The sequence below is a fragment of the Megascapheus bottae genome, chromosome 16, assembly GCF_031878675.1.
Source record: "Megascapheus bottae isolate mThoBot1 chromosome 16, mThoBot2.hap1, whole genome shotgun sequence".
Classification (NCBI taxonomy): domain Eukaryota; kingdom Metazoa; phylum Chordata; class Mammalia; order Rodentia; family Geomyidae; genus Megascapheus; species Megascapheus bottae.
In genome coordinates, this window is record NC_143524.1 from 20,456,756 (window position 1) to 20,600,934 (window position 144,179).

At 39.0% G+C, this 144,179-nt stretch overlaps 2 protein-coding genes and 1 non-coding gene across 5 annotated transcripts; 1 reads left to right on the plus strand and 2 right to left on the minus strand.

Annotated features, from left to right (window-relative positions):
* Window positions 1–26,624: 26,624 nt before the first annotated feature.
* On the minus strand, window positions 26,625–71,810 carry Pdhx (pyruvate dehydrogenase complex component X). Its single transcript, XM_090347889.1, has 11 exons — window positions 71,638–71,810; window positions 59,351–59,431; window positions 48,739–48,839; window positions 45,604–45,803; window positions 44,296–44,394; window positions 40,982–41,156; window positions 39,226–39,373; window positions 37,015–37,073; window positions 33,561–33,719; window positions 30,018–30,082; window positions 26,625–28,231 (listed from the first exon to the last, which is right to left on the minus strand). The coding sequence occupies exons 1-11, from the start codon at window positions 71,795–71,797 to the stop codon at window positions 27,973–27,975; spliced, it is 1,506 nt and encodes a 501-aa protein (XP_090204015.1). The 5' UTR covers window positions 71,798–71,810; the 3' UTR covers window positions 26,625–27,972.
* On the minus strand, window positions 66,071–66,218 carry LOC150052978 (small nucleolar RNA SNORA62/SNORA6 family). The gene has a single exon (XR_016538213.1). It is a non-coding gene; the product is annotated as a small nucleolar RNA SNORA62/SNORA6 family (small nucleolar RNA).
* Window positions 71,811–72,057: 247 nt separating the features above from the next.
* Apip (APAF1 interacting protein) lies at window positions 72,058–94,508 on the plus strand. Of its 3 annotated transcripts, none has more exons than XM_090347890.1 (7): window positions 72,058–72,214; window positions 77,701–77,801; window positions 84,266–84,314; window positions 84,863–84,980; window positions 85,242–85,377; window positions 89,082–89,249; window positions 90,636–94,508. In XM_090347890.1, the coding sequence occupies exons 1-7, from the start codon at window positions 72,158–72,160 to the stop codon at window positions 90,733–90,735; spliced, it is 729 nt and encodes a 242-aa protein (XP_090204016.1). In that variant the 5' UTR covers window positions 72,058–72,157; the 3' UTR covers window positions 90,736–94,508. The 3 variants fall into 3 exon arrangements, with proteins under 3 accessions (XP_090204016.1, XP_090204018.1, XP_090204017.1); XM_090347892.1 differs by lacking the exon at window positions 72,058–72,214 and adding an exon at window positions 72,295–72,390; XM_090347891.1 differs by lacking the exons at window positions 72,058–72,214; window positions 84,266–84,314 and having other exon boundaries at window positions 77,713–77,801.
* Window positions 94,509–144,179: the final 49,671 nt, after the last annotated feature.

Here is a 144,179-nt window from a genome sequence, read left to right on the forward strand (position 1 = left end):
TAGGCTGGGAGAACATGTGAAATGCTGCTCAACTTTTCCACTCAGTAGACAAAATCAATTGTTTGGTCTCAACTTGAAGATCTACTCTTCACCCAAGCTGTGTGTATGCAATCACAAAAACTGGTGATAGTGGCATAGAGCACAGGTCTGTCAGCACTTATGAGACTGAGGCTGCAGGACCATAAGTTTGAATCCAGCCTGGTTAGACAGTGAGTTCCAGCCTGGGCTACAAAGTGAGACCCTTTATGACAGAGGGAGTGAAGGGAAAGAGGGAGAGAGACAAGAGAGGACAGACAAGAGAGAATCACACTGTAACTTAGTTTCCTTGTCCACAAACTTGGAATGACAATGCACCTGTTTTGAAAGTGCATGATAGAATCAGTAATGCAATCATGTAAAATGCTACAGGTAAGCTTGGAATATAGTAAATTAGTTACTTCATTTCTTCTTTTTATTAGAGCAAGGACCTTATAAGAACTATCAAATGGCCGGGAATTTGGCCTAGTGGTTAAAGTGCTTGCCTAGCATGCACGAAGACCCAGGTTCGATTCCTTGGTACCACATGTATAGAAAAAGCCGGAAGTGGTGCTGAGGCTCAAGTGGTAGAGTCTAGCCTTGAGAAAGTCCAAGGACAGTGCTCAGGCCCTGAGCTCAAGCCCAGGACTGGCAAAAAAAAAAAAAAAGAACTATCAAATTTGAACACATGATTTTAGAGCCATTAGCATAGAGATAGCTTTAAGGGGTGGAGGGAATATAGAAAGAAGAGAGAAAAGACCAAGGATTGAACCCTTGGCACTCCTATCACAATGTTAAGAGAAGGAAAACAAACAAAAAGGACAAGAAAGTGAGTAACAGGAAAGGACTCAAGGAAAGCTATTCAAGGAGGGAGGGGATGCTTAACTGAGCTAAGGAAGAAGAGGATGGGAAAGTAGCTCTTGAATTTCATGGTCATTGCCAATTCCAGTTAAGGGGTAGAATGAAAAGTCAGTACTGAATGAGTTGAAGATTGAATGGGACATGTAGGGACAGAGTTTAGGGACTTTTTATTATTAAATTTGGCTAATAAGAGTAAAACTGGTAGAATAATGTTAGTTAAAGGGGTATGGGATTTCTTTCTTTTTTTAGGATGAGTGATATTATTTATACATACATACATAATACATGCATACATGTTGATAGGAATATTATAGTAGAAAGAGAAAAATTTAGTGATACAAGCAGTAAAGAAGATGGATAAGGTACCAAAGTTATTCAGACACTTTGAAACAGGAGACAAGTGGCCAGTCAGTGCCATGTGTCTAGCTATTGTATAAGGGTAACAAAACTACTGCATGGCTAGTCACCTTTATTCTCTTAGTGAAGTATGGGATGAGGTACTCCAGATGTAAGCAGAGGATGAAAGTTTATGTTGAAGTACAAGAAATCATTTTAGAAACTGGGAAGGCTACATTTGTAACGAAAAATTAATGGTGGGAATGCTGAATGTCTTTTGGCACTTAGGACCATGAATTTTAGGTGAAACCAATGAACATAAATCATTTATTTTTAAAATTCACATGTAGCAATTGTACAAAACATAGTGTGATATTTCAATACATGTGTCCAATGGGTAACAGTCAAATCAAAGTGATTGGCATTCTTTGATTTTTCACCTTCAATATCCAGTGATTCACCAGATTTCTTGAGAATGTTTTGCTACACCAATAGGAGTCAGGACAGGAAAGGAGGCTGAGGCTATTGGTGGGCACGATACCCAGGACAGTATGGAACTCAAGACAAGGGTTGTGCGGCAGGGAGAGTAGTGGTCGTATGTCAAAGGATTTGTTGTAAGTTTAAGTAGAATGATAAAATTGATGAGAGTAGGTTGTGGTGGCCAGAGGGAGGAATGGGTACCTAGGCCTACATTTCAGGGTGATATACTCTCCCACATGACAGTACTCAGCATAGAAATGTGTGGCTAAGTGGTGACTAGCTGAGGATTGAGGACCAGGAAATGAGAACAACCTGGCAAACTACCTATCTGAGAGCTGAGTCATTGAGAATGACCTGGGATCCAATCTAGGAAGAAAAACAGTTTAATATCTCTCCTTCATAAAATGTGATCAACAAATACAGAAAGGGAATAGAAAGAAAAGTGAGGTAAGCTAACAAGACAGGTAATATCCTAAATGGACAGGAAGGTAAGGGACATGGCAGGATGCTTCCTCTACCTCTTAATCCTGGAGTGCATGGGGTGTGGGCAAATAACAAGTATCTGATTCAGAGATGAGAAGGTAAATTGTGGCTTCCAAGTCCCTGTTAGAACACTGGAATGCAAGGCAGAGAAGAGGCCATACCACTTTCTATTCCTTCCGTACACAGCAAGGTCACTTACCAGTGTAGGGTAACTTCCTGTTATTTGTGGAGCCTCTTTCATTCCTTCTCTTCCCTGTCCCCCCTTGTTTTTCCAATGCAAAGGGAAGACTTTGAAACTTTTGCAGACAAAACAGCTTCAGAGCAAGCTAATTAAATGGCACGTGTGGTTTAATCCAGGGCCCATACTTAGTGCCAATGCGGATTAGGTAAAAATAGTTTTTATGTAATCTACACCATTCTGAGAGCATCCCCTCTGACATATTTTCAGGGTTTGTTTTAAATATGTTAGACTCAACAACACATTCTAGGTAATGTTAAAAATAATAAAAGAAGCTGCAAAGTTAACTCAGAGTTTGCCATGGCCTTTTAAATTGGTTCTAATTATTTTTATAACATAGACACTCTACCACTGTTCATGGTAAGTGTCCAAGATTAAAGATTTCCTTGAAGTTAATAGTTATCGAGGACCGGCATGTAACTGGCATTGTACACATTATTGTACACGTTGTCCCACATTATTGCATATAATACCCACAAAAGATGTATGGGCTTTTATCACTATTTACAAATTGAAAGAATGAGAAACAGAGGATAAAGTGACTCTCCCGGGGTCACCAGCCATAAAGGGAATAGAAGGAAGACAAGTAGCAGAGCTTATACATTTAACATGGTCATATGAACATAAAGTGCAAGTAAGTAGCACATGTGCATTTTCTCTCCCCTCATACAAACAAACATCACAGAACAATCCTACAAAGCTTGTCTAGCAAGCCATTGCTCTGGGAGCTCTACCGGTTGGATACATGTTGGCACTATAAGGAAGTCTCTTTGCCAGTCCCGCCTATGCTCTTCTTTGAGCAGGTCTCTGTGTGCTCCAGAGTTTTGTTCTACTCTGGCTCTGGCTTTCTACACTGAGGATACAGTCTTGGTCTCTTCCAACTCTGACTCTGGCTATGACTTAGCTGCAGGCCCATCCAATCCCATCAAGAGCTAGCCAATGAAAACCGCCTATCACTGCCAATGAAAACCTGTCGGACAGAGGCAAGGAAGTAACAATGGATAGGACACAAAGGGAGGTTTCAACAGAAATTTGTCCTCAGACTCCTGAGCTAGGAACTATTTATAAAAATTACTGTGTGAACAGCGAAGATGTAAACCCTAGACATGGAGCCACATTCTTAACATTCTTACAGTTCAAAATATACCATGGAATAGTGGTAACAATGGCTTTTAAAATGAAAGGGGGAAAAAGCCCACTTTATTATTTTTTTTTTTGCCAGTCCTGTGCTTGAGCTCAGGGCCTGAGCACTGTCCTTGGACTTTCTCAAGGCTAGAGCTCTACCACTTGAGCCTCAGCACCACTTCTGGCTTTTTTCTATGTATATGGTACCAAGGAATTGAACCCGGGTCTTCATGCACTAGAAAAGCACTCTACCACCTGGCCAAACTCCTGGCCCCCACTTTAATTGTAATAAAGTGAATTATAAACCTAAGAAATTCTTTTAGTTTTAGAGGAAAAGCAGAGGTCATTATGCTTAAGATGCTAACTTGGGAGACTGAAAAGAAATGGGTTCTAATCAGCTGGTCATTCCAGAAAATGGCCTATTCTCTCTGAGTTATGGCTGGTTTGTGAAATTTTTCCATAGGACCTCTTAATACTGCTGCAGTCCAACATTCTGTGTCAACATAATCTATGTTTGAGGAGTGTTCATCCCCACTTATCTGCCTTTTCCCCCCCTTTTTGGCCAGTCCTGGGGCTTAAACTCAGGGCCTGAGCACTGTCCTTGGGCTTTCTAAGGCTAGTACTCTACCTCTTGAATCACAGTACCACTACTGGCTTTTTCTGGGTATGTGATACCAGGGAATCAAACGCAGGTCTTTGTGCATGCTAGGAAAGCACTCTACCATTAGGCCATGCACCTGACCCCTCATCTGCTTTTATCTCTAGAAATTCACCAGAGGTGTCTCACTGGCACTTGTTCCTGCTCACAGGTCCTGAGACAGTTTATCTTCCCCTTTTTGCCATCCCAACTGGTATTGTTTGTGGTGCCCTGGTCCCCTTTTGTGTGGATTTTGTGGTGTCTCCTGTCTATCATCCATCGCATCATCGTAGGCATGGAACACTGGCACTGTCCTGGTGTCAAAGCTCTTTCTGTCCAGTCTGGGATTCAATCCAGAAGTGTGGCCAGAATACACTGCCACCATCCTGGGAACCTGAGCATCCTCTTCACGAGTGGGTGGTAGGTGGCTGTCAAAACTTTCAGAGAGACCACTGTTATTCTTAACTATATGACTGTTTTCTTTTTCTCTCTTTCCACAAAGAACAACAGGAGTCAGGTGAACACTCAAAACCCACAAAGTATAGGACTGATCTAATCTGTCCTGGAAACGACTGAGACAAAGCCATTACCTGAGAAGCCAGGATAAGTTATAATTAGAAGCCCAGTGAGTCACAGCTCATGGGAGTCAGCGCAGAAATTCTCACTCATAAAATAAAGCGCCAGTGTGACGTTGGCTGAGGGTCATCTTGAGAATCGGGATTCAGTCTTTTTACAAGAACTAAAGGTATCTGTGAGAGAGGAGGAAGAGACCCAAAGACCAGTGCACAGGGACACGTGCGCTGGGCCTGGCCTGGGCCTGGCCTGGGCCTGGCCTGGGCCTGGTCTCCTCCTGCCAATGGTTCTGCCTAACACAGGAAGTCAAGGTAGTATGGTAAAAAAGCATGACTAGAAAATCAAGAAATTCTGTTCACCACAATTTCCCTTTACTTTGTCTTCCTATGTAACTATTGCTAATTTAAGCTCTTTTATCTATTTTTCTAGCTGTGACAAATTCAAGCTTTTACTGTGTAACACCCTAGACTGGATGGATTGAAAAAGCATGGAGGCTTTCAAACCTCAGCTCTACTACTTACTGGCTGTGGTATGTCAAACTTTCAAAACCTTAGGCTCGATGTGTAAAATGAGATTTTAAACTGAGGATTAATAATCATGATGATGATGAAGAGGATAATGACAGGGTGCCTCGACTCATGCCTGTAATCTAAGCTACTCGGGAAGCTGAGATTTGAGGACCATGGTTCAAAACCACACAGAAAAGCCCATGAGACTCTTATCTCCAATTAATGGCCAGAAAACCAGAAATGGTGCTGTTGTTCAATGTGGTAGAACTATAGACTTGAGAACAGTTGGGGACAGTGCCCAGGTCCTGAGTTCAAGCTCCACAACCATCAAAGAGAAGAAGAAGAAGAAGAAGAAGAAGAAGAAGAAGAAGAAGAAGAAGAAGAAGAAGAAGAAGAAGAAGAAGAAGAGGAGGAGGAGGAGGAAGGGGAAGAAGAAGAAGGGAAAGGGGGAGGGGGAGGGGGAGGAGGAAGGGGAGGAGGAGGGGGAAGAAGAAGTAAAGGAAGAATGTACGTGAAGCACCTGACACTGGATCCTACACCTGATTGGCTGACTGGTGATGAATTACCCAGAAGCCTCCTTCCTTTCCAGGAAAAGACTCAGGTAAGACTGACTGGGTTTTCCACCAGACACAGAACACACCCTTCAGTGTGCTAATGCTGCCTCAGCTCAGCAGACACCTTGCCTCAGAAAAGCCATTAGAAACCCCCAAAGTACTATATTTTTCTCCTGGTAAGTACAGTGGAGTAACTCTTCCCACAAGTTCCCATCACTTTGAATTAAGTGAGCACAACAAACGAATCACACCATTTACGGAAGCAAATTTGAGAGCCACTCCCAAAAAGAGGTGACCTGATTTTTCTCAAGAAACTGAAGGTCCTCCCCCAAACAAGTCTTCAAATCCCCACACCTAAAAGTCACCTCAAAATAAGTAAATCCAAGCACTTATGCCATTTTATTCTGTGAGTTTCTCTCCTGTGTTCTCTATGGTAGCTGAGAAACACTGTCATGGAGAAGGTGATTATTTACTTTTAGAAAATGCCCATTATAGCATTTAAATTATAACTATAGTTTTACCAAAAAAATTCAAGAATTATCCTATTATATAAAAATAGATGCACCCTTTATTTAGATCAGCCTTTTATGGCTACAGACAGCAAAGTAGAAAGTGCTTAGAGTCACAAGGGGCCAGGATTTTCTTTTCTTTTACTTGTATCATCACTAGGGCTTGAACTCAGAGATTGTGCACTGTCCCTTCAGCTTTTTGTCCAAGGCTGGTGTCCTATCACTTGTGCCACAGCTCTGTTTCCTACACTTTGGTGGTTCATTGGACAAAACTCTCATGAACTTTGATAATCCTCAAATCAAATCCTCCTGAGTAGCTTGGATTACAGGCATGTTCTACTGGCATTTGGTGAGGTCAGAATTGCAAAGCCAGTTTCTTTACTTACGTGTTGTATGAAGTGGGATAGTTCTGAGTTTCACAGGTTTGTCTATAAATGGGAGATAATTACTTAGTCTGCATACCCTGTAGATTCCAAAACAATACATACACATGCACACATATGTATATACATACATATATAATCACAGCCTTTAGAATGAAAAAAAAAAACAACCTTCATGGCTGATTGGGCAGAATGAAGACTGTTAAATAGTATCTAATGATCACAAACCTAAAAATTAATTTTATCTAGGTAATGTGCACTTTTTGCAAAAAAAATCCCATAATGTTCCCTTCTCTGTACTGGGCTATTATTATGATTGATGTTTCATAACTTTTCTATCAAAAGATGGTCTTTGTTTTCTCCCCTTTTATCTGGTCTACCTTTGTTAACTGCTTAGGTAGTTAGCCAAAAAAAATATGGAAGAAAGAGAGCCTCTTCAACAAATGGTGCTGGCAGAATTGATTAAGGACCTGTAGAAAACTAAAGCTGGATCCTTGTATGTCACCCTGTACCAGAATTATTTCCAAATGGATCAAAGACCTTGAGGTAAAAGCAGATTCCCTCAAAACTTTACAGGAAGGAATAGGAGATACATTAGGACTCCTTGGCACAGGTCGAAACTTTCTTAATAAAGTCCCAGAAAGTTTGGACAAATGAGACTGCATTAAACTATAGAACTTCACAAATTGACTTAGGATCAGTTGGAATCTTCATCCGAGGTAGTTAATTTCTGATGAATGGAAAGCTCCCAGAGGGCAGCTTTTGCAGCCTTGGACTGCAGGACTCAGAGTCATGTCTGCTGTGTGATGCCGGCAAGAACTGAGGCTGAGCTCCGCGTTGCTGAGCACCCACTCTGCTCAAGACTCCAGAATGCATTATAACTGGTCTTCATAATGCATGAAAGGGGAGAGGAGATAAGTTTTCTATGCTTAGCTGTAAGTTTTTCCCTTTCCTAACCTGGCTTCTACTCACCTAAGCCTTTCCTGAGGAGAAATACTTGTCCAGATTCCTTCCCCTTGCAGAAGATAGGAGGCTGACACGGGAGCTCCTGTCTAGCCCCCAGGCTGGTCTAAAGCTGAGTTGTGAATCTGAGAACCAATAAAACATTTCCATCTCCAGAAATGGGGTGTAAAATGTAGGTGTGTATCCACTTCACTTTCTTTTGTCCCAGTGCTTAAATGCTCAATGTATTTTTTTCTATTAAACAAATTACATAGATTTCATACTGGGAAATTTGGTGGGGGAAAGAGAAATGCAACATCTAAAATGTCAAACTGTTAACACTTTTTATCTGCTTGCTTTTTATATGCTTTTAAAAAGTAGATTTTTATTGTCCACAATTAAAATTGTAAACATGTACTAGAAACCTTTCTATTGCCAGAGATTACATTTCTCAGTCCATCTTTTAAATTAGCAGAGGGACAGCAGAGATGTCTCATTAAAGTCTATCTGAGATAGGCACTGGTGTGATCCTGGCTACTCAGGATGCTAAGTCTGAGGATCACAGTTCAAAGCTAGCCCAGATGGGAAAGTTCATGAGACTCTTATCACCAAGGAACCAGTAACAATGTAGAGTACAGGTGTGGCTGAAGTGCAGGCTTGATCAAAATAGCACTCAGTCCTTGGTTTCAAGCCTCAGTACCAACATACACAGACACAGACACAGACACAGACACAGACACAGACACAGACACAGACACACACACACACACACACACACACACACACAAGCACACAGAACACCTACCTAGCAAGTGCAGGGCCCTGATTTCAAACCTTAGTTTCACTAAATGAATGAACGAATACAGATTAAAGAATTTCAAAATGAAAGATCACATTTCTCAACAATGGATCTGGACTTCAAAATTCACCTGTGGTATGCCTATATATGTATATGAATATATGTGTATATACATAATCTTAACCTCACAGAAGTAAAATGCATATATATTGCATATATATGTGTACACATATATCAGGTGAGTGTGTACACACATAGTCTCAAGGCCTTTTCCAAGGTATTCTGAGAATTTCTAGAAGTGATAAGGTACACAGGATGGAAGTAAGAGGGGCTAATATTTGACGTATGAGGAGTTATTACAGAGTGATAATCTGAAATGGTATCTGTCTGAAATACAGTTTAAGAGCTGAAGATTAACCAGAAAGTCTCTTCTTAATAAAAAAAAAGCATTTTGCAGGCAGGATGTTGCCATTACACATCTTCTGTTGCAAATTATGTGTTCCATAGGAATGAAGTATGTAATAACCCACCCAAACCCCATGTAAATCAAAACACATGTCCATAGCTGGAACCAAAGCATTAGGACCACCTAATCTAGTGGATTCCAGTGGAATGAGTGTGTGTGACACCACATTGCAGGAATTGCAAACAGACACCCTAAAGGAAATTACAGGAAAGCTAGCCACCCCCTCCCCCCAACAAAATCCATTCTATTTAACTCAGTTTCCCAGGGTAAACAATCACATAATACACAGAAACAATCATATAATGCACAAAACTATAGTTTTTGTGAACAAACATAACCAACGATTAGAAACTGACATCAGAGGACTCTGACATAAAGCTCCTACTTTTCTTGTCGCCTACTTTCAAATCTGCTTCCCTCCCCTCTTCCTCTTCCCCAGAATAGCTGTATTTTCTCAGGTGATAGAGCACAGAAATGTTTATTGAAAGCTACAATGTATCTAGAGCTAGAGAGGCCTTTTGAAAATCATATTTCTCCTTATTTGTTTCCATGGCAAGAGAAAAATAAAGTTTGTTTAAACAACACTTGATGAAGCCGCATCCCCCAGGCAGAAAACCTTAGACTAAAAGTTACACAGTCCTTGGTAGACAGTGCTGTGTACCTTTCCTGCATCTGAGGAAGAGAGGAAGTCCTAATGGCTATGAGAAGATGCAATGTCAAGTCTAAGAAGCCACTTTTGGAAGGTACTGACTAGCCAGGGTCAGTAGTCAATGCTTGTAATCCTAGCTACTCAGGAGACGGAGATCTGAGGATTATCATTCCAAGCCAAGCCAGGCAGCAAAAACACCACCAAAAAGTCAGAAGTGAAGCTGTGTCTTGAGTGGTCAAACATCAGTTTGAATAGCATCCAAACCCTGAGCTCAAGTCCCAGTACAGGCAAAAACAATAAAATAGAGTAATATTTGTTATTTAAAACCATTTAGAATACAATTGTTATTTAAAAGTTTTTTTTTTAAGAAGGTACTAAATTTTTGTAGTTTTGGTTTTTGCTGATAAGGTTCCTTTTCCGTTGGCCTTCAAAAATCACAAATGGAAATCAGCAGGACTCTCAGGGCCACTAAATTCAACTTAAGAGATAGCACAGGACAAGATGCTGGCTGGCTAACCTCTTCCTTTAAACAGGACTACCAAGGGCCTAGGTCAGCTCTGATCCTGAGTCCAGAGAAGGCAGACACAAGGTCCCAGATAATGAGATTCTCTAAGGTCAGGTAACAACAAATACGGGTCCCTCTCTCTCTGGAGAATTTGGGCAACCACCCCCAGCTACTGACAAAGTTGCATACTCCCCCCTCTGTATCCTTTGCCCTTATTTTGTCACCCTTGCATGCAAGTGGCATATCCCAATGGTATCACAGCATTTTATGCTCTCTATCCATAAAGCTTTCCACCCTCTAACCCAAGGACACCATTCTTCTGGATTAAGAGCATGCTCAGAAGATCCTAGAAAACTGGGCATGTAATGAATGCTGAAGGCATAGTTCCTAATAATTTGTTGCCACTTTTTGTTGTTGTTAGTCATGGGGCTTGAACTCTGGGCCTGGGTGCTGTCCTTAAGCTCTTCAGATCAAAGCTAGTGCTCTACCACTTGAGCCACAGCACTACTTCTGGTTTTCTGGTGGTTAATTGGAGATAAGAGTCCTGCAGACTTTTTGTGCCTGGGCTGGCTTTGAACTGCAATCCTCAGACCTCAGCCTCCTGAGTAGCTAAGATTACAGATGTGAGCTACCAGCATCCAATCCAGCTCACTATTTTTTCCCCCTCAAGGTTGGGGATTCTGTTCATAGATTCACTGAGCACAAAAATGGTATCTCTTGAGGTTAGACGCCCCTGCATTTGTTCATGTTGGTACTTTTCCTTTAACTTTTTATAGTAGGCAGGTTCCTCTCTACCTGAAAAACCAAGAGGGGAAACCCCAATTCATTAATTCCCTCAATCCTTCTCATGTCTTCTCAGGCTGTTCATTTTCACATGAAACCTCATCTTCAGCTGCCAGTCCTAGTCTGAGAGAGTAGGAGATGGGTCAACTAGAAGCAAATACCACTCATTTCCCAGTCTGCTTAGGCTCAAGGAAGTTTGAAGAATATAGTAAACATGCTGGTGGCTCATGCCTATAATTCTAGCTACTCAGGAGGCTGGGATATGAGGAGTGAGGTCAAAGCCAGCAGAGCTGGAAATACCAATGAGATTGTCACATCCAACTGATCAGGAAAAAAAAGTCATTAGTGTAGTCATGGCTTAAGGTGTAGTACACCAGTCTTGAAAGAAAAAGCTAAGCAAGAGCATGAGGCTCTGAGTTCACATATGAATACCAACACACACACACACACACACACACACACACACACACACACACACACACACACATACATGAAAGATACACCTTAAGCTTTTGGAGAAACAATCCTCCTGCCCTGAGAGAGGCCCATATCCCTGATTCCGGAAAACCCCCTAACACATAAGATCAACAATGGTCCTCAAAAAAGCCCATACTCAGTGTGTGTGTGTGTGTGTGTGTGTGTGTGTGTGTGTGTGTGTGTTTTGTCAGCTGTGGGGTTTGAACTCTAGGCCTGGGTACTCTTCAGCTCTACTCTAGCGTTCTACCACTTGAGACACAGTGCCACTTCCAACTTTCTGGTGGTTAATTGGAGACAAGTGTTTCATCTATTTTTGTGCCTGGGCTGGCTTTGAACTATGATCCTCAGATCTCACAGCCTCCTGAGTAGCTAGGATTACAGGCGTGAGCCACCAGTGCCCAGTTTACATTCAATGTTAACTGACACTTAAAGGAGTAAATGGAGCAACCGAAAAACAAGAGGTGTCATGAATATTATGAGGCTGACATGGGATGGTAACAGTTGTGGGAGAGTTGGTGGGATTTTGTGCAGATAATATGTGAGACACAGTTATAAAGTCTCCAGTTTTGGGGCCAGGAGTTTGGCCTAGTGGTAGAATGCTTGCCTAGCATGCACAAAGACCCAGGTTCGATTCCTTGGTACCACGTATACATAGAAAAAGCCAGAAGTGGTGCTGAGGCTCAAGTGGTAGAGCTCTAGCCTTGAGAAAAGTCCAAGGATAGTGCTCAGGCCCTGAGTTCAAGGCCCAGGACTGGCAAAAAAAATTAAAAAAAAATTCTCCAGTTTTCTGTCTGATGGTGAAATTGTCAAGTTCACTATTGTACTGCCACACTGAGTAATGCAAGTAAACTGAAGATCTTTTCGTTTTTATTTATTAATAAATTAATTTTTAAGTACTGGATGATGTATCTACCTCCTTCTTCTCATAAGCGGCCTTACTGGATCAACACTAACCCTTCAGCTAAGTTCTATCACAGTAAAGTTCTATGGCCCTCAAAGTATAGCTCATTCCATTGGTATCTAGCCTTCTGAAATCCTTCGGTTTCCCTTAGAAATTATATTAGGATTTGATTGTATATGTGATTTTTTTTTTCTGTGTATGGCTGGTACTCAACCACTTACGCCAGGCTTTCAGTCTGTGATTTTTTTGAGACAAGTATCACTATGTAATCAAACTATCTTGGAACTACTAATCCTCCTGCTTCAGCCTCTTGAGTGTGGAGATTACAGGTAAGCATTATCACACTCAGCTTAATTTGGTAGTGTATCCTTAAACTATAAAGTCTTCCACATTATGCCCCTTTGGGATGCCTAGGCAAAGCAGACTAGTTTAGGAAGTGGCCACTTTGGTTTATGGACATCTGACCCCTTAGCTGCCCAATAATCATGAGCCTCTCTGAAAAGCTGCTACAGGTGATAAGACACATAGACAATAGTTCTTGTTCTATTCCTAATAGCCAGGTGACTTTGAGAAAAGACCTCTTTTCACTGGGATAGTTTTCTCTTCTTGAAAAATGAGAGGCTGGACTGGGAATTTGGCCTAGTGGTAGAGTGCTTGCCTAGCATGCATGAAGACCCAGGTTCCATTCCTTGGTACCACATACATACAAAGCCGGGAGTGGTTCTGTGACTCAAGTGGCAGAGCATTAGGCCTCGAGAAAGCCCAAGGCCCTGAGTTCAAGGCCTGGGACTGGCAAAAAAAAAAAAAATGAGAGGCTGCCTGTCTGATCTATCACATCTCCTCCAGCTACATGTTGTATGACATAGAACTGGAAGGTTAAACATCTAGTGACTAGTCTTTGCCCAAGGAGCTTAAAAATAATAGTACCTAACACTTAAGTGCTTTACATGTATTAACTCATTTAATCCTTTCAATAACCCTATGAGCTAAGTGTTATAATTATGACCTCTATATTTTAGATGAGGGGGAGAAAGCACAGAGAGAGGCTGAGTAGCCTGACTTCTGGCTTACGTAGCTGCAGAGCTGGGGTTTGCACTTCTAACCACCACGTACACAGGATAATAAGTACATCTGGTGACGAAGCTTCCCTGATGTTTGCATGCTGGGAAAGTAAGACAGGGAGTGTGAGAATTCAGCTAATTTGTCAGTCAATGACATTTACAGAGAACCAAGACAAGAGCTCTATTTCTTGGGGGACTATCTTGCAATCATTTTATGTACAAAATTAGCATAGGTGACCACCAGCACTTCTTGGGAATAATGCAAATGACGATGATTCTGACAGCAAAGCACAGAATCACTCAGAAAAATCCTCAAATGCTATTGGCGGAGGGAATATCAAGTCAGGCAGACTGAGGAATGCTTAGGTTTGGAAAACTAAGAGCCAGTCTTCAGAACACAGCCACTTTGAATTTCTTCCAAAGCAAGAACCGTTCACTGGACCTGACCTGACCCAAGAGTTTGTTTAACTAATAAGCCAATTACAAACACACAAACCACCAATTCTATCAGGAAAGTCACCTGCCAGTCCATTATAGAGGGTTATTCAAGAGAACTTACAATGTGGCCTGGATTATAAGGGCTCTTTCCAGTTCAAATGTACCATAGAAAAGTTGTGTAGGAATCTTATTTGGTGTTATTAAGTTCTGTGCCTTTAGGGATTTTATTCATTATTACTCTTTCGGGAGCAGGGTGGGGGGCTCCTGGCTACAACACCATGTAACTATGGTTGTAACCTAGCATACCACAAGTTAGTAATGCTTTTTGGGGGGACCAGTAAAACAGGATTGTTTAATACAGCCAAGACTCACTGATGTAGCAACTTGGAAAGAATTCTATATGTTGATATTTCTTTGAAACTAACAACCAGATTGCTATGTACGGCATGTGTATTGTTGTACTGAATGAAATAATTTCTTTCCCTCTGAGATAAAAGTCCTTCAAAATAAGCTGTAAAGTCTTCACTGCTATGCCTTTGATTTATCTACAGTACTTTGTACCTCAAGAGGGCTATGAATGATCCTACGTTTTCAGCTTAAAAAATATTCAGATTATGTTTTATGTAATTTCTTTGTTCTGAATCCTGATATATTCCTGCTAAAGGTAGTACTCCCTCTGAGTTTAATAATATCTTTATTTTTGGTTGATCACGGGACTTGAACTCTGGGCCTGGTTGCTGTCCCTGAGCTCTTCAGCTCAAGGCTACTATCCTATCCCTTGAGCCACAGCACCACCTCCAATGATTTTTCTTTCATACCCTGCTTATCTATTTGCTCTTTCTCAGCGCTTTCTGTTGACAGAAATCTGAGTCACATGTGACCAGATTCTCAGCTTTTAATGAGCACATGAAGGGAACATATTTTCTTATCTCTTTTTTCTTCCATGGGCCTCTGAATATTATTAAAAGTTTGACTTCTCTAATAGTGGAGTTCAAGGCATTATTATTATTTTTTCTAGTATGGAGGTTTGAACTCACTGTCTTACGCTTGCTCAGCCTTCCGGTGTTACACCACTGGAGCTATGCCTCTACTCTAGCTTTTTGCTAGATAGTTTTGGAGATTAAGCTTTGAGGAAGTTCCTATTCAGACTAATTTCAAACCTCAGTCCAGTGAACCTCAGCCTTCAGAATATCTAGGATTAAAAACAGGAGCCATCAGTTCCTGGCTTTTAATCTTCCAGATTTCATTCAATCACTAGTATAGGAGCTGCAGTATACCAAGCACTTCTCTATGTGCTGGGGTACTGAAATGAATTTAAGAAGGTCACAATATGGTGTCTGACATAAGAAAGATTATGATTTAAACAAAGCCAGAATAGGGTGGTAGCCTTGAGCTGAAGAGCTCAGGGACAGCTCCCAGGCCCAGAGTTCAAGCCCCAAGATCAACAACAAAACAAAACAAAACAAAAAAACAAAAAAACAAAACCCAATCACAACAAAAACAACAACAAAAAGCCAGAGGTAGAGCTGTGGCTCAAGTTGTAGAGTGTTAGCCTTGAGCAAGAAAAGCTAAAGGACAGTGTCCAGGCCCTGAATTTAAGCCCCAGGACCAGTGCAATAAAAAACAATAAAACAACAACAACAACAACAAAAAACCCCAAAGCCAGAAGTGTTCTAAGGAAAAGTAAGCAAGACAGTCATAGATGATCCGAGGAGTGCTTGATGCACCTGGAAGATTCTAGAAAAATTTACCCAAGAGCCAAAAGGAGCTTATACTCAACCTGGACCTAAAAGTACCAGGGGTCAAACTAAAGAGAGAGCTGCAAGGGTCACAGTCAGATCTTGAGAAGGGCTTTGTTCCTTGGGCAAAGAAATTTGAATTAATTTTTTTAAATTATATATCACAATAAAGGTGATATTCAGAGGAGTTAGGTCAGGCAATTAGTACATATCATTTTGGACAATGTCACCCCTTCTCTCACTCTCTCCCAGTTTTCCCTCTTGTCTCCATCTACAAGTTATATATTTCATTTTCAACATAGTGTCTAGTGAGTATCACTGCTATATCTGTTTACCCTTTGTCCCTCCATTTCTGTGCCTTCCCTTGCCCTGTTAAAGACAAATGAACAAAAAAGACAAAATGAAAATAAAATGAAAACAACAACAAAGAAAAGACCTCTTGTTTTTATTTCCTGGAGTTTATTTTGATACATATTATTTTGTGGCCTGGACTTTGACCTAGTGGTAGAGTGCTTGCCTAGCATGCACAAAGACCTGGGTTCGATTCCTTGGTACCACATACATAGAAAAAGCCAGAAGTGGTGCTGTGGCTCAAGTGGCAGAGTGCTAGCTTTGAGGAAAAAGCCCAAGGAGAGTGCTCAGGCCCAGAGTTCAATCCCCAGAACTGGAATAAAAATATTATTTTGTATGATCAGATACACATAGGCATTGTGCCTGTGTGTTTCTCCCCTCAGAGTAAACTAGAAAGGAGTTTTCAAAGAAAAGAAACACTAGAATAGTAATACAGAATGGTGCCCTGTTTGCAAGGACAACACATTTAAGTTCATAAAAATTGTCCTTAATGTACTATGTTGTCTCTCATCTCCTTTGCTGTCCCTTGGTTATCTCATATTGGTATAGTATCTCACTTTGTTATCTGATATATTGAATTTATTTGTATTTGGATATTTGAAATTTGATAGGGAAGGGGGGAAAACCAAGACGGGTGGGGGGTCTGGGGGGGGGGAGGGAAATGGGTACCAAGACATGTGAAAGGGTATCAATGTATGTGAATTAATGCACCTTCTATCTGGCAAATATCATGTAACCCTTTTACTAATCACAATAAAAAAAAGATTAAAAAAATTAGTAAGATCATATGTTTCCATTTTGGTCCACCTGACGTTGTTTCTTAGCTTTAGTGACAGCATACCACACCATAAGAGCCAGGGGATGGACTGCTGGTTCAGGTTTACAGTTGACTCATGGAACTGGACTATGTCTCATTGCAACAAATGACCTGCTCTAAACATTTCAAGAGCTGGGTTGGTTCTGCACTTGGGTCCATAGAAGGCAAAGGGCAGGGATCCTCTTGAAGGTTTTCTGGAATAGGATCTTTGCAAGGTCATGAATTGAGGGATGTAGGTGGTAGAGTATACAGTGAAGATAGGATGATAGTGTGGGGCGAGGCAGAGACACAGCCAGCAAGCCCCTCAAGTGACCTATGAATGATAGGAGCTAGGAGAAGATGTAGAAGACATGGTACAAGAGAGCTAACAGTCCTCTTTGTTCCACGACAATGTTGTTGCACAGAATATCACACAATGTGAAGATAGAGAAACTAAGGTAAGAACACAGTCAAGTGTCTACATATGGCTGTGAGCTAGTAGGAAATGAATGGAACCAACCACATGCTTTTATGTCTATTCTCTAAGCCTTATAGCTGCCTGTGACATCGCATTACCCATTGTCGCTTTGAAATTATGCATTCACCATACGTATGGAAGCTTTCAAACGGAAATGTCAATCACTAATAGAAAGAAACTCAAGTATGGTCATCTTGCCTTGCCACTAGTATCTGGTAAATACTTAGGGGGGTCATCCATCATAGAAAGTGGGAACTGCTCAGGCAAAGCAACTAGATTCTTAGGGATCCCTGGAAAACTGTAGCTCTGCCCTCTCTGATTATTATTAGTCTTCTAAGGAGAAATTGCAGGCCAAGTTATTAACAGCTAACAGGATATATGAGTACACAGTACCATTTCCCAAGTAATCTATCATTTTTCCTTCACATAAGTTTTATGATGGTCTTGTTAAGGTTCTAAAACAAAGACTTAAAACTGTCACTCAAACTAGGGTGCCCCGATGTTCAGCAGTGACTTCAACCAAGATTTGTTGCAGAAATGACAAAAGTAGTTTCAAAATCACTGGCTGTCACATTGACAAGGCGCACTCAGCCTAGCACTATACTGTCTTGAACACATGCTGATGGAAGCATACAGCCTCCCTATCCCTCTTTCCATTTGCATCCCATTTTCTATTCTGCAGTTAGACGCCAGACTCTGGATACTGCACACTGAGTTAACTGCATTCACGAAGTGGGTGCATGTCTAAAGCATGCATTGGGAGGATTCTTGAGGCAGCATTCTGAAAAGTAGTTTGGAAGTCACCTTCTAATATTTTTATTTTATTTTATGGTTTTTTTTTCTTTTTCTTTTGCCAGTCATGAAGCTTGAACTCAGGGTCTGGGCATGGATACTTTTTGCTCAATGCTAGCTCTCTACCACTTGAGCCACAGCACCACTTTCAGCTTTTTCTATGTATGTGGTACTGAGGAACTGAACCTAGGGCTTTGCATATGAAGTGAGCACTCTACCACTAGGCTACACTCCCAGTCCTGAAGATTTTTATAATGCAAAAACCCTTTCCCTATCTTGTGTGTTCTTTTTTCAGATTTTCATTTATTAATGTTAAGAAATTAGAGTCCACTGTTTTTCCCCTCCATTTGTTGAGCAAGCTCCACACCAACACAAGAGCCATACTAAACAATGACATTTGAAAAATGTGCGTTACTGAAACAGCAAACTTCCCCCATGAGTCAATAGCCAAACTAACAAGCGATCTCATGGTTCCAACTAACTCAACCCACAGCCTTTCATATTCAGTTCCGCTTTCTCAGTGGTCTCATCTCTGAGGAACTGAGAAACTAGCTTGATTTCTTCCACAAGACAGTGGTGAGGCCAGCCAGGCCACCTCATGTTTATCACTGGTAGAAGTAAGAGACCAAGTCCCAGGATTTGGGGAATGCTTCCTTACTCAGCCTCCCATTCCACCCTCTACCCTGAGGTCCCAAGGGCACCAACACAGGAACAGAGAACAAGACCTGACAAAGAGAATGTGCTACCAGGCTTCTCCCTTACCATCGGATGAAGCGGTCCCAGTGACCTGGTCAAAGAGCACTACTTGCTAGCACAGGAATTCCTAAATCTGCTTTTATACCATCACCTTCTAGATCTTGGACCTGTACCGCCATAGGTTAGCAGCATGGAGGGTTGGTCTATGTTCCATCCACTCCCTTCCATGAAGGAATCAAGGATATGGCAAGTGAGCTTGCAATCCCACTGTTACATTTTCAGAATTTTTAAAGCCAGTTGTTAAACACTATTAAAAATTGCTACTTTAGGGTTAAACAAAAAAAATATATTTTAAAAACCCACAAATTTAGCCAGGCACAGTGGCTCATGCCTGTAATTCTAGCTATTCAGGAGGCTGAGATCTGAGGATCAAGGTTCAAAGCCAGCCCGGGTGCAAAAGAACCTGAGACTCTTATCTCCAATTAACCTCTAGAAAACAGGGAGTGGGCTTGGATCAAGGATAGGGTGGTAGCCTGGAGCTGCAGAGCTCAGGGACAACACCCAGGCCCAAGGGGTAGGGTGGTAGCTTTGAGCTGAAGAGCTCAGGGACACTGCCCAGGCCCAAGGATAGGGCGGTAGGGAGCCTTGAGCTGAAGAGCTCAGGCACAGTGCCCAGGCCAAGATCAAGCAAGTCCCATGACCCATTAAAAATACAAAAAACAAAAACCAAAAAAACATCACAAAAAACCCAAACCCAAACCAGAACCCCACAAATTCAGGGGCATGTGCTTGCTAGGGAGCCATGTCCCCAGCCTTTTTTTTTTTTTTTTTTGCTCTGCTTATTTATGTAAGGTCTTGGAGCTTTTTCGGAGGGCTGGTCTACTTACAGCCTCTGGTAGCTGGGATCACAGTAGTGAACCACCCTGCCAGGTCTATCGATGGAGATGGGATCTCACTAATTTTTTACCTACTGTCATAACCAGCTTATTGCTTGACAGTGCAGATCTCACTAATTTTTTGCTAACTAGTCCCAAACCTCACTTTTCCTGATCCCTGCCTCCTGAGAAGCTGGGATTACAGGTGTCTACCACAGCCAATTGTATGTTTAATGGTGGAAAGGGTACAAAATGGAGCATTAACATCCAACCTTTCCCCTATTCTACATCAATGGTATCATACTGAAATCAGAATATTTAAAGAACCCAGGAAACGGGAAAAATCAGGGAATCATCTAGATTTAAAGTAGTGAAAATGTAAATAATGTATGTTAAACTTTAAAACATGTCATGTTTATAGCTAGTACATTGTAAAAAATCACAAAATTTGAGGAATTATTCTGGCTGTATTGAAAAATTGTTTACTTAATTAAGTACACTTTTCACTGACAAGCCAAATTCCAATATAATCTTTTTTTGATTCATAAAAAGGAAAACACTAAACAACATTCTCAGTGCGACCATACATGCTCAATGTGTGTAGCAGACATAAAAGTTCTTGAAAACAGGTACAGCAACCAGGCAGTGGTAGCTCATGCCTCTAATCTTGAGGTTTGAGGATTGACGTATGAAGCCAGCCTTCTCAGACAAATCCCAGAGATTCTTACCTCCAATGAACCCACAGAAAAGCTGGAGGCAGAGGGGCTCAAGTGGTTAGAGCACCAGCCCTGAGCTAAGCAGGAATGCAAGGACCTGAGTTCAAGCCCTAGCATTAGAAAAAAAAGTCACTTAAAATCAGAGAAAGCAGATGTGAGAATTACTTTATAAAGTGAATTAATATTACAAAAACTGCACAGTAAATGTATTGATTAATATGCACATACATTTCTTCCCTAGAGAGCAGGTGGCTTCACATTTGCCCTGCAAGCCACTAAGCCAGGAACAAAGAATGCGTTGTACAACCTCATGGCTTGTATCTTATACATCCCAACATCCTTAGCATTTCGATTTACCATTCCCCCATCAAGAAACACACACACACACACACACACACACACACACACACACACACACACACACACACACAAAACCCACCAAGGATTATACAATTTCTTCAAAAGGCAAAGTTTTCCTTAAGACCCAAAGCAGACAATTTAATCTGCCTAATCCTTCCTTTGTAAGAAGGCAGCTTCTCAAGAAGCTGATGTGACCACACCTGCCTTGTGGAAAAATTGAGTTCTATCAGCTGACAGCCTTGGCTCCCAGCCCACTGAACCCAACCCACCCCACCAGTCCCCAAGAGCTGCCTCTTTGGCTGCACGGAGGGATACAAGAAGGGAAGGGGAGTTTGGGCCTTCCTGGCAAGATCTGGCAGGTTCAGGGTACAGGGAAGTGTGCAGTCTACTCTCCAACAGAGTACACGTGTGCACCATGACTTCCCACTTTTCCCATTTATTTCAGAATCATCACTGCTTGTGCTCTGAAAATTGGTCTGTGAAAGTGAAATAAAACAGTTTCCAGCCCCAAATAATACAAATTTAAGAAGTCCTGTTACCCAATGCTCTTGTTTGGTAACCTGAGTCATATGCCAATAACTAACATTAACCACTAAGGAGTTTCTTTCAGTGCAAAAAAAAAAAAATGCAAGGTAATTTTTCTTAAAAAAAAAAAAAAGGTCCCATCTTTATTCGAATCTATTTACGCTTACATCCCCATCCATGTGTCTATTCAATTGTTTTTGGATATTCAGAATGACAAAATTGTATATTCCAGTCTTCATGAGTCTGTTTTCCTTTAATCTTATCTCCCCACCCCACCCGGTCTATTTTATGTGTGTATGTCTCTGTGTGTGCTGGCACTGTGATGAACTCAAGGTCTGGGCACTGTCCCTTAGCTTTTTTGGTCATGGCTAGTTCACCACCATTTAAGTCACAGCTCTTCTTCTGGCTTTGGTTACTGGAGATAACAGTCTCATAGACTTTCCTGCCCTGGCTGGCTTCAAACCATGATCCTCAGATCTTAGCTTCTTGAGTAGCTAGAATTACAGGTGTGAGTCATCAGTGTCCATCCATTTTGTTTACCATAAAAAAGTCCACCAAATAGCTCTGTATCTATCATGAATTATAAATCCTTGATAAAATGTCATCCCTCAATTAGAGTGCAAGTTTTCCTTTAGTAAAAGTAAAAAAAAGAACAGGAGTCTTAAGCTAGGTGCTAGTGGCTCATGTCTATAATGGTAGCTATTCAAGAGATTAACATCTGCAGGATTGAGGGACAAAGCCAGCCAAGGGAGAAGAGTGTGAGACTCAATCTCAAACTAGCCAGCCAAATAATGGACTAGAGTCATGACTCAAGTGCTAGAGTGCCAGGTTGTCAGTAAGAAAAAAGAAAAAAAGCTGAGAGTATGAAGCCTTGAGTCCAAGCCCTGAAAATTGTACCAAAAAACAGTCTTCAGGTAAGTTGTTTCTGAATGTCTCATTTATAGAATTGTAATGCATTTACATACATACACACCCATATAAACAAGAAGACTTTTCTGATCCCCAAAGCAGCAAAAGAGCCGATGGCACCAACTTAAAAAAAAATAAACACATATCCGTTTGTCATAAAAAGGAAACTGGTTTCAGAACATTTTAGAAAATGCATGTCATGGAGTCATTGTGGTACATGAGTGCTTTTATCAATGTGTTCACCAATTAATCTCCCAGTCCCTCAAAAAGCAGTATTGTGTTTGATAAAGGACAATCTGAGGCCCAGAGGACAATTTTACTACTGATGATGAGTGGGTGATAGTAACAGGGCTGGAAAAGTTATACAGAAACATACCCAAGATACTTGCAAAACAACTTGGGAAAACCCAAGGAGATATTTCTACTTATCAAGCTGCTATCTACATGTATAGAAAGAAGGTACTTTCAACCACAAAGAAAATTATGCCTTACTTTTGCATTTCTTTTTCTGCACCTTTGATTCCAGAATGAAACTTAAAAAACTTTCTGGCTACCACTCAATAACTTGACCTCAAAATAAGAAGCTGGATGTGGTGTTTTCTGGTTTGACCCCTATTAATCTATGAGATGCCTCCCTTTTATGAACTGGAAAGTTACGGAAATAGATGATTTATTTATGCAGAGTTTGGAGGAAAGCAAATGTCAGGCCACTGTAGCTTTTGCCAGATTAACTTCTGGGTATGTATAATTCCTGTAGGAGATGCTACTGGGAAGCTGTTTCTAATATAACAAAAAGCAATAGTCCCCAACTCATAAAAAGTATTTTTTTTTTTTTTGTGCTAGTCTTGGGGCTTCAACTCAGGGCCTGGGCACTTTCTTTCAACTTTTCCTCAAGGCTAGTGCCGTGCCACTTGAGCTACAGCACCACTTCCAACTTTTTCTGAGCGCGTGATACCAAGGACTCAAACCTAGCACTCTGTGCATGCAAGGCAAGCATTCTACCACTAGGCTATGCTCCCAACCCCATAAAAAGAGTTCTTAATATGCTAGTCTATACTCCAAAATTATCTAACAATTCAAGCAAAAATGAATTTTAATTAGTTGAAGTGTTAAACATTTTAGATTTGTTGCAAGGCAGTATATCTCAAGCAATAATTGGATGGCATATATGGAAAAAAGCAAATCAAGCATCTGCAGTACAGAACTGAATAGGGAGATCCGTGATCAAATTACTAAACACAAATGACAAAAATACAAGACAGAGCCTCTCTGAGCTATGTACTATGTTCCAAATCAAAACTTTTTGTTTTTGAAATTTCTTTCATTTTTGAAATTTCTTTGATCATCTTTGGTTAAGACTGCATGTAATAAATCTGCAAATAAGGCAGATTTACTGCAACACAGTATTAGTGGATAGCTTCCTGTATTCTACACATCATTCTGCATATTTAGCATGTTTACTAACTCAGGTACCCACCATATTACTGGAAGTTACAAACCAAGCAGAGTAGACTCCATTTCCAAAAGAAACAGAAAAATGTCATGCTAGAGGTATAGTTCACATGGTAGAATGTCAGCCAAGCAAACAAAATGAATAAATACAAGATCCTCAGTCCAAACCAGATACCAACAAAATAACAATATCCTATATTTACAAAGAATTTCATACTTTACAAAATGCTATGAAGAATGCACATCAATTGATACTAGCCATATTTTTTTTTGTTGTTGGTCGTGAGGCTTGAACTCTGGGCCTGGGTGCAATCCCTGAGCCCCACAGCTCAAAGCTAGCACTCTACTCCTGAGTCACAGTGCCACTTCCAGTTTTCTGGTGGTTAATTGGAGATAAGAGTCTCATGGACTTTAGTACCCTAGATGGCTTTGAACTGTGATTCTCAGATCTCAGCCTCCTGAGTAGCTAAGATTACAGGTGTGAGCCACCAGCGCCCAGCCATAATTTTCTTTTAAACCCTGTATTTTCACGATAAAATAATTTTGGCAAATTTGCATTGAGAAATTTAAAAATATATCATTTTAGATGAGAAAATGAAAACTGATATAATTAATGATGATAATTATTTACACAGGAGTTTAAATCAAGATATTTAAACAATACTGTTTTAGGGATAATTAAAATTGGCTTAGACTTTGTGTATTGGTCCTAGGGCTTTAACTCAGGACCTACGTGCTATCCTTGAGCTTTTGCTCTCAAAGCTCGCATGCTACCACTTGAGCTACAGCTCCACTTGGAGACAAGAGTCTCACAAACTTTCTTGCCCAGTCTGGCTTAGAACTGTGAACTTCAGATCTTTGCTAGGATTATAGGCATTGAACCTCTGGCTCTAGGCTGGCTTAAATTTTTAAAAAAATAAAACCCACAAAGAAATGTAATAAATAGAAAAGTTTATAGATATACTCAAAGAAAAAAAGACTTAAGATGTTAATCATTTTTCCAAAGTTCATTTATATACTATAATTTCAATTACATAATATCCTCAGTATTGTAAACCTAGAAAAGTCACTTTTCTTTCCAATTTTGCCTTTCACCTCTTTTGAACACCATTGGAAACTATGAACACAAACAACTATGTAAAATGATTTTATTGAAAGGCTACTGTTTTATTTCATATATAAAAGTATAAATGTTTCCTGAAATACACCACTTACTACATGTAGATCACTAGAACTTTACTCCTTTCAGTACTGGCTGATGTTTGCCAAGAGGGAAATCACATCAATGGTTGCAGCAATATGTGATGTAACACATCCACTCCGCTTATTTCACAATTTCCTGTAGCATTCTGGTGTGCTCAACACACCTCCTTTTCTTTATTCTTTAAAGACATTGACCTAGTGCAGATCCTAATCACATTATGATTTCATTATGGCTAAAATTTTAGCTGTTTCCCACTGGAAAAGTACTCTGAGTTCTAATCTATATTGATTTTAGGACTAGAGTAAATTTAAGTAATTCTGCATCTTTTACTTTCTTCCTCAAAGATCTGAAATACTGCCTATTAATATTTAAACTAATGATTCTTATTCACATAAAATAGTTTTCATTTTTTCTCTTTCCAAACTGAGACAAAGCCCATTATGATGCACAGATCAAGGACAAATTTTCCTTCAAAACTAAAAGTTCAATGGCATTTTACTTCCTTTCCACACCCCCACTACACAATGTATGAAGTGACAGCACCCCCTGTCTTTCAGTGAAGGGTTACAGAAGCATATTTACTCTTCACACAATGCTCATATGGTTGGCTTATACACAGTTTAGTGTGAAGCTAAGTCCAAAATGCAATGAAATAAAAATCTAAAAATAGAAGTGACATTTGACATTGAACAAAAAAAATGGCAATAGCACATATAAACTTTTAGTGCTAAGTCAAGCAAAAGAGATTGGCCACTTGGTTATCTCATATTGTTACAGTATCTCACTTTGTTATCTGATATATTGAATTTATTTGTATTTGGTTATTTGAAATTTGATAGGGAAGGGGGGAAAACCAAGACGGGTGTGGGGTGTGGGGGGGAGGGTAATGGGTACCAAGACATGTGAAAGGGTATCAATGTATGTGAATTAATGCACCTTCTATCTGGCAAATATCATGTAACCCTTTTACTAATTACAATAAAATAAATAAATAAAGAGATTGGCCAGTAGTATGCCAGTTATTTTTATCTATCACAAAACAGTGAACTTATAATGTTAACTAGGAATTACAATCAGGATGAACAGAGACGTTTTGACTTAACAATTCTAATATTCATTGGCATTTTCATATACCCAAGTGTTAACTGGAATGTGTGTTGCTTTTCCCTTAAAGTCTTTTCAATATGTTCATCATTTCTAGTGTTTAAATGGAAAAAAAAAAAAAGACCACATACAAAGTGTCATCTTTCTCCTCTCAGTGAACATCTACCTCCCTGTGTTGACAATGCAGGAAGAGTGGGCGTACATATAACCCTTCCTCAAAATCATAATCCTTCCTCAAATCAGCCTTTTCTGTTTTCTGACTGTAAGCTACAACAGTATATTATTTTTAGAAATTACAATTGCCTAATCACTATAGGATACTAGAGCAAATATTTTAGTCAAAATAAACAAGCATTTGTTCCAAAACCCAAGAAGTTATACCAGGAGTGCAGCTGATTTGTGGAAAGCATGGGAGTGTTGTCCAGTCAGGATTTTGTGCAGGTCACAATAATTTTGTAAGGCAGACCGGGCTAGGTGCTGACCCCACAGGAAAACTGAAGTCTACCGCTAATGAGCACCTGTTCATGGAAAATAGAACTTCAAGCCAAACTTACTTGATGGCCACCTCCTGCTCTGTGTCTCAGTCTCAAAGTTAGGAAAAAGAGTAACAATTTCAGCTAAAACTCACTCTGAAAATAAGAGAAATTACTAAAGTTACTTTAAAACTGCATCTGGTAACAACTTTTAGCATAACTGTTATTTTTATTTTTTTTTCCAGTCCTGGGCTTGGGCTCAGGGTTTGAGCACTGTCCCTGGCTTTTCTCAAGGCTAGAGCTCTACCACTTGAGCCACAGCACCACTTCTGGCCTTTTGCTACATATGTGGTACCAAGGAATCGAACCTGGGTCTTCGTGCATGCTAGGCAAGCACTCTACCACTAGGCCAAACTCCAGGCCCTTAGCATAACTGTTAATATGACAGAAGATTCAAAGATTATTTTTAAAATGCTTGTTGAAAGTTGAGTAACTGAATTAAGCATTTTCTTAACAATCCAGAGATTGGGGCATTATTTCAGAAGGCTCTTTTGTTAGAGCTTATAACTTATGTCATACTACATACAACTTGTAGCAGATAGTCTTTCTTCTGCTGACTTATGTCAACTGATACTAACAGATTTCTTGTGAATGATGAATTAAGTTACCATTCATTACCATCCAATTTAAATACTTATCTTGCCAGTATAGCAGTTTCCAAAAGAGCGAAAGTTCCTCTAGCATTGATAATTAGTGAAAATTTCATACTACTGATGGATTAAAAAAAGAATTTTTCTCAACTGTTCTGCCTCTTGTTTATACTTTCCAAAGTTCTACATTCCTTGTTACTTTCCTAATGTCCTACTAATTTTAAATTCCCCTTTCTCCTGTCTAGTACTTTAAAGATGTTTCAGAGAAATTTCAAATGAACTTCAATGTCCTAGGAATAAATTCCTTAACCTAACATATAGAATAAAAAAATAGGAATCTTCATTTTCTCACATTTTACTGCACAATACAAACTTGGTTAAAATGCACTAAGAAACAACAAATTGTGTATGAATCAATTCTCTAAATGCCTGGGGAGGCGATAATAAAATTCATTCCAATATATTCCAACTCATGATGGTGAGCAGTCTCCATGTTTTTCATTTAACCAAATATTGTTGGTTTCCCTCACTCATCAGTTTTGTGTCTTTGACATTTCTTCTTTAGAAGATCACAGTTATAGAAGTGAAAAATAAGACGGATAGAAACATACATGGTTAAAACATATATGGCTTTATATATAACAAAAATTTTAATGATGTTGTCACAATCCCTTATAATATGATACTTATTTATCATTATCTCGAATAAACTTTTGTACATATCAAACTGTTCAAGTATATCTAGAGCAGTGTTTACACTAAGTTAACAGGCAACTCTTTGAAGCCTACTTCTAATTTTAATACAAGATAGAATTCTATCACTTTTTTGAGTTTACAATGTATTGTAAACATGGGATTTGAGCTGAACATGATTTTTTTCATCTTGTTACATTTGAACCCTTTTGTACAGCACCGGAGGTTAAAAATGGGTTTGACTACTCAAACCTTGTCCTCTTTATTAGTCATAGTTCATCACAATTTATTTCACAATAAACTCACACTGAAAATGAAGACAATGCAAGCCAGAAGCTTTCACTTTAAATAAATAAGCAACTTATCCACTTCATATTTAAATACCTAATTGTTTTCTTGGTAACACCTATTCACTGCACTTCCTGCCCGGGAGGACTAAGCAAGAAGGATAGGGTTTTCTAGGTTTGCTTTAAAACTTTCAAGAAACCTGGTAGCTAGTTCGTCGTCAACAACTCGGCTGTCACTTGACATGGTGACTGTGATGAACTGGTGTTGCTGCAGTGAGCCATTCCCCTCTTTGTCCTCAGTAAACTTCAGCACAGGGCGGGATCTCCCAACAGCCAAGATGCATGCCTGTGGAGGGTTGATCACCGCAGTGAACTCATCGATGCCAAACATTCCCAAGTTGGAAATACTAGACAGGGAGGAAAAAAGCTCTGAAACATAACTGTGCTGTGCCACCATATCATCCACCAATTTATTCAAAGATCAAGAGCCATATTGACATACGTAGGTAAATACTGTATCTACTATCATACATTTGGCATTCAAATGGAATTCTATCTGAAACAGAAAATGGAGCTCTGCAGGAAATGAGTAAGATTAATAAAGGAATTAAAATTATAATATGTAGCTGAAAAGAAACCAAGAAATACAACAGAACTCAACTCCCTGAAGATGTCAAATTCACTCCAACTAGTCCAAAGATTTTATGTAATCTCAATCAAAATTCCAGCAAGGAATGTGTTATATGTGGTGTTAGTGTGTGTGTGTGGGGAGGGGGAGAGAGCAAGAGAGGAAGAGGAGGAGGAGGAGGAAACTATGATGAAGGAGGAGTTAGAGGTAGGGAGGAGCGGGGCTGGGAGCTTAGTGATAGAGTGCTTGCCTAGCATACACACAGTCCCAGTCTCGGTACCATATATGTAGGAAAAGCTGGAAGTGGTACTGTCACTCAAGTGGTAGCGTGCTAGCCTTGAGAAAGCCCAAGGACAGGTTCTGAGTTCAAGCCCTAGGACTGGCAAAAAGAAAGAGAGTGAGGGAGGAGGAAGGAGGATAAAGGAAGGAAGGAAGGAAGGAAGAAAGAAAGGAAGGAAAGTAGGTAGGTGAGCACAGCAGCAGCAGCAGCAGAGGGAGAGGGAGGGAGGGAGGGAGGGAGGGAGGGAGAGGGAGAGAGAGAGAGAGAGAGAGAGAGAGAGAGAGAGAGAGAGAGAGAGAGAGAGAGAGGCAGAGAGAGACAGAGACACAGAGAGAGAGAGAGACAGAGACAGAGAGACAGAGACAGAGAGACTTACTCTGAAATTTTAGATAAAAAGCCAGGACATAACCTTGAGAAGGAACCAAACTGTGAGATTTTTTTCCCCCAGATATCCAAAGTTTTAGCTTTGTGGTAACTGAGCCAAGTACACACAAATAGTCAACAGGAAAAAAGAGATACAGATCACTTTTTCAATTTTATGGAAATCTTTTCAATAAATAAACTTGGTTAATTTAATATTCTAACAGGAAAAAAGAACATTGATTCCTATTTTGTGTCATAGGATAATACAATTTTAGACTCTGACATACAAGTGAAAAGTATATTGTAAAGCTTCTTGATGACAACACAGAAGAAAAACTTCATGGGAGAAGCAAAAACTCATATTAGAAAACGTTGCCAGGAAGTATGAAGAAAAATGCTAAGAAACAGTGACTTCACTAAAATTCAGAACTTTTGCTCATAAAAAATATATCCATGGGCTGGGAGCATAACCTAGTGGTAGAGTCCTTGCCTAGCATGCACAAAGCCCTGGGTTTGATTTCTCCATAACACATACACAGAAAAAGCAGGAAGTGGTAGGGCGCTAACTTGAGCTAAACATGTCCAAGGACAGTGAGTTCATAGCCCAGGACTGGCAAAGAAACAAACAAAACTCAACAGGAGATATATATATATATATATCTCAAAAAGAATCCGATTGTCATTTTGTGCTAGCTAATGTCTATACAAAGTAATGCTTATTTGAATACCAAAGGGGTTCGTATAGCATTTCTATGAATGCCTGACTAGGATAAAGAGTATTTTCACATATTCTGTTGGTTAAATAAACTGTGATATTTACTTAAAATAAAAATAAGATAAATAAATGAAAGGGTTGACAGAGACTTATTCTTATATCTAGCAGCTTGATTCTATTGAGAATTAAGAATAATTTAAATTTTACCTAAAAGATCCTCCTTGATATTCTTCAGGTAATAATTTTCCATCTCTTGCTTTCTTTGATAGAGCCTGAGAAAAATACAAACATTGCATGACAACAAAAAAAATGCGATATCTAATCATGTGACTTGAATATGTGCATAGAGTACACTCTCATCTCTGATGTCTCTCACTCTTTAATTGGCAGTACTAGAGTTTGGTAAGCTGGGGTTTCTGCTAATAAGGCAAGCACTTAGTATGAGCTACATTTCCAGTTGTTCTTACATGTCTTGATCTGTTTTTATAAGATGTTTGCCTATATTTTCCCCTACAAGAAAAAAAATTTAACATAAGTCCCTCTTTTCAACCCAACAGGTTTTATTGTTGTTGTTGTTGTTCTTTTCCCCCACTTTGTTTGCCAGTGCTGGGCTTGAGCACTGTTCTTGGGTTTTCTCAAGGCTAGAGCTCTACCACTTGGGCAATAGCACCACTTCCAGTGTTTTCTATGTATGTACCGAGGAAACCTGGGTATTCGTGCATGTTAGGCAAGCTCTCTACCACTAGGCCAAATTCCCCGCCTCTCAACCCAACAGGTTTTAAAGACTATATCCAATGATAAACAATCAAAGGAGTATACACAACCCCCACCAATGCAATGTATATCTTTCAGTGTTCATTTCATTTATATCCACAATATACATCTCAAACAATGTAAAGAAAAAATAGAATTTCATACTTCACTTCTGAATATCTTATATTGCTTAGGTTTTTTAATGTCTGCTTTAACATTCTAAAAAATGTATTGACCATTAATTTATTTAGTCATTTTTCTGATGTTATAATTCAGCTCACTGAATTAGCAGAGATAATTTTTTGATAAATTACAATACCTTAAAGACTGTCTTTTTAGGCTCTTGATTTCTAATATTTCCTGACTAAACAAGTCCAATTACACAAGCAATGCAGTAGTAACTAGCTGCATACCACTCAACAATACCAACTTCTAGACTAGAACTGACATATGGCAATGAAATGTCTTTTCAAAGACTGACTGGGTTAAGAAAGTATGAGGAATCTACCATAGCTAACAGAAGCTACAGGGTATGCACGAAAAAGAAGGAGAAAGGTGATATAACACAGAGATGATTAAGTATGAGCTCCACCATTCAACTGCCTGAATATGAATACATCCTTACCCAGGATTAACACTATTAATGAAAAGCATTTCGCCCACAGCTTCTCATACTGTAAGTTCACAAGTGGAATGCTGGTGACAAAAGGCTGATAGAGAAGCTCAAGCAGCCAGATGTCAGTAAACCTTCAGAGTTTAGTTCTTCAGTGCTAAGGGTTACAGGGAATGCAAAGGCATTCCTGGGACCATTCAATTCCACAGCATTCTGACTGCCTTCCTGTTGCCAGGAGGTTGCTGAGGCTATACCCTGACCTTTTCAACTTAGGTTCTTTCAAGACGCAAGGAATACAGAAAGCTAATATATTATTTCAAGAAATCTGTGTTAGGGCAGTAAAGTTACTAGCTTGTTCAGATTCAAAAATCAAAGAAATGATCCTATAATGGTTAACATTTAAAAATAAGAAAATCTTAGTTGACCTTGCAATAACTAATGTTTATTTAGTACTTTATTCTTTACATGGCCTTTTCCCTTCCCCTCCCATTAGTTATGAAGTTTAAAATCAGGGCTTGATGCTTGTTAGACAGACCCTCTAGCACTTGACTTCTATCTTCAGCCTCTTTGTTTTGCACTGATTATTTTCAAAGTAGGGTCTTGTTTTATGCTCAGGTCAGTCTGGGCTGGGATCATACTTCCCTGGGTTCTGGAGCTTGCACCACTGGGTCTAACCAGCGCACTTCCCTAGTAGCTATCACAGGCAGAGTCATGGTCTAGCTACTGGCCGAGGAGACTTCAACTTTTCTTCCCAGACTGGCCTCAAACCTCCATCTCCCATTCTCTGTCTACCTAACAAGTAGGTTTACAAGCTTAAGCCACCATGCCTGACATTATGCTATTTCAACAGTTAGTCTCATTTTAACTTCACAACATCACTAAAAGATATGCATTCTCACTGCTGATGAAAACCTTTATGAATCAAAAGTGTACAGAATAGACACTAATCTCCTACTTTCACTTTTCCATTTGTGACTTGTGGTCAATTTCAGCCTGAAAATATTAAACAAAAAAGTATAGACAGAAACAAAGCAAAAGTTTTAAACTGCATGTTTTGAGCAACATAAAATTTCGACCTATCCGAAACAAGAATTATTCCTTTGTATAGGGTATTCACGTACGTAGGCTAGTGGCACATTAGCCATATGGTAGCTGTCTCAGTACCAGATCAACTGTCCTTGTTTAACAGTGGTGCTCGTGTTCACATAATTCTTATTGTACTGGACAACAGCCCGAAGAACAAGAAAAATGATGCCTACAATTTTATCATGATATATCTATATCTATATCTATATATATCTGTAACTGCTCTATTTTATCATGCTCTTTTTTGTTTTTTGTTATTTTTACTGTTACTCTGTGTTACTATACTGTGGGCATTTACACACTGAACTACATACAGGGAGGTTCTAAGCATTCATGGGAGGTGTGTGGGACTGTAATTTATTGTAATTAATACAAGGGTTACATTATATTTGCCAGATAGAAGGGACTACTTACTTATATACCAACTTTGACTTTTGAACTGACCAAATTAATATCACCTTTCAATTAGGAGAAACAGTTGCATTTTTATCTATACAATCATATTTGGCTGTTCTTTTCAGGAGAATGAAGAAAATTCTATTCTATGTGTTTAAAAACTTATATTCACGGGTTTATTTTGGACAAATAGACCTATAGACACTGTCAGCTCTCCAAAGAAGTCATATCTCCTTTCTTTTATCTTATAAGCCATTTTACTACCAAACATACATCATGTTCTTGGTAAGTGGAAAGAAAGCAAACACTTATCCAAATGAGTCTGAAAATTCCAGTATAAAAACTTCAAGACCTGTGATACTTCTACTATGAAATACCCTTGGAAATTATTGCAGCTGTCAAAACTGAAAGCTGACTTCCTTCCTATATTTCTGCTTCCTCAGTGTGACATTTTTTTTTTGGGGGGGGGGAATCACATTTCTACAGACTAGAGAAAAAAAAACAAAACAAAACAAAGAAAGACTACTTTTCAAGTGACCCAGGAAAAATCACGTACTTTTGCCACTGGAAATACTAAGTAGTTTTAGTGGCGTCAAGTTTAGAGAAGTGAACAAACTTGAAGAGTAGAATGTTGCTAGCATCAAGATCTACCTATTACCAGACTCATGGAAAAAAATTTTTAGCTGTTGTTTCAACTTTGAATTTTAAAGATTGTGACAAAAAATTTGTCTAGAAGTCTTGTCAGTCATATCTGTATAAACATAAAAAACCTAAGCAGAAAGGTAAGAATTACTTGGTAATACCTTCTCCTCACAGAAATACCAGAGTGACTAGATGATGTGGAGACTGTCAGATAGTAACTAAAAACAACGTTTTTGAAAGCAGTTTTTCTTAAGACCTACCTTTACAGACTTCGAAATTTCCTGTATTCCTTTCGCAGCAGCATCTTTTATGATTGGAGTAATTAAACCTTTATCTGTTGCCACAGCCACTGAAATGTCAATAGAAGATAGCTGTTTTGGGCCAGTCCCATCCCAGCTGACATTAACACCTGGCATTTGCTGGGAAACAGAGCAAACATGTTAAGAGAGAAGCAGTTTTTGTCAAAGAAAAATAATTAACATTATTATACCCTTTCCAAAGCAAATAAACTAATCTAAAAAGTTCTTTTCCATACACGCACCAAAAAAAAAATCCCTCCAAGCCTTCAGTATAGCATTAAAAAATTCGCCTTTTAAAACTGCTATTATAAATGTGATGTAAAGAGGGGTTCCAGTTACATAAGTCAGGTAAAGAGTACATTTCTCTTTGGACAATGTCACCCCTTCCCTCCTCTCTCTTAGATTTCCCTTCCCATCCCCATCTACATAGTGTCTACTGAGTAACACAGCTGCATTGTTCACCTTTTGTCCCTCCATTTCTGTGCTCCTCCTGACCCTACCAGAGACAGATAAATGAACACACAAAAAGAAAAGAAATACAACAAATTATAAACGTTTCATTTCCATTTCCTGGAATTCATTTTGATAAAGATGACTTTATCTCATCAGAAGCATATAGGCATTGTGCTTTTGTGTTCCCCTCCTAAGAATATCCTCCTTTGGTTTCACTGTGTGTGACCGCTGAGCAGCCTGTATAATTTATAGTTTATTATGTCCTGGTGTATTCTAGATCCAGTTTCTGCAAATGAGAGAAAACACGTGCCATTTGTTTCTCTGGGCTTGACTTATCTCATTTAACACAATTTGTTCCAGGTCAGTACACATTTAAGTGTGGAAAACACCAATTAGATTCTCCCTTTACTATGTACATTCTTTGGGACCACTGCTCCAGGAGGAATTTCCCACGTTACTCAGGCTTCTTAGTGTCATGATGGGCTCTGTTACCATGGGAAACATCACTGTTTAGTGGATCTTCCCATTTCTGCATTCCTGGGACTGACTGTCCATTTACTCAACAAAACCACAAAGGCTCAGCCCCTCAAAAGACTTACCATTCTTCATAAGCATCATGGAAATGAACAAAACAAAATCCTCCCAAATTATCTTTCAACATTCTCACCCATCCCTCCCTATCTCTTCTTCCTTCCCTCACTCTTCTTAATTTTGTACAATATACATCAGATTTTTCATTGCATTCGCCCCACTTCTCTTCATTTTGTCCACCTGGCAAATAAATTTAATTAGGAAACTATATAGTAAAAAACCCATGAGGGGTCAGGAACATGGCCTAGTGGTAAGGGTGCTTGCCTAGCATGCAAAAGCCCTTGGTTCGATTTCTTGATACCACATACTCAGAAAAAGCCAGAGTGGTGCTGTGGTTCAAGTAGCAGTGAGCTAGCCTTGAGAAAGCTCAAGAACAGTGCTCAGGCCCTGAGTTCAAGCTCCAGGACTGAAGGGAGAGGGTAGGAGGGGTGGAGGAGGGGGAAAAGGATGGGACACTGTCTAAAATGCATTTAAAATATTCAACATTTAAGATGTATTTTAAGACTATTAATAAAAGAGTAATTGAAATGTACTACACATTCAAGTTTTCTAACCAAATATTTCTAAATACACATACTAAAACAAATAGCTGAACAAAAATAAATATGTAAACAAACCAAAAAAACCCCAAAACCTCCTATCATACTAAAAACATAAAAAATATACAGTAATAAAAGCAAGACAAAGTTTAGAATAACTCCAGTGAGGATATTGGAAAAACTCTAAAATGTAAAAATTGGGTTAATAATTCTGGGTAATTGGATGAAACAGATGTTATGCTGAGAAAACATACATTTTCATAATTTGGGGGCATGGTACCTGGGTCTGAATTCAGGGACTCCTGTCTGCTATGCAGGTACCCTACCATTTGATCCCTGCCCCCAACCCTTCTGTGTCTCTGTTTTCCAATTACAGGTCTCAATCCCCCTAACTCTGCTTCCCAAATAGCTGGAATGAAGTACCCTCATGCCTGATCCAAGCTTCCATAATTGATTAAAATTGAAATTACAGTCAAGAATTATGCAGATGGAAAATGGGAAAATTGCCAAGATTCCCACTTCAAAATTCAAGATAGATTCAAATATATTTATTGGCAAATTCCATAAAACCATAAGTAAAATTCCTTATAACTGATATAAACACAGATAAAAAAGAATCCAAACACACTTAATATATAATTTTTACTTGCGTTTTATACCCTATTCCAAATCCAAAAGCAGACCCCACTGGTACCACTTTTCCACCTCACCCCAGCTCTACTGTTACTCTAATCAGGTATTATCTTTTTTTTTTTTTTTTTTGGTCAGTTGTGGGACTTGAACTCTGGGCTTGGGCATTGTCCTACTGCCCTATCCCTTGAACCACAGCACCATCTCCAACTTTCTAGAGGTTAACTGGAGATAAGAGTCTCACAGATTTTAGTGATCAGGCTGGCTTTGAACAGCGATTCTCACATCTCAGCCTCCTGAGTAGCTAGGATTATAGGTGTGAATGATGGGTATGCTATGCTATTTTTGCCTTGGTCACTCTATTCTAGAGACCAGAGCAGCTTTTCCTCTTTATAATATAAGGCATGAGCTATGTTAGGTTACTTTAAAACTTTCCAAATGCTTCTTTCTGATTCATAATAAAATTTCCAGTCCTCCTCATGGTCAAAAAGGCCTCATGTACAGTGGTCCTCCTTCAATTCTTCCTTTTCAAAACTTCTAATTTTCCACTCTGTTTTTACTATCCGTTCTACTATCTATGTTTAAAGTTAATAACACACTCACTAGAGTCCAGCTGTCTGGAATGTTCTTCTATCAGATATCTATTAGGCTCTCTGACTTCTCTCCCATCCTTTTCCCTTTCTTCCTTCCCTCCTTCTTTCTTTCTCTTTTGTTCATGTCTTCATTATGGCATTGCCACAGAGGCCTTAGAAAACAGCATCATAGTTATTCTACATCATTATTCCCATTATTCTGCTTTCTTTTTCCTCTAACATTTTCACCATCTGACTTATTTGTCTGTTTACCCCAACTACAAAATAGTCCTTGTGATAGTAGAAACTATGCAGGACTTCACCCACTACTATACCTTTACTGCTTAAAATGCACTTAGCACAATATAGAGTAAATGGTCTCTATACTGCTATAATTAGTTTGTGAGCCCTTTGGATTCTTAGCTTCTTCATCTGTATAACATAGGAAAGTATACACAGAAGTGTCACAATGGAATGCACACCCTGCCTATGCAGTGACCACTGCCCACTAATAAAAATAGTTTTAAAAATAAAGGAAAGTAATAGGATATTTTTTATTAATAAAAGTATAAGAATCCCCAAACACAAGATTATTCTAAAAGCCAGTATTACTAGGAGTTTGTTACTTACTTTAAGAGTAACAGCTGCTGCCTTGATGATAAAATCATTTACTGAAACTTTAATGTCACCTGAAAGAAAAATAATTGTATTGAAATTAGTATTCATGCTGGGCGTGGTGGCTCACACTAGTAATCCTAGCTACTCAGGAGGCTGAGATCTGAGGATAAAAGTTCAAAGCCAGCCTGGGCACAAAAGGACCTAAGACTCTTATCTTCAATTAACCTTTAGGAAAATGGGAAGTAGGGCTTGGCTCAAGGGTAGGGTAGTAGCCTTGAGCTGAAGAGTTCAGGGACAGCACCCAGGTCAAGCACCATGAATCCCCCCACCCACATACACAAAATAGTCTTCATAATAAAATTTTAACATTGACTGTTAAGATTTCAAACTTATAAATTACAAATGGCCCTAGCAAAAGGTGATAACAAATATTGTTTAATCAAGTGGTAAGATTCCCTTGATTAGAAACAAACTTATATGAAGGCTTGGATAAAAATAATAGCCATGAATAGAAGTGTACTTTCAGAGGCTGGGAATGTAGTTCAGTGGTAATGCATGTGCTTAGCATGTGCAAGAGCCTGAGTCTGATTTCCAGCACCGCTTAACTCTTAGCAAAACCTTTTTGCGAGCCTTGATTATACTTTCTGAACCCTAAAGGATACATTAAAACTATAACCTAAAGAGTCAACACCAATGTCTCTCAAAGATCATGATCACTCTGTATTGTCTGGCTAGAAAACTTACAAGATGATTCATTTATTTCTCATTTTCAAATGTCCTTATTTTACAGATACGTTATGATATATTAACTATATCAGAAGAGTGCAGCATGTAAATATATTAGCTATATATACACTTACAAGAGGTGTTTCAAATGTTTTTTTGTACTACTAAGGTGTATACATTTTTACCAGCAGAATATACAAGGTATAATAAACAAGAGCTGTTTCTCACAACAGGATATATAGCAAAGGCCAACTATGAAGCAATGTTGGCATGGGTCCTAAATGCAATGAGTAAATGGGTTCTCCACCTAGACTTACAGTGAATGCACTTGAGTCAGTTTCCTTCCAGTATACATAATGATTTTAAGATAAAGCTGGAGTCTCCTCCCTTTCACACAGTACTGATAAAAACATCTGATCATAACTGATGCTTTGCTTTTGCTGATGAATAAGTGGTACTGGAAAATGAACACATTTGATTCTTTCTTACAAGGGCTTTTTAGAAAAAGACATTAAGACCACAATTTAGGCTTTGGAATATGGGAAGAAATACACAATTCTATTATTAGAGTACCATGGAATTTTATGTGAACAAGCAGCACATTTCAAAAGTATCCTGGAGATTGTAGATAAATTGCCATAAACCAATGTACTGGTCAACTGTCCAGATAAAAGTTACTCTTCTAATTGTGATATTCAGAAATATGTAAGTATTCTGATTTGACTGTTTCTTTAATCTTAAAATTCTCTTTAAGAGTAGAAATATAAATGGATCTCCAGCATTCAAGAATGTGAGATCTGAGGATTGTGGTTTAAAGCCAGCCTGGGTAGGAAAGTCTGTGAGACTTTTATCTCCCATTAACTACCAAAAGGGGCAGTGAGTGCCCAGACCCTGAGTTCAAGCCCGACAACCGGCAAACCAACCAACCAAACAAACAACAAAAAAACCCTTTTAATGATAATCATACAAAAGATTTGTCTATCTAAATTCAAATGCATTTGTATGATACTGTTATGAACTCCTCTGCCTAGTTTTCATAGTCTGCCTCTTAGGTATACCCTTAGGTATACGGAGTGAAGAACGACAGCCACCACCAGTAACTCTGTAACTCCAAACCTACCACCTGATTCCGCAGTCCTCACCTAGCATTCAGTCTTCGATGCATTTCACGAATTCTTGGGTGGATCACTTTACCTTGAAACACTTCCATCACTTGCTCCTTTGTCCCCATACACTCTGGGTTTTCTTCCTTTTATCTACTCACTCATCTTAATCCCTTTTTCCTCAATCGTGGCATCTCCTAAACGAGAAGTTCCATCCCATACATTGGATATTACTGCTAAAACAAGAGTTCCCCAAAACTCTTCCTTCTTTTTCTTCCTGCTAGCACTAATCTACACCCAGACAGAAAGTGCAAAGCTGTATAATGTCTACTTTATAAAGGATTTCAGAACAGTTAACATGTGTACTGCATTAATTAAACTCCAGTTTACTGACCTCTGACTAAATCTTGTCTAACTTTTAAGACTGCTCCCAGGTCACAGTTGGCAGTAGCATATGCATGAGGCACAGTACTTTTAGATTCAGTCAGCCTCTTGGCAATAACTCTTCGAATATTGCTAGCAGGAATATCAGTGAATGTGCCCTGCATAAACAAATGAACAAAAAAGGAAAAGAAAAATAACAGCAAGTGGTCCATTAAAATCACAAGGTACAATAGAAGAAAGTAGAAGAAATAAAACAACTGCTTATCTGTAATCCAGTCTCAGTGACTGGCTAAATTTGTGATATTAAAGACTAATACAGATAATAGTGGAGATGGAGGAAAATGGAAGACATTTTGGGCTTTAGAATACTCTTATATAAAAACTAGTAAAATTCAGAACTTTCAGCCATAAATGAATTACCTTATATTTCTACATTTTAGAAAAATCATAAAAAATCTACCAAACTATAATTAATTTTCCCATCAGTATGTCCATGTTAAGCAATATAATGGCTAATTGTCAAAGTGCATCTATTTTGTTGGTAATTAAAAAATCATAACTACCGTTTTTACTAGGAATTAAAAACAAAGAGCAGGGTGCTGACAGCTCACACTTATAATTCTAGCTACCGATGAGGCTGAGATCTGAGGCTCATAGTTGGAAGCCAGCCTGGGAAGAAAAATGTAAGACTCTTATCTCCAATTTACCAGCCAACTGCCAGAAGTGAAGCTGCAGCTCAAGAGCTCAGTGATAAGAGTGGTAGCCTTGAGTGTATGTCTCAAATTATAATATATAATTCCTTCCTTATCCTCACTCATTCTGAGAGGATATTACAATCTCCTCAGGATAATATAAAAAAACTGAAAATATACGTTTTTGTTTTATACAAATGATTTCTTAGGGTATTAAACATTGCATTTTAGCAAAGTATCTGACTATAAAATACCATAGATGCATGCTTTCTACATTCTATAAGCATCTAGTAAGACTAATCTTAATTTGAATAACTTACTCTTAAAAGATTTGTGTATGTATTTGTATGCTGTACATATACATAAATGTATACAAAAATCTATTTGCCATGAAATTTGCACTTATACCTCTTTCAAACAGATAACCACAATTAATGACATATAATACAAGCCTGCTATTAGAAAACAGAGGTCAGATATGAAAGGACAAAGTATGTAATAAAAAATCAATTATTTGAGCTCAAATATATTTCTGTTAGTAAGAAGAATGTAGTTTTATTCAGTTTTAAATATCCTTCATTCCTTCTGATGGGAAGTAAATCACATGAGGTACAAGAAAAGGAACATAGAGAGGAAAACTGAGTACTTTGAAAACAAAATACAGCTGTCACACCACATATGTCTGAGAGATAATAATGTCATCATAACTGATTTGTTATATGGCATAGTCCACATAATTTTCATAGTGAGGCTATCAATTCTCTAGCTGAAAAATAGAATATTCATTAAAAGGAGCTCATGTCAACTACCAATGATTATTAAACCTAAGGAAAACAAGACAAGCAAATTATCATGTTTACACAGCACATGTATGGAACTGAGGTTGTGGAATTTGTGACAAATTTGAATTATAGTTAGTGATGCACAAATATTTACATTGTCTTCCAGGAAAACGTCTGAAGCATTTAGTTTTCATTAGAATGTTAAGCTATTACTAAAATGGATTGATAAAAATCATTTAGTAAATAATTTTCCCGCCTCACATATCTGAAAATGGTATTCAGAAGGAATTACCACAGCATTAGGGTGTCCAGGAGTTGATAATGGTGGGATCATTGGCCGGGGATATGATGGCCCAGTTGTGGCAGGGGGTGGTAAAGAAGCTTTCGGAGTGGATGGAGGAGCTGGGGCTGGTCTGAACTCGGTAATCTTGCCCATCTGTTTCAGCTTGACCAGGTTGAGAGCATCTCTGGAGATGAGAGAAAATAGATAACCATGATCACTGACACAGAATACAAGCTTGCTATTAGAAGACAGAGGTCAGATACGAAAGGACAATACAGGGGTATGTAATAAAAAATTATTTGTGCTCAAAAAGTAATTTCCTCTACAAGGGCTTTCTGTTTATTAGTTAAAAAAAAACACAAATGGTAATTAGAATTTCCTCACAGTACTGGGTATAGATAGCAATTTTCAAAAAGTAAATTTGTTTTATTATCTAGGTAGATAAACAATTTACTAATTAAAATATGCCTTCAGTCTACCTGTGAAATAATCTTAAAATAGCACTCAGAGAATATTAATTGTCCTTACGGCTTTCATTAGGATATTTGCTAAATCATTACTTATTCTTGCTTATGGAAATCACACCATATTTAATTTGCCCAATATGTTACGAACACAAGCTAAAGTAATAAGGGTAACCTAGAGAATCATTTAGAATGATAAACTAGCTATTAGCCTTGTAAAACAAAACCTATTATGATTTTTCATAACCTTTAACTATCCTAACTTATAAAAATTCTAGCCAAATGCAACTATTTCTAATCAGTATTTGCTAAACATGAAATAAGCTTATGGTATCAGAGAGGACAGACATGTATGATTCTCATTGGTCCCCGACAAGTTCACTGATAATTTTATATGGTTCTAGAATGATGTTATATTATCTAAATGGCCCTTGGTAGGTAAAAAGGTACTCCATCCATGCTTTAAAAAATTAATATAATTTAAAATATTTAATGTGGTTGCCAATAGGAATGCAGCCCATATTGCTATAGAAGTTGTAAACTAGTTTAAAAGTCAGTTTGATTATTCTTTGTCTTCCCTTTAGATTAAATCCCGGTAGAGAAAAGATCACCAGTTTAACACACTCTTGAGAGACTTGAAAATTTAAACAAATGTAAATATATTCCAGTTTCTTGACTAGAAAGACTATTATTATTTTTTTCATATATTTTTATTGTAATTAATAGAAGGGTTACATGATATTTGCCAGATAGATGGTGCATTAATTCCCATACATTGATACCGTTCCACATGTCTTGGTCCCCATTTCTCCCACCCCCACCCCACCCATTACCTTGTTTTCCCCCCTTCCCTATCCAATTTCAAATAACCAAATACAAATATATCCGATATATCAGGTAACAAAGTGAGATACTGTAACAATATGAGATAACCAAGGGACAGCAAAAGAGATGAGAGATAACATAGTACCTTAAGAACAACAATCATTCATTATATGGCTTATGTTTCTATATCCTAGAGATCCTTTCATTTAGCATCCTACTATATGGCCTTTTGTATCAAGGTTTTGCTCTATTGCAAATCTCTGCTAGGAGAGTCCAAGGTTTCTACTGATTATGACAAATGAGGGAAACCATTGAGCCTAAGTTCCTTTGAGTCTGGCTTACTTCACTTAATATGATTTTTTCTGTCTTTCCATTTCCTAACAAATGGGGCAATGTCATTCTTTCTGAAAGCAGCATAGAATTCCATTGTGTACAAATACCACATCTTGTTGATCCATCAACTGAGGGACATCTAGGTTGGTTCCATATCTTTGCTGTGGTAAATAGTGCTGCAATGAACATCGTTGTGCTAGTGGATTTAGTATGTCCTTGTTTCTGGGCAATTGGTTAAATGCCTAGTAGTGGAATTGCTGGGTCATAAGGGAGTTCTATGTTTAGTCTTTTGAGGAACTGCCATACCGCTTTCCATAGTGGTTGAACGAGTTTACACTCCCACAAACAGTGTAGTAGTGATCCCTCCTGGCCACATCCCCTCCAGCATCTGTTGTTATTAGTTTTCTTGATCCTGGCCATTCTAACTGGAGTGAGGTGGAATCTTAGAGTTGTTTTGATTTGCATTTCTTTTATGACCAGAGATGTTGAGCATTTCTTTATGTATCTATAGGCCAGAGCTATAATTATCAAAACAGCTTGATACTGGCACAAGAACAGGCCTGAAAAACCAATGGAATAGAGGACCCAGATATTAAACCACAGACCTATGGCCACCTAATCTTTGACAAGGGAGCCCAAAAAATAGAATGGAAGAAAGATAGCCTCTTCAACAAGTGGTGCTGGCAGAACTGGTTAAGCACCTGCAGAAAACTAAAGTTGGATCCATCTTTGTCACCCCGCATTAGAATTAACTCCAAATGGATCAAAGACCTCGAGGTAAAAGCTGACACACTGAAAACTTTACAAGAAGCAATAGGAGATCCACTAGGCCTCCTTGGCACAGGTCGAAACTTTCTTAATAAGGACGAAGAATCACAACAAATCAGAGAAAGGCTGGATACATGGGACTGCGTTAAACTGCGGAGCTTTTGTATGGCAAAGGACATAGCTAGTAAATTAATTAGGAGGCCTACAGAGTGGGAGAAGATCTTTATTAACCATACAGTGGACAAAGGCCTCATATCTAAAATACATCAACAGCTCAAAAAATTGAATCAGTCCAAAACTAATCTCCAAAGTAACAACCATCCCATTAAAAGATGGGCCAAAGACTTAAAGAGAGTCTTCTCTGAAGAGAGGAATTACTTTTAAAATGTATTTCCAGGGGCCGGGAATTTGGCCTAGTGGTAGAGTGCTTGCCTAGCATGCACAAAGACCTGGGTTCAGTTCCTGGGTACCACGTACATAGAAAAAAGCTAGAAGTGGTGCTGAGGCTCAAACGGTAGAGCTATAGCCTCGAGAAAGTTCAAGGACAATGCTCAGGCCCTGAGCTCCAGCCCAGGACTGGCAAAAAAAAAAATTTATTTCCATGTTTTAGAAATTAACTATGATTGAGTGATAATTTAATACAAACTTGAAATAATAAAATGTCTTACTATTCTACACTTTAATTTTCTATATTCATCACCAATTCTAAGCATCTGGCTTAGTTTCTAAATTAGAACTGTTCTTCAGTAATGCTACAATTACCCAGACAACAACCATCAAAGAGGGTATAATTTAAATTAACAAAAGCAATTAAAACCACAAAAGAAGTGTACCCCCGTTTAAATGCTAACATGGAATATACTCTTTTTAAATTCTTTGAGGAAAAAAATGGACAAATGATACATCTGATTGTTAATGAAAGCACACACATACTCTTTAGTAAAGATCCCCCGAGGGCCAGTAGCTGTGCCCTGGCTGGCGTCCAATGCATGCTTTTCCAGAATATTACGGGCAGCTGGACTCAGACGGAACCTAAGAAGAAACATGAAGATTAATGGAATTAACACTTACATGAATCCAAATATATCTAAATGTTCAACAGTTTTACTGACCATTAGAAAAATAAAATCTCTCAGTAAAGTTAAAACGACTTCCTAGATAATTAGTAAAATAATCTGAACCCATGTAGTTTATATTAAGGTCAGAACTTATCTGTAAAACTTTACTTATGATTTAAAAACATTCAAAGAGCATTATTATGTCATTTGCAGGAAAATGGATGGACCTATAACAAACCATGTTATGTGAGGTAAACCAAGCTCAGAGAGACTAACAGCACATGCTTCTCTCATATGCAGAAGCTAGACCTAAAATACACTGGGACATAACAGAGAATAACAAATTTTACAGGACTCTAGGCATTCATACACAGTGAGACCAGAGGAGATATCTTAGGAGAAAAGCACAAAGGCACAATGCCTATATGCTTCTGATCATATAAAATAACATTTATCAAAATGAATTTCAGGAAATGGAAGCAAGGAGTCTTTTCTTTGTTATTTTTGTTTTCTTTTTGTCTTGTTTGTTCATTTGTGTTTTGGGGAGGGTAATGGAGGGCACAGAAATGGAGGTACAAAGGGTGAACAAATGCAGCAGTTGGTATTCAGTAAACATTATGTTGAAAATGTACTATACAACTTATGGATGGGGACGGAGGGAAAAAACAGGCAGAGAGGGAGCGAAGGAAGGACATTCTATGAACTCCATAAGGAAGTTTGGCCCATTGTGCCACTGTGGAATTAATTCTTAAGCTCAATTCATGCTCAGTGTGGACACAAACTGCTTTTTCTTTACTGGGCAAGTAGGGCTGTCAGAGGATCTGGAACATAAAGGATTTAATAATTGCTTACTGAGTGAACAATGATGGTAAAATAATTATTCTTAGATGCCAGTGTCCTAAGGAATAATTGGGAAGATTGGAACCTTCCTACTTACTATCAAAGATATGTTCAATATGAAAATAACTGAAGCCCTAAAAAGTTGAGTGCCAGTGGCTCAAATTGAGATTATGACTTAGAGCTAACCCAAGCAGAAAAACCAGCAAAATGACAGAAGGGAGGGATGGCTCAATTGACAAGAGCATCAGCAATAAGCAAAAGTAAAGTAAGAGTGCTAGGCACTGAATTCAGGCCACATACCACAGCAATTTATTTACATCATCATTCACATAAGCATACTCACTGCATTGTGCCTGCTGGTTGCTGCTTCTTAGCAGGGACAGAAACCTGTGGTTCTGATGAGAGGTGAGGTATTGCTGGTTTTGAAACGGGTGGTGGAGGACTAATATCTTTAGGGATTTCAACTTGTTTCCAATCTTCTCCTTCTTCAACCATCAAGCCAATTAGTGAACCTAGCCTTACATCTTTAGCTCCTTCTTCAACCTATATTTTAAAAAGAAAATAATGGTACAGATGTAAAGGTTATGATTGCATGAAGTAGCTTATTCCTTTCTTAGCTAATTTGGCTAGGTAAATTTAAGCTAAAAGCTATTTTAAAGATGGCTTGCCTCGGGGCTGGGAATGTGGCTTAGTGGTAGAGTACTTGCCTAACATTCAAGGAAGCCCTGGGTTCGACTGTGCACTACTACATAAATGGGACAAGTCAGAAAAGTCGCTCTGTGGCTCAAGTGGTAGAGTTCTAGTCTTAAGTAAAAGAAGCTCAGAGATAGCACCCAGCCCTGAGTTCAAGCCTGCTTCCATCTTTAATCCTTCACTTTCTTTCTACCTTTTCTTACTTAAAATTTGGTTTACCACTCGTCCTGCCCAGTTTCTAATACTACTTTCTGAAATCATTCTTAACCTCTTTTATCTCAGTCTCCAAAAATATATGCTCAGCATTTTTATTGGCTGAAATGAGCTCACAAGCTTTTGTAAGGGCTAGCCTCAAATCCCAGGTTTCCTGATCTCTGTCACCCAATCACCATCCTTTGATTTTTTTTCATACAAAATAAAAGGTATTTATAATTAGCCCTGCTAACTTACAGCTCATTAGTACAGAAGCATTTAATCATAAGCCCGTCATTTAAAACTTAGTCTTCCCTCCTATTGTATGAAGACTTCTTAGAGGTTTTAATACTGGCTGTATTACTTACTAGTCACATGTTATTCATAATGTTTATTTTACCATGCCTGTTTCTTGATCTGGATAATGGAAATAATAAGTAGCTATTTATCAGAGAAGTCTTAAGAAAATTATAGATAAATGACTTAGAATACCTGCAGCCACTTGACATAAACATTAAAGGTATTATTATTGCTGCAGTGGCATTGTCATTCAAGTTACTAAACATTCAAGGTATTAAAACAAGAGAAGATAGGGGTATTACACAGGAAAACAAAACAAAAACAAAAAGAGAAGATATACTCAACTAGGATTAAAGTTGAACTACCAGATGCCCAAGGCTAAGGGCTGAAAATGCATATCTAGGCATATCATATGTGTGGGAATACTAGGGGGCATACAACAATATATACCTCACACCAACAGTTTGTTAGAATCAAATGTATTAATACAAGATTAGAATCTGTCTGGAATTTGAAAGCCAGACAACTATTATTCAACGGTTCTCAGAGACTATGGAATTAAATTCCTTGGAAGAGTAAAATGTCTAATGTGGGTTTGACATGTTATACAGTTTTTAATACTTATTTTTAGTATTTAGCTTTAGGATACCACAAATCTTTTAATAAGCTCAGTTGATTCTAAAGTAGTAACCTTTTATATGTATTCCCATAAAATTATTTTCATTGTGTGTGTTAATATAAGAATTATACCACAATGAAAGATAAAGGTATAGCTCTTGCTATACATTTATAGCATGTTGTGGTAGTAGAGTAGGGTAGGATAAAGAGTAGACAGAAAGAGAAGATACTACTAATGAATGTTTATTTTTTTTTCTTCTACTTTTTCCCCTGTAAAATTCAATACACTCTCACATAAATGTAGTCCTATTGCTATAGCATTAGCATAGCAATAAAGCCACACAGGGGGCCAGGAGTGTGGCCTAGTGGTAGAGTGATTGCCTAGCATGCACAAAGCCCTGGGTTCGATTCCTCAGTACCACCTACACAGGAAAAGCTAGAAGTGGTGCTGGGGCTCAAGTGGTAGGACACTAGCCTTGAGAAAGCTCAAGGACAGTGCTCAGACCCGAAGTTCAAGACCAAGGACTGGCAAAATAAATAAAAAGTAAATAAAGCCACAAAGATCTAAAATATACTTGCACTCTTTCTTTGCTCAAAGAATAACTGTCTTTGGGCAGCAGTAACAGATAAGTACACCTGAGAGCACACCTCACCCTTGCAGAGCATCAGGGGCTGGATAAGTAGGTACTGCTGCCCCACTGACATGGTTAACAATCTGAAATGCATTAATAAGCAGAAGCAGCCAAAGTGAGAAATGCTATCAGTCCTGGAGGACTTTCATAGCTAAATGATCCAGAACCAGAGCCAAAAAAGAGCCTGACAAAAAGCACACAAGAAATTAGAACTGGGTTTATTACTAATGTAACTCAAGCAGTCTATTATTCCCAATTATCTTGGGCACAAATATTTCAATTTTTCCAGTTACACAGTCACAAAAAATTTTAAACATCAATTCATATTTCCTTCAGGGAAGATGATAATATATTATATGTCAATCTGGCTGTTTGTATCATAGAAAATAATGTCTAATTGACTAATGTCAGGAATGAAACACTAAGGGGCTAGAAAAAAATGGGTAAGGGGATTTTCTAATGAAAAAATATGCTAAAAGATCAATATCCAATTATAGTATAATATCCCAAAGTTTGGTGCTTGGACAGCATACAAAAAGGAAGGTATGCTTATCTGTGGCCAATATGGGTTGAGCTGGTAGCTCAGAGTGAAAACGCATCAACAAAGGACAGCAATAGAGGTGTGGTATACTGAACAAATTAGACTATATAACTCAATGGCTTTCAACAGTCAAATATTAACAAGTCACAGACAATCAATATAAAGAATTAGACAGTCATAGACACTGACATGGGAGCTAATGGTCAAGACCTGAGCAAACAACTGTAATGATGGGATTTGTGATGCTTATTGAGCTCTTAATGGGTTTTAACTCCACCAATTTAGCAGCAGTGTGCTACTATGTCATATGCTCTACTAAATGTTCTAGATGTTAATATGGAAAAACAGCCTATTATTGGACCTTGGGTGTGTGAAATGTCATGACATTGGAATTAAAATTCATAGGTGACAAATGATCCACCACTGTAAATAAAGATAAAATAAATGATAACTTTGCATAAGGAATGCTACATTTAGGAGAGAACTGAACTGAAACACTTACAACTATTTTGGCCAAGATGCCATCATCTCCTGCGTCTAAGGTAACCACGGCCTTGTCAGTCTCGATTTCACATAGCGCATCTCCAGCACTGACAGCTTCACCTACAAAACAACACTGGGTTTGTTTCCTTCTTTCTTTTAAATCTGAATATTAATAAGTGAAAACAACAAAATACTCTAGCTATTTCTGCTTTGTAAGTATAAATAGTTCTCATGGTGTGTGTGTGTGTGTGTGTGTGTGTGTGTGTGTTTGTAAACACTGTTGTATTTTCAAGTTATATTTGTTATAATAAAGCTATTATTGAACATATATTAAAAAGGAAATCACACTTTAGAGACAAGAACAATAAAGGCATACCCTCTCTGGAATAAACCAATTCTGAACCTCATACAGCCTCCTTTTCGATACAGTTTGACTAATTCCATGAAGAGAAGTTTACTACATAGATAGCACTTTGGGTTAGCATCTGAAGTCAATTAAAAAAAAAGTCTGTCAGTACCATACAGCATAAATGGATAAAAGCATGAGTCAAAATGATATCCAATGGAAAAGACAGAAAAACTAAAAAAATTGATCAGGATCTGCACTAGATAGTGTGAGTTTCTGGATGTAAGAGCAGGTTTACAGCAGAGGGAAGGGGACATATACAGAATTTTCTCTATGGAATAAAGGAAGTTCAGAGTCAGGGGCCTCAGACTGGATTCCTCTTAAAGCAAGATGAAGTCAGGTTTATATTCATAATATGAAGCTAGCCCAATGAGCAATCAAAAATTATTAACAGACCAAGATAGAAACTGTGGGTATATAACCTGGGTGTATAAACTTTTTCAACAACATGAACCCAGTTAAGCCACACTCTGGTTCCAGGACTGCAGTTGCTAATATTCCTCAAATCAACAGCAAACAGAGGGTACTAAGTGGAGTACAAAAGGGCAGGAGGAAAAACATCAAAGCAACAGCAAAAATTCAAAGTTTTGAAAGTAATCTAAGAAAGCAAGCCACAAAGTCAATAATCAGAACAGTCTGCATTTCAGTGCAGCAACTCATTTAGCACAATTTGCCAAATATTTTAAGATAAGTAATCTTTAAAAATGTTTAAAAAATAGAAACGAAGGTAACAGCCATCACAAGCACAAGAAAAATTTTCAGAAATAATCATGACCTACACTGATAAAAAACCATATCGAGGAAAAAGGAAAGAAAAACTAATTTGAAGTATTGGGAATAAAAACTTTAAAAGTTATTGAACTAAAAAAGAATGAGATACACAATAGACTGAACATGGTGAATGAGTGATTTTAAAAGTCAGTACTAAGCAACTATTAGGAACTTAATATGACTAAACAAAAAGATTTTAAAAAGGAAAAAGCAGTTAGGTGCCACAGGCAGAGGCTGCAATGCTGCAGGAGATATACAGTAGTCTACTCCGGTAAATTAGAATCAAGTCCTAAAGTAAATTTTCAAAACTTAAGTATGACAAAGTCAAAAATATTTTCAACGTTTTTATCTAGGAAATCTAAAAGAGACTGGAAATACAGGTGGAGAAGCAGTACATGAAGAAATTGCTGAAAACTTCTCATAACTAACTAGAGGAGTCAGGCATCTTCACAATGAAAGAGTTTAGAATAGTTGTCCTGGCTCATAGGAGGCAGAAGGAAGTCTTGTGGTATTCTAAATCTCTAGGTGTTAAAGTCATGATACATGGATCTACAAAAATGGAAGTAGCTTACATTTTATGCACATTATACCTTCATAGAAAACAGAGGGAAAAAAAGTTTTAGATCGTTTAAACACGAGTCCATATTAGAGACACTGAAGGGAAACTGCACATTATCAACAATAAAAAACAAAACTTAACACTATCAGAGGAAAAAAACAGTTACCTCAATGGAATGACAGACTGAGCACACTTCTCAGCAGCTGCAATAGAGGTCAGAAGACAATGAAGTAATATCATCATATGCTGAGGAAAGTAACTGTCTGGAATTTTATATGCAGCCAAACCACTGATTAAGAATAAAATAAAAGTATTCTTTATAGACATACAAAGCCTAAGAAACATTACCACTATTAGTGATCACTGAACAGAGCTCTTTCAAGATACAGTTCATCAAGGAAGGTAGACGGAGAGAGGATTCAGGGATACAAGAAACAAGTTATTACTGCCATTGTTAAAATGTTATTAACCATTTCAAAGTTATTATTTGAAGGGTTAAAAGAGAATGTTTTAGTTGCATGCTAATTAACCATGCTAACAATTTTGATATCATAAAAAGGAAAAAGTACAGAAGTACTCCAGACCTAATTGGCAAAATTTAAGCATTTAAAAATAGAAATACAATTTACAGAATTCAAAAGGTCTTCAGAGAAAAATAGAAAATAACAAAATGTATCATCTTACAGAAAATAGGCACCTGAAAAGAATATGAAAAGAGCAGAGAATAAAACTAGAAATATATGTAAATGGTAGCAGTTCAATATATGAGTAATAATAAATATAAATTATTAAAATCACTCATAAAAATCAGACATTATTGAAATGGTTACAAAAGATCAAAATCTTTACAAAGGCATCTTACAAGACAGAAACTAAAGCAGAAAAAAAACTAAAGGAATGAAAAAGGAGACATATAAATACACCTCTTCCCATATACCACCAAAGCAGTTGGAATGGGATGCTGTAGCAAGAGAATATGAAGGAAAATCTAAAACAAACTTCACTGTATACTAAGATGATCAAATAGGTAGAATCAGCATATTTAAGATAATTCAAAACCAATCTCAGAAATTATTTTAATAAACATATTAGATGCTGTCTATTGGTCAGCTAAAAGAGACCTCATCTACACTCTGAAGAGACGTTCTCGTCAACAAATATTTCTTTTGAAAAATGTTTTAAGGCACTGAGAATATCTTAAGTGGAAAACAACATGTTTAAATTTCTGACCTAGTAAAAAGGAAATTGCAAATTGCAGCAAGACCAGGTAAAGTCAGAATATTCTCTGACAGCATTCAGAAAGTCATGAGAGAGTCATCTAATTCAGTTTTTGAAAGCTGAGAGAAATTTCCCAGGACACACTTCAGCTTATGTGAGCCTGAAAAGATGAGGCAAGTGAAAGGGCAGTAACTCAGGGAGAAGACAATAGAGTAGATGCCTGGAGACAGAGCTCAGACACTTCAGGGAACCAACTGCAAGCAGTATAGGAGAGATTTGCTAAGATCAGGCTGGTGAAATAAGAAGGGGCAGACCACAAATCACCTTTGTATGTCACATGGAGGAAAACCACGGCCACATTATATATATTAAATGCTTCTTCATATGACAGAGGGTTTAGTGCCCAAAACAGATTCTATTTTTAAAGGGAAAAAAAATCAGAACCTCTTATATTTCTATTGAAACAACAGGACCAACTACTGAACTAGACAACCACTCAAACACCGCATAGTTGCCTAGGAATAAACTCTGGATATTAGAAGGCAGAATAGAATGATGTCATATCACTTGTTTTTGCTCATCTTCAAATTCCAATCTTTGTTTTTAAGATCCAGGTACAGATCTACTTTAGCAATACAATCTTTGCTGGCTTTTTCAGAGAAATGCTTTTTCTCCTACTTCTGAATTCCTGGAGCAGTTAAATAAAAAAGAATCACAAATAGCATTAGGGAGTGTTACACTGCTATATTAGTAACTTTTTAACTTGGGTTTTCCTCTACTGAGGAGACTGTGAGCTTCCTTACAATACATATTGAACTACATAGTGTACGCATGTCCACATTTGATTTGTAGGACACTTTTGGCATTTAAAGATAGTACCAAGCACTGAGTACAAAAATACGCAGTTGGGTCTGTCCACAGAGTTTGGTCTGGGCAGTTAGGATGTTGGGCAAGCACAGATGGCTTCTCTGCTGTCTTGGTGATAGCTGACTGGATGGATGCAGGAGACAGCGGCCCTGGAGTATTCCTGAGCCATCTCCAAATGGTCCCCATCTCCATGTGGTCCGGGGCAGTGACGGAGGTGGCGCGGGCCCGGAGCAAGAGTGCGGGCCCCAGGAGGGGCCAGAGCAGAGGCCCGCCCGGGGGCCGCTCCCCAGCCCCCAGCCAGCAGCATTGTCCTGGTCCTTTCTCCAGATGGATGGGCAGCTGATAAGAGGCGAGGATGGGGGTACACAGAGGCTGCCCTCTCTTAAATCCCAGGTGTAAAGCACAGACTCAAGTACAGTTAGTGGTGATGCTTATTAACTAAACACAGACACTGCTTTCACAAAATAACTCGGCTCTACCAAAACTTCCGTGATAGGAGTGGCCGAAGACTGAAATGTCTTAAAACTGGACAGGACTGATGATAATAGCACACTCTACATTTACTAAAAATCATCAGATTTGTGCACTTACAGTGGGCAAAAGTATTAAGACTAGGTACATTATATTTCAAGCTGTTAATAATCGGTGTAGTAGAAAAACAAAGCTATTTGTGGAATTCACTTTTCAAAAATTCTCCACTTTATCACCACAAATGTACATATATATATATATATATATGTACAGAAGTAAAAGATAGCACCATCTCTTCTATAGTAGAATCTAGATGGGGATAAATATGCAGAGTCACCTGGTGATACGGTATAAAGCTTGCTTCATGTCATTTTTACTTCCGAATTACACTAGCTTAAGGCAATGTAAGACTTACATAAAGACTAAGGGAAGACCTCACAGTTCTCAGTCACGGGAGTGTTCACAAAGAATGACAGTATTAGAGGAGCCACACCACCCACTATAGGGAGCATCACTCATTACCACCTACCGTGCCTGCTCCAGATACCACGTCCTAAGTATGCCACACAACTATTCACTCAGCCACAGGGACAGCAGAAAAATTTATCTCAAGAAATAAAACAAGGGCAAATATGCTCTCTCAAAAAAATGGCAACACTACTCTTCCTTTCTATTATTTTGTTTAACAAAGTTGCTTTTCCAATTGATAAAAAATGAACTGTGGCAACTTTTCTTTTTGTCAGTTGTGGGGCTTGACCTCTGGGCTTGGGCGCTGTCCTTGAGTTCTTACGCTCAAGGCTAGCGCTCTGCCATGTGAGCCACAGTGCCACTTCTGGTTTTCTGGTGGTTAATTGGAGATATGCGATTCTCAGATCTCAGCCTTCTGAGTAGTTAGGATTACAGGTGTGAGCCACCAGCGTCCCGCTTGAACTGTGACAACTTTAATTAGATGGAAAGTATCAGAAGTCTGCTTCTCCTCCCCAAACTAATCTTCAGTAAAAGATGTGGCATTATAGCTCAATTTATCTTTCACGAGAGTGAAACTGTGGGTAATACTTAAAACTTTCAGTGTCTTCTCCTCTCGCTTTATGATGCACAATTTCTATCCAATCTTAACAATTCAAGGACACTAACTATTCTAACATGTTTTTGTTGTTACTGTTGGTCATGGAGCTGGAACTTGAGCTCTTTTATTCAAAGCTAGTGCCCAACCCCTTTGAGCCATAGAGCCACTTCTGGACATCTGGTGGTTAACTGGAGATAAGGTCTCAAGGACTTTCCTGCCTTGGCTGGCTTTCAACCATGATTCTCAGATCTCTCAGACTCCTGAATAGTGAGGATTGTAGCTGTGAGCCACCAGTGACCAGATAAGTATTCTAACATTTATTCTAACAGAGTTATAAGGCTCGGGGGTTTGACAAATAGGGCTATAATCTATAGCATGCTAGTACATATTTCTGTAACAGAAATTCATGTAGCTCAGTATGTTCCTAGATAGCTCCTCAGTGGATGAGATAAATCAAAGGACAAATGGTGAGTGAGTTCTTTCCATTGCACTCTTTGTGTTTGTGTGTGTGTGGGGGGGGGGTGTCATGGGGCATGAACTTGGCCTGGGCACTGTCCCCGAACTCTTCAGCTCAAGGCTACCACCCTACCCTGAGCCTGGGCATTGTCCCAGAGCTCTTCAGCTCAAGGCTACTGCCCTACCTTGAGCCAAGCACCACTTCCTGTTTTCTAGAGGTTAATCGAAGATAACAGTCTCAGGTCCTTTTGTACCTGGGCTGGTTTGAACTTTGATCCAAAGATCTCAGCTTTTTGGGTAGCTAGGATTACAGGCATGAGCCACAGCACCCACTTCCATTGCACTCTTAACCCTCACTTAAAACATCCACCCCCCACATACACCCACATTGTCAGTAAACAATAGCTCCCAATTATAAAGCCTCTAGTTTTCAAGGAACTTAAAGGTTGGCAAGATAGAACTATCCACAGAAGTTTATCAGATCATCACCTAGCTTTTTTCTCAAAAAGAAATTACATTTAACCAGATCTGGTGACACATGCTTATTATCCCAACACTGAGGAGTCTGAAGCAGGAGAATATTGAGACCAGACATTGTCTCAAAAACAAAGCAAAACCTAATTACATACAATACTTTCCGCTTCATGAAAAATTTCAACCTGTTATAAATTCTAAAATAACTGTTTCAAGTAATAGTAATGATCCATTAATGAAGGTCTCAAGAGTAAACAAAAGCACAGCTGGTAATTTTATAAACACTTTTTTATTATTAGAAGTTCCATTACATCCATGTCAAAAACGCCAGTGGATTTCTTCAGACATTGACTATCATTTCTCACTTTCAATTTCTTCTCATATATCTTTCATCTTCTCAAACTTACATTTTTGTCTATCTAGTAATTCCAAGTAGAATTTCTTAGAGGCTTAGTCCCTCTGCTTATCGTCTACTGACTTTTGATTCTTTTTTTTTTTTTTTTTTTTTTTTTTCCAGTCCTGGACTTGAGCTCAGGGCATAAGCACTGTCCTTGGACTTTCTCAAGGCCAGAGCTCTACCACTTGAGCTTCAGCACCACTTCTGGCTTTTTTCTATGTATGTGGTACCGAGGAATTGAACCTGGGTCTTCGTGCATGCTAGGCAAGCACTCTATCTACCACTAGGCCAAACTCCCGGCCCCCTGACTTTGATTCTTAAATGAGTGTTTCCATTCATAGTATTGTGAGCTCTTGGCAAGAAGGAATTTATCTTGGAATCTGGAGTGGCTTGGATTATAAGCTATATTCTGTCAAAATGGCTTCTGCCTGGTGACCCAGGGGGACTATCTGTCCAGGACCATTTTACACCTATCTGGGTTTCTCACAAAAAGCAAAAGTAAATCTGAAGCACAAATAAATATGTCTATTATAATAGTCTTTCCACATTTTGATGACTCAAATTTGTATTTCCAAGGCAGGCCTTACCCCTGAACTTCAATTCCCTTAATCAACTGAACATCTTCCTTTGAATGTTTGATTAGCATCTCAAATTTTACCACATGGAACCTATTTCTGTTCTCAGTTTCAGCGATTTCAGCAATTCCCTCTTTCCAGCAAAGGCCCAGTGTGCTTATGACCTCAGCTTTGACTCAGTGACCTCTGTGGTGCTAACATTTAGTAACTGATGTTTCCTGAGTTTAAACCCAACTGACATTTAAAGGATTCTTGGATAATATGACATCAAGTGCCAAGAAGACTTACTCCCTTTGCTTAGATAACCATATTGATTAGATGCCCTCAGTTTAGGCTTTCAACTGGGACAGGCCAAAGGGGACTATTAAATTGCTTGATACTACATAATTTTAGGGCCAATCCCAAGCAGTATAATGCTCAAGGAAAATATGCAGAAACCACTTCTTATTAAATAATCAAGACAGTAGATGTACCTTGACTTTAGGATAAAACCTTCACACACTGATAAACTGTACAGTAGTGTTCCAGATCCTTCTTATCTTATACCCACAAAGCTCTCAATGAAGTCAAACTACCTGTTGTTGCCAAAGTGTGTCTCATGACATTTTCCTACCAAGACTTTTTTTTCCCACATTTGGCTGACATCATCTGGAATGTCTTTTCTTTTCTTACCTTTCTTATTTTCTTTGTTTCAGCAGTAAGGGAGTTTCAAGCTTTGTGCTTGCTATATAAACACTCTACCAATGGAGTCATACCTCCAGCCCATTAGTTTAATTTTTCTAATGCCAGTTTATTCTGTAAGAATCAGCTCAAATATTCCTTTTCTGCAAAATCTTCCAGGATGCCTGTCTCCTTCCCTTGTTTTGGCTGATCCTCCCTTCTGCCTATACATTTACCAATCAACAGCTTACAGTATCACCAGAACTGTTCCATTTAGTATGCTAGTTAAAACAGGAAAAGGAAACATATTAACACACTCTGACGCACAAAAGAAGAACTAAGTAATGCTTCCAATCAAACAAAACATACAGGACCAGTCACAGCTTTTAATTAACAGAGCCAGTTGATGAGACACTTCTCATCAATCATCTCATTACCCTGCACTATAGTTTATGGAGGAAAGGCAGAAAAAAATAGGCTTGAGGCTTTCTACATATTGCTAGGTCTCAAAATCAGTTTATTTCCTAGTATCCTGTAAACTAATCAATTATTACTATTTTTTTTAACTGTTGAAACTTGAATTGAGAGTTCAAGTGCTCTTAATGTATATTTCAATCACTGTAGTTATTATCCTTATTGATCTTCAAGCTTCCCTAGCTTTGGTTCCTGAGTTTGGTGGCTTTCTTTTTGTTTTGTTTTATTTTTAAATAGCATCCATGCATTCTGAATCAAGTTATTCCAAATTAATATATATAATTCCTTCTTAGAGGAAGCTATTCTCCAAGAAGACTTTATTGGCTTGAGAAGGAATTAGTATTCAGGAACCAAGAGCTGGATATTGAAGACTCCCTGCTAGATACTGCCACAGTAAACTCTTTCCTTAACCTTATCTATTCAAATGTCCACATTCCCAAGGTACCATCTTACCTACTGATTTTCTTTTTTCCATAAAATACAACTCTTAAATTAATACTACCTAACAATTTAGGATTATGTTTTTTTGAGTTATTAGGCTTATATAATCAAACTAGTAAATGTATATATAATTAAACTCATATTTTTCTTTCATGCATTCATCCCTTTTGTTTTTGGTGGTACTGGTAACTGAACTCAGGGCCTTATGCTTGCTAAGCACTCCACCAATTGAGCCAGCCTCAGATGGCAATCCTCTCCTATCTACTTTCAAACCGGGTGGCATTAAAGGTATATACTCTATACCCAGTCCGTATTTATTTTCTTTTCAGTATTAAGCATTGTTTTGTGTTCAAGGGACATTTGAAATTCTTTTGTCATAAACCATTTGTCACATATCTTACCAATTTTCCTAAGTGGTTAGTTTTATTCTCCATATTTTCCATGGAAATATTCTTTGTGATACAAAAAGCAAATACCCTTTTAAATTCGTTACTTAACTATTTTTCTTGCCTTACTGTGATTATACCTATCATAGCTTTTATCTTTATCATTAACAGTATTATCCTTTTTAATCTGGATTCTGAGTTATAATAAGGGTATTTATTTTACTGTCTGCTTTAGAAAAATTCATTAATTTTTCTCCCTTATACTTAGAAAATGTTTTCCATTTTGTGTAGTGTGTGATTCATTTAATTTATCCTTGTCATAATATAGTCAATAAATTCATTTTTTTTCTCCTTTGTTTTGTGGCATTCCTAGGACCCTAAGGTCTGGGTTCAAACTCAAGGCCTGGATGCTGTCCCTGAGCTTTGTGCTCAAGGCCAGCACTCTATCACTTCAGCTACAACTCCACCTCCAGCTTTTCATAGGTTTATTAGAGGTAAGAAACTCTGGAGCTTTCCTGTCCAGGCTGACTTTGAATCAAGATTCTTAGATAACAGCCTCCCGAGTAGATGAGAACCACTGGCACATGGTAGTTTGTCTATACCTATAACATTTGCTTCTGCATTTTCTATTTAGGTCAAGTCTACTTATTTATTAATTACATTTTTTTTCTTGTGTGTGTGTGTGTATCTGTGATGTGTCTGTGTGTCTATGCACGTGTGCATGCCAATGCTAGGGCCTTAACTCCTGCTCTCCATCAACTTTCTTGCTCATAGCTAATATTCCTATCACTTGAGCCATGTATTTTGCTGATTAATTGAAAATGGAAGACTCACATAATTTTCTGTACGGGCTAGTTTTCCATCATTATCCTCTGGGAATCAACTTCCAAGTAGTTAGGATTACAAGTATGCTACAAATACCTGGCTTTCATTTATCTTTTAAAGCATCTATCAGAGGTTTATTTTTATAAATGTATGTCTTGGTAAGCTGTCATTCTCCTTCATGGCTCTTCTTTTGAGGGTTTTCCTTATAATTCTTACTTATATGTTCTTTCCAATGAAATTTATAATGAGCTTGTCTACCTCCAAGAAATCAAACATATACACACACAAACAGCACGATAACATTACAAATTAAGGGTAGTAACAAATTTATGATACTGAAATTAACATTAGGAAAAAGGTCTAAAAATTGTGGAAAATGTTTTATTATTCAATGTTAATGAGAAGAAAAGACAAAGGCCAAACCCCGAAAGTGAGTTCTATTAATATAGTATGTTTTTATCTATCTCAACAAACGTATATTAAGTAGCAAAGAAGTAGAACTTACTTCATTTATATCCTGAATTGGGTAAGAAAAAAATGATCAAATAACAAATCACAACAAGCATTATTCATACACTTGCTCACCTTCCTTCTTCAGCCATTTCACAATGTTCCCTTGCTCCATTGTAGGAGACAAGGAGGGCATTAGTATCTTAATAGGCTCACCTGCAATTAAAAAAAAAAAGAATAAATTAGCCACAACACACAAACATTGAGCCCTAAGGGGCATCAAGAAGTAAATTAATACCAAATGCTATGTAAGACTGTCCCAAATGATTAGCTATCCAAAATAAACCACTATGGAATAAGCATTTTAACTGTTTCTAATGAAACTCTCTTTAAGAATACTGTCGGCACCAGTCTTCTATGCAAAGTTTTAAGCTAGAATTTCAAAATATAAAAATAGAAAGAAAATGAAATTTTGATTTACATTTCATCTTCTTTCCTTTTTGTGTTCACAAGACAGATAAGACAGAAAGACAGACAGCTAGCTAGACGAAGGATAGAATTTACAGGTAAAACAACCAAAAGAAAAACCTAATGATGAAATGAAGAAACAACCATATCAGTGTTCTGGTAACCTACTGCAGAAAATCCAAGATCAAGATCAGACTTTAAGAAAATTGAACACTTTTAATTTTCCTCTAATAGCATACTATTCAAAGGTTCCTGCTATTTAAAGTGTCAAGAATTTTTGATTTGTTCCTTATAATCCCTTTTGGTCATGTGAAAAGTACATCTCAAATCTGAGAGAACTATCACTGAAATATAACTACTTTTCATTAGTCATCAAAAAAAGAAACACTCCATAGTCACCTCTCTGTCCTTCCCGACTCTCATGTCCAGGACTACACTCTAAGAGCACACATCCTTTATATTATGATTTACATAAAGCTTATACTAGTAAATACTATATCAACAAATTACATTTCCTGAAGTCTTTGAAAAGATGTATTCTTCTCTCAGATTATTCAATTCTCAAGAGCCAGACAGCAATTCACTGGAGTAGAGCTAATGTATTGCAAAAGTGTACACGGACAAAATTAGATTCTTTTTTTTTCCATTTAGTGTTAAAGGAAAGGAACTAACACACATGTTAAATATTTCCTTTGGAAAATTTTACTATGAAAATGCCTGTATATGCATTCCTTTTGAATAAGCGTAGTTAAAAAAAAAAAAAAAAAGGCCGTGTCTACTTCCACGTGTTCTTCATGCTGATCTAAAGAAGTAGGGAAAAACATTTGGAGCCCTGTCATCATTTTCTTTTAAAAGAAAGTTCTTAAGAACTTCCTTTCCATAGGAAGCCATAAATCCAAAGCCTAAATGTAGGATTGTACTGAGAAGTTCAACCACACAAGGCCACACGCATCAGTCCAACCTAATCATCAGCATTTAGATGTAATCCATCTGATCTCTGCCAATCTTCCTGTCTTTCCATTGATATCAAATTCTTTTTTTTTTTTTTTTTTTTGCCAGTCCTGGGCTTGAGCTCAGGGCCTGAGCACTGTCCTTGGACTTTCTCAAGGCTAGAGCTCTACCACTTGAGCCTCAGCACCACTTCTGGCTTTTTCTATATATGTGGTACCAAGGAATCGAACCCGGGTCTTCGTGCATGCTAGGCAAGCACTATAACCACTAGGCCAAACTCCCGGCCTGATATCAAATTCTTTAAAAGATAGAAATGTATGATTATCAGTGATAGAGTCCAAAATAAACACCAAGCTAACATTCCTAGTTTACTAATAAATGAGTACATTTCATATTTTGAATGTTCAGATTTGAATCTGCCTGCTTAATTCTCAAGGCTATTGATGATACTGTTTGAATTTATGTCTCAGTGTTCCTTCACTATGGATTAATTGTAACTAGAAACAGGTTGTTTTTTTTTTTTTTTTTTTGCCAGTCCTGGGCTTAAGCTCAGGGCCTGAACACTGTCCTTGGACTTTCTCAAAGCTAGAGCTCTACCACTTGAGCCTCAGCACTATTTTCAGCTTTTTTTCTATGTATGTGGTACCGAGGACTCGAACCTGGGTCTTCTTGCATGCTAGGCAAGCACACTACCACTGGGCCAAACTCCCGGCCCCTAGAAACAGTTTTTGTAATGTCACATTTTTCTTAGTAAAATTCTCATGGACTACAATATGTATATAAAAATATTAGAAAAGAAACTCAATATACTGCAATCTATAAAATGCTGAAATTTTAGCCGGGCACAGTGGCTCACGCCCATAACCCTAGCTACTCAGCAGGCTGAGATCTGAGGATCAAGGTTCAAAGCCAGCCCAGGCACAAAAGGACCTGAGACTTATTTCTAATTAACCTCTAGAAAATGGGAAGCATGACTTGGCTCAAGGGTAGGGTAGCAGCCTTGAGCTGAAGAGATCAGGGGAGAGTACCCAGGCCTAGAGCTCAAGCCCTAAGACCAACCAGAATTAGAGAAGTCCAAATGAAAACACTCGCCTGAAGAATGCATAGCCAGTTCAAAAGTTAACATTTATATTTTTAAGCTCACAATGATAAATATGCTTTCTGAAAAATAAAAAGTAAAAAGAGAAGGAAAAACACCCTTTTAAATAGGGCCATGGTAAAAAAGCTAGCCTATTTCTGAAAAATATAACTTAAAAAAATAAGTCTTGATATGTTGCTCCTATCACAGTTCAAGCCTGGTATTATGAGACAGGATATTTCATAATTTTATATATATATATATATTATATCAATCTACCAAATAGAGTTCTACTTTAAAGAAGCAAAATAAATGGACCACACTTTTTCTCAATCTAGATTAAAATTATGACAAAAACTAAACCAATTCTCTCAAAATAGTCTCCCTTCAATATTTTTATGTTTGGTTCAGCTGCCATGATACAATTCATATTCATTTTATGATTCTATCTTCTATTATAATTTCTCACCTAAGAGGACTTCACATTCCTATTATTCCTGACATTAAGGATCATTTATGAAGTCACTGCAGTTATTAAGTATTATTTTTCAAAGCCCAACATCAAGGACCTCAACATGTTTCATGTTTTCAGAACAAAAAGAACCATAGCCATTCCTCATCTAGTCACCCTTCATGGATGAACTGAAATTGCTTTTGTGAATAATAATAATAAAATAAAATATCCTGTAATAGATCACTATACTTACTCTGAAATGAAGGAGAGATAATCTAAACCTCTCCATTTTTTTACAGTACTATTCTTTGATGGATGACACTAAACTTACTATGGAGAGCAAAATGTTCATTAGGTTCTTTGATTACTAACCCATCAATCCTCAGATCTGCATGCTAGAAAAATCATTTTAAAACACAAATACTAATTTGTTAATAAGAGTATATACTTCATTCTAGTATATCTTGTTTGGGCTGCAACACTATGTAGACCATTGCCCATTGCATTTTTCTCATTAAGAAGTAAAATTATATAATCATAAAACTTGCTCTGAGTGCTAGTGGTGCACACAGTATCGGTCCATTATGGCAGTTACAACTGTATTAATTCAATATGGGCTTTCTTAGTCCTTTTTGAATGGGATCAACCTGCACCTATATAATATCATTAGAAATTAGTTTTCTTCTCATTCCAGCAAGCAGCATGTTCCACAACTCTCTTGCCAAACAGACAAGCCTTGAAAAGTGAGCCGATTTTATCTCTTACTAATGTCAACTGGCACAACTGTGGGTAAGAATTCAGGAAAGGGAAGGAAAAAATGGAAATGTGGTTTTTGATCAACTGGATATATACGTTATTTCAAGTAGAACTAAAAAAAAAAAAAAACCCTTAAAAGTTAGTATCTGCCATCCTATCACATCAATGGTAAGTGGTACAAAAAATGTGAAGATGACCATGGTAATGCATATTTCTAGAAGTTTATGTCTAAACATACTTTAAAAAGTAAAACAGCCTACAAAATCATGAGAACTGTTTTAACCTCTTTCGTCTGAACAGAATGACATAGATTACAAAGGCTGGCTGAGCTTGTAGCTCATACCTGGAATCTAAGCTACTTGGTAAGCAGAGACCAAGAGGACCACAGTTTAAGCAAGCCCAGCAAAAGTTTTCAAGACCTCATCTCAGTCAATAAAATGCTGGACATTGTGGCACGTACCTGCCATCTCAGCTATGCAAGAAATAAAAATAGGAGAATCACAGTCCACGCTGGCTCAAGCATAAATGCAAGACCTGAAAAATAATCTGAACAGAAAGGGCTGGAGGCATGCACGACTTATAGAGGTAAAGCACCTACCTAGCAAGTGCAAAGCCTAGAGTTCAAATCCTAGTACCTCCTACTAAATATGACAATTGTTTTTTGATAAGAGCAACATCATCACATCTATCAGTAAATTTGACAAGTCACTTAATTTCTAACTTCATCAGATCTGCTCTTCAGTTTTCTCACAGGATAATTCTAACTTAAAAAAAATGGTCCGTGAAGTCTAATTTCATGTGTCATAAAGTATTTTTTTCCTGAGAACAAAAGAAATATACTTCAACAAAATCAATTATATCAGAGTTAAACTTATGATAAATAAATACATTTTGAGAACTAATTGGATTAAGAAAGAAATTAGCACAAACAAACTCTTACACTATCAATTGCTTTGTGGCTAGTAGGAAGCAGATCTAAGCTGCATTACTCTGATTAAAGTAATTAAGGAAATTCAGCAATTTATACATGGTACAGCAGAAGCACTATGCTCTAGCCCATTATACACTATACCCAAAGTACACAAGAATAATGACATGAAGATAGTGTACATGAAAAAGTAAATAACCAACCAATACTTAGTGTAACATTTTCTTCTTCTCAAATATGGAAAGAGGTTAGTCATGCCTCACTTCTTATTCTACTGCAAAGAATAAACTAAGTCTTTATAATAAAACAATTCTGCCATCTTCTGGCTGAATGAAAGAAAGCAAAATGATCCAAAAGCATCAGCTTTACAGACCGCTACCACAATTTTAATGTGTTTTCTCATGTAAAGTTTCTTTGTTCAAGTTTGTTTCTGTTTTTGGTTTGGTTTAGTACTGGTAAAAAAAAAAAAAACTTGAAAATGCTTAAGACAACAATAGAAATGAATGTATGAGAATTTGTATAAAAATACCATTCGTGGGCCTTGGATGGTATGATAACAAACATAAAATATAACCACAAACAGAATATTGCCTAGGTTCAAGTTGCAGCTCTACCATCTACATGTTAATTATTTTGTGCCTTTGTTTCTCCTTCTATAGAAAAGTAACATAAACAGATTTTCATAAAGAAATAGAAACAAAGCCATTACAATGGGTTCCAGCAGACAGCAGGTCTCAAATACTGCAGCTATCTATTTTCGATAGCCACAGAAAAAACTAAAGGAATGTACTCCTGACGTATCCAGATGACTGGCCCAATGCACACTATCCTATAATATTGCAGCATAACGTAAGTCCTTCCTGGAATAACTTAGAGGAAAAGCTTCCCTTTCCTCTCTCCTTTACCTAACTTTGGGCTCAGAGTTAAGGTCCATTAACTCCCATTAATCATTAACAAATGTTTTACCGCCAGATGGTCATACCAAAACTAAAAGACAAATCAGGATTTTGACAAATGTCTACTGAGCACCTGTCCTGCTCTCCTAGACCTGGGCGGAGGGTGGGGCGGGGGGGGGGTTAGGGAGGGGAGAAAAAAAATACAAACAGAATCTTAACCTCAAAATGATGATACAATAGATGGGATGATAAGTATTGCATCACATGAAGTGGTAAATAAAAGTGGCCTAGGACCATCAGATAATAATGAGAGCTGAGATTTAGTTCATCGAAAAAGAACCTGCATTAGCACCAGTTAATATTCATTAGGATGGGTGTTATAAAAAATAAAAAACAGAAATTGTTAGTGAGGATGCTGTGAAACAAAATCCGGTGCACTGTTGGAGTAAATGTAAAAACACAAGCAGTTGTGGAATATAGCAATTCCTAAAAAAAAATTCTATTAAAAAATTACCAGAGTTCAAGCCCTATGACTGACAAAAATAATTACCATTAATGCTATACATAGACCATTTTATATTTGAGGTAGGAATCAATCCCAGTTTGGGGAAATATTATTTTTAAGCTTAAAAGGTTGACTTGTCCCATTATACATAGCATGTAATAAATGCAGCAGCTTCCATTCCTCTTAAAATGATTATTTATAATGGGAAAAAATTACCATATAATACACTTTAAGTATATACCTGCAAGGAGTTGAAGCAGGAACCTGAATAGACATGTGTACAACCATTACAACAGTCAAAAGATGAAAACAACTCAAATGTGTCCCCAAAAAGTAGATCAACAAAATAATGATTGAAGCATGTCTTAATCTTTAGAAGAAATGAAATGTGAGTATCTGAAACAAAATGGATAAAACCAGTAAAATAAGGCAGACACAAAAGACCAAATAATGTATGACCTCACTTATGTGAGATACACAGAATAGTGAAATTCATAAAGGAAGAACACTGGGTTCTATGACCTGCATGGAGGAAGGATGAGAGATACTGTTTCATGGTCAGCATTTCAGTGTGGGATAAGGAAGATGTTCTGGAAGTAGTTGGCAGTGCACAGCATTGTTAATGTTACACACTAATGTGTATTCACATGCACACGCGCACACACACACACACACACACAACATACGGCACAATGGTGTAATTTACAAAAGATCTGCGAAAGGCCAACAGAACAGGAAGAGGGGAGAAGTAGCTGCATTCCAGGTAAGAAGAACATTCTCTTCCTGGTGGAAGCAGTGGGGTATCTGGACACTGAGATGCCCTGTGGCAGCAATCACTATCAACGCCAGTCACAGAGCTGAGCACTGGTGGGGTCTGCCAGAGTTCTGCCCTTAGTGTAGCACACTTCCGACACCTGGGGGTCTCGGGCCAGCAAAGGCCTCCGCCTGAGCTTCAATAGTATGCAAAGGGGAACATTCGATACCAAGAAATACATATAGCCACTGTAGCTTAGTTTAGCTAGAGAACATATAGTGACAATGCAAAGTGGGTAATGTAAAAGTAAAGTTATTCTGGAAACACCTTACAGTACTCCTTAGTATCTTACAGCACTATCATGCAGTATGCTATAATACAGGCACTGAAAAATAACAGGGTTTTTGTGGGTTTTTTTGTTTTTTGTTGCTGTTGTTCCCAGTCCTGGGCTTGGTCTCAGGGCCTGAGCACTGTCCTTGGGTTTTCTCAAGGCTGGAGCTCTACCACTTGAGCCACAGCACTACTTCTGGTATGTGGTACCGAGGATTCCTCAGGTCTTCATGCAAGCTAGGCAAGCACTCTAGCACTAGGCCAAACTTCCGGTCCTGAAAATAGGATTTTTAAAATAGGCTTAATACACACACAAAATCAAACTCTTTGAAGGTCTGCATTTATCATTACCATTCACAAGTCTATAATGTGCAAAACAAACTCTGAGGATCCTGAAGTGTGGTCAGAACTATAATCCCTGAAAAAGAGCTATATTAATGAGCCTTCAGATTTTAAACACTCTGGTTGTTTGACTCAAGAAGTCATTCGACCCGAGATGAAAAGGTACCTAGATCTTTCTAAGAATCTGGTTTTTCAACCTCACAGAAGATGAAAAACAAGGCATCATCTGATTTTTGTTTCTGAGGGATTATTTCATGATAGGAATGGAGTGGAGAAGGAAAACGACTAAAGACTAGTTAGCACAGATACCATTTACTACCACCTACAAGATGCTAGGTAAGCATTCTTTTAAAGGTTTTATGTATCAAAATTGAGGAAACATAATGAGTTCATTTATGCCTTGGTGCTAGAGTTCTTTTTTAAATATCAAAGCTTGTTAATTTAAGCACAGAAAAACTCTAGGTGCAATCTTAATATTATTATCATAATATTAATTGAATGTTTGGGGGCAGAAAAGGAGAGACAATGAATACTCGGTTATAGATCCCAGCAGAATTATGTCAGCATGCTGGAATTTGTTCACTGTGTATACAGTATAAGTAGATATCTCATTTTTTTCTTTCACAAAGTGAGATATTTTAGTAGTAATGCACTGCAAAATAATATTTCTGTGATAGCTATAGTGTCAGTGTTATATATACAATTTAAGACATTAACATTCTGGGTTATATACAGGGTAACGACTACTGGAGGGAGATAAAATATATAACTTCTCGCTTTACTAGGCTTCTAAGTAATAAACTGTGTGTGTGTGTGTGTGTGTGTGTGTGTGTGTGTGTGTGTGTGCGCGCACGCGCACATGTGTGCATGCACATGCAAGCATGCATGCACGTGCACATATGGTCTGGGGCTGGAACTTAGGCCTTGGCTCTGTCTCGGAGCTTTTTTGTTCAAGACTAATGCTCTACCACATGAGCCACAGCTCTACTACTGACTTTCTGGTAGTTAACTGGAGATAAGAGTCTCATAGATATTCCTGCACGCACTGGCTTAATCCTCAAATCTCAGTCTCCCTAGCTAGGATTACAGAAATGAACCACCAGAGCCCAATAATAATATATTTTAATATGTCTTTTTATTGTTTTCTTGCCTTTATTTGCATTTTAATATATAATGTCTAAATCACCCAACTATCCTTTATCTGTCCATTTCTTTTACTACACTAAGTGGTGTGATATTTCTTTATGGTTTTGTTCCAGGAATGGGATTCATGTAGAATTTTGATTTCATGGCTTAATACCAAGAAAACCAGCGTGGCCAGCCAAAACCTCTTCTGAAATATTTGGATTATTTCACTCAGAAGAAACATATTCTACAGTAAAAACCTACCTAATATTAAAATGTGCTATTAGATATAAGTCAACAGAATCTCTAAAGGAAATGGAGTGTGTGATGACTTTCAGGGAAGGGGTAGGCAGTATATTTACTGTAGCAAATGATCTAAATGATACATTTCTGAAACTGTGTAAACAAAAGGACTTTCTTCTATTATAAGAAACATTGGTAGGGAACAATTGGGCTGGTCAAATATGGCTGCCAAGATAGTTTGCGTGTGAGCCTACTACTAGTTATAGTTTTTAAAGGATAATGAACCTAATAAGGAGTTCTACTACTTCTTCAGAAAAGGAATATGTTTAACATGTATTAAAACACATGAATATATAAAATATATATATAAATATATATAAAATACAAAAAACTCAGTTCCCTCTGTCCATGTATTTGACTATATCCACAAATGATTAGTTCATACAAGAATATGTGGACATGGGGAGTGTGGGGGGGGAGGGAAATGGGTACCAAGACATGTGAAAGGGTATCAATGTACGTGAATTAATGCACCTTCTATCTGGCAAATATCATGTAACCCTTTTACTAATTGCAATAAAAAAATGCAAAAAAAAAAAAAGAATATGTGGACACAACAAAGCCATTTTTGGACTGAATATAAGATGGCCTCACCATGGATGGGTTGGGAACTTGGATGACAGATGATAGGCTTTTGAAAAGTGACTGTATTTTGTATGGTCCATATTAAACTCTCAATAAATGTTTCTTATTATCCCCAGCTCCATTTCTCTTAACTTCACACTTGTTGTCTAAGGCCCTCTTTTGCTCAATGGCATTTTTTTTTTTTCCTGTGAGTATGTGCTCAAGGTTAGGGAATCTATGACTTAGCTTCTTGATTAATCAATCAAAGTAGATTGATGAGATTCTGTCTTTAAACAACTAGCCAAAAATGCCATCTGGAGGCATGGCTGGAATGGTAGAATACCAGCTGCAGCCATGCTCACATGTGAACACACAAACATAAAACTGGAAGATAATACAATGAATTTTTGTTATTTCAAACCAATCATTTTTTGTAGGATTATATTGAGATACACTACTCTTTCCCTTTTGGATGATGTTAAAACATCTATGCTGCTGTCAGAAAGAACAATATTGCCCCATTTGTAGGGAAATGGAAAGACTTCGAAAAAATCATTTAAGTGAAGTAAGCCAGACTCAAAAGAGCATAGGCTCAATGGTTTCCCTCATTTGTCATAATCAATAGAAACTTTAGACTCTCCTAGCAGAGATACATAAGGCCATATAGTATGACTCTAAATGAAAGGACTCCAGGATATAAAAACAAGAGCCATATAATGAGTGATTGTTGTTCTTAATGTACTATGTTATCTCTCATCTCTTTTGCTGTCCCTTGGTTATCTCATATTGTTACCATATTTCACCTTGTTATCTGATACATTTTATATATGCTTAATTGGTTATTTGAAATAAGAGAGGGAAGGGGGGAAATCAAGATGAGCAAAGGGTAGGGGGAGAGGGAAAAGGAGACCATGACATGAGAAAGGGTATCAATATTTGTGAAATAATGTACCTTCTATCTGGTGAATATAATGTAACCCTTCTATTAATTACAATAAAAATATATAAAAAAAGGAAAATTGTTCATGGTGTTTGTCTGTATATAGTGGAAAGTACATAGAAGGAAGATAGAAGAAGGAAAAGGCATAAAAATTACCCAAATGAATTTCTAAAAGCGGGAGTCTTTAGCTTGTTTGTTTGTTTTTTTACTCTTCCCTGGCTTCAAGGAAAACTGAAAATGCATCATTTTTGTAGGCTAGTTTGATCTGGTTGGTTGTCGTTCAATCCAGTCCCAATCAATCCAGTTTGTTCTGGTCTGATCCAGTTTGTATAGTCTAGAAGGTTCTCAGAAGGATATTTTACAAACAAGGCAAGAACTTGCCTAGATTATTCCCACCACTAGAGCTTTTAATATTCATGATTTTCTAAGGTATTCTGTCTCAAAGTATTGTCCACCAACACCAAAGTAAACATTAAAACTCACCTAAAGTTGTAAAATGCAGATCCCTGAGCTCTACCTGAGACAGAATTTCTGGTGGCTGTGGAAAAGTTAATCTTTGATAACTAAGAAGTGAAAGAGAATACTATATACACAAGTAACAACTACTACTCTACAGTGCACTTCATGAAACATCACTCTTGAGAAGAATGAACTAAATTGCCCTCATCACCTTATCTTCAGTAACTTCAAAACATTCAACTTACTGCGTTGACTTTATGGAAGCATTACTTTTTGTTTCTGTTTTTTTATTTCTTTTCTGAGACACAAGAATATGTAGACAGTGCCTCTCGCACTTGATTATTTTAGATTAAAATCTACTGTGGCTTGCTAAGAATGATGAGTAAAAATGTTTGAACAAACATTTGACCCCACCTGAACCTTCTATACCCGATTCCCCACGTAAAAAAGAACGCCCAGGGTCGGGTGTTTGGCCTAGTGGTAGAGTGCTTGCCTAGCATGCACAATGACCCTCGGTACCATACACATAAAAAAAGCAGTGGTGCAGTAGCTCAAGTGGTAGGGCTCTAGCCTTGGAAAAGCCCAAAGACAGTGCTCAGGCCCTGTGGTCAAGCCCCAGGACTGGCAAAAACAACAACAAAATGCCCACAAGCCTTTTTATATACTGTGCTGTACACACTGGAAAAACTGTTTCTGGTGCCATTACCACTATTAAACGACAACAAACCTAGTAAGATTCTCATCCTCAATTTCTCTCCTTCCCTTTCATTTCTCTCTCTCCCACCCTTCTTTGTCTGTCTGTCTGTCTCTCTCTAGTCGGTCATGGGGCTTGAACTCTGGGCCTGGGCGTTGTCCCTGTGCTGCTTTTGTTCAAGGCTAGCACTTTACAGGTTTAGCCACAGCGCTAGAATCCCTCGGACTTTTCTACCGGAGCTGGCTTAGAACCACCATCCTCAGACCTCAGCCTCTTGAGTAGCTAGGATTGCAGACATGAGCCACCGGCGCCCGGCTAATTTCTATTAAGTGACTGTTTTATTTGAAATATTTCCCAGGCTATGTCTGTGATGCCACAGTTATTTGCAAAAGCAAATCTTTGAAATTACTTGTCATGGGGAAGGGCAGGGGTAGCAACCCAACTGGCCTCAAAGATCTTTGATCACCCACTTAGGGACAGGCCTAGGGAATGAATAAAGGCTTTTGAATTTAAACAACCTGGGGGATTTTTTTTCTCCCCCCGCCGCGGATATCTGACAACGTTAGAGCAATCTGAGAAGCAATGGAGAACGCCTGAGAGACCGACGTTGAAAAATGGAGCTCAGGGTGCCTAAGAAATTGTCCAATCTTCCGAGGCAAGGTCACAGAGAAGCCGGGGCCTGAAGGGGCCTCTCCTGGGTGGTGACAGCTCTGTGTCGCACGCCTGTGGAAAAGTCGTCAGCCTTCTCCTCGGGAGAAAGGGAACGGAGCCACGTGGAGACACCGGGCACCTGCACCACCAGACCCCAGGCCCCCAGTCAGAGATGCCCTGCCTCGGGCCCATGGCTCAGCTGCGTGGAGACACGGGACACTCACCCCACCGCCACTGCGAGCTGTGAAGCCCTCTCCAGCTAGTCCCATGGCTGACAGGCGACACAGCAGGAGCCCTAGCTAACCCCACGCTTCGCCGGCTGCCGAGGCCCAGGAGGTAGCGCAGCAGCGGAGGGTTGCACCGCAGCCTCCAGGAGGCCGCCATCTTCCCGGCTTTCTCCGGGGCTGCCCACAGCAAAGCCTGTTCACCAACTTCAAGGTCCTTCTAAGCCCCGCCTCCTGTGGGTGATCAGGTTCCCCCCATCCGGCCCTCCCACTTTGCCTTTAGGTATCGTGAATTAGCCTTCCTGGCACCGCCCCCTGGGCAGCGCCGCAGCCTCAACCAATGGGAGAGGTCCTCTCAGACCACACCCCCCTCCGCCTCCGCCCCGTCAGCCCCGCCCTTAGGCTGTCCGCAGCAGCGCCTGATTGTCTTTGTGGCCTGGCTGCTGTAGTCCAGGTGGAGCGCTGGGGTTATCTGAGATCTGGGGTGGCGGGCTGTGCACCCACCCTGCGGGTTCTGACCATGTCTGAAAGCCTTGCTCCCGACGGGGACTGCTGCTCTCGGCGATGCGGCGCGCAGGTAGAAGCGTGGGTGGGGGCACTGCCGGTGGCTTGTCTTTGGCGGCGGGAAGCCGGGCTGGGGGTGGCGGCGGGGTGCTTTTGCACCTGGGGTTCCTCGCCGAGACCCCCGCTCCCCCTGAGGTTCCTGCTGGGCGATCGACTACGGTCGAAGTACCAGACTCTGAAGAGGGACAGGTAACGGAAGGTGGGCAGGGATGGGGCCATTTCTGTGGGTGCTTCTCGGGAAGACGAGCGGAGTGGAAATCGCGGGACACCCCGAGTAGATTGGCATTAATTGTCAGCTGTTCCTTGTCTGCACTATTTTAGACCGGTTCTGTGGCACGATCGTAAAAATGATTTTTCAAAGGGAAAATGCTCATGTCCGCCGTCCTAACCATAACCACGATACTAACCGAACACTTCTTTTCTCTCTTGTTACACTTCACCTCCTCTCTCGCTGTCATTCAGCTCAGGCATCGGGAATCCTCACCTCCCGGCCAGAAAACGTACAATTCTGCCAGAAAAATAAATTTTAATACTGGGAAACAGTATCTTTTCACTGGTGTTCCGAGTCTCCTGACCACACACCTACCAAAGTCATCTCTCCCTATCTCTTTTTTTTTTTTTTTTTTGCCAGTCCTGGGCTTGGGCTCAGGGCCTGAGCACTGTCCTTGGACTTTCTCAAGGCTAGAGCTCTACCACTTGAGCCTCAGCACCACTTCTGGTTTTTCTATGTATGTGGTACCGAGGAATCGAACCCGGGTCTTCGTGCATGCTAGGCAAGCACTTTAACCACTAGGCCAAACTCCCGGCCCTCTCTCTCTCTTTTACAGAATCTATCCACTCCTTTCTGGTAGATGGTTCTGGGAGGGGGTGTAGAGGGGGGTCAGCTTAGCTTTCAAACATGATCTGCCACCTATCCCACAGTCTTTCCATCTCTATCTGTGCTTCATCTCTCTGCTTTAGGCAACTTGTCCACACTGATTTCAGGACTTTCACATCTTCCTGAAGGGCATCCCTTCCCAACACAAAACTCTGCGTGTGCCCAGCCCACATTTATTCCTAATATACTTCATTTTTAAAAATTTTATTGTCGGGATAATGTATAAAGGACTTACAGTTATATTAGTCAGGTAGTAGGTGTATTATTTCTCATACATTGATACCCCTTCTCATGTTTTTGACCCCATTTCCCTTCCCCCACCCCTCCCAATCATCTTGTTTTCCCTCCTTCCCTACTTCAAATAAAGGAATAAGCATATATACAATATACCAGGTAATGAAGTCAGATACAGTAACAACATCAGATTAACCATAAGGGCAAGTAAAGAAGAGAAGAGAAATAACAGTACATTAAGAACAACAATCATACAAGACTAACAAAGTACATCAAGAACAACAATCACAAAGGACTAACTTCATTTTTCACATCCTTTCCATCTAGGTTAAATCCATCTGTACAGAGAAGGCTCTTAATCTTCTTAAACAACGTCCAAGTCTCTTGCTTTCTTCTCGCCACTTACTAGTTTTCTTTTTTAACTTTTTTTTTTTTTTTTTGGTGGGTCATGTGAACTCTGGGCCTGGGTGTTGTCCCTGAGCTCTTCAGCTCCAAGCTACTTCCCTACCCCTTGAGCCACAGCCTCACTTGCCATCTTCTAGTGATTAATTGGAGATAAGAGTCTCAGGATCTTTAGTACCCAGGCTGGCTTTGAACCTTGATCCTCAGATCTCAGCCTTCTGAGTAGCTAGGATTACAGGCAAGAGTCACCATGCCCAGCTTATGTTTAGCCTTTTGAGGAACCTCCATACTGCTTTCTTGAGTAGTTAGGATTACAGGCATGAGCCACCAAGCCTGGTGATAATCACATGGTTATTCTGACATTATTCTTTCGGCCCATTTTATGTTAAAAAGCTATTGCAGAAGGCAATGGTGGACAGTTAAATGGAATGTCATAACTTGACAGTCTTATGCCAATTGAAAAGAGAGGGAGAGCACAATTACTAGCATTGAATTTCACAGGTCTGTGAATCACAAACCCAGATTATTAATGTGAGGGAAATTATTCTGGACAGTACTACTGACTTGCCTTACAGTACACAGCCAGTAGTGGGCAGAGCCAAAGCCAGGCTCCATGTCTTGAACTGGTGGTCACTGTTTGAGAATTTTTTAGTGTGATGGTGGAAAAGGAGGGAGAAGTTTTTTGAGTACAGATGACATTGTGAAAATTATCAATAAAAACAGAGAGGAGAATAAAATAGATGGTCCAGAAAGAATCAGATGAAGCACAGAGAGAAAATCAGCACCAGCCCCATTTCAGAGGAAAAACTGAAAGGCCAAAAGGAGGGCAATGGATGACACATGACATGATTTACAACTCTATGAATTGTAGAACACTGACTGCTAGACACATGACTGTTACCGATAACAATGCAAGTTGTGTCCAGTTAGATTCTATTGTTACCTGAGAATAGTGTTTAATTTTGCTCTGTGCAAATTCAGGATTCCTCATGACTTTTAAGTGATTGACCAATTCTAACATCTTACTGGCTTCCTCAATTGATCAGTTACATACCTTTGATATTATTTGTGTGTGTATGTTAATAAACGCATATTCTTACCATTAAGCTACATCCTCAGCCTGACACATTTTTATTTTATATTTGTTTGGAGAGTTTCCTGAGAAAACCTTTACTGGGTTTGTGTAATATTTGCTTAACTTGAAAGAAAAATTAGGGTGCTGGAATTAGAGCCAGTGTTAGTTGTGAGATGGTATGTTGTTGACAGTGAAGCCTGAGATTCCTTAAAATAACAAGATTAAAAAAATAGAAGAATATAGGAGGGGTGGGGGAGGGAAATGAGGACAAAAACATGAGAAGGGGTATCAATGTATGAGAGCTAATGCACCACTATCTGGCAAATGTATCTGTAACCCCTCTGTACATTACCCTGACAATAAAAAATTAAAAAATAGAAGAATATTTTAGGCATTCATGTTTTTGGTATTTATTAAAAGTTTTTAAAATTATTTTTCACTAGAACCTAAAGGTATAAATGGTTGATTATAATCAATCTTCATATATATATATATATATATAGGTTTCAAAATTATTCTAATTGAAAACCAAATCTATCAATAACAGAAAAGTAACAGTAATATTCAAGGAAGAATTAGACACCATCAAAACCTCTCCTTATTATTAGTTCTGTAAAATATACATTCTGAAATTTATTTTCTTATTCTAGATAGTTTGAATGGCTTCCCTTTGGCCAAATGTATCTCTCTGGGTGCCTGGTAACTGATGATTTTCCTTTCATTGTTATTGTGCTTGTGGATATGAATGACTAAAAAGGGTGATAATACCATCTGCTTAACATTGCTATTCCTACAGCCTCAGGCTGGCTAATTGCTCTGATAGCTCAGTACTGGAAAATACAAAAGGAGATCTATAATAACAGATCATTTTGTACAATGTTTGCAATTCACTGTGCAAATTCACTCTTAGGATGGGAAAATTGCAGTTTTCCTATTAGTTGTACTTTAAGCCATAATTAAAATGTCATTTCTGTCTCTAAAGAAAAGGAAATAACAAATTATTTATGGGACAGGCATAATTATGGCTAGATTGCTTAAGAGAAGATCAGAGATACCTGTTTGAACTTAGACAATGACAGATGCTGGCAGGTTGTGGAGAAAAAGGAACCCTACTGCACTGCTGGTGGGATTATAAGCTAGTTCAGCTACTCTGGGAAGCAGTGTGAAGGTTTCTTAAAGAACTGAAAATTGACCTTCCCTACCATCCTACCATACCACTTCTGGGCATCTATCCTGAACATCATAACCCAAGGTATGATAAGGACACCTGCTCAGCTGTGTTCATCTCTGCACTATTCACAATAGCCAGGCGATGGAAACAATCCAGATGCCCTACTGCAGATGAATGGAAACAGAAAATGTGGTATATATACACAATGGAATTCTACATAGCCAACAGACAAGATAAAATAATGGCATTTGCAGGGAAGTGGATGAATCTAGAGCAAATGATGTTGAGTGAGACAAGTCAAGACCTAAGGAACAAAAGGCGCATGGTATCCTTAATATGTGGCTATTAGATCCAAATAGTACAAGAGTGAGGACTCAATATTTGCATACCCAATGCTATGGACAAGGTACTGGAAATATAAACACAACTACGTAGACATAAAAATCTATGACTTGGAGCCAGGAGTTTGACCTAGTGGTAGAATGCTTGCCTAGCATGCAGAAAGACCTGGGTTCGATTCTTCAGTACCACATACATAGAAAAAAAAATGGAAGTGGTACTGAGGCTCAAGTGGTAGAGCTCTAGTTTTGAGAAAGTCCAAGGACAGTGCTCAGACCCTGAGCTTAAGCCCAGGACTGGCAAAAAAAAAAAGAAAAAATCTATAACTCTATATACATAATGTTTTATTACATAGATTAATATGTATCTATGACACACAAACCCTCATCCTAATTTTAATTATGTTCTAAAATCTAACTCCCAGTGATTGTATATAGATTCCTTTCTTGAATACTTGTTTGTTAAATATATCATTTGAAATATGTAAAAATCAATGTTAATAAATTCTTCAATAAAAAGGGGCAGGTCTTTTTTTTTTTTGGTATCAGTGTGAACTCAAACTCATACTTGTTATTTTGGCTTTCTACCTCTTAAACCCACTTTTTATTGGTAAATTTGGAAGTGGCTTTTCGTGTATTTTCTGCCTGAAATGGCTTTGAACTTCAGTCTTTCAAATCTCAGCCTTGTGAATAGCTGGGATTATGGACATAAGCCACTAGTACCCAGGTAAAACAAGTTTTTGTTGTTGTTGTTTTGAAAATTTGAATCTGGGTGCTATGGAATACGCGCGCGCGCGTACACACACACACACACACACACACACACACACACACACACACACACACACACACACACACACACACACACACTTACCTATAATCCCAGTATGTAGGAGGCTAAGACAGGAGGATCTGGAGTTATCTCATGCATACTCTGCCTTTATAAGGTGTTTTGCATAACAGTAACTTTCTGGACATGCTAAATTGTGTTTCTTGCAGCACTAGATTCTGTTTTCTTCCTGCTATTTCAGTAGATTCTTTGTAATACTGAGTATATTCTCCTCCTTTTCTTGGAACCTATTCCATAGAGTTGTTTGTTTGGTAGTGTTGTTTGGTAGAAGGAGGATTAAACCCATGCCTGTGCCTGCTGTGGGTAGACCCACATCCTAGGTCTTTTGTTTACATTTTCTTTTTGTGATAAGTTATCACTAACTTTTGCCCATATAGCTGTTGTTACAAGCATGCATCAGCACACTTAGCTAGTAAATCCTCTTTTTACACATTAAAGCAGTTTATAATTTTTTTTCCCGAACTGTACCTTCTCTTAGCTTTAGAGGTGCCAACTGGGAGTAATTTCTCCATGAAATGTCAGTGTTAAAAAAATCATTATCTTCTCTTTCAGGACAAGGAACATCCAAGATACCTGATTCCAGAACTTTGCAAACAGTTTTACCATTTGGGCTGGGTCACTGGGACTGGAGGAGGAATTAGTTTGAAGCATGGGTAAGTATCTGACTAATTTTATTCCTGACAATTCCCCTTTATGAGCAGGTAACAGAGAACCTATCTTGTGGTGTGCCAAAGAAGAGCTGATCATTAGTTATATGTAATATGAAGGCATTTTTCCCCTAAATAGTCAAGTGGGTTGAGTGTAGTGTTTCACACCTGTAATCCCAACTACTCAGTATGCAGAGATTGAATAAAAAGCTAGTGAGACTCCATCTAACAAATAAGCAACTATACTCCTACAGGGAAGGCATACCTAGACGTTTGTAAATACCACAAGAAAAAATGTGAGATCCTGTCCAAAAAATAACAAGTATCAAAGTGTAGCAGTATGGTTCAAGTGGTAGTAAGCATGAAGCCCTAAGTTCAAGTACCCTATCACCCAAAAGAAAATAGAAGTCAATAAATCACTCAGTAGGATATTTGCAGGCCGGTAGTTTGGCCTAGTGATAAGAGTGCTTGCCTAGCATGCATGACGACCTAGGTTCTATTCCTTGGTACCACATATATAGAAAAAGCCAGAAGCTGTGTTGTGGCTCAAGTAGTAGAGCTCTAGCCTTGAGAAAGCCCAGGACAGTGCTCAGGCACTGAGTTCAAGCCCCAAGATTGGCAAAAAAAAAAATCCTAAAAGTTAAAAGGAAGTCCCAAAGTAGCTTTAAGAAACAATTGTAAGCCTATTGCAAGAAAGTTTTTCTTTTCTTTTTTGTCCCAGTCCTGGGGCTTGTACTAAGGGCACAGGCACTGTCCCTGAGCTGTTTTTTTGCCCCAACCTAGTGCTTACTTCTTTGAGACACAGTTCCACTTCCAGCATTTTAGTTAGTTCATTGGAGATAAGAGATTTTCCTGCCTGGACTGGCTTCAAACTGTGATCCTCAAATTTCAGTCTCCTGAGTAGTTAAAATTATAGGCATGAGGCACCAGCACCTGGACTCGTAGGCTACTTTTGCTGAAATATAGTGCTGTACCACTTGAGCCACAGCTTAACTTCCAATTTCTTTGGTAGTTTTAGTGGTGATAAGAGTCTCAAAGACGTCTGCCAGGGCTGGCTTTGAACTGCAACTCTCAGATCTAGGCTTCTTGAGTAGCTAAGATTATAGCCATGAGGCACCAACCAGCATCTGACAAGCATTATTAATGAACATAGCACCTTCTGGTCTTTATTCTTTAGAGAGCAAAATAGAGCACTAAACTTGAAGCAGAAAGAGATTACTTTTCCTTTTCTTTTTTCTTTTTCGGTCGATTGTGGGGCTTGAACTCTGGGCCTGGGTGCTGTCCCTGAGCTCTTGAGCTCAAGGCTGCTGCCCTACCCCTTGAGCCACAGTGCCACTTCCAGTTTCCTGGTGGTAATTGGAGATAAGGGTCTCATGGACTTTAGTGCTTGGGTCGGCTTTGAACCTCGATCCTCAGATCTCAGCCTCCTTAGTAGATGGATTACAGTTATGAGCCACTGTGCCCAGCAAAGAGAGTACTTTTTATTGTTCATTAGATTTAGTCAACATCTTTTCTTCCAAAAGATGAAGAATAGATACTTTGCTAACAATTAAAGTAAAGGCTAAAGGGTCTCATTTTCTCAAGGATTTCTAAAATAAAGTGAGAAATGTATTTCTTTATCCTAGTTTACTTTCATTTAAAAAAAAAAATGGATTCTTAGCCTGGTGCAATGGGTCAAGCCTGTAATCCTAGCTACTCAGGAGACTGAGATCTGAGGATTAAGGTTCAAAGCCAACCCTAAAGAACAAGAGACTCTTATCTCCAGAAAATGGGAAGTGGGACTGTGGCTCAAGGGCAGTAGCCTTGAGCTGAAGAACTCAGGGACAGCGCCCAGGCCCCATGTCACCCCCCTCCACACACACACAAAAAGAGAATTCTTAATATGTTTATATACTAATAAGTCTACATCTAATGCCTCTCACCCAACGAGGCTGTATCGCATTAGAAAAAAATGAACTGTAAAAATGAAATTAAAACATTTTGACCAAAAGGAATTTGATACATACTCCAAGAAGATGCCATGGTAACTTCATCTGCTTCAAGTTACCAAATAACTCATGAAATATTAACTGAACAGTGGGGAAGCTCTTAGCTTGCAATGACACAGTTGTGAGTGTGAGGATGCATTCAGAGTCCCAATAAGATCATGCTGCACTTAGATGGCTATGAATATCCATCTGTGCCAGGTCCTCCAGGGTCATTTCAGCCTGTGCAAGCTTTCATATTGGTCGATTCAAGATAAACCCTATACTAACAAGTTTAGCTTTGTTTTATTTACTCATTTAGAAGTTGAACTGATTTTCCTGCTGTATTATTGTATAATGAATTACATTCTAAATGTTGCGTTTAGTTACTACTCTTAGTTTTATGTGCAGGAATAGATTTTCTACGAACAAAATGGAACTTCTCACCAAAATGAGCTCAAAGTAATCATTTCTAATTGACCCCTTTAACACCCCCCCTCCCCGAAACCAAACAAAAGAGTGGGGATCCAGACCTATCATCCTAGTTACTCAAGAGGCTTGAGATCTAAGAATCATGGTTTAAAGTCATTGTAGGCAGACAAATCCTGAGGTGCCTATCTCTAAGCACTGGTACCAGGCCCGAAATACAATAGAGGGCTTGAGGCGGTGTGTGGTGGGAAGGAGCCCAAAGAAAGTGCGGGTGCAGAACTCAAATAGTAATTTTTTTAAACAGAAGTTTATAAAGGGCCATTCTTTCTAGCAGGGCCTTACGAATCCCTGCACTGTGATTGTGTGTGGCACCATAAATAACTTACTGGCCCATCTTTTAAAATGCAATGGCTTTTATAGCTTTGTAGTTAATTTACAGGAAAGTTACATCATGTGTAACTCTTTCTTTGGATAGTCTCAGCAGGTCAGGAGCTCCTCCTAGAGGCAGTTCATGGAAAGAGCCACAGTTTTATGGCCATATGCTTGGACTCTCAAAATGTGGGCTTTACTGAATAAAGGTAGATGTTTTGTAATAAAATATTGTGAACCCACAAAACTGGCTTCATCATCAATGTCATGTTGCTAGTGATGATTTGGCTTTGTCTCTTTGGACATAAACTTAGAATGAGGTATCAGCCCCCAAACTTGTATGTTCCAAATAATAAAAACGATAGCTCTTTGGGAATACAGAATAGTTGACTGATCTCAAAGTTCAGTTTACGCTATTAGTGTTTGGTACCCAGATGTATATAAAAGACAACTTAAGACCTGCAAATGAGTTAAACTAGGAGGAAATGTGATACCCAGAAAATTATAGTAATCATGCTAATTCCAGGCTTCTCAGCCACTATGGTGTTTAAATTAATTCCTTCCATTCAAATTTAGTATAGCCTACTTTTCACATATAATGTTGATAGGCATCAGAGCCACTAATCTTGTTGTATTTGATTAAGATTACAGTTAATAAATCCATACCACTGAAGCTTAATAATATTTAAATGACTTTTTTTTCCTGCCAGTCGTGGGCTTGAGCTCAGGGCCCGAGCTAGAGCTCTACCACTTGAGCCACCGCATCACTTCCGCCTTTTTTCTAGGTATGTGGTACTGAGGAATTGAGCCAGGGTCTTTGTGCATGCTAGGCAAGCACTCTACCACTAGGCCAAACGCCCAGCCCCTTAAATGACTTTTTAAAGACCAGAGAGCAATCAAAAATTGACCCCAGTAAACCTAGAGCATGAACCTGAGTTTTATCTTCCTGCCTACTATACAATGAAAGAACAGGTAGTAGTGATAAGTCACTTAGGCTAGAAATATGACTTAGTGTCAAAGCGCTTGCCTAGCATGCATAAAGCCCTGGATTCAATTCTTCATTACCACATAAACAGAAACAGCCAGAAGTGGCACTGTGGTTCATGTGGTAGAGTGCTAGCCTTAAGAACAGAGAGATGCCAGGATAGAGCCCAGACCCTGAGTTCAAGCCCCCCACAACTGGCAGACAGAGAGAGAGAGAGAGAGAGAGAGAGAGAGAGAGAGAGAGAGAGAGAGAGAGAGAGGTCCCTTACAGCACTTAATACCTTGAAATTCAAAGTGTTGGGTTTTTTTTGTGTTGTTTTTTTTTTTTTTTGTAGCATATAGTACCAAACAGATAGTTGACTTTAGTCTTTGGCGTGTTTCCCTCCAAAAATAAAAGTTCTATCGTATTTATGTTTTATTCAACTATCTCTTTACACCTGCTAATGGGTTAATAAACTTTTGTCTAAAACTTATTTAGCTAATCTTACTCATCCAAAGTTAACTGAAATCTAACTTTGAGGCAGTAATATAGAAAGAAAGAAAGAAAAAGAAAAAACAGACAGCATGACAAATCACTGGAACAAAGAGATCAGGTCTCCTTGGTTTTCTTACTTTGTAGATGGAGTTTGTTGATCAGCACTGTGGTTAGCTGTTTCCAGAACTGTATAATTTAACTCTATTCAGAAGTCCTACACCCAGTCTAGCCTGTCTTACCTGTTAGATCACTGGTGTTTGAAAGGGCCAGTTTTACTGGATGATTCTTTCCCATTTCCACAGGCTCCTGAAGAATGCTTTTCTGTTATCTTTTGTAGCAGAGAGCATACCTAGGAGAGCTAATCAATGTGAACTTTCTGTCAAGCACATCATCAGGCATTGATTTTCTACACTTGAATTCGCTGAGACTTCCATTTCACTGACCTTTGTTAGTTCCAAGTCTATAGGTTTATTCATAGGCTAACTTTGACAACTAAATGCAAGCCATCCTCATTTTCACCGAGAGGCCTGGATATTTGTTCAGTGTCCTTATAGCTGAACCTCAGTGGCAGAAGTTAGGGTACCAGGTTCTGGCATTTCCTTGATTTACATTTATGTGGCTGCTCATCAATACATTGGGCAGTAACAGAAACTGGTCAGAAAGTCAAAGGACCTTTTTCTTTTTTTTTTTTTTTGAGGGTAGATTGAATTTACAAGAGTTTTTGAAATTAATTTACAGATCTGCAGATCAAGTTTGAGAATATCATTGTAGGGATTAGCAATTCCCTTAACACTACATCCTGTAACAAAGATCTCCATAGGCAACTTTTTTTTAAAAGATAGTCAGGACTTGAACTCACGATTCTTTTGCCCCAGCATCCCAAATACCGGGATTGTAGGCATGAGCCACCATGCCCAGCTTACATTTTTAACATTTCACAATTGTTTGAGCTTTCTTGCCACACATTTTCCAAGATACATGTACTCTGAAAATAGGAAACAGTTCCAAAGTTTCAGTGTTAATGTTGTGATTTAATAAACTTGTCCAGAAGAGGTCTCTGAACGTCACAGTTTATAATAACAGCCTTTCGAAAGTAAACCTAATACTTTGCATGAGTCTGTGTTCCCCAGTTGGACTTTAGAACAACTACATTTCACATATGATTGGATAAAGTCTGCTTATTCAGGTTTGTGTTGTTGCTGTTGTTTATTTTTGTTTTTCTTGTAGGCGTGGGTGCTGTCCCTGAGCTCTTCAACTCATGGTTAGCACTCTACCACTTTATCCATAGCACCACCTCCTGTTTTCTTGTGCTTAATTAGAGATAAGAGTCTCAGAGACTTTGGTGCCTGGGCTGATGTTGAACCGCTATCCTCAGATCTTAACCTCCTGAGTAGCTAGATTACAGGCATGAGCCACCAGTGCCCAGCCTTATTCAGACCCTGAGATGCTGAGAAAATACTTAACATATTCAATACATTTTTATTTCCACTAAGTAGATAGAACCCTGGTTACCACTGATTTTGTACCTTGACAAGAAATAAGTACATGTGAAAGAAAAAAGCGAGCCAAGAGTTTGGCCTAGTGGTAGAATGCTTGCCTAGCATGCCTGAAAACCCAGGTTCAATTGATTGGTACCACAGACATAGAAAAAAGCCATGTGGCTTTATGACCTGTGGCTCAGATTATAGAGCTCTAGCCTTGAGAAAGTCCAAAAACTGTGCTCAGGACCTGAATTAAAGCCCCAGGACTGGCAAAAATGAAGAAAGAAGGAAGGACAGGAGGGAGGCAGGCAGGCAATCAACAAAGTTTTCTGTGCTTCCAGCATTACAAAACTATTAAGAGAATTTGGTATTTTTTTCTGTGTAGCCTAAGCCCTTAATTAACTAGCTAGCTGTTTATATGACTTATTTTTTTTTTTTTGGTGTGTGTGTGTATGTGTGTTTTGGGGTTTTTTTTTTGCCAGTCCTGGGACTTGAACTCAGGGCCTGAGCACTATCCTTGGACTTTCTCAAGGCTAGAGCTCTACCACTTGAGTCACAGTACCACTTCTGGCTTTTTCTATGTATGTGGTACCAGGGATTGAACCCAGGGCTTCATGCTTGCTAGGCAAGCACTCTACCACTAGGCTACACTCCCGGACCTGACTTAATTTATAAAGAGCATTGATGATTAGAATGCAAGGATACTGCTTTTTGCAAAAGCAGAGAATTCATTAAATAAACACCCATGTTTATATTTTGTGTTACCAGCAATGAAATCTACATTGCTCCTTCAGGAGTGCAAAAGGAACGAATTCAGGTATAGTAAAGGGATACTTCTCTGTTTGACTATTGCTTTATGAACTGGAGTTACTTCTAAAAGACTATGTTAATCCTGCAGGGTGGTTATATTGTACTCATTTAAACAGTGAACAGACAGTTAAGTAATTATTAAATATTTGTAGAGTGATTACTGAGTTGTTTTTTTACTGTTTAAGTATCTTATATGCACCCAGTGTATGTTTTGATATCTCTTTCAGCCTGTAGAGGGCAAAAGTGGGCAATGCAGTCTTGAATTACAAGCAAGATGATTATAGTTTATGCAGCCTAATCACACTATCTTAATCAGGTTGGGCTAAGCAGGTTGATGGTCTCAGTTGGCTCAGTTTAATGTATATTTGATTGTAGCAAAGCTAGTCCAATGAAAAGTTAGCTTTATTTCAAAATTCTAAACAGTATCACTGTATGTTAATGCTGGGAATATTATTCCACATGTTACATATACTGAATTGCATACATACTGGCAAGAAAATGATATTTCTAATTGATATTATAATGAGCCTTGTGTTCTTTCTCTCCTGCAAATAGCCAGAAGACATGTTTGTGTGTGATATAAATGAACAGGACCTGAGTGGACCTCCAGCATCTAAGAAGCTAAAGAAAAGCCAGTGTACCCCTCTTTTCATGAATGCTTACACAATGAGAGGTAAACAGAAAATGTGTTTGACATCAAGAGAAGAGAGAAGGCTCTTTAAATTATTATTGTTATTATTTTAGTTAACATTTTTGAATACCTACTAAGAATAGACATTTTCGGCGTTTTCACCCATTCACATCTGAACATCCATTATCATTGTACTTGGCTTCCCCCCCCCCCATACCCCGTCTGACTTGTGTTTGTGTAGTTTGTCTTTTAAAAGCATAGCATGGCTTCTCTGATCACGTGACTCTATTCTTCCTCCTTTAGGAGCAGGTGCAGTGATTCATACTCACTCCAAAGCTGCTGTCATGGCCACCCTTCTTTTCCCAGGACGGGAATTTAAAATTACACATCAGGAGATGATTAAAGGAATACAGAAATGTACCTCAGGAGGGTATTATAGGTATTTCTCTTTTTAGCTTTTTTTCCTTGATAAATAGGATAACTTATCTTTTTTATACATATAATGAGATGCTGTAGATATTATACTTCTTCTAGATCTCTTTGTCAGCAAGACAATTCCTCCTCCACCCTTCCCTAGCTTGGGAAATTAATAGCATCATGAATAAGGAAATGTTTGTTAAAGGGGGAAAAAAATCTTGGCTAGGGTTTCTGTAGAGATGGAAAAATTATATCCCTCTATTGAGGCAGTCAGAGAGTAAGATCTCTTCTTCACATTGCCTTCAGGAAGTTTGATCCAGAACTGCTGTTGCAATGTCTTGTTGATTTAATTTAGTATTTCTATAATATATATATATATATATATAATTTTGGAAGGTTTCCATTCATTTGAACTAAGTAGAACTCAATTTTTTTAAGTGTAGAAGGGAGCATGGATGCTAAGTATAGAACAGTGACCTTCTAGATAAGTTTAAATAAATCTCACACCCCCCAGAAATGTAGACATTATTCATAAATCTCGATGCTTAGTGTCACGAGAAAGCATATCCCAGTGCTGAGGCACAAGCTAAGCCTTGTCTTTGAGTTCAGTAGCATTCTTCTGAGCCTTCGCACTTTGTAATTTTCCTAAAGGTTCTTGATTCTCCTTGGCCTTGTTTAGAGGAAGAGGATGCCAGTTGTACTAAAGTGTTCTTAACAGCAATATCTTAATGTTAGTACATGTAACAGAAAATACATGTTTAAACTGGTGTGCTGGGAAGTTAATTTCATTTGATTTCACTTCATATTCATTATGTGCCTAACAGCGTTCCTCAGCACTGTAAGAATACCTATTTACAAAAGCTCGATATTTTCATTTTGAAAAACACACATACCAAAGCAAGTAGAGCTCCATACTGCCATTTATATATCTAGGTCTTGAAGGAAGCGTCCCATTGGGTGCTGTGAGTTTCCGATACCTTTAATGCTATGGAGATGAAATAAACATAGATCAGAGTCATGTGGGGAGGTGAGGCAGAGCATAATAGTGCATCTATTACAGATTAAAGAATGGCATCAGTGGCCATTTGTTATGCATAATATATACATTTGTGGGGATGGGAATGTGGCTTAGGGGTAGACTACTTGCCTACCATGCATGAAGCCCTGGGTTTGATTCCTCAGAAATAGAAAAAGCCAGAAGTGGCGCTGTGGCTCAAGTGGTAGAGAGCTAGCTTTGAGCAGTGAGGGGCTCAGAGACAGTGCCCAGGCCCAGAGTTCAAGCCTCAGAACTATATATATATATATATATATATATATATATATATATATATATATATATATATATATATATATATATTTGTGTGTGGGCCAGGGCACATCTTAGCTTTTATACTCAAGGTTGGAGCTCTGCCACTTGGGACATGTAGCTATTTCTGGCCTTTTAGCTAGTTAATTGGAAATAAAAATCTCACCAACTTTCCTGACCAGGCCAGCTTTAAACTATGGTCTCAGCCTCCTGAGTAAATAGATTTTAGGCATATGTGTATATGTACATGTATATATGTATGCGCGTATATACATGTATATGTTGTATATCATTTCATTTCAAATGTTTCAGAATCTTGAAAGAATAAATACTTAGTGAGGGGGGGACATTAGGGACAGAACGCAGGGCCTTTCACACACTATGCAAGCACTCTACCACTGAACACCAAGCTTTTTTTTTTTTTTTTTTTTTTTTTTGCCAGTCCCGGGTTTGAGCTCAAGACCTGAGCACTGTCCTTGGACTTTCTCAAGGCTAGAGCTCTACCACTTGAGCCTCAGCACCACTTCCAGCTTTTTTTCTACGTATGTGGTACCGAGGAATTGAACCCTGCTCTTCATGCATGCTAGGCAAGCACTCTACCACTAAGCCAAACTCCCGGCCCCCTGAGCTTTGGTTTTAAGATAACCTTTACAATTTCATTTTTGCCCCATTAGGTAATGAGTAGTAAAAGTAGGGTCATTATCCTAGTTCAGGAGACAATAATAATATTTTATTGGTATCTAGGTAGAATCTCAAAAGTCTACTCATAAAAATTAACAAAATCTGGAAGACATAAGAAAGGATGGAATTTTAATATTCTTGATTCTATTGAAGTCTACCTGTAGAAAAGAAAAGAACAGAGCTATCAGTGCAGCACAGTGGTAGAATGTTTTAACTTTTCACAGGGCCCTGTGTTGCATCTTCAGCACACAGGCGGAAAACAAAACAGAAAGCCCAAACCCTTATTTCTTTACTAAGTGAGGTTACAAGTATCTACATGTATTCATATAATTGTCCTCTTGGTTGAAAACAACATATCTACATGTGGTAGAGTAAAAAGAAAATTTCTAGAACACTGAGGGTCACAGGACCAACCTACCTCTGTTTCTTATTTAAATGTTGGGATCTGTAACCTGTCTGGGAAATAGGGAATTGCCTTGAATTAGCTCTCAGATCTTGCTTTATTGTGAAACAATTTTACACCAAGAAATATTTCTAACTGCTTCAGTGTATACCAGAGGAAAAGGTTACTTTGTGGTTACTGCTGGTCAGTTTTACCAACTCATCTCTTTCATATTTAAGAATATTTTGCAATTACTTTTTTTCCATCTAAAGTGAAAGAATGGCAGCTCCACACTGATAATATAATGGCTAGCCAATTAATTGTTCACGTGGAAATAACTTAATCTTTACCCTCCTTCAATGTAGTAAGGCCCATTAACACTTTAGGTGGAACTCTTGTATTATGTTTTCTCTCTACAGAGGTGTTGAAAGGCAGATATGATACTAATAATGCAAGAGAAATTCATGTAAAAAGATTAATTCGATATAGAGATTCCCTTTTTGAATACTTGTTAAACATGTCATTTGAAATATATAAAAATCAGTGTTAATAACATCTTTTAATAAAATTTTAAAAAAGGAATTATTTGGTTGAGTTTTGGTTGGTTATAAGTAATCAACAAGAATAGGCTTAAAAGGTACCCATTGCCTAACATATGAAACTAACCCCTCTGTTCATCAATTTTATAGTAACAATTTAAAAACATTTTTAAGAAAAAATAGACTTAATTTTATTGGTAGATAAGATGTTATTTTAAGTATCATTATATTCTAATCTCATCACATGTGTTTACTGAGTACAAAGTGGAGATAAGTTCTAATGCTCCACAATATCCTGAATATACTGAATATACATGCCTTACCTTCAGTAGTTCTTCTTCTGGCCATAGCCACACTGGTAGTTACTAGTTTTTCTGTTCAAGATATTTAAGAAAGATGCAGAGATGAAATACAATGATTGTATGTTGTTGGAAAATTCCTACTTAATATATAGTTCCATTTTTTAATTCATCTACACTTGTGATTCTAAGATGTATCATTTCCCATCTCCTGTGAAAAATGTTATGACTGTCTCTGCTTCAAGGAAGTACTTGTATGGTCTTGATGATTTCTTTGTTAGGTTTTGATACACTCTACAAATTTCTGCCACTAAGGAATGTCTGCCAGATTCCCATGGTATCTTTTGATATAGATGTTTATGTAAGATACCCAGAAAAACATGCACTATCTTGTTCGTAATTTGGAATGGCTTTCTAGAGAGAGAATATCTGAATGGTGACTTGAAAAAAATGACAAATTGTATATGTGAATAGCTTTGTTTGTTTTGGTAGATAATGAAATGCTTGTTTGTCTTCCAGGTATGATGATATGTTAGTGGTACCCATTATTGAGAACACTCCTGAGGAAAAAGACCTTAAAGAACGGATGGCCCAAGCAATGAATGAGTACCCAGACTCTTGTGCAGTACTTGTCAGGCGCCATGGAGTATATGTGTGGGGAGAAACCTGGGAGAAGGCCAAAACCATGTAAGTATAAATGCAAGAGCATTTGGAACAAGTCAGTAACCACACTCAGAATGGGATAATACGCAAAAGGAAGTATTATTTTTGTGTTTTATTGATAAATTTGGTCTAAATTTAAATAGCCTTATTTCTAGTACTTATTTTTTACTATGCCTTGATTCATTTAGAAGCCATTACAGGATCAGCTGTTATTTGGAGGAGCTCCGATACAAGAAGAAAAAGAAACTGATTTTTTTTTTTCTTGGTCGTGGGGCTTGGACTCTGGGCATTGTCCCTGAGCTCTTCAGCTCAAGGCTACCACCCTACCCCTTGAGCCACAGTGCCACTTCTGCTTTTCTAGTGATTTATTGAAGATAAGAGTCTCCCAGTCTTTAGTGCCCAGGCTGGCTTTGAACCGAGATCCTCAGATCTCAGCCTCCTGAGTAGCTAGGATTACAGGTGTGAGCCACTGTGCCCGGCAAGACACTGATCTTAAATAATGTGAATTTTATTTCCAAACTGCATAAAGGAAAAGTATTTTTTTTTCTTTTCTTTTTTTTTTTTTTTTTGCTGGTCTTGGGCTTGAGCTCAGGGCCTGAACACTGTCCTTGGACTTTCTCAAGGCTAGAGCTCTACCACTTGAGCTTCAGAACCACTCTAGCTTTTTTTTCTGTATATGTGGTACTGAGGAATCAAACCCAGGTCTTCGTGCATGCTAGGCAAGCACTCTACCACTAGGCCAAACTCCTGGCCCAGGAAAAGTAATTTTTTAATACTTTAATTATTTATACTATTTTCTAGTATACTATTTACAACTATTAAGTCATTAATTACTGTATTGATACTGGGGCATGTACTCAGGTCCTTGGACTTTTGCTCTAGGCTAATGCTCTACCATTTGAGCCACAGTTCCCCTTTCAACTTTTTACTAGCTATTTGGAGGGAAGAGTCTTGCATACTTTTCTGCCTACATTTCAAACCATACTCCTTAGATCTTAGCTTTCTGATTGCCTTGGATTACAGGTGTAAACCAATGGCAGCTTTTCTGAGAAGTATGTAGTGTGTTTGCTCGGTTTGCTCAGTTGCAGGTGAATCTTTTGGATGTTCTAAAATTTTTAGGAGCAAAACTAGAAAAAATCTAGGTTCAAAGGGAATGGGGGAAAACAAGATGATCGGGAGGGGTGAGTGGAGGGAAATGCGGACAAAAATAGGAAAAGGGGTATCAGTGTGCAAGAAGTAATGCACCCACTACCTGACAAATGTAACTGTAACCTCTCTATACAGTACCCAAAGAAAACATCTAGGCAGTAGAAACAAGGCAGAGTTAACTAGCTAGAGAGGAGTGGATGTTTAGGGTTGAAAACTCTTTTTCAGTGAACACCTTCTGTTCCTCTGCTTTTTCTTTCACAGGTGTGAGTGTTATGACTATTTGTTTGATATCGCCGTATCAATGATGCAAGCAGGACTCAATCCCACACAGTTACCAGTTGGAGAGAATGGAATTGTGTAAGCCAAGTGGAAGTTTACCTACAGAGTTAAATGCCAACCTATTAAGTGAGACTTGTCCTTTTTTTAAATGAATTGAAATGTCCAGGATGCCATTAATTTGTCACTGAATACTACAAATGGTCATAGTCTCTTCTGACATTGAGCATTTTTGCTTTATTCTTATAATTTCAAGCAACAAGGCAATGGAATAAATGTTTTTTACTCAGTGTATGTTTATTTGTATTTTTATGTTGGTAACAACAAAATATTTGTTTTTAATTTCTCTTTGTATATGCTCGGAGAATTTGTCTGAATATTTAAAGCTGCTAATGACAACAGATTTTGTTGGGAAAGTTCCAGTTCATTATGGAGTAAACACTTTCTTGATTTTTTTTTAACAAATTGTATTCAGGCCAAGAGTTTGGCCTAGTGGTAGAGTGCTTGCCTAGCATGCACGAAGACCCAGGTTCGATTCCTGGTTACCACATATATGGAAAAAAAGACAGAAATGATGCTGTGGCTCAAGTGGTAGAGCTAGCTCTAGCCTTGAGGAAGAAGCCTAAGGACATTACTCAGGCCCTGAGTTCAAGCCCCAGGGTGGCAAAAAAAAAAAAAAAAATTGTGTTCACTGAGAGTTTTGTGCTCACTCAGCTTGCTTGCTTAATTTGTGCTCTACCACTTGAGCCATGCCTCCAGTCCTGATTTTTTGTTGGTTATTTAAAGATGGAGTCTTGTGAACATTTTCTGTCTTTGATTAGCCTCTATCCGTGAACATCCAGATACCCGCCTCCTGAATAGCTAGACTTACAGGTACAAGCTACTCTTAGTACATAATATTTATGTGAACTATTAATACTAAAATGTATCCTCATATTTGATGTTAAGCAGTTTTATAGATTTCTCTATAAGCTGTAGTGTTTCTCTGAGCATCTGAAAACTCTAAAGTTCTGTGAGAACAAAACACACAATGTACAGAGGAAGATCTCCCACCTAACCTATATGGCAGTATAGTCAACTTCAGATTCATTTAAAGTACTATGGGAAATTGCTTCTGAGTTGTATGTAACTGAACTTTGTATTTAATCTTGGGCTGTGTGCTGAAAATATTATGCATATGCAAATATTCCAATTCCAAACTACTTCTGGTCCCAGGCATTTCTGATAAAGATTGTTCAACCTGTAATGTAATATATGGGACTTGCTTAAGATCATCTCTGAAATTCAAGTTGGGTGACACCAACTCAGTCTCACTAAACCAACAGCCAGCACTGTGGTTCATCAGAAAATGAGGTTTGTTATTTTGTTGTTTTATTTTCTCTTTTGAGATGGCTATGTATGTTGTCTAGACCAAGTGGATATAGAACCCAGCATAAACTTCCTGAGTATTGGGATTATGGGTGTGTACATTAAGCTACAAAGGGTTGGGTTTTTGGTTTCTTAATAGCGTAGCTGCAAGCAAGGCCAACTTGATCTTTAAGTTTTTATTTGGTTAACTCTTTTCCCCAGTAGTGATGGCGATTGAATCCAGAGCCTCAAATGTTCCAGGCAAGCACTTTAACACTGAGTTGTATCCCCAGCCCCGACTGGTTTTAATTGATAATGATAAACTAATAATGTATTACTTCTAAAAAATGAACCCATTTTCTCACATCTAAATTACCTTTCGGAGCTCATTCACACAGGTCTTTGCCTCCAACTGTTCCAGTTTCACCTGTACCTAGTCTGTTAGCATTTTTCATTACATTGCCTGTATTTGTATATTTGTATGTGTGTTGCTTCAGTATGAAACAAGTTGTGCAGCCCTGGTATTTGACCCACTTTATGACATTCTTTTTCATTAAATTTCTAACATTCACTCTCTACCAACTCTCAGATGACCAACCTCACCTCACACTTGAAATAAACATGTATTCCAAATACAGCTAAATGTCCTGCTAAATGTCAGTAAGATTTGCTTCTACCAGGATCCCTCTCAGTCCATTTCCTTTTTCTATCATTAGTTTTCCTTTACCCTCTTCTACTGACAGAGGTAGGTGGCTCCTAGCTTTTTTGTATGCCTCTTGTTCTCTCAGATTCTCCTACTTTGAGAAGGAAAGGTTAGTTATGAGAAAAGGATTAAACTGGCAAGAGAACTAGATCAAATTTTTTTTATTTCATTAAATACAAGATATGCCATTCACTCTGATTGAATAAAGGATTAACATATTTTAGTCATGAGATTGTCATCTTGGAGTGGTTTGGGCCCACCCAACTCTTTTGTGACAGGTACTTCAAATATAATTCCCAGAGAATGTTCCCCAACTATGGCAACCTTGAGGAGTGTTCTGTCTTACATTTCAATCCAACTATTTCCCATTGGAAAAGGAAAACTTGACTAGATCTCAATAGCTGTAGTCAAAGCAATCAGATACAGGACTAACAATGTTTATATCACTTTTAAAGAAACTATTCTTTCCTGCAAGAGTTTTTAAAACAGAAAAGAGATTTGGTTTGAATATGAAGGCTTTACTATTAAAGCTAGGTTCCCAATACAGGCAATATTCATTAACATGGCTTTAGGGAAGTGGTTTTGATCATAAAGGCTCTGCCTTAATCAATGGCTTAATCCGTAGATGGATTCAGAATTTAAGTAGACTACTGAGTGGTGGTGGGAATGTGGAAGGTGGAGTAGTTGGGGATTTGGGTCGCTGGGAATGTATGATGAGTAGCTTGCCCTGGTCCCTTTTTTTCTATTTTTTTTATTTGCTATTGGGATAGTCTTTATATCTTAAGCTGGCCTTCAACTCATACTCCTTCTGCCTTAGATTCTAGAGTGTTAAAAAAGAAGAGAACAAAAGAAACTAAGGAAGAAAGAAAGAATGAAAGATAAAGGTAGAGAAGGGAGGGAAGGAAAGAACGAAGGAAGGGATGCTCATGAAAGGCTCCCAGCTGAAAACCTAATGACCATCTGTGTGCTTATGTATTTGATATCATTGATTGGTGCTTCAAGAAGTGCACAACAGGGAAGAGAATGGCAATAGACATACTCAGGGCAATTAATGTCCCTGCCAAAGACTGGAGGGAAATGGTACCCCTAAAATATTACTGCTGTAAACTTGAAGACTACATCACCTCTCCATAGAATCAGGAAGTAGATATCAGTTAATGCTGAGAACATGACTCTTAGCCCTTCAACAGTATTAAGGCAGATGTGCAAAGAGTAAATGAAATGTCTGTCTCATCTCTTCACAATTCTACTGTGAGAGCACTAAGCCGAAGAAAAATAGAATGTCCCTGTTTGGGACAGAATTAGGAGAGGAATTTTAATATAAATCAATAATAGATTACATCTCAAAAGAAGAAACGTGAGGGAAGAATATTTTTTAAAAACCTTAGACCCAATAAAGGTTATCTGGTATTTCTGTTGAATGTCATTAATTTTTATGAGTCTTCCCATTAGCAAACTATGAATCACTTAATGCATTAACTGTGTTTAGTAGTGATTGCATAAAATTTTACAGTATAACAAGATCTTTTACTCATCTAGTCCTCTTCTCAAAGTTATCACCTTCCACCCAACACTATAAGATTCTAGTGACAAGGTCATTTCCCTATGAGTTTCCATAGCCCTCTTCCCACTTGTAGAAAGCAAAACAAACAAAAAACACTCTGTTTTCTCTTTGAACGAACTTCCATGTTGCAAAGGAAGACACAGATTCAGAAACCTTGCCTGCTGGAGACCTGAAAGCTAAAGAACTGGGAATTGGTCCTGTGCCTTTAGCTCTAAATTCTATTACAGCTTACCAACCTCAATAAATAAATCTCAGTAAATGCACATCCAAGCACTTGATTCATGTTTTTTACAGTCGTTCAAGATAACATACATAGGGATATACTTAGATAAATTTACCTGATTTTGTATCTTCTCTAAATTTCCAGACATATTCTAGCTAACATGTTAATGAAAAAAATCATACATGTTCTTTTTTTTTTCTTTCTTTCTTTTTTTTAACCAGTCCTGGGGCTTGAACTCAGGGTCTGGGCACTGTCCTTGGACACTTTTTGCTCAAGGCTAGCAATCTGCCACTTGAGCCAAGTGCCACTTCTGGCTTTTTCAGAGTATGCTGTTCTAGGGAATTGAACCCAGAGCTTCATGCATGCTAGGGGAGCATACTACCATTAGGCCACACTTTCAGCCCCTCTGAGTCATACATGTGTTTTGTTTTGTTTTGTTTTGTTTTCTAGTTGTGGGGCTTGAACTCAGGGCCTGAGTGAGCACTGTCCTTGGGTTTTCTCAGGCCTAGTGCTCTACCACTTGAGCCACAGCACCACTTTCGGCTTCTATGTATGTGGTACCGAGGAATCTAACCCAGGTCTTCGTGCATGCTAGGCAAGCACTCTACCACTAGGCCAAACTCCCGGCCCCACACATGTTCTTTTAACAGTACTTTTTTGGGGCCACCTGGGAGTTGAACTCAGAGCCTGGGCACTTTACTGTCTCCTGTGCTCAAGGTTAGCTCTCTATGGTTTGAGCCATAGCACCACGTGTGTGTGTGTGTGTGTGTGTGTGTGTGTGTGTGTGTGTGTGTGTGTGTGTGTGTTTTCTGAGAAGTTTATTGGAGATAAGATTCTCACAGACTTTCCCTCCTGGGCTGGCTTCGATCTATGATCGTCTGATCTCAGCCTCCTGAGTAGCTAGGATTACAAGTATGAGCCACCAGTGCCCAGCTAAAAAGACGGTTGCCATCACAATATTAGAGTGTTAGGATATTACCAAACAAGCAGCTATTTCTCTGTCTCCTAACATCTTTAAAAATGAGTCTAAACTAACTGATAAACCTGCTCGTTTCTGCTCTTCCCACTTTGTTCTAGTAGTTCTTTAAGGGATGAGTTCCTGATAAAATCTGTCACATGTAGCATAGAAATGTGTTGATTGTTTTTAGTTAATAATTCTTCCAGGCTTTGCACTTAATTGATGCTTTCCAAATATGCTTTCAACACCACTTACAGGATGTCAGGTCTGATTCTGCCTTTTAAAATCCCCCCCCTTTTTTTTTTCTAGCAATTATTGCAGTCAATTGCATCTCTACTGATCATATCACAAAATTGTGAATTAAGTTATTTCACTCTATATCCACCAATGTCATGCCAGCAGTCAACATGCAACTTTAGATAAAGGCTCCTTCCCTTTTTAAATTTTACAGCCAATTATGATTGTTTAAAATCCAGAAGTCAAAAATGAGCTCTTATGAAATAAGGGGTTGTTTTTTTTTGCTTTATTTTTCCCTACTCAAATAAGAATGGCATTGCTTTAAACATGTTGTAAGAGCTGACATTTTGGAGGATATTAATTTTTCTTGGGGTATCATGGCAAGAATTTTTAGGTAGTATTTACAATGATTCTGACTCATCAGATTTACAAATTAGTGTGAGTTGAACGACTTCTAGCAGCTATTCTTTAATCACCGGAAGATATTCAGCAGGCATTTTTTTCCTATTTAAACACAATTCTTTAATCCTAGCAATCAGGAAGAAAATGAGTTCAATTAGCCATTAACTGATATAATGCCTAATAGTACATCAAACCAAATGCTGATTCAGATGAAAGTTGATGAGAAGAGTTTTGAGCATGTTGCATACAGAATTACTCAAGATAAGAATGGTAATGATACACTGGAGTAATATGCCTAATATGCAGGTTTCTGTGTTGTATTCCTCAGCATATTGTTTTAATGCAATCAGGGCAAAATTTCTTAAAAGTAATGGGAAAGCTTTAGAAATACACACACTCTCATACACACACGCACATAATGTTGCCAGAGAAAAGCTAAAATTCTGAGGATGTTCTTTCATTATAGAAGATAGAGATTTAGTAGCTTCGGGATCCTTCAGCGTTCTCCTTTGTTAAGGTAACTAAGGCAAGTAGTAGAAACCACCCAGGACAAGGACACTAAGCATCTCACTCACATAGTAGATCAAGGAGGCAAGCCACAGACTTGATCAGGTTTGAGATAGAATGAAACCAAACCCCAAAGAAGTGAAAGCCCTCTAATATCTACACCTTAAAGGAAGAAACACCACTTCAGGGAATTATTAAAGAAGGAAACAACTGACTGGCAGTGATGAAAACTGGAAGAAAGTTAACTGTGCTAGAATTTTATTAGTAATATTACATTTACTAGTGTATTCCATAAATTTTGTGTCTGCTTCAATCTATCCCATTTGCCTTATGCTATTTTAGATAGATTTTGTTTACAATTTTACATGAATATGTTAAGAATGTATGAACAGTGCGAGAACGTATATATATGTGTGTGTTTATCCATGTTTATTCTAAAAATATAATAAGCTGGGGACTATGCCTATAATCCTAGCTCTTTAGAAACTGAGATCTGAAGGATCATGATCTAAATCCATACTGGGGAGAAAGAAAAACTCCTCAAAACTCCATATCAAAAAGAATTGGTCAAAAAGCCATGCTTAGAGGCTCAAGTGGCAACTGACCAAGCCCAGCAAGTATGAAGCTCTGAGTAGAATGATTTGGAGGAAAAAAGGAGACAAAGAAAAGAAATAGAAATACAAATATTAAAAAGTTGAAGTCCAAAGTTAAAGCAAAAACAAAACAAAGCTGGGCACAGTGGCTCACACCTGTAGCTACCCAAGAGGCTGAGATCTGAGGATCAAGAATCAAAGCTAGCTCGAGCACAAAAGGACATGAGACTCTGATCTCCAATTAACCTCTAGAAAACAGGAAGTGGGGCTTGGCTCAAGGGTAGAGTGGTAGCCTTGACCTGAAAAGCTCAGCAACAATACCCAGGCCGAGTTCAAACCCCATGAACCACAAAAAACAAAACAAAGAAAACAAATGGTTCAGATTTAGTATAAAATTAAGTGACTCTTTCACAGCAAACAAATTTATTTGTATTCCTATTTATCTTGCACTACTCATCTTGCTGCATTGGTTTAGATTGGAAAATAAAGATAGGTTTGTTGGGAGAATTTAAATCATTTTTCAAATTTTGCTGACAAGGAATGTAGTGGACTTTTAGATCCATGATGAAAGAGGTTTTGTGTTTGGGTACTGGTGATTCCTGACTATGAACCTAGTGACTTAGGAAGCTGCAATCTAGGTTCAAAGACAATCTGGACAGGAAACTCCATGAATTTCCAACTAGCCAGCACAAAGGCAAAAGTGCAGGTATGAATGAGAAGGAGAGGGAAGGAATGAGGGAGGGGGGAAAAGAGAAAGAGAGAGGGAGGAGAGAAGAGGAAGAAAGAGGAAGACACAAAGACTGAACATCGGTATTTTTTTAAGTACTTCAGGCCTTCCAGGCAGGTACTATAATGTATGAGCCACACTCCAGGCTCATTGGCATTGCCCAGTCTCCCCTGAGGTCATCATGCCATGTATTATTAGCCTAAAAAATGTTCAACACTTGAATATGTCTCACTTTCACACCATCAAAAAGTAAAAAAAAAAAAAATCACAAGTCAAGATCTCCTAAGCCAGGGAACCCCTGTATTTAGAGATTTAGAAATTATATTGAATCTTCTCTGAAACACTCTGGCCGCCAAAGTTATCATGAATCCAAAACACCCATCTGAGTTTGGTCAAAACCACCAAGTCGTAGCTCAGACAGGCCCAGCTACAATTCATCCTAAACAGAAGTGGGACACATGGCATCAGGCGCTACTTAGTCTAGAGGTCAGAAGCAATTTGCAACAGAGGATGTCCTAGAAGTACACATTATTCACTATTGTTACACCAGCACCCTCACTCCTCCCTTTGTGTTTTATTGCTACATAGGGGATTCATTAAAAGCAGCTGAGAGAGGAGCAAGGCATCTTAGCTTGGTTTACAGAAAGGGTCAATTCAGTGTGCATGTGCATGTAAGATAAAAATAAGCCCAGAAGTTGTACTGCAGCCCTGACTGGGGAAGGAGGGGATCCTCCAATGGGCAGGGTTTTGCTGATACATCTGATCAACTTTATATGTACAAAAGAGATGGCACAAACTTAAAATATAATCTATGTTGATGATACTGGACAACAATAGCCCTGATGGCTGACCTTGGTACTGAAACAAGAAAGATTAGAAATTTGGGATTAAATTGGTCCAGGATAGAAATATGATATGTCAGTGAATATTCAATGCTGGAGATCTTTGAATCCTGTTAATGCCCACCAGAGGGCATGTACTAAAGAACAAGTATGAAACAATTAGGTAGACAGGGTGACTCAGCCAGCGGATGTCATCCGGTCTGTAAATCTTTTTTATAATCCGCCCATAAGAAGTTATTTGATTAATTATTTCAAACTGCACAAATCCTCAGTGGCCCACACCCCTAGCAACTAAGAACAACCTTCCACTTTGACATTCACAGACAAGTTTTATGGGCATATTTGAGGACTCACAGAAGAAGGAGGCAACCAAGAGACAGATCTGAAAGACCTGATAGGATCGTGACGCTGCATGGTTGTGGACTCATTATCTTCTCATGTTTAGACTTGACCTGGCATTCGGGCTCCCTTGAGTACTCAAAACTAGGATACTTTAACTCAAATGAATATGGTGATATCATCCCCAGTTATAACTGGTGTTTCATATTTAGTTTCTATGTCAATTTAGCAAGTAGTCCACACAGTTGCTGCTACACTGAAACTTGCCCAAGGGAGTTCAAACCCTTGCACTGGAAGAATCAAGAGCTATTCTCTACTGTGGAAGATCTATATCCTACCTTGGTTAACATAAGCCACCTCCAGGTAAAAACACTTGACAGTCTAATTAGTGTTGTGATCCAAAAAACATTGGAATTCTCAGCAGTTCTATCAAACCCTTACTAACATTTCGTTGCAATAATGGTAGAAATGTTTGGCAGGTAACTAGAAATATAGGTTTGTACTTTGGGGGGTGAGGAAGAGGAAGAATTCTCAGCACATCAGTGAATGATTCAGTAATCCAATCACCTATTCCTTTACTTGATAATATAGACTGAACACTTAAACTATGTGTCAGACACTCCTGAAAATATTAGTTAGTGGCTTGCCAAGGAATAGAGAGATCCAGCTTCTTTTGTCATGGAATTTAATGTCTGTGGGATCAGGGGAAAGTAACAGTTGAAGCATGAGAAAATATGGTCTTTCCAAGAGTGTGGAGAGACACTAAGCTCTGGGGCACACTCTGCAGGGGAAGAGAGAAAAGATCCAGCAAGAGGAATAGAGAAAAAGGAGGCATGGAGGCATATGGAAAGCCAGAACGTACATAACATAAAGTTTAAGATCTAAAATTTCCAAAAGGGAAAGTGAAGTTGAAAACATCATCTGCTCTAAAAAGTCAAGATTAAGGTGGGAAAAAAATGTAACAATAGTTACAAATATGAGCTTTAACCTTCAGAAAAATAAAAGTTTGTGAGTATTACTGACACCACTTATTAGTGACTGTGAACTTGGACAAAATCTTACTAGGAATCAAAACACCCTCTTTAGAGGGTTGTATCAATTATATAACAAATGGAAATTGTCAAGATGATTAATAAAGACTTTAGACTTTTTGTTCTGTTTCATTTTGTTTTGCACCTTTGAATTTGGCAAAGAGAAGGAATGCTCCAGTGGCTATGTCTCAGCTCATCCACCTTCTACTCTTTACCCTTCAGGTAAGATATGAATAGTGGGGCAAAGAAAGGAAACTTTCATCATCACAATTTAGGGCCACTATTTAGAGCTCATATCTCTCAATCTCTCCATTTAGAAGAATATAGTCAGCCACACAGATGGACATTTAAACAAACTTGAAACTTGGGGCTGAGGGGAACTTGGTGTCTCATACAGCCAACAGGTTATGTAGTGTATAAATGAATCCACAGTCAGCTTCAGATCTGGATAGAAAACTGCAAGGTCTTTCTCTCTTATCGTTACATAGACTTTAGAAATAAGCATAGTAGCAGGGAATCATTAAGCGGGCAGCAGGAACAACTGTAGAACTGTAGACAACAAACCATAGGAGAGATCCCAGGTTGGGAAGATCACTGAAAGTAAAAGCCAGATGTTAGAGAGATATGAAGGCAACAGTTCAAAAAGCATACACATATTATTACTTGCAAAAGTTTCATAGTGAATGCCAATTCACTTGGGATTCTGGTCATGCTACCATAATCCTTAAGTTTAGACCAGTTACTTAAACCGAGGCCTGTTTGATAAGTTCATTTCCCAAGCAAGCAATCTGCTTCAGCTATTTCCCACGGCCTGGCCTACTAAGTAGAGAACATCTTAATCCCTGCTCTAATGTCAGTGGGGATGATTCTACTTTCTAGCAGGCCCTACCATGTGCAGATAATGATCTTAACCTGAATATTGTAAGGTAGGTAAGAGTAGTGTCAGGTCACCCTGCCCTTATTGTACTTGTAGAAAGATCACTCTATGCCTTTGGTTATGCCAAAACAAGTCATTAGAAGTACTAGTCCTGCAGAAACATCAAGTGTGAAGGCAGGCCCTTCTCTGAGAATGCAAGTAAGGCAGCATCAGGGTTCATTTGTTTGTATTTGGCCTACCTAAGACATTGACAGTCCATTATAATGTTAGAATCCCGATCATTTTCTCAGAGGAGTGACTGTTCAGTGGTGGTGGATGAAAGCTCTGGTTTGGCTCAGAAGAAATCTTAAAATATTCCCTCATCTCAAATGTCCAGTTTGTTTTAACTCTCACTCAAGCTATGCAACCTATTCTGAAGCTAATAAAACTGGCAGGACAATGGACCTTCCATAGAATTTTGATCCATTTTCAATTCCTGTGTCTGCTGGCTAAAGTGACTCATTATCTGATATCCACATGGCTAGTTCTTCTTCAAGGCCTTTTATTGGCTGTTTGGATGTGCCTGCCAGGAAGGGGAGGGATGATCACTATCCCAGTGATCAGAAAGCATGGTGAGTAATGTTTATAATGATGTCTTACTGATAGATATAGTCTCCTGAAGTGTAGGATACAAATTCCACATAAAGCCTCATGGCTATAAAATTTTTAAGAAATTCGCTTGTTAGAGCTGGATCCTAGGTACTTCAATATTTGTTATAGGTATCTTATATATTATTTGGATGATATGGAACAGGTGCTCCTCTCAAAGTGGTAAGATAAAAATTTTCTGCAATTTCTATTGCTGAATTTATATTTAAATAAAAAAATATTCCAAAAGATTCATCACATGGGGTAGACAGGAATACATTAGAGTATTATGTTTTGATTTTGTACATTCATTTGGCACAAAATGGTTGACTACCTGTGTTTATGGCACTGTGTTGAATGCTGAAGCCACGGTATGAGCAATTGGAGCTAGAAGAAATTAGTCAAGCTGTCTTACAAGCAAGCAGAAAGTTACAGGCTACAAGGAAAAGCTGTGAGATAGATGTTAAGTTACATTCCCATCGTGTTGGTAGAAATGTTGCAGAAAAGCTATTGCCCAGAACACAGAGGATATTATCAATGCCTAATACTTGGTAGCTTTGAGAAATTTTGGGCTATAGTGAACTCCTCTATCCTTACAGAGTTTTCCCATAGTTCCTTCTCAATGAAAAGGGAACAGAAAGTCTCCATGTAGATTTAAAGGGGAATTTGGATAAAGGAACAGCTGAAAGAGACCATAATTTCGTAATTTACTAAATTCAAAGCAAGCTATACTAATGGCTAAACCGTAAATGAACAATTCAGACACAACCATAAGAAATGTAATATTGGGGCTGGGAGTTTGGCCTAGTGGTAGAGTGCTTGCCTAGCATGCACGAAGACCTGGGTTCTATTCCTTGGTACCATATACATAGAAAAATGCCGAAAGGGGTGCTGTGGCTCAAGTGGCAGAGCTCTAGCCTTGAGAAAGCCCAAGGATAGCACTCAGGCCCTGAGCCTAAACCTGGGACTGGCAAAAAGGGAAAAAAAAGAAATGTAATCTACTCTGATTTTTGGCTCAAAAAAGCAGCTACTCCAGCTGTTTTAGGCTGTCTGTACAGAGATATTTGATAAAGAAATATAAAGTGCTGAAACTGGAGAACAAGATTGACATTGAACTATAGAACAAAGAGTCATGCCAAAACAAGTGAGGTCTTGGAGGGGTGTTTGTGTGTGTGTGTGTGTGTGTGTGTGTGTGTGTGTGTGTGTTTACTAGAAAAGTTCTTTTGAAAAACAATGGTCAGTAACACTCTGTGGAAACCAAAGGTGTGACAGAAGGACCATTTTAGCTTGGTGTCAGGATACTTTCGCCCTGCTTCCAGCAAGGCCACTAACATTTTTTTAGTGACACATAACTTGCCTCTGAGCAATAGTTCCTTGCCTGTGAATGAATGATGGGGCCTACCTCTGAGATTTAAGGTTACAACCCTTCAAGGCTTTTTTTTCTTGTTCCTGGAAACTTTATGACAGTAAGATTTAGAGAAACACATTTCTATAATCCGTAGCTCAGAATACAACCATCTCTCACTTCTTATACCTCCTTGTATATAGCTGGGTGGCTATATGGCCCATATCTGGCTGACAATCACATATGTTAGGCTCTATGTAGACCGAGATAAGCACAGGATTTATATTTCTTGATTAGATGCTGTGTGATATAAGTGCTCAGATGTGATTCAGAGCAAGCATTTACCATTTACTACCTGTGTGATCTGCACAGCTCATATTAACTCTCTGAGATGTGATTTGCTGATTTATAAAATGAGGATAACAAATATTTCTCAGAGTTGTTGTGTATTATGGCATGTAAAAAATGGAGGCAGAGTAACTTTGTAGTTATAGGCCAAAACATTACTATTCAACTACTGGTTCGAATCCCCCATCTACACCAGCCTCATATCCTTAGTCAGTTTCCCCATATTTCAGTTTCCAATCTGTAATCTACACATGCCAATAATAGCATCATACATGAAACGCAATGATTCATGCAATCACTTACAATGGCACTCAGTGAGAGCTCAATAAAAGTTAGCCCTTATTATTACCATTGAATGTAGTTATCACAGTAATATTTTACATATTAGAGTGCCAAAATACAAATATCCAGCAGGAAACCATGAATGAAGGAATTACTCAAAGCATCACAAGAGTAGTTGATCTGATTAACAGCTAAAGCAAATTCAAATGAATTATTCATTTTTAAAAAAATTCCCCCTTCTTGAAAATACAGATGACATTGCTGAGCACTGAGAAGTAGATTCCAAAGGAACTGGAAAGAAAATATTTTCTGAGATTCAGCTAGGCTGTGACTTAGATCCTTCTCACTTTGCTGACCAGGGAAACTATGAACCTAGAGCCATAGGCTGGGTACCTCAGAAAAAGTGGATAACCACGGGGGTTTCGAGCCTACACAGAGTGGCTGTCTGTAAAGGAGGGAGGTCATGACTCAGGGGGTAGACTGTCAAACTGTACTGACAAACAGTTTCCCTGATGGCACAGAATCGTATTACTGTACTATTCACGCAAGTGTCACACACCTGGGCAAGATGAAATTACACTGAGCTTAATCCTCCGGAACCAGCTCAACAAGAAGTCACTTCAACATGCAGGGGAGGAGTTGTCTTCTGGCAAAGAAAATATTGCAAGACAACTGGGCAGCTGGCACCAATTAGAAGGGCCTGGCCTTGTCGGTTGAAATAATCTATGATCCTCAAGATATAGTTATACCTTGGAAAGACAAAGTGCGATTTCTCTAAAATGGGCATGTGGATCTTCCGCACTTATCAGTGGAGGAAATGAGTCCTTTCATAACATTCCACAAACATACTAAACCAAAGAAGACTGATACCAGATACTTCATGAAAAAGAGTGATATAAATTTACTGCTTTTAGCACAACCGAGCTCCACTCTGATTAAGGTCAGTCTATGCCCAGAATGTGTCAGAACCACAAACCCAGTTGTCACTCAAACTGAGGCCAGACAGGAATTTCACAACCTTTATTTCTGGGTGTGAGTTCTTAGGAGAGGTGTGTAACACAAGTCACAAGTGCTCCCAAAGGCTCATCTTTCCCTAGTTTCACAGTGTCTTCCCACCTGCTCATTCTGCAGAGAGACCCAGGACTTGGCTTACCACACAAAAATATGAAACAGAAAAAAATGAAACAAGGATGTTGCTGTGACCGTGCCTGTGGCTTCTCTCCTCCCTTCTTCCCTTACTTCCTCCAGAATCTCATCCTGGAGTTCTATAGAAAATTTAAAATCAATAAATCATATCTATAATACACAACACCTAATAATTGGCCTCCTACCCAATGCAGAGCGATGCAGAGAGGGCTAATCTGGATGTTCAAACTTACAAACTGAAATCTAGATGATATATAGCAATTTTTAAAACTAAAAATATACAGACCTCAAAAATTAGTTTACGATTCTTTCATATGTGATTTGTGTGTGTGTGTGTGTGTGTGGCGCTGGAGATTGAATTGAAGAGCTTCTATATGGCAACAAGTTCTCTACCATTGAGTTATAGCCCATTTGAATTCTTTTTTTTTTTTTTGCCAGTCCTGGGCTTGAGCTCAGGGCCTGAGCACTGTCTTTGGACTTTCTCAAGGCTAGCTCTCTACCACTTGAGCCTCAGCACCACTTCTGGCTTTTTTCTATGTATGTGGTACCGAGGAATCAAACCTGGGTCTTCATGTATGCTAGGCAAGCACTCTACCACTAGGCCAAACTCCCCGCCCCAAGCCCATTTGAGTTCTTAAATCTATGTGTTTGTTTTCTGATTCACACAGGCATATTTATGTGATAACAAATCTGTTTATATGGTACTTTTTCACTTTTTAAATATAAAATATTTTATTTTACTTTTGGCATATTTTTATCAAAAAGGAGATGGGAGTACAGTTACATAAAGTAATGAGTATATTAATTTTGCACTTTTCACTATCTGTTGAAGATTTTGCCATTATGAAACCAATAAAAGAAGGAGAGAGCTGCTTTTTTTTTCAGGGATCTTAGAGAGTTATTTAATATTTTTTTTCAAAGAAATATCACCCCAAACTGCTTTGTTAAATGACAGCTTCTTTGTACAACTACTTAAATGAAAACAATTACATACACACACACACGAACTATCACCAAGCCAGAGAGTGTATAGTCCCCATAAAAGCCAGCAGCTGAGGGGGTCACAAACATGGGAAGAGACTCCTTGGTCTTTGTTGTTTTTTGGTTTTTGATTTTTTTTTTTTTTGCCAGTCCTGGGGCTTGAACTCATGGCCTGAGCACTGTCCTTGGGCTAGAGCTCTACCACTTTAACCACAGAGACCTGCTCTTTTTAAAGACAGCAAAGAAACTCAAGTTACAAGTACTTAGTCATGGATCTTAGTTTCTTAAAGAAGCACAATTAGGTTTTTCCCTCACTTTGTTTTTTTCTGCGACACTAATGTAGCATATGTATTCTTGTATGTTCAATACCATATCCACGCATGAATACATCTATGGAATAAATTACTAGTAGTTAAATTGTTAGGTTAAAAAATATACATACAGGGGCCTGGAGTTTGGCCTAGTGGTAGAGTGCTTGCCTAGCATGATGAAGACCAGGGTTCGATTTCTCAGTGGCACATACATAGACAAAACACAGCAGGAAGTGGTACTGAAGCTCAAGTGGTAGAGCTCTATCTAGCCTTTAGGAAAGCCCAAGGACGGTGCTTAAGCCCTGAGTTCAATCCCCAAGACTGGCAAAAATAAAACAAAAATATACACACCCATACTTCTGATGATTGCTCAGTTGCCCACATGGAGTCTAGGCCACTGCACCCTCACATAGCATGGTTTTGAGAAGGGCTGCTTCAGTGAACATGGCCAAGCCAGCCTGTTGCCAATCTTTGATTTTTTTTGCCAACAAAGGCAATGAAGTCTGATTCTTGTTTTTATTTGTATTGTTCTTATGGTAAGTAGGTTGAGCATCTTTATGAATGTCTAAGTGTTTTCCTATATATTACCTGGTTGTTTCATTTGCATCCCTTTATCGATCTGCATGCATGAATTTATCAAATTTCTTTCACTATTTTGAAGAGTTAGCTAACCAAAAGTCAAAACTGACCAAGATCCAAACTCCTCACAGTGATCAAATGATTTTATTTTTCTTGGTTCATTGTCAAGTTCTCTTTCTATCAATCCTCTTTAAGCAAATTAAATTACATTCATATAAATTATTTGCATCTCCCAGAACAAACCACGGTTATCTGCTTATTTGATCCACAAAGATGATGGCATAAGCTCTTCTTTCTACTTGGAATGACTTTTTAATTCTGTATTCTGTATTTGTTGGGAAAATTCACATTTCATACAAAGCAATTCAAACAGCACTCCTTTGTAAAGTCCCACTGTCTGTACCATCCAACCTGAACCTGATCAGCCATGGAGCATTTTCTATCAACCCTGCTGGTACTGGTCACATGTTTTAGTTCCAAAGGGACACTTGGGCTCAAGTCCTGGCTCTGCTACTTATGTGTTCTGTGATTGACCTTTGCTTTTATAAAATAACAATAATATTAATGACCAACAAGACTGCATAAAGAATTAAATAAGTTAATATGTGTAGATGGGTTAAATCATTGTGATAAAAGCAGTGCCAAGCACCCAGAACATGTTTATTAAATAAATATTAATTGGGGTGGCAGGGGAGTAGGGAGGGAAAAACTGACAGAACACCATGGAAGAAGTAACATTTCAAAAAAGAAAATAAACTAACTGGGCACCAGTGTCTCAGATCAGTAATCCTAGCTACTAAAGAAGCTGAGAGCTAAGAATTGCTATTTGAAGCTAGCTCAAGTTGGAAAGTCTGTGAGACTTTTATCTCCAAAAAACTACTCCAAAACAGCTGAAAGTGGTGCTGTGACTTAAGGGATAAGGCTCTAGCCTTGAGGGTAAAGAGAATCAGGGATAGTACTCAGGCCTTCACCTCAAACCCCAGACCCACCAAAAAAGAAAGAAAGAAAGAAAGGAAGAAAGGAAGAAAGAAAGAAAGAAAGAAAGAAAGAAAGAAAGAAAGAAAGAAAGGAGGGAAGGAAGGAAGGAAGAATTCATTACCTGACTTATGTAACTGTAATCCCTGGGTAAATTATTTTCTTCATAGTTCCTTCGAATCATATTGGTTGTAATTTTGCTTAGTTACCTTTTACAAATATTTTCATTATTTTATTATGACTTTTTAAGCAATTATCAAATGATCATGAGAAAGTCAAATCCAGAAATTGTTTTTAACTGTAATGAGATCTTTATAAACATTGAATTAATAATTTTGACATATGTTATAATGTCCAACTGTGTCATTACACGTTTTGACATTCATATGACAATGTTCAGTGGAAGCCAAATATCTCTTTGTTTTTCCTGCCTTGTCTCAGGGACTTCAGTCAGCTCTTGAAATGTTCTTGGGCCTTCGCCTAGGATCTGTGCCTACAGTGCCATGATCATGGTAAATCAACCCTACTTGCTTAAAGGGCTGGAGGCAAGTGCAATCAAGCTTTCTGCTGAATATGGCAAACTTATTTTCTCAGAGGAAGCCAAGTATCTATGTAGAGGATTATCTGGATGCATACTTCTTCTGGGAATCAGCTGTTTTTGTAAGTAAAGGCCTGTTGCATAAAGAACAAACAAACTACTTAGGTTGTAGAGTTGGGGGGGGCCACATATTAACTTGTCTCATCAGTTGCCAGGAACATCACACTCTCATCTCATCTCAACAACAGACACAAGGGATGGGATCTAAACTATTACTTTCCAGCAGGGTGTGATGGTACACACCTGTAATCTCAGCACTCAGGAGACTGAGCAGGAGGATCATGAGTTCAAGGCCAGCCTGAACTACATAGCAAGACCCTGCTTCAAAACAATTGTACACATGCATGCATAGACATGTAGTCACACACATATGCAGACACACATAGGTATACATACATACATACAAATATACACATGTATATGTATATATACATACATGCACTATTGTACTTCCCATCCAAACAAATGTTCCAGTGTCATTAGAGCTTATAACATTTCCTCTTTTTATATCCATAATTATTTTGATAGTTGCTGCCTATCATGACCCTTGACTTTGAGATTTAAAAAAAATTATAAGGGGCTGGGAAATGAATAGTAGAATAGAATATCTAATGAAACATGAACATCATTTTTCTTATACCAGTACTGGGACTTGAACTTGGGACTTTATAGTCTTACTTAACTTTTATACCATGGCTAGTGCTACACCACCTGACTCAAACATCTATTTCTAGCTTTTTAACAGTTATTTGGAGATGGGTCTCTCAGGTTCCCCTGGGATGAGTTCAAACAGTGATTCTCAAATCTCAGCCTCTACAGCAGCTAGAATTATAAAATTATATGCCACTGTTACATGGAATAGACCTTATTTTTACTATATGTCTACACATGCATATGAATGATCCTTTCAAGGCTGGAAATGGCCATACCCAATGATATTTAACCGTCACAGTGCTTCATGGTGTTCTGGAAACCTGTGGATCTGAAACTATGATCTTGTTTCTCATTTCCAGGCAAATGAGTAAAATGGCCCCAGAGGGAAGAAAGTATCATCTACCAAGTTAAATACATGTTCCAAACAGTCTAAATCCTGAAGTTGATTTCATGTCCAATAGTTGTTGTACCTTAGATTTGCATAACATAGTATTGGGGCAATTTGGGGGAAAAACCAGAAGCTAAACTTTCAGTGATTAGGGTCTGGGAAGGCTGTATTTTTTTTAATGTAAACTAGTTTCTGTTTCTCAAGAGCAATCAGAGGACAAACATGTTCCGTTCTGTAGCCCTGGAACTCACTCTTGGTGGTTAAGCCATTGCCTATGAGGACTTTACAAGAGTTATTGGAAGTTTAACTTAAGTAAATGTAGTATAAAGTACATAATAAAATGAAGTCCCCTGTTTAATTACTTACCTCACTTATTGGGAGCATTTCTCACTTCTCAGGTCAAAGTTTTTTACTTAGAACCATTAACCATTGGGTTGATATTTTGACCAAACACTTTTGAACCCTTCGGAATGAAGACTTCTTGATGACACCCAAAAAGCAGTTCGCCAAAAATAATGAATAGCCTTACACAATCCAGGTGGGTGTACTTCACCTAACTAATATGTAAATAAAGGAGTGGCTGGGTAACAGCTCACGATCCAGGGACCTCTTGGGAAAGATCAGCTACTAGAAATGAAGGGCAATTTCTCTCACATCATGTGATACAAGGTGGAGATTAAGTACAGAAAGGTGCTTGACCTGGACCAAGAAAGGATCCCTTCTCTTTCTGGAGTTCACCCATGTCCAGAGAGATTGGATTCCAGGAGGGGGGACTTACCAGCTAATTTTGAATCTTCCCATGGAGTTACTACTCCAGCCTTCTCCTTACTCCTGTTTAAATCCACCAGAGAATCATTTGGTTCACCCCAGAATATAAGCCCAGAAGACCAGCATGCCAGTTCCAACAGATCCAATCAGATGAAAGAAAACAGAACCTCACGGTAGGAAACAAAAAGTACTTGTAGGTACTAACAGTAACAACAGCAGTTGAAATGCTAGTCAGTAGCTAGCACTTGTTTATAATTACTGAAACATAGGAACTCGGACCTTGGTAAATTCTGCCTACTCTCCAAGGTTTCCTAGAGTCCTCAGGTATTTCCCAGAGGTTTGCAAACAGCCTGTTATTTTCCCATTTCAGTCTCTATGTTGTTGCCCAATGCCCAAGATTCCTTCACTGCCTACTCTAATGATTCTGGAATCTGGACCAAGCTTGGTCATTTGATGCTGCCAGAGCCAGCTACTAACTCCAAAGGATTCTAATTGGTATTATCTTTCTACTTAAGGCATCAAAACATCTCAGGTCTTAGGGGCCTGTGGTGAAGGCAGCTCCTCTGCTTGTCCATATCCCATTTCTGCTAGAGGATCTGACAAAAGTCCTGAGGGTCCCGACTGCCTACTTGGAAATTGGCATCTGTGATGGGTCTGATTTTTCTCTTCTCTACCTCATATTTTTTTCCCTACCCCTAGTTCTCACTCAGCCCTTCTTCCACTCATTCTGTTTCAATATATTGGGGAGATTCTGATTATCTACATTTTAGTGGGCACTCAGGAGGACCATACATCACTGCTGAGAAACAACACTATGTTCATTAAAAAGCTGTAGAGCCTAGTACTAAATGTATGATGTCAGACTGCATTTTGAATACAGGCTCTACCACTTCTTAGCATGTCCTTGAGCAAATCACTTAACCTTTTTGTGGCCTGGTCTCCTCAATTACCAAATAGAAATAATGACAGGACTTAATTCAGGGTTGTGGTTAGAATTCCACGAGATCATTCACTTATGTCTTCCTTGTATAATTTACTTGATTGAGGACCTAGAATGTTCAATAGTCTGTTGTAGATGCTAGAGACACTGAACAGAGCAAGAGACACCAAATCTTTGTCCTCATGGAGCTTAATATGCCACTGGGGAGTCAGACTATAAGCAGCAAAATAATCTAATGTTGAGAGGTGATCACTTCCAAATAATGCAAAGTCTAATTAGGGAGGGTTTTTTTTTTTAAGGAGAATTACAGGGAGGTTATTTGAAATGTATTATTTAACAAAGACTTTTTTGAGGAAGTGTTACATGAGAGAAGATCTGACTGTACAGTACTTAATATAGCTTAGGTACAGACTGCTTAATAAACACGAATCTTCAATTTCATTTTTCAGCTTCTTTAAGGGGCTCATAGGTTATGAACCAGGAAATCTGGGAGCTTTGTTTTATACTTAAAAATTCATCTCTTGACAACATTTAAAATCATCACCTCATTGTACAAGTACAACTAGTTTTGTTTTCACTATTGTGTTTCACCAGGTGTGGTGGCTCAGTAATCATAGCTACTCAGGAGGCCTAGATCAGGAGAATCACAGTTGAAGGTCATCCCTGGCCAAAAAAAAAAAAAAGAGAAGTTTGTGAGACTGCATTTCAATCAATAACAGCTGGGTGTGGTAGCATGTACCTGTCATCCAGCAAGACAGAAATGATAAATAGGAAGATTATAGTCAGGAATAGCCCTAAGTGAGACCCCGATTTAAAAATAACGAAATCAAAAAGGGCTGTGGACATGGCACAAGTAGTATAATGCCTGCCTAGTGAGGGCAAGGCCCTGAGTTCAAGTCTCAATATTACACAAAAAGAATTGTGTCCCAAGAAGACAATTCTTAGTCATCACTCCTGGCCATGTTATTACTTAGATAAAGGTTCTGAACGGAATTTTTTGACTGTTGGTTTCCCGCGACCACAAATAGCCTGTCAGGACCTGACAAGAGTAGCAAGATACTTTCTATGGTGGAACAACTATTCGTTTGCTTTGGCAGAATCAAAGGAAGGAAGCAATGAGGGAGGAAGTCAAGTGACACTGTGTATCACTCAGGAGCAGAATTCGCTCATTGTCAGTAGGTGGGCATGGATAATATCATTGCTGAATTATCTCTCAGACTTCTTGGAAACCACTGAAACCTTGTAAAAGTGATTTATTGTAAGACAACACTTCATAGAGAATGAGCCTTGAAGTTGTTCTGCACTGGATTCTGTGACAAAATCTTGGGGAAACATTGCAAACCAAATTTCTTGGCTGAATATTCACAGAAATATCAATAGATTAGATTTTAAAGGACCTGAAGTACTGCAGCCAAGAAATCTGGTTAAGCTTCACTGATTCAAACTTCCTTGACTACAAAACTTTTTCTTCCTTTGACACTGGTTAACCTGAACTTTTCCAAATGCTACTGTAAAGGAAGAATACTAAATTCTAATCAGCTCATTACATCGTAGAGTTCTAGAATTGTGAAAATAGGCCAAGAGTGAGTAACTAATAAATATATTTAACTTTTCTTTATAATTTCAAGATTGTTGCATCAATCACAGAGGTACGGACATAAAAAGATTACAGAATTTTTGGAGAAACTCATTTTCAAAAATGCAAAACTTAAAGAACAAAATTAATCTATTAATCTATTTCCTTTTTAAATGTATTAAGTGTTGAACTCAGAGTTAGGCTTACAAGGAAGTGCTCTACGGCTTTAAGCCACAGCCCCAGGTAGAGGTAGAAATTAACCTTAAAAAGCATTTTTTAGGTTAATAGAGTTTAAAACTATGTTGAGATTATTTTTGGGATTTTTTTTAAATTTTTTTTATTGTAATTAGTAAAAGGGTTACATGATATTTGCCAGATAGAAGGTGCATTAATTCACATACATTGATACCCTTTCACATGTATTTTTTGGATTTTTTTTAAAGACACATTTGTTAGGAAAATGAAAAAAGAACAGGCTGGATTCAGTCTCAACAGACGAGGACTGTTTACTGAAGTGCAGCAAGTCAGCAACCTTCCGACAGGACTGGAGGCTCTGCTAAGAGGTAAGATTGGAGTCAGGCTTTCAGGGGTCTGGCAAGAAGACAAAAGTTATCGAAAAGCCATTAGGTCTAGGGAGGTGGGGGCTTTTGGTGGGCCCACCGTGGAATGTTTATAGCCAGGCTTAGGTTGGATTGTCCTGCCTGTGTCAAGTGCATCTGGGCATACCTGGTGTTTTGCCTGACATCTGTATGCACCTGTGATAATAGAGTGAATGTGTGTGGGGGGAGGGGTCAATCCTTCAACATTAAATTATAAACACATTAAAATACCATAGACTGTGAAAGAAACTTTAACAAAACACACCGGAACAGAGATGAGTTCTTCCCGGTCTTCCTATTATTATGTTTTTGGGTCCAGAATCCTTTCTGGAGACAGAGAAAGGAAGTAGAGCTGCAGGCTGCCTGCTGGGAACTGTACTTAAATGTAGGCTCTCTTCTGGGTGCCAAGGGGCACACCCTTGGGAGTGTGTCATGTATGTAAATCTTATCTGTCATGTCGGTTATCTGATGGGAGAAGCTTAAGAAATGCTGAACCAACATAAACCCCTTGTTTTACACTTGAGTGCATGAAGACCTACAGAGGTGAACTAACATGCCCGACCATTCAGACAGAAGAAAATTCAGGAGACTAAGACTCGGGCGTTCTGTGTCTTTTCCCTGCTCAACCTGATCTCTTCTGAAGCACCTGTTCAAGGTCAGTGTTCTGGCAAGAAGACCCTGAGATAGAAATGCTACTTTCAGAGACATATTGAAGGAGGATCCTAGGTCCCATTCCATCCAGGAATCTTCCATGTCATCCACATAAAAGATCGGTACTGTAACACAGAATATACCACCTCCTACAACCCAAAGAAACATTGTACTTCTTATTTGCATAGATTAACACAGGATGATTCCTTATGCCCCAGATCACTAGAGTCCTGAGAAATTCACTAATGAGGCACTATTTACTTGCTATGCTTCAAAGTGTGTGTAAATTGCGCCAGCTTCCAGAGAATCTGACACTTGTCATTTGACTTCATTCATATGATGCCATGAATGTAGTGATGTTCTATACAATATCAGATCTCTTTGGACTAAAATTAATGATCATTCAAAAATGATTTAAATGTTGTTTAACAGCTATAACGATGAAAGAAATACCTTGTAATGTATGGAGATAATCAGTTCTTTGTCTATTAGGTTTGCGAAAATACCATTCCTCAGTGATAACTGACACAGGTACTCTTCAGGTATTCAAAGAGGAGTTGTGAAAGGGCATGCATGTCTTAGAAAATACTTTGCCAACATATCTCAAAATTCTGGCTAGACCCTGGTGACTCACACCTGCAATCCCAGCTACTCAGGAGGCTGAGATATGAGGATTATAATTCAAAGCCAGTCTGGGCAGGAAAGGCTAAGAGACTCTTATCTCCATTTTTAACTATGTAAAGACCAGAAGTGGAACTGTGGTTCAAAGTAGCAGAGTGCTAGCCTTGAGCAAAAATGCTTAGGAACAGCATTCATGCCCTGAGTTCAAGCCCCATGATTGACCAAAGGAAAGAAAAATTCTGAAGAATATTGTTTTCTTAGTGACCCCAAAATTTTTTTCCTAATAATTTATGATAACAAAACAAAGATCCCAACAAGGATATATGCTCCAGGACACTCAGATAATGCTATTCAATATCATAGAAAAATTATAAACATTTTTATAGACTAGATGCCTAAACTCTGGACCATTCAGACAATGAAATAGAGTGCATTGGGTTGCTTAGAATGTTTTTGTTTGTTTTGCTTTTATATTTTTGTGGGTGTTGTTTTCTAGACAGAGGTTTTCTATGTAGTTTCAGGTGACCTGGAACTCACTATGAAGCCCAGGCTGGCCTCCAACTCACAAACTGCCTTTGTCAATATCCAAGTGCCGGAATTATTGGCAGGTACACCATTGCCAACTTGGATTATACAACCTAGTTATATAATCCTGCAACAAAATAGTTAACATTCATTATTTTAGTGGAGATATAATACTTCCTATTTCAGAGGGTTACTTTATTATTATTACTTATTATGTATAGTGTTACTGTTATTATTAAGGTATTTTACAGAGAGGTGACCATATCATAAGTCAGGTAATGAGTTGATTTCCTTCTTTGGATGATGTCATCCCTTTACTCATCCTTCTCCAGTTCCTCCCAATCTCTGCCCAAAGGAGTTACATAGTTCATTTTCCACATAGTGCATGCCAAATAGCATGATTGCATTTGTTCTTCCCCCCTCACTCTCTTTCTGTGCCCTCTTCTTTTACCCCTCCCCAAAATACTCAACAGCAAAACTAAACACCAACAATCACCACCACCACCACCACCAACGTGTTTCTACTTCTTGAAATTGTGTCAGTAAATCATGTTTTAAATGTTCAGGGAAGTTACACCTTTGGGTTCCTCCCCTAAGGCGAGGCTGTCTTTGAACCTCAGTTCTCCTCATTAGTCTGATAACTTGTGTGTAAATGCCTCGAGTCCTGTATAGGTGAATATAAAAGGATTGCTTTTTGAAGAGCATGAAAGAGTAATTAACTCATAAAATTGGTATTATTTAGAGGATATTTAGTAACACACAGGTATGTTAATGTCTTTTTACACATTCAGATCTAACATACTAAGGGAAATAGTTGTGCTAGTACTGGGACTTGAACTCAGGTCTTTTCACCCTTGCTTGAGTTTTTTGCTAAAGGGCAGCACTCTAACACTTGAGCTACACCTCTACTTCCAGTTGTTTTTGTTTTTGTTTTGGTGGTTAATTGGAGATATGAATCTCAGTGACTTTTCTGCCTCAGGCTGTCTTTGAACCTGGATCCTCAGATCTCAGCCTCCTGACTACCTAGAATTATAGGTGTGAGCCATTGGCTATAATTGTGAAATGTAAGGACAATTTAATGAATGCTTGCTGTTTTATTGTTATAGTCTATGTACACTCATTCACTTGGATTAGAGTTCAATCTACCCAAAATGACAGCTTTGCATTTTTCTGTGCTCCAAAAGCTATGATCCTTAACTAATTTTGAGACTTGCAGGAATGATTTTTTTATACTACTGAACTTATTGGGGATATTTTCTGTTTATCGGACCATCAATGAAGAAAATCTCCAGCAACTGTCTAGAAGAAGCCAGATAATAATAAGAGAGAGCCTGCTGGTGTGTGGCCTTTTTCTCCTATACTTATCACATCACACAAACAGGGTGTCACCCCATGGAAGCAGCTTAGCCACAAATTTGAGGAAGCCCTTCACATCTTCTTGCATTGTAGAGTGACTGCAGGATCCCAAACACAGTCTATTTTGTTTTATTTTCACCTGTCACATCGAAGTGATTCATTGCCAAAGGAATAAACTTATGAGCAAAGGGAGGTTGAGAATTGGCAGGGGTGCTATCTCATAGAAAATGTATGAAGTATTAAATGTGTAGTTTCATGTCAATCTTTATTACTTCTCTGAAGTGGTCTAAGTCTTCCTGGCTTACAACAAGAATATAAAAATTCAGAGTTTTAGTCACTTGATTTAGGTCACTCAGCGAAGAAGTGCCACATATCAAATCAGAATTCAGGTTAGTCTCAAATGGCAGAATCTACTCCTCATGGCATCACCTCCTTAACAGGCTGGCATGAGTTCAGTGGTGCCCAAGCCAACTCCCTCCCCAGGAATTGCTGGTGGGGAGGAGGGGGTGAGGTGGGCAAGATTACCCAGAACTTCAAAGTTAAAGTCTTGCCTCTGTCTGAAACCTACAAGATGTAATGTGAGTACAGATGACACTGCATACAGTCTTGGGGAGACAGGTGGAGGGAAGAAGAGGTAAGGAGAGAATTGGGAAATAGAGATATCTGGTGTGGGGAAGGGCACAGAAGCATGAACTTGGTGGCATTGAGGACAAAAGCACTTCCATCCCCAGAGATCCTAGTATCTGGGAACCAACAGGAGGCAAAGGCTCCCTGAGGGCTGGGTGGCAGCAGAGATGCTTGGAAAGCATGCTTGGGAAGGATGGGAAGCAGAGCATGGGAATGAAGGCCAAAGTTTCTACAGAAGTCCTTCACTGAATGTCCATTCCTTCCTCATGGCAGGATTTTTAATTTTTTTATTGTTATTATAAAGGTGATGTACAGAGAGGTTGCTATTCCATAAGTCAGGTAAAGAGTACATTTCTTTTTGGATAGTGATACCCTTTCCCTTGCTGTTTCACAGCTTTTCCTTCCCATCTCCACCCGCAAGATGAAGAGTTCATTTTAATATAATATCTAGTGAGTACCATTCTTGCATATATTCACTGCTTTCCCTCCATTTCTGTGCCCCCTGCCTTCCTCCTCCCAAAGACAGATAAATGAACAAATAAGACAAAAATAAATGAACACAAAATCACAATAAAACAACCCTCTTGTTTCCATTTCCTGGAGTTTATTTTGAGAAATATTATTTTATATGGTCAGATGCACATACATATTATGTTCTTTTCCAAAGAATATTCTCCTTTGGTCTCACTGTGTGTGAATGCCTAAAGTCCTGTATCAGAACAACTTTTATGAGGACCTTGAGAACATAGTGAGATGGGGTTCTGGGAACATGAATCGAAAGAGAGCACTGCTTATATACATTTATTTGCTTACTTGAAATAGGAAATGGTAGGAAGAAAACAAGATGATTGGGAGGGGGTGGGAGAAGGAAGCCTAGACAAAAACATGAGAAGGGGTATCAATGTGTGAGAGGTAATGCCCCTATTACCTGACAAATATAACTGTAATCCCTGTATACACTATTCTGACAATAAGAGAGAGAGAGACACACAGAGAGAGAGAGAGAGAGAGAGAGAGAGAGAGAGAGAGAGAGAGAGAGAGAGAGAGAGAGAGGCAGAGAGAGAGACAGAGAGAGAGACAGAGAGAGAGAGAGAGACAGAGAGAGACAGAGAGAGAGAGAGAGAGAGAGAGAGAGAGAGAGAGAGAGAGAGAGAGAGAGAGCACTCCTCATAGGGAATTAGAGAGCAGAGGAAGGCCATGGAAAAAGATTCATGCTGTGACCTAACAAAACACAATAAGAATATGATGTAAAAATAAAATAGAGAAAGGAGAGAGAGGGGGGAGATAAACTTGGTGATGGCTCATGCCTATAATCCTAGTTACTTAGGGGGCTGAGATTGGAGGGTGCAGTTTGGAACCATCCCAGGCATAAAATAAGATTCCAGCTAACCAGCAAAAAGCCAGAAGTAGAGGTATAACTCAAGTGGTAAAGTGCCAGCCTTGCATTAAAAGGCCAAGTGAGAGCTCAAGGCCCTGAATTCAAGTCCAATGCCAATCAAAATATGATAAATAAAAAGGACTGAGTGACCAGATGACATGATGAAGCATTGTGGGAGAAGAATGTATTTGTATGGTGAAAACGGTTACCAAAAATGTGTTTGGTAACTGATAACTAGCCTTGGTTTGTTCCTCTACGTTCTGTGCTGTAAGCTGGAGCTAAAAATCCCCCATCTCCCGAGACAGCAGTAAGGCTATTAAGAACCAGTTCAATCCCTCGATGCAGTTCTTAGCATAGGGTGGATGCTTACTATCAATATCTTTGTCCTTCAATAATAAATTGTGGCAAAAGTTCCCAATGTTGCACTACTGAGCAACAAGTTGCTCTACCAGGAAGAGAAATAAAGTCTACTGCCCTCTAGGGGCTGTCTATGTAACTTGGGAGTCTCCAGTGGTCCTTCAGGATCTCTTTCTGGTCTTCGATGGCAGAAGTGGAATATCTGTCCTAGGATAATCAGAGACCTTACCCTGCTTTCTTCCTCGTCCAACACCACATTCTTACTCAGTAGGCACACACTAATACTGCTAAGGAGAGGGGATTTTTGGTACAAAGCGCCTCATGTGGAGAAGACATTTAGTTAAATGGACCTTGTGAGAGAAGTGGCCATGGGAAGTAGCCCTGCACTACTGTTACATCGGTCTGTCTATCGACCTGGCTGTCTTGTAGACTCCCAACCCATATTCTCCAATTTCTGATTCCATATCAAAGGACTCTTATGATCTAGCAGTCAACTTCAGACCAGAGGAAGGAACACATCCAGATGTGTTTCTGGATTTCAAGGTAGTCAGGGTGGCAGCTATGGGTAATGTCTTGTTTTCTTGCCCTTTTGATGTCAAAAGTACATTTGAGACATGTGGTAGAAACAGCTAATATTCTGCTTTTTCCTCTGTCCCTCCGCATCAATAAGCCTTAGCTTAACAAGAGGCTCTCCAGAATAAAAACTATATTTCCTCGCCTCCTTTGAGCTAAGATTAGCCATAAGGCTAAATTCAAGCTCATAAAATGGACACAGAAGTAGGAGGGTATACCTTCCTACTTCAGTTGGGTCATAGTGCTGACATGGTGTTTGAGGCTGGAGTGGCTATGCTGAGCCATAAGGTAGGAGCTTCATGTAGAAGGTGACAAAGCAAAAATCTAGAAAAACTGTTCATCTTTGAACATGGTGAAGTTGTTATACTGGCTGGCCATTCTCTTGCTTTATATGATAAAGAACTCTAGAATAGTTTCAACAACCCAAATAGTCCATTTCCCTGGGGGGAAACCCACTTAGATTATGGAAGTTGAGTAACTTCCACTGAGCACTTCCTGTGTTTCAGTCATCATCTATCTGAAGCACCTCACATGCAGGGTGTGTGTGTGTGTGTGTGTGTGTGTGTGTGTGTGTGTGTGTGTGTGTGTGTATTTCCTGGAACTCATGGCCTCACACTCACTTGGCTTTTTCATTCAGGGCTAGTGCTCTACCATTTGAGACACAACTCTACCTACGGCTTTGGGTTTTTTTTTTTTTTTTTGGTGGTGAATTGGAAATAAGAGTCTTATGGACTTTCCTCCCCAGGCTCTCTTTAAACCATGATCCTCAAAGTTAAGCCTCCTGAGTAGCTGGGATTACAGAAGTGAGCTACCAGGGCCAGGCTAGATCAGGCCAGGAGTTGGGCAGGGGCACTGTCCAGAGGTACGATAGATTCTTTAGCCAGAGGCTTGACTTTCTTCCCACTAGGTGTCAGTAGCACCACCCTTCCAGTTCCAACTGTGACAGTGAGTGAGCATTGCCACATGTCCCCTGCAGGGCAGAATCCAGCAGAGGCTCAGGGAGGAAAAAGCCAGGTGGTTAGGGAGTGCAGAAGGCAGGAAGGAGGAGGCTAAATGGAGACACCTGCAGACACCACAGGGTGGGAGAGTTGTACTGCTGGAGGCCAGAGAGGACCCAAGTAGGGCTGGCCATGACTTTAAGAGGCAGGCAGGGAAGGAAGGAAATTCCTGCAGACAGGGAAGGAAGGAAATTCATTGCCTGTTTTCCAAGAAAGACAACAGAACATGCCAGGAGAAGGAGGGTGGGAGCCCATGGGTATAATGGCAGGATCTAATGGCTCTAATTGTTGAGACTGAAAAAAAATCAAGAAATAAGCCTCTATAAATCCAGAGCCCTGAGACCACATTACTGGGACTCAGTTAGCACATGTAGCCCATCCACCTAGCTGCCAGAGCTGATGAAAGGATGACAGATGAACCCCAGTGGGGCACTGGGTTGTGCCAAAAGCTTCATTCAATAAATCAGCTGACACTCCCCTCCATTTGCATTGTTAATGGCGGTACCTAAACCTCAGAAGTTGCTGCAGAAACTTGTCCCACAGCTGCCTCCCCACCTGTAAACTGCTGAAGTGAGTTGGCAAAAGGGTAGCAGGGTGTTGAGGAGTTAGATCTGAAGCCCATTTGAAAACCAGAAGAGAAGAGACCTGCCCATAGGTCTGTAGGCTTGGTATGCTGAAGAATACTTCCAAGTAGAGTTTCCAGCCCTAGGGGCAGAACTTTCCTGGGATGGGACATCAAGGCCTCCAAATCACACATGCATTCTTCTTGTACATTCAGTGCCTGGGCATTCCACCATTAATCCATTGGTTTACCAGTAGTGATCTCTGAAGTTAAACTCTTCCAATCTCAGCTTCTAGGCTCCAATATACATGGAAATAATACTTCAGTGATGGGGAGGAAGGCTAACAAGAGAATTATACCCCCAACCTAAGCCTCCCCCAAAAACTCATCTATTGTGGGGCCGAAGAGTAAGGAGTGAACTATAGGGTCATGATTTTTCATTATGGTTTGATACTTTTTTTGATCCTATTTATTTAATTTTTTTAATGTTCACTGGGTGTGGTGACACATGCCTGTGATCAACTGAGGCAGGAGGATCATAGATTCAAAGCCAACCTGGACTATATAGTGAGATTTTGGCCTATCTAGGTTATCTAGTAAAACTCTATCTTCAAAACAAAATCTTTTTAATCTTTTTTTTTGGTCAACTGTCAGTAACTCAGGCCTGTAATCGTAGACACTCAGGAGATACTCCTCTAGATGATTGTGATTCAAGACCAGACAGATAAAAAGTCCTGAGACTTTATCTCCAACATACCTGGCAAAAAGGCTGAAGTCCTACCTCGAATGGTAGAGCACCAGCTGAGCAAGTATGATGCCCCAAGTTCAAACTCTAGTACTAGACAAAAAAGTTGTTGTTTGTTTATTATTTCTGCTATTTGTCCCCTATGGACTTATTTTTTTGCATCGATTTTAATTTCTAAAAATACTACCTCCAAAAAATATACATATATATATATATTTTTTTTTTTGCCAGTGTTTGGCTTGGGCTTGGGGCCTGACCATTGTCCTTGGGTTTTCTCAAGGCTAGAGCTCTGCCAGATGAGCCACAGCACCACTTCTGGCTTTTTTCTATGTATGTGGTACCGAGGATCGAACCCAGGTCTTTGTGCATGCTAGGTAAGCACTCACTGTTAGGCCACACTCCTGGCTGAATTTCCTTCTTTTTAATGACTATTAGTCTATTCTCTCATACATATGGGTGTACATTGCATTTGTTCACTTGTACATTCATGGGTTCTTGATTTATGTCTTTTTTTGCCTAATGTGAACGATGTTACTGTGAATATAAGTGCAATGGTATCTGTTAGAGATCCTGTTTTCAGTTCTTTTTGGAATTAATCCATAAGTAAAATTGGTAGACTGTGTGGTAGTTCTAGTGTTGATTTTTTGAGGAGCTACCATACTGGTTTTCATAGTGCCTATGCTGCATTTTGTACTTTTATCAACAGTGAACCAACGATCCCGTCTCCTGACATCTTTGTAAACATTTCTATCCTTTGTGCCTTCCCCCTCTAGTACTGACCCATCATATTTACACACACTGCTTGGATGATATAAGAAAAAAAATAATGTCATCTGTATTACAAATCTGTCTCTACCACTTAGCAGCAATGTGACCTACTTGAGATTTAGTTACTTCATCAATGAAAGGAGGGTAACAGTTCTATTTACTTGACAGAGGAGCATATAGATTATGTGATATAGTATGCATAAAGAATCTAGCATGTAGAATAAATGAAGCTCTTAACCCCTCCATCTGTATAAGTGACAGCTTCCACTTTGGACCATACCTATACATACAAGTTTGTGTTTTTAACAAGCCATTACAGGATAATTTAAGTTTGCAAAGGTATATTAAGTTTATAAAGATAAGTTAAATTACAAAATTGTTTGAATAAATTTCAATGTAACTCTTTTCTCAGTTTCCTCTAACATTGGTAGTTTATATAATTATGTGTATTTGTGAAAGCTAAGAAATTAATACTGGCACATTATTATTGGCTGAATGACAATATATGCTTGCATTTCATTGGCTGTCATTTTTTTTTATTCCAGAATACATCAGGATACCACAATGGATTTAGGATATAGCTGTTTTCATTTATTAGGTTTGTGTTTGTGTTGGTCCCTGAAGAATGTCAGAAACTGTAATTCGAATGCTTTTAGACAAGGCAAAGATCTCCACTTTGCTGTAATCTTCTGCCCTGAGGGTGGTCATGAGCCTGCTTCCCACATCTGCATTTCCAGCCTGTCCCTGGAGACGTGAGTCTGTAACCTCTGGATTAGTTGGTGACATCCTTCCTTCCCCTCTGAGTGATTGTAATCTGGTGACCAATTCTTCTGAGTCCCCAAAAATCCTTTCCTAAGATGAAAATGCTCTTAGATAACAAGTTTATGTAACCAGCTCATACACAAATATTTAAGGAGGCCCCATGGGCATACTGTAGAAAGAGCAGCAGGTGATACACTGACAGTGGGATAGAGAGGGGCCTCCAAGCGAAGACTCTCAGGCATCAATGCTAGATTTATCTGTCTTATGTCTTGGAAGGACTCTGCTTAAGTTGGGCTCTCATTTTCATGGCTTAGTTCTGTGACTCTATATCCCAGTGTGCTCCCAATGCTATAGGTCTCGGAGTCCAGAACAATCTACCATATTGCTGGGTTTCTGTTATTCTCTTAGTTTCCTTCCTCCCTTTCCAGAAGGTGAGTAACCCAGAACCTTGGTGATGGATGGAAAGGAAAGACTAGATGAAACATAGTCCTTAAACGACTCACTGAGGACCTTGTCTCTGCCCAATGCAACACAAAGTGCTCAACTGGGATTCCACAGTGAAGACTTGGCATTAAAAGACAACAACAAAGAGATTGTCTTGCTTTTTACTTTGAACAAGACTGTAGGCTACGAGACATCAAGCAGTTTATTTTCTTCCTATTTTACAGATCTGGCTGAAGGTACACATCCAGAACTTTATGTCAAAGATGCATCTTTCATATTTAAATATTTAGGAGAAGTCTACTATAGATCAACAGCATGACTGACCAGAAAAAGATGAGAAGTTTGATTTTTTTTCTCTTTTTTTTTTTGGTGGGGGTCATGGGCTTGAATTAGGCCTGGGCGCTGTCCCTGAGCTCTTTAGCTCAAGGCTACCACTCTACCCCTGGGTAGGCCACCCCTGTGAGCCACCATGCCTGGAAGAAGTTTGATTTTTTAAAATGAGTGAGCTCAAATGGTAAAAACCCTAGAGGAGCAAGTGCGAGTACAAGGCTCTGAATTCAATTTCCAGTACTGGCACAAAAAAAAAAAGAAAGAAAGAAGGAAAGAAAGGAAGGAATAAAGAAAGTAAGAAGAATGAAAGAAAGAAGAGAGAAAAAGGAAGGAAGGAAGGAAGGAAGGAGAGAGAAAGAAAGAGAGATAGAAAGAAAGAAAAAAAGAAAGAAAGAGAGAAAGAGAAAGAGCGAGCCGGGCACAGTGACTCATGCCTGTAATCCTAGCTACTCAGGGGGTTGAGATATGAGGATCAAGGTTCAAAGCCAGCCTAGGAGCAAAAGGACCTGAGACACTTATCTCCAAATAACCTCTAGAAAACTGGAAGTGTTAAAATGATTTTTTTCCAAGAGTTCAGGGACAGCTCCCAGGCTGAGTTCAAGTCCTGTGACCCACGAAAGAAAGAAAGAAAGGAAGAAAGGAAGAAATAAACAAAGAAAGAAAGAAAGAAAGAAAGAAAGAAAGAAAGAAAGAAAGAAAGAAAGGAAGGGGAAAGAAAGGAAGGAAGGAAGGAAGGAAGGAAGGAAGGAAGGAAGGAAGGAAGGAAGGGAAGGAAAAGAAATATTGCCTGGTGCTGGTGGCTCATGCCTGTAATCCTAGTTACTCGGGAAGCTGAGATCTGAGGATTGGGGTTCAAAGCCAGCCTAGGCAGACAAACACAGGACATTTTTATCTCCAATTAAGCAGCAAAAAAGTTGAAAGTGGAGATGTGGTATCAGTGGTAGAGTATTAGCTTTAAGTCAAAACACTGTATGAAACTATGAGGTCTGAGTTGTTGTTGGTGATCGTGGGGCTTGAACTCTGGGCTTGGGCATTGTCCCTGAGCTCTTCAGCTCAAGGCTACCCTTGAACCAGAGCACTACTTCTGGTTTTCTAGCCATATAATGAATGATTGTTGTCCTTAATGTACTATGTTATCTCTCATCTCCTTTGCTGTCCCTTGGATATCTCATATTGTTACAGTATCTCACTTTGTTATCTGATATATTGAATTTATTTGTATTTGGTTATTTGAAATTTGATAGGGAAGGGGGGAAAACCAAGACGGGGGGTAGGTGGTGGGGGGGAGGGTAATGGGCACCAAGACATGTGAAAGGGTATCAATGTATGTGAATTAATGCACCTTCTATCTGGCAAATAGCATGTGACCCTTTTATTACGTACAATAAAAAATATTAAAAAAAAGAAATTCAGATTTCAGTCTCCTATGTAGCTAGGATTACAGGCATGAGCCACCACACCTGGTCCCTAACATGGATTCTTCTTCTTGTAGAGAATGCTAACAAGATGTCTCCAGCTTCAGCAACACAAATCCCCCATCCTCACTCTATTGCCCTTCTTGGCATAGATGAGCAGTAGAATGGCTCAGAAGGACTTAATTTTGAGCACTGGCCTCACCCCTGACTGGCAAGTTACTCAACCTCTTCCTGCCTCACCTTCACCTATCAAGTGGGGATAATTGTAGTACCTGCCACCCAAGATTGTTATTGTTAAAGCAAAGGCAGATGAGGCAATATAGGCAAAATGCTTGATATAGCACCTGGAAGGTAAGATGACCTCCTAAAGGCTAGTGCTTGTGATTTACAAATCCAGGAGAAGGTAGCAAAGTCATAACCCAAATAGTAGCTGACATGAAAACAAGGAAGAGAGAACAGATAAGAATGGAAAAAGAGAAATCCTATGCAGAGATGACTTCAATTTGGCCTGGGCAGCTGTTCCAAAGAACAACTCATAGGAAGGACCAGTAATCCCACAACCATCAAAGACTAAACATGACCATACTGCTTTTGAAATGGTAAGAGACACAGGAAGGAATGGAAAGGCCAGCATCCAGACATGGGAGGTGGAATCCCGCCTGCCTGAATCCTGAGCCTGAGACACCACATAGATGAGTGCCCATGTTTCTGGTAATTTCTTACAGGAGCCTTGAGAAATACTCAAGAGACGAGGATGGTCCATGATAGGGTGACTGTGAAAACTACTCGAGAAAAAGAAAGGTGGCTGAGGAGGAGACAGTAAGAAAGAGTTCACAGCAAGCTTTCGAACTACTGCAGAAAAAAAGAAACCAGTTAAAGTTAGTAAATCCAGATGTTCTGAGTCTAATCTGTTCTTTGAACACAGAGCTGAGACATTTGTCCATACGCCTGTTTTAAAGATGAGCAAATGGACCCCATAGAAACGGTAGGGTGTTTTGTTTTAATTTAGGAAACTGAATAATGGGGAGTTATTTTTTAACATCTGCCATGAAAGTGCACAGAGACATACCAACAGGGCGAGACAGAATAGAAGCTAGACAGAGCGTGCATAAATTGCAAAGGCTGAGAAGGTTAACCAAACAGTGACCTCATTTCTGACAGATAACTGGAGAAAAGCAAGCTGTGCTATGAAATACCTCAGTGGCCAGGGCAGCTCGCCCACATGCCAGTCCCAGCCTTGCCCAGCACACTGCCATGTGGCTGTGTGTTCCTTCCATTCCAACTCAGTCGCTTCAGGAGAAAATGTGGATGAAGACCCTTGAGAAAAGTAGCTTGGTGGCTTCTTGTGGTTGGATCCCTCGCTTCATCCACCCACTTCCATTCAGACCTACAAAATCAGAAGTGGCTGCCTTGAGGGCCCCTTTCCAGGAGGCAGAGAGCCAGGCAATCACTTTGGATCTTTCTTTCTGCTTCCACTACTGGTCAAGCAATGCCACTTGGCTTGAGCATGTGTGCAATCACTGACCTGCAGAATGGCCACAAATCAGATGGTGACAGGATAAGCCAGATGAGACAAACACAGAGGCAGAAGAAGCTGTCCTGGATGGGGGTGGAGGAAGGGAGACACTGCAAGTTTTGTTATTTTTGGCCCCTTTGGACACCTCCCTCATGAAGCAAGCTCCGCGGAGTGTCACCTCCCCACGCTCCCACTTCATATGAAGTATGTGGAGCGTGTTCACCTCTTCATAGGCCTGGGAGGATGAGGTCACCTCCTGGGCTCTTTCCTGTGTAGCTGAGTGTAACTGGCAGGCTGTTTGATCTCCTGTCTCCCTCTCCTGCTGCTGACCTCTGAGTAGCCTCAAGTTGGGGGGAGGGTGATTGACAACAGTGGCTCCCCAGCAAAAATATGCAGCTTCTGTCTGTGAGGAGTAAGTGGAGTCTGGCTCCAGCCAACCTCCAGCAGGTTCTGAGCCGGATTCTCCCAGCTCGTGGTGGCCAGCTTAGGTTTCTTCACCCCAGTCAAGAAAGACACTTCAGTAAGTGTTCAATTTGACACCATGGAATCTGGAGGCTGTGATGGAATGCTGCTTATACATTCACATGGTAGAAAAACAGTTTTTCCCCCACTATGAAACAGACATCTCTAAAATGTAATACTTATCTTCATGCCAACCTAGAATACATTGTGGGGTAGACCAGAAAGAGCAATAATCTGTTGAGGAAAAAAATCCAGAAAATAAACATGAAAGACCTCCTTTACCTTTGCATGTTAGAAAATTATGATGTACACAGAAAAATGTACTATTCTTGATATGAAGTTTTATGACTTTTCACAACTATACACTACCACCATATTAAGGTAAAGTTAGTACATTTCCAGGGCCCCCCTGCAACTAGTTTTCTGCCTTTCTTATGGGTGGTAGAATTCAGTCCGACCTCTGATTCATATGTTACCACTAGCTGTACCTCCATCCATACACACCAATTTATATTAGTACTAATTCCCAGAAAAACAAAAAGTGGCCTTACTCTGGAAATAATGTCTTCAGAAAGTAAAAATGACACGCTTAGAGTGCACTCTATGCCAACAGGGTTGGTGGCCTTATAAAAAGTGGACACAGATGTGCAGAGAATCACATTGGAACATAGACATGGCCATTTACATTCCCAGGAGAGAGGCCTAACAGATCCTTACCTCCCTTATTCAACAACCTAGGAGGCTAGCATGAAACACTTCCCCTTACCATAGCATCCTTACTGTGCAGCTTTTTACGGAAGGCCACACCAATGGAATCACAGGCATAGTATATGTAACTCGATTCTAGCTTCCTGAATTCTGCTTATGGGATTTTTCCCTTGTTCTTTTATTTATCTATCTGCTCATTTATGCTCATTGATTTTTATTGCAAAGTTACTTCCATTGTAGAGATGTAGTGTTTGTTTACTTGTGCACTAGTTTGAGGGACATTGGATTGTTTCCAGGTTTTGGTTATTGTAACCAATGCCTCTATAAATGCTCATTCATGAAATTTGGGGGTGTGAAAGTTTGTTTTGATTTCTCTTGTGTAAATACCTAGGGGTGGGAGATCTGTAAGAAACTACCACACCATTTCCAAACTGGCTGTTTCAGTTTTGCTTTTCACTAACAATGCAAGAACATTTAAATAGTTCATACCCTCATTGCCTTCCCCATTACCTACTTCCTCTTTAACTAATCTGCTAGGTACATACAGGTATTTTCACTGTAGTTTTAGTTTGCATGTTCCTAAAAAGTAAAGATGTTGAAGCTAGGAGCTGGTAGATCACCCCTGTAATCCAATTACTTAGGAGTCTGTGATCTGATGATCACAATTCAAAGCAGCCTGAGCAGGAAAGTTTTGAGACTCTTATCTCTAATTCTCAAAAAAATCTGAAGTGGAGCTGTGGCTCAAAGTGGTAGAACACTAACTTTGAGCAAAATACAGCTCAGAGACAGCACTCAAGCCTAAGCTCAAGCCCCATGATTAACAAAAAATAAAGACGATTAGCATCTTTTCATGTGCTCAGTTGCCACCCATGTTAATTCTTTTCTTTTTCTTTCTGCCTCTTTTTATGTTCTTACTTGGATTTTTTTGCTCCAGGCTGGCATTCTACTGTGTGAGCCAGTTTCTGTAAATTCTTTCGTTAAGCATATATTCAGTTCTCACCATTTTAATTGGATTGTTTGCATACTTATTTTCTTTTTAATTTAAAAAGACAAAATGTATTATTGTACAGGTATTTTCTATCAGCCCGTGACTTATTTTTTAACAGTATCTTTTGAAGAACAAACTTTAATTTTTTTTCCTAAAAACTCTATTAAGTTTAAGCATGTCTTTAATTTTGATGAAGACATCAATTTTTAAAAAATTAATCACACATTTGGTTGACACCAAAAAATCTTTTCCTAACCCAAGGCCATGAAGACTGTTAGAACGTCTGCTTTTCATTCTGAGCAGGCACTAGATAAGTCATTTATCCTCACTTAGCCTTAGTTAACTCTGTGAAATGATTCAATAAAATGGAAAGATTGAAGCAGGTATGAGAATTTTCCACCACTGTGAAAGCCAGAGAACTGCCTTTTCTCTAACCATGCACAATACTCTTGTTTTCCTTTGGTGCTGGGACCTAAGTCCTTGCTCATACAAGGCAAGCACTCTATCTCTGATCTGCATTTCCAGCCCTGGTACTTACAGATGAAAGTATCCCTTGGATTCTTCCCTGCTGAGGTCTCTTGAATGGTAATTCCTTACCTTTCATAGTGATGCAAGTCTCTTGAGGACCATGCGAAAATACTAATTCTGACTCATAGGCCTGGAATTAGACTGAAGTACTGCATTGTCTCACAAGTTTTAGGTAATGTCCACTGCTGATTAGGGGACCTCTCTTTGTTTTTTTGTTTTTGTTTTGCCAGTCTTGGGCTTGATCTCAGGGCCTGCGCACAGTCCTTGGGCTTTGTCTCTCAAGGCTAGCCCTGTACCACTTGAGCCACAGTACCACTTCTGGTTTTCCCATATATGTGGAACCAAGGAATTGAACCCAGGTCTTTATGCATGCTTGGCGAGCACTCTACCACTAGGCCAAACTCCTGGGCCCTTGTTTTTGTTTTTTAAATTTAATTTGATTGTCAAGGTGATGTTCAAAGGGGTTACAGTTACACGTGGGAGGTAATGAGTACATTTCTTGTTAAACATTGCCCTCCCTTGTTTTGCTCCCAGTTTCCTTCCCCCCCAACCCCTGCCCCTCCAAGTTGTAAAGTTCATTTCCAACATATTGTCTTTGTGTTGCTGTTGCGTTGGTTCACTCCTTGTCCTTTGACTCACCATCTTATTGTTCCCTGTTCAGATAAATGTATATGCAACATACAGGGTACCAAAAAATAAAAATAAAAACAGTGACAACAGAGGATAAACCAAAGGAGAAAAAAAAACCCAAAAGAAGAAAGAAATAACTTCACACCATGCATTAAAAACAACAACCATCAAGAAAAATCTTGTTTCCATATCCTGGAGTTAGTTCACTGTGAATGGTGAAGTTCTAGAATCCTCTTCAAGCTTAAATGGGATGCCTGCCTTCATTAATGTAAGACTCTGGATTTCTAGTGTTTCTTACAAGGAGGCCAAAGGTCTTCTGTATCAGTAGTGGATTTTCCCCCTCTCCTATCTACTACTGTAGTCTCTACTTAACTGATGGATATACCAAGGTCAGGTTTGAGCTGATTTCACTGGAATCTGGCAGGATCAGGTAAAAAAGAATGGTACCAAAAACTGGGAACTGGCACCATTCTGATATATATATATATATATATATATATATATATATATATATATATATATGAATGAATCATCATGATATTAAGGACTTATTTGCTTATATCAGAAACCTAACCAGGCATAAAAGAAAGGTAGAAGAAGGTTTTGGCCCAAGTAACTAAAAAGTCTGAGCTTATATTGGCTTCAGGTATAGTTTGATCTTGGCACATTAGGGATATGGCTCTCTGAAAATTCTAGTTCTGTACTCCTGTGTTGTCACTTCCAGAAAGGCTCCTCACATGCTGTGTTAAGAAGACCACTGGATGGCCTAGTCCTATATGCTATTAGCTGCGTACCTCCAACAGGAAAAATTCTCATTTTCCAATTGTTTCTGTAAAAGCCCTTCATCTTTGAATTTCACTGGCTGAGCAGAGGTCACTTGCAGCAGTGAATTTGATCCAGTGAGATTGTGGGAATCCAGCAAGTTGATGGACCAAGACTAGATGAGACCTGAAGCAAAAAGAACAGATTTCCAAAAGAAAGGGGGATTTTGTAGGCAGCAAGTGTCCACTTGTATAGATTCATATAAGTGAAGGGCTATTTTCATTGCTTTTGTGTTTTCAAAGAAAGAAGAAACAAGTCTTAGGCCCCTTTGAAACACTTTCATAGTACCTGTGTGTATGTGTATGTGTGTAGGGGGTGGTGCCAGTGCAGTGCCAGGATTTGAACTCAGGACTTGGGTAGTGTTTCTTAACTTTTCTGCTCAAAGCTGGCACTCTACCACTTGAACCACATTTCCACTTTCAGTTTTTTTCATGGTTAATTGGAGATAAGAGTTTCATGGAGCTTCCTGCATGGCCTGACTTTAAACTTCAATCCTCAGATATCAGCTTCATGAATAGCTAGGATTGCAGGTATGAACCACCAGTGCCTGGCTACAGTATCTTTTATGTCCTAATTCTTAGCCTTCAATATCTTTCCCATCTCCTTAAACTCCCTTTCACTATCTTCAGTGCACCCCTGTTCCAGCACCCTTTCCAGATAAACACATTCACATTGCAAGGCTAGAAATTAATACTACTGTGCACCCCAGAGTTATCTTAATAAGTTCTATGAGAATTGTCAGAAATAGGCACTAAAGCTGGCATTTGGGGCATTAGACATACTTCTTCACTTCTCCACCAGAAAAAGGGCTCCTAGGTCTTGCCAAACCATCCAGCCTGTTTCACTGACCCACAAACAGTGGCCAAGGTCATGGCCTTCTAACCCTAAAGCTATGACCTCTGTCTGGAGGCGGCAACAGAAACAGGTGACGCCACAGCTGAGCTGATTAAAGGCAATGTCAAGGCTGTCTTGGGAGGAGCCTCCAAAGAGAAGTGCAGGTGGCAAATCTTGCTTAATTATCCATGTGAAAAGCCTGTAAACCGAGACCTCAGAAGGACAACCTTCCTTATTTGACTTTGGCAGGCAGAAGAGGTTGATTGGGGCCTGAGAGCTGTCAACTTCAGTCATCCAGTCAGCAGAGAGCCCCACACGACTTCCCAGCTAGAGGATGGCATGGCTGTGAAAGATACAGTTCTGGCCAGAGGCAGGAAGGGTGTGTGTGTGTGTGTGTGTGGAACTTCCATGAGGTTCCATAATGTCATATTGGGCTGATAGGGGATTTTATTGAATGACACCCATGCCAGTTTCAGTCACAGTTCCCCAGTGTCAATAGGGAATGTAAACAGATAATCTTATAAAACAAGAACATTCGCACAGCGTCCTCACCTCTCCCCTCCTGCAGAGGGAATGAACTGGGAGACCACACTTGGCATCTGCAGGATCCTCTTGCTTTATTTTTCTTTTCTCCAGTGCACACAATGGTGCCCTTTATTCCTTGCCCGCCAGACTCCTCAGGAAGGGCACTCGGTGTGTGCTGTTGGAAGGCAGTGGTACTGTATGTAGTAATCATTAACCTGAAATGGCATTTACGATGATGAGATGGTGCTGGGTGCTGCTCTCTCTTTATCCCTCCAACAAACAGAATGTACTCACTGGAAAACAGGTAGGACCAGTTGTGTGGCTAGGCCCTCAAAGACACAGTGTTCTGTGGTGGATTGAGCCAGGGATAATGGGACCATTGACTCCAGCAGGCACCTGCCTCTCCAGGCTGAGCCATATCACAAGGCCCTAGGTTACTAAGTGATTTTTTACTCATTCACTGGAAAAGGCATCTCCCAAGCTGAGTACATCTCTCTCATCAGAGCTGAATGCTTTGAATAGCCCCACAAGAGGCAAGGACTGAGTAATAGCTTCAGTACTGCATCACTAACATCAGGGTGGTCACCACGAGGCCTTTCTGCACACTGTCTATGGAAAAAGGGATAAGAAAGGCTTTGTGAGTGGATGGTGTGGGAAAGGGCACAGAGAAATCATACAGCCAGACCTGACTGAGGGAATGTACATTTGTGATTCTAGCAGTAGGGAGGCTGAGGAAGGAGGATTCCAAGTTCAAGGCCAGCCAGAACTAAAAAGCAAGATGCTATCTCAAATTAAAAAAAAAAAAGCAATGGCATGTTGGACTAGTGGAGCCCCTGCTTAGTGAGCACAAAGCCCTGAGTTCAATTCCTCAGGAATACACAAACAATTTAAAACAATCACACAGGCAGCCTTGGCTGGGGGAAATCTCCTAATTCTTAGTCCTAGCCCTTTGGGAAGGTGAAGAAAAATTATCTTTGCTTGGTTCAGTTCTAAGCAAGCTTCCTCATACGCAGACTCCTGGGGTCACTTTGCCCTTGTGTCTTCATGCTTGGTTGGATGGAGGAAGAGAAGCCACATGCGGTAAGCAGAGGAAGCTACATATGGTCCCTACATAGCTCAGCTGCTTCTCACTGAGTGATGATAGGGAGAGTACCTCTATGTCCCTCAGCCTGTGTTTCTTCATCTGCAGAGACACAGCAATCTCAGGGAAGTCACAGGGCTCTGTCAGCAGGCAGTCGTCCTCCACCAGGAGCAAGAGCTCAGCTCCTGCTAAAGCTCCAAGAGTATTATATGACGGATGGGTGAAGGGAAAATGCCAAAAGGGAAAAGGAAGCCTAAAAAGGCACACCACCACTTCATTGGATTTGTACCTGCTTCTCAGTGGCCCCTTAATTTGAGTTCTCCTGAAAACTGATCAGGCTCTTAGGTCCATTTTATTTAATGCTTCATTTTCAGACCCTGGATTTCCCCCCCTCCCCCGAATATAGTGACTTGCTCAAGACCACAGGAATGGAACTAGAGATATGACTCAAGTGGCGGAGCATCTTTAGCAAGGGAAGACCACAGGGAACTGATGGCAGCTTGGCTTCCTTCCTGTAGTTCATTGCACTGGATCATGTGACCATTTGTGCTCAGTAGGTGATCCTGACCATCCCTCTATCATAATTGTCATTATTGTTATTGTCATCATCATCATCATCATCATCATCATCATCATCGTCTTCATCATCAGTAGCAGCAGCCGCAAACAAATTCTCCTGATGTCTATAACTGAGCCCAGATTCTGAGCTAAGTTTATTAAGTACAGCCCACTCCTTTTTTATTCCATTTCAAATAAAAGACAGGTGTGTTCTTCTTAGCTCCAGTTGATGATGTGGGACCAAAGCTCAAATGGTAATGTCCTTAAAGTCACAGGTTTGAAGTCTGAACCCAAGCAGGCTGGCTGTAGAACCATCTAACTAGTGTACAGACTTGATGTGAGAGAGATCATGAGTTCTTGTTACCAAATGAGACCATAACTCTCATTTGGAACTATGGAAATAATATATAAATATAATGTATAATATATAATAATATATAGTTTTTAAAATGATCTTAGAATTCCTTAACTAGAAAAGTTTTAGGTTAATAGATAGCCATCAATATTGTCTGGGTCTATGCTGATATAGGATACAAGGCCTGGTCACAGAGCCTCTATGTCCTCTTAGCATGTCCTCTAGCTCTGAAAAATGACTTCTGCAGTTTCCATGAAGACTATCACCTGGATCTGGCTGGCAGGGAGATTTCATCCAGAGAGAAAGAGAGTGGGTGGAGGGAGGGAAGGGGGGAAGGAAGAAAGGAAGAAAAGGAGGAAGGAAGGAAGGAAGGAAGGAAGGAAGGAAGGAAGGAAGGAAGGGAGGGAGGGAGGGAGGGAGGGAGGGAGGGAGGGAGGGAGGGAGGGAGGGAAGAAGGAAAACAGTACCCTCTAACTGGCCCTGCTGGCAAAATCACATTAGCCCCAACGTTTGGAAATTTCCCTGATGAAGATCTTAGTTCAGTGTCTTCCTATTGAGATTACGGATAATCATGAGGGATATGGAAAAGCTACAGTGGTTAGTGATGGGAAATTCTTATCAGTGCCATTAGCACTGTTAAAATGACCAGAGATGCTTCAAGTATTTTTCAGTATGTTATAAAGAAGAAAGTCTTCATGAAGCAATTCTTTTTTTTTTTTGCCAGTTCTGGTGCTTGAACTCAGGGCCTGAGCACTCCTTTGTCCTTGAGCTTTCTCAAGGCTAGAGCCCTACCACTTGAGCCACAGCACCACTTTCGGCTTTTTCTATGTATGTGGTATCCAGGAATCAAACCCAGATCTTTGTGCATCCTTGGCAAGCACTTTACCACTAGGCCAAACTCCCAGACAGACATAATTCTTTAACATTGATGAATGGGTAATGTGCCAAGTGGATAAACCAAATCTTGCCTCAAGGGACTTAACAATGGGTGTTCTGACCTAGGACCGTGCTTGGAGACAAAAAAAAGAGTTGCTTAATGTTTTACCCAGTGCCTACTGCTCCCTGGGGTATCATGACATCAAATCATGCAATAAATCTTCCTAGGATGTGCACTTTTTGGAAAAACCCTTGACAAAATCAAAGAGAACTAGCTGACCTCAGGAGAGAATGTACCAGAACTACATGGCCAAGTTATTTCAGTCTTATAGGCAACTGATTGCAAAAGTAACTGGTGAAAACAAGTTCATGAAATAAAGACTATGTGGTTTTTAACTTGTCTAAGACAAACTCTGCTGGCTCCAAACCCCCTGCTCCAAACCCCACAGATGGAATACTCCTTCTTCAGGAAAGCCTTCCAATTATCTCCTGTCCAGAAGTGAAAAGGAGTGTAGATTTTTTATTCCTGTGATTCTTTTTTTTTTTTTTTTTTGGCCTGTCTTGGGCTTAAGCTCAGGATCTGAGCACTGTCCTTGGATTTTTCTCAAGGCTAGAACTCTACCACTTGAGCCTCAGCACCACTTCTGGCTTTTTTTCTAAGTATGTGGTACCAAGGAATCGAACCCGGGTCTTCATGCATGCTAGGCAAGCACTCTACCACTTGGCCAAACTCCCGGCCGATTCCTGTGATTCTTTCATAGCAGCTCTTACCATCAAAATGGTTTGAAGAATTACTTACACAATCATTTATTTACTATCTAGCACCTCTCACAAATCATAAAAACCACAGAGGAGGTTTAGCATCTGGCTGATAATAATAATTCATAATAATAATTCAATAAAATAGTTCACTTGGCATTTAATCAATAGTTCAATAAACATTCATTGAAGAAAGAAGATGCAGATGTTGAAAAAAATGAATAGGAAAATGTGAATAGACATACAATACTTGTTTATTTTAAGGCCAGGAGGGACAAACTTGTTCAAGGTCACAGAGCTGAGTAACAAGGTAGCTAGGGATAGAATGGGAGAATCTCTGCTTTGCTTCAGTCAGCAAGAAAGAATGTGCTGGTCTTTCATTGCTGTGACAAAAATATGTTATCTGAACAACTTAAAATAAGGAAAGATTTATTTTGGCTGATGGTTTCAGTTCACGGTTAGCTGGATCTGTTGGTGTGAGCCAGTAGTGAGGCAGAACACCATGGTCACAGGAGGGCATGGCAGAGCAAAGCTGTTTATCTTACAACATTCAGGAAGAAGAGCTGGGAAGGGAAGGCAGGAAGAGGCTGGGGACCACAAATACCCTTCAAATGCATAACTCAAATGACTTATTTCTCCTAATCAGGCACCACTCTCCATGGTTTCCACCAATAGTCAATTATGAATCCATCAGTGGGTGAATCCACTAATTAAGTCTGAGCCTCTCATCCAATGAACTCTCAAAACATTGGAACCACTGGCTGGGAACCAAGTCTTTGACTTGGACTTGTTTCCATGGTCTGAATACTGGTATTATTCATCAAAGGTCAATGTGCTGAGGTCCTCTAGTGTTACCACTGAGAGATGCTACCAACCCTTAGGACCTTGGGCCTAGTAAGTGGTCCTCTATGCTTTGAAGGCAGGCCCAAGTCACCATCTTGCTTTCTGCCTGCCAGCCCTCAGAATAAGTGGTTTGTTCTATCAGCAACATTAGCAATTGCCCAAAGGCAATGAGACCACTCAATCTTGGACTATAACTGCTAAAAACTGAGCTAAATATAACTCTTTTCTTTATAAGTTATTTGTTTCAGATATTTCATTATAGCAACTGCTCTTGGCTCCAATGATATGATACTAGTTCTACTAAGCTTTCATCTCTCCACCTCCAGATATAGCTAAAAAAAAAATCTATTCACTCCTCTGAATCTCTAGCATCATTTCTAAGCAAACTGTTATCATTTCTTGCCTGGAAAGATGAGTGGTCCAAGTCTCTCAGTTGTTTCTCTGTTATTTTTCCAGTGCGCGCGCTCTCTCTCTCTCTCTCTCTCGCTCTCTCTTTATATGTGTGTGTGTGTGTGTGTGTGTGTGTGTGTGTGTGTAGTGATCTTTTTTTAAAACCTTCATTAGCGTGTCATTCCCCCCTCAGTAAGGGCTACGAATCTTCCATCATGTGATCCCTACCCCCCTCCTGGTTTCTCTACAGTAGCTGTGCTCCACCCAGGATGACTTTATTCTGTTGCTCAAGCATTTCAAGTTCACAATTCCTTCTGCTTGTAATACTTCCTGATGGATCTGAAGATTATTTTGAAATGTCTGTCACCTCCTGTGACTCTCCCATATACAGAAGCCTTCCCAGTGCCCTTTATTACTGTCATGGTTTGCTGTTTTGGTGACTTCATAGACCATATCGGTCTGTGAACTAATCTTTCCTTGTATATTATCTGTCAAATCAAGCAATAATGTGAGTGGCATGAAAACAGAGTCTTGTATATGATTTAGCATTTAATGTTGAAACCAGCTCCATATGTGTGTGTGTGTGTGTGTATTTGTTGCATGAATCAGAATATGTAACCATAACTATGACTCTTTCATTGGATGTCCTATGACTGAGTTATTCCCACAGTCAGGGGCATAGAAAAACACATTAAAAAATCCTAGTATGGGGCTGGGAGTTTGGTCTAGTGGTCAAGAGCTTGCCTCGCATGCACAAAGACCTCAGTACCACATATGTAGAAAAAGCTGGAAGTGGTGCTGTGGCTTAAGTAGTAGAGCTCTAGCCTTGAGAAAGCCCAAGGACAGTGCTGAGGCCCTGAGTTCAAGACCCAGGATTGGCAAAAAAAAATCCTAGAATATAGGCTTGATAAGGGAGAGTGTTTGGGTAATTCAGTCATTTCTCAAATTATTCAGAATCACCAGGAGAGCCAAAAAAAACAAAACAAAACAGCAACAACAAACAACAAGAATCTCACCAGAAATACTACTCAGAACTTCCTGAGAACCATCCATTATCTACTGCATCAGAACCCCCGGGGCTGTGTCAGGAGGATATTGGTTGTTGGCAGAACAGATACCCATATGGAAACCAGGATAATAGGATTCAGAGCCATGTTCTTACCTTTGACCTTGAACCTGTACATGGAGAAACAATCCTAACCATAGAAAAGACAGTATATAACCATACTGATATTTCCTGTGTATAAAAGTTGAAAATTAAGCCAAGTATTGGTGGTTCATGTCTGCAATCTTAGCTACTCAGGAGGCTGAGATCTGAAGATCACACTTCAAAGCCAGACCAGGCAAGAAAGTCCATGAGACTCACCTCCAATTAAGTACCAAAAAAGCTGGAAGCTAAATGGTAGAGTGCTAGCTCTGGGCACAAAAACTCAGAGACAGCACCCCAGTCATGAATTCAAGCTCTAGGATTGTCACATATACAACAACAACAACAACAAAAGTGAATGATTAGAAACAGCATTAAGTATCCAATAGCTGAATGAGTATATTTCTGTATAGAAAATAGCTTATGCTTTCATGCTAGAATAAAAATTTTCCATTTAGTCTGATAGCAGTTAAATGTATTACATGTTTCAAAAACTGACTGTTGATTATACAGATTAATTTATTTTTTTTTAAATTTTGTGCTGGTACTAAGGCTTGAAATCAGCCTTGTGCTCTTGGCTCAGCTGTATCATTCAAGACTGGTATTCTACTATTTAAGCCCCATGTCCAGTTCTGGCTTTTTTATTTTTTTGCTAGTTAAGTGGAAATAAGAGTCTAATTAATTTGTATGACTGGGCTGATTCTGCAGTAAGATCCTTAAATCTCAATCTCTTGACTAGCTAGATTTATAGATATAAGCCACCAGCATGCAGTGAAATGTTTATTCTGATCAAGTATGTGAGGGGCAAATCATTAACTACTTTGGCTTTCTTACCTATAAATGGGCCTAATCACAGCATCTGACTAAAGAAGTTATTTTAAAAAATTAAATGAGTTTATATGAGTCACATACATAAGCTCTCTGGAAATATCAAATAGCATTATATATTTATAGAAAGAAAGAAAGAACAAGTAAAGAGACTTAAAATACTAAGAGCTACAATGTGAAGCTTGTTAGATCTATGTGGTTTTTCTTTTCTCTATTCTCCATAATGTGGTTTTCCTATCTCTATAATGATTAGGCATAATGATACCCAAATTTTCAGCAATGGACTTGGTTCTCCAGAAAGGTATCCAAATCTGTTCTCTCCCCTCAGAGGTCAGCTGTCCATGTATTCATGTATATACTTCCTGAATGCCTGTTTGCAGGGAAACTGCTTGTCTCTACAGACCATGTACAATGGAGGCTTGGACTGAAGTCCTGGTCAAATGTCTCATGGTCTTCCTGGAAGCCTTGAGCATGTGAGGCTGTAAAGAGCTGCTCTGAGGGATGGCATCTTTCATTCACCTTTCTGTTTTACCAGGGTGACTTTCATCCGTTAGCTTTAGAGGACTAGCCTTCCTGTCACCTTCCCAGAGTAGAGCTGGAGATGATGAAACTGCTCATCTATGACCCACGCCTCCTTAGGAACTCAACCATGGGTATCCCAGGACCCATGTGATAGTCTCTTTTGAGTGTGTGGACAAGCTCACTGGTATTTTGATGTCTTATAATTATCTATACGGGTGATAAGCTGTCTGAAGCTAGATGTGGCTAGTTGTGTCTTTAACTGTCAAATCACTCAGCCCCTGATCTTCCTGTTCTTTCTGAAATTTTTGTCTGTCTGTCAGTCAGTCAGTCTGTCTGTCTGTCTTTCTGTCTATCTATATCTATCCTGTATCTATTTACCTGTTTATCTATGCCAGTAGTGAGGTTTGAACTCAGGGCCTTGTCTTGGCTCTACCACTTGAGTCATCCTTTCAGTTTCAGTATTGCACTGTAGATAAGAGTCTTATGAGCTTTTATGCCCAAGCTAACGTTGAAATAAAATCCTTATATCTTAGTTTCCTGAATAGCAAGGATTACAGGCCTGAGCCATCAGCACCCAAGAAGGCCTCTTCTTTAATTACAGGCTATATCAATGGATTAAACAAAAGACATTCCACTAAGGTGACAGACCAAAGAGACAGGGCTAGTAAAGAAGTGGAGTCGATTGATAGAAGGTTATATAAGATACAGAAAATGCAGAATAAGAAGACTAAGGTATCAGAGTAAGAGGCAGAGAACTGCATTCAATGGAATTGACAAAGCACATCTCATTGAGAACATATGATTTGAGCAAAGAGTGAGAGAAAGGAGGACAATAGCCAAGGAGACGTCTAGACAGAGGGAAGAGGTCCAAGGAATCTCCTAAGATTGAAGGAAAATCAGGAGCTGAGTGAGGCAGGCAGGCATGGCTAGAATGAGTATGTGAATAGAGAGCTAGATAAAGGGGTAATCATGATTATATAAAGCCTTTTTAAATATTTTAAGGATTATATTTTTTGATATAGCTTCTTGCTAACTTTGCCCAGGCTAGCCCTGAACTCATGATTTTCCTGATTTCTCTCTCCCAGTTAGGATTATGGATGTGTATCCCCCTACCCATATCCATCCCCATTTTTGAGACAGAGTCTCACTACATAGCCCACACTGATCTACTATGTGCTGGAATTACAGGTAACCATCATCACACTCTATTGGAGTTAGATTATATTTTTGTTAAGGAGCTACGTGTAGCAATCAAAGAGGTTGTGGGTCTTTTTTTTTTACTTGTTCATTGAAACATAAGATCGTATAGAAAAATCACACAAAATACATGAATGGCTTTGTGAATTGTTATGGTCTATTCTCTTTGAACCACCTCTGAGATCAAGAATATATTTCTTTATCAGATATATGATGGGTATATATTTGAAGTTTCTTTGGTGGTTTATCCTTTTACTTTCTCCTCAGTGTCTTTGGAAGTACAAGCACTTTTTAATATTGATGAAATACAACTTATTTACTTTCCCCTCACTTCTTTTTCTTTTGATGTTCTCAGGAAACACAATAAACATTATAACTTGTAATCATTTTTAAAAGCAACAAAGACATGATAAAAGTAACTGGTAAATATTTATTTAACTGATGGAAAAATACATGTAGACAACTTGATTATGCATAGGAAAAATTCCAAGGACTCTGCCTTAAAAATGCAAGAAGATTTTTAAGATGCAAGGCTTACATATAAAAATCAATTTTGTTTTTATGTACCAGAAAAGAAAAACTAAAAATTAAAATGAATACCAATATTACTTATGTTAAACTTATGAAATACTGGAAGCAACATCCTTTTTTGTTTTGTCTTGGTAGTACTGGAATATGAACTCAGAGCCTGCACTCTACTACTTAAGTTAAACACCTAGTTCTTTTCTGCTTGTTATTTTTTTAAGATAGATTCTTGAATTCTGGAAGATACTGACAGAAGTATCAAAGTAATTTTTAGGGGACGCATAGAAGATTCATCACATGGGACATACAGTAACTGCTGAAGGTCCATTCATATGCACAACCATTTCCTTCCTCTTACCTTGTACTTTATGTAAATAAACTGTGAATGGTTCAAAGATGAAAGTATCAAAGTCAAAACTGTATACTTGTTCCCATAATGAACTTTTATTTAGTACCTGTCCCTCCAAACCTTTTTACTCTTTTTCTTCACAAGGCTGAGAGTAGTCAGAAAATCTATAAAATCTATAAAATGGAATTCTGGCAGACAGCAGCAACATTTTCAGGGAACTTCCTTATCTATAATAAACAATCCAAGAAGCCAGTCAGCTGTAAGTCAGTTTTGCAGGAAGGCAGAGTACAACAATTATCCCCAAATGCTCAGGACTCGATTAATAGTTAGCAGCTTCCTCAGTTTTGTTCCTATTTCCAACTTAGGACCAATCAACAAGAAATAAATGCTCTTCCTTAGCTGATCACAGAGGGTCCCAAATTCTAGCTGCTCCTTCTCAGCAATGCCAATAACTTCCGCTTTTGATTTTGTTCTTCTGTTTTGCCACTGTCAAGCCTTCTCCACTTCTCCACACTGCCAAAAAGCAAGTGACAGTGGCTGGCCCCCTTTCTCTGCTCTCCCTTGTAAGCTCAGAATAAGTAGCTTTTAAGTGTCTCATTTGGTTGGTCTTCATTTATTTCCACAAGACTATAAAACAGAATGGATGGAAGTTGTAGAATGGATATATGAATTGCATGGATAGATGGATGGATAAATATATGGATGGATGGAAAGCCAAAAACCATCAGTTGTATAGTCAATCCCTCCCCAACCTAGTGTGTTGGTTGTGCTCAAAACCTGACCAGCAGCTCCCAGTTGAAGACAGTATTGGAAAATGGGCAGTGAAAGGCGAGGAACTTGGGATTGGAAAGTGTTGTCACTGGCTTGATGTTGCAGATCACAATCTCCATGTATCTGTTGCTTTCTCTTGATTTCTATGTGCGATTACTTTCTGTCTCTGTCTGTCTGTCTGTCTGTCTGTCTGTCTGTCTGTCTGTCTGTCTATCTGTCTCTCTCTCTCTTTCCTGGGTAAAACTGGAGGAAGGAAGGACCATAAAAGAACAAATTCAGGAAGGATATTATAATGATTTTTAAGCAAAAGATTATTTAGATGATTTTTAATGATTTTAATAGTTTATGCTGGTTACAATAAAGATGTTTGTTTAAGCAAAAGTTCCCTTCCCCCAAAGCTGTTGAAATTCAGTGAAATAAACTCCAAGAAGTGGAAACAAGACTTTTATTTCTTTGTGATTGTTTTTGTTTTCTTTTCTTTTTGTTGTGTTTGTTCATTTATGTGTCTTTGGAGGGGTAAAGGGGGGCACAGAAATGGAGGGACAAAGGATGAACAAAATGTATTACCACCAGACACTATGTTGAAAACAAACTATACAACTTGTGGGTGGGAAGGGGAGGAGAAAAACTGGGAGAGAGCAGGGGAAAGGGTGACATAGTTCAAAAAGAAATATACTGAATACCTGACTTATGTACCTGCAACCCCTTTGTACATCATCTTTATAATAACGGTGTAATTAGCATTTAAAAAAGCTGTGAGAAGTGGCTAAATCTTAAGGCAATGGCATTGAGAAGGATGATAAAAGAATGTGAAGCCATTATTAAGCGCCAAAGTTTTAACTCTTGGATGTATTGGCAAAAGAGAATTTAACCCAAGTTTGGAATAAGGTCAGGGTTAGCACAATGACAATGACAGTGACAATGACAGATTATTAAAAGCAATGAGTAGAGCCGTAGATTCATCGAAACTTTTAGACTTTTGAAGTAAACTTGGTAACAACTCATACTTCAATTCTTTTATTTGCAATGGAGGAAAGAACAAAGAAAGACCAAAGCATTTGCTGTTTATCTGGTGACATAAAAGGTGTTGGTTGTTGTTTTCTTTTTCTTTTTTTTTCTTTTTTAGTGACAGTACTAGATCTCGGGCCTCTAGTACTAGAGACAATACTAGATAGTACTAGACAGTATAGTAAATGACAGTACTAGAGAAAGGCCTACGTTATTCCTAGGCAGATGACTGTTATTAAGCCATGTTTCCAGCCCTAGTTTTGTTTTTTATGCCAGTCCTGGAGCTTGAACTCAAAGCATGGGTGCTTTGAACAAAATAAGCCCAGGGCTTATTTTGGTTAGCACTCTACTATTTGAGCTACAGCTCCACTTCTGGGTTGTTTTTTGTTTGTTTGTTTGTTTTTGGTTGTTAACTGGAGATAATAGTCTCAGACTTTTCTGCCCAGACTGGCTTTCAACTACATTCATTAGATTACAAGCATGAGCCATCTGTGCCCGGATTTACTAGTTATTTTAAAAATAGAGCCTCACTTCTGGTTCTGGCATTTGCCTGGACTATGATCAGCCTATTTTAGGCTTTCTCTAATTGCTGAGATGATTGGCACATGTCACTCTGTCTAGTTTCTCTCTGTGGATGTGTAGTCTCACTAACTACTTTTAGCCTCTGAAGTAATTTGGATCACACATATGAGCCCCTGGCACTTGGCTCATACAAATAATATTTATAG

Coding starts and splice junctions, on each gene's coding strand:
- Pdhx (XM_090347889.1), bottom strand. CDS start 71,797: ATGGCGGCCTCCTGGAGGCTGCGGTGCAACCCTCCGCTGCTGCGCTAC. Junction 48,840..59,350: donor GAAATGGCTGAAGAAGGAAG/GTGAGCAAGTGT, acceptor GTTGTTTTGTAG/GTGAAGCTGTCAGTGCTGGA. Junction 33,720..37,014: donor CAGCAGCTGTTACTCTTAAA/GTAAGTAACAAA, acceptor TCTGTTTCCCAG/CAAATGCCAGGTGTTAATGT.
- Apip (XM_090347890.1), top strand. CDS start 72,158: ATGTCTGAAAGCCTTGCTCCCGACGGGGACTGCTGCTCTCGGCGATGC. Junction 84,981..85,241: donor GAATGCTTACACAATGAGAG/GTAAACAGAAAA, acceptor TTCCTCCTTTAG/GAGCAGGTGCAGTGATTCAT. Junction 85,378..89,081: donor ACCTCAGGAGGGTATTATAG/GTATTTCTCTTT, acceptor TTTGTCTTCCAG/GTATGATGATATGTTAGTGG.